The sequence below is a fragment of the Esox lucius genome, chromosome 24 (genome assembly GCF_011004845.1).
Source record: "Esox lucius isolate fEsoLuc1 chromosome 24, fEsoLuc1.pri, whole genome shotgun sequence".
Lineage (NCBI taxonomy): Eukaryota > Metazoa > Chordata > Actinopteri > Esociformes > Esocidae > Esox > Esox lucius.
This window is the reverse complement of record NC_047592.1, coordinates 19637673-19750085: the sequence shown is the minus strand read 5'-3', so window position 1 is coordinate 19750085 and position 112413 is coordinate 19637673. Positions and strand designations below refer to the sequence as shown.

At 40.7% G+C, this 112413-nt stretch overlaps 6 protein-coding genes across 14 annotated transcripts; 4 read left to right on the top strand and 2 right to left on the bottom strand.

The window, feature by feature from the left end:
• Positions 1 to 10727: 10727 nt before the first annotated feature.
• LOC105009346 (natural killer cell receptor 2B4-like) lies at positions 10728 to 39207 on the bottom strand. Of its 5 annotated transcripts, none has more exons than XM_034290394.1 (11): positions 35579 to 35955; positions 35218 to 35496; positions 34829 to 35074; positions 34178 to 34202; positions 34004 to 34089; positions 14950 to 15252; positions 13269 to 13538; positions 13016 to 13141; positions 12717 to 12775; positions 12438 to 12515; positions 10729 to 12232 (listed from the first exon to the last, which is right to left on the bottom strand). In XM_034290394.1, exons 1-11 carry the CDS (start codon positions 35859 to 35861, stop codon positions 12224 to 12226), a joined length of 1764 nt encoding a protein of 587 aa, XP_034146285.1. In that variant the 5' UTR covers positions 35862 to 35955; the 3' UTR covers positions 10729 to 12223. The 5 variants fall into 5 exon arrangements, with proteins under 5 accessions (XP_034146288.1, XP_034146285.1, XP_034146287.1 ...); XM_034290395.1 differs by having other exon boundaries at positions 10730 to 12238; positions 13028 to 13141; positions 35579 to 35952; XM_034290393.1 differs by having other exon boundaries at positions 10730 to 12238; positions 35579 to 35951.
• Positions 39208 to 43200: 3993 nt separating this feature from the next.
• Positions 43201 to 49622, bottom strand: LOC109615026 (obscurin-like). The gene is made up of 12 exons (XM_034290408.1): positions 49582 to 49622; positions 49407 to 49442; positions 46729 to 47049; positions 46367 to 46645; positions 45978 to 46223; positions 45648 to 45752; positions 45525 to 45549; positions 45351 to 45436; positions 44592 to 44645; positions 44466 to 44516; positions 44169 to 44231; positions 43201 to 44056 (listed from the first exon to the last, which is right to left on the bottom strand). Exons 1-12 carry the CDS (start codon positions 49610 to 49612, stop codon positions 44019 to 44021), a joined length of 1335 nt encoding a protein of 444 aa, XP_034146299.1. The 5' UTR covers positions 49613 to 49622; the 3' UTR covers positions 43201 to 44018.
• A 7546-nt stretch (positions 49623 to 57168) lies between these two features.
• LOC117593876 lies at positions 57169 to 59440 on the top strand. Its single transcript, XM_034290384.1, has 6 exons — positions 57169 to 57392; positions 57524 to 57649; positions 57756 to 58071; positions 58156 to 58236; positions 58507 to 58559; positions 59358 to 59440. Exons 1-5 carry the CDS (start codon positions 57231 to 57233, stop codon positions 58512 to 58514), a joined length of 693 nt encoding a protein of 230 aa, XP_034146275.1. The 5' UTR covers positions 57169 to 57230; the 3' UTR covers positions 58515 to 58559; positions 59358 to 59440.
• On the top strand, positions 59172 to 63797 carry LOC117593875 (G2/M phase-specific E3 ubiquitin-protein ligase-like). 3 transcript variants are annotated; one of them, XM_034290382.1, is made up of 8 exons: positions 59172 to 59397; positions 59476 to 59543; positions 59659 to 59748; positions 59848 to 60161; positions 60308 to 60486; positions 60718 to 60890; positions 61959 to 62035; positions 62111 to 63797. In XM_034290382.1, exons 1-8 carry the CDS (start codon positions 59257 to 59259, stop codon positions 62473 to 62475), a joined length of 1407 nt encoding a protein of 468 aa, XP_034146273.1. In that variant the 5' UTR covers positions 59172 to 59256; the 3' UTR covers positions 62476 to 63797. The 3 variants fall into 3 exon arrangements, with proteins under 3 accessions (XP_034146273.1, XP_034146272.1, XP_034146274.1); XM_034290381.1 differs by having other exon boundaries at positions 61827 to 62035; XM_034290383.1 differs by lacking the exon at positions 61959 to 62035 and having other exon boundaries at positions 62111 to 62304.
• Positions 63798 to 70669: 6872 nt separating this feature from the next.
• Positions 70670 to 88171, top strand: LOC105008205 (CD209 antigen-like protein E). Of its 3 annotated transcripts, none has more exons than XM_020043227.3 (11): positions 70670 to 71547; positions 71904 to 72068; positions 74242 to 74415; positions 74757 to 74843; positions 78125 to 78193; positions 79059 to 79205; positions 79528 to 79608; positions 80908 to 80991; positions 82990 to 83132; positions 84496 to 84620; positions 87842 to 88171. In XM_020043227.3, the coding sequence occupies exons 3-11, from the start codon at positions 74349 to 74351 to the stop codon at positions 88020 to 88022; spliced, it is 984 nt and encodes a 327-aa protein (XP_019898786.2). In that variant the 5' UTR covers positions 70670 to 71547; positions 71904 to 72068; positions 74242 to 74348; the 3' UTR covers positions 88023 to 88171. The 3 variants fall into 3 exon arrangements, with proteins under 3 accessions (XP_019898786.2, XP_019898785.2, XP_012988495.3); XM_020043226.3 differs by having other exon boundaries at positions 70672 to 71547; positions 78122 to 78193; XM_013133041.4 differs by lacking the exon at positions 71904 to 72068 and having other exon boundaries at positions 70672 to 71547; positions 78122 to 78193.
• Positions 88172 to 95130: 6959 nt separating this feature from the next.
• LOC105008204 (asialoglycoprotein receptor 2-like) lies at positions 95131 to 112145 on the top strand. The gene is given in 9 exon segments (NM_001303816.1): positions 95131 to 95307; positions 98698 to 98772; positions 99050 to 99193; positions 99315 to 99374; positions 102314 to 102394; positions 103904 to 103987; positions 108895 to 109037; positions 111487 to 111611; positions 111938 to 112145. Coding segments are annotated over 9 exon segments (978 nt in total). The 5' UTR covers positions 95131 to 95219; the 3' UTR covers positions 112116 to 112145.
• Positions 112146 to 112413: the final 268 nt, after the last annotated feature.

Below are 112413 nucleotides of genomic sequence, written 5' to 3'. Positions count from 1 at the left end.
ATGGATACTAATCAACATGAGATTGATGTTCTCCTGAGGAAGATGAAGCCCTCCACCTGTGAACTGGACCCTTTTCCCTCAATTTTAATTAAAAGTCACTCTTCTGTGGTAAGTCCCATGATCACCAAGATCATTAATCAGTCTCTTCGGTCTGGCCAAGTCCCTGCATCTTTGAAAACTGCGGTCATCAAACCTCTGCTCAAAAAGCCCAGCCTTGACCCCGAAGTATTTGCCAACTACCGACCCATCTCCAACCTCCCTTTTTTGTCAAAGGTGTTGGAAAAGGTAGTTTCTGCGCAACTTCACAATCACCTCATTACAAACAATCTTTATGAGAAGTTCCAGTCTGGCTTTCGCTCTGGCCACAGTACAGAAACAGCCTTGGTCAGGGTCACCAACGACCTGTTGATGGTTGCTGATGCTGGATCTCCAACACTTCTCATCCTTCTAGATCTCACTGCAGCATTTGACACTGTGGACCACCATATCCTTTTAAACCGCCTTCACTCTTCCATTGGACTTTCTGACACTACTCTGGCTTGGTTTACTTCATATCTCACGGACAGAACAGAATATGTATCTTTGGGTGGTGCTAAATCGGACACACACTCTGTCACTTGTGGTGTCCCTCAAGGATCAGTCCTTGGCCCCACCCTTTTTACACTGTATATGCTCCCCCTGGGTCATGTCATTAGCCGGCATGGAATATCTTTCCATTGCTACGCTGATGACACGCAACTGTACATCAAAACAAACCCAACCCCGGCTACAGCTCTCTCCACACTTTCCATCTACTTGGAGGAGATAGAGACATGGATGGCGGATAATTTTCTGGAACTAAACAGTTCAAAAACGGAAGCCATTCTTGTTGGCACTCCACACCAAACCCGGTCATCTACCATCGCCAGCATCACCTTCTCTGGTCACGATATCCACCTCTCATCCTCAGTCACAAACCTCGGTGTTAGAATGGATCCCCATTTGACTTATGACGCCCATATTAAACATCTGTGCAAAACCTCCTTCTTTCACCTCAGGATCATTGCAAAACTCCGCCCTACACTTACTCTCCCAGATGCTGAGAAACTTGTCCATGCCTTTATCTCCTCCAGGTTGGACTACTGCAATTCACTCCTCATCGGGATCCCAAGCAAGAATATCCAGCCGTTGCAGTACGTTCAGAACTGTGCTGCTAGGACCCTGATGGGGGTGCGGAAGCACCACCACATCACTCCCATCCTTAAATCGCTTCACTGGCTTCCTGTCCAATACAGGATTGAATTCAAAGTTTCCCTTCTGTCCCATCAGTGTCTCTATGGCGCTGCACCATTATACCTCAAACAAATCATCACTCCCCTTTCTGCCTCACGCCATCTCCGCTCTGGACAGGCTAACCTCCTACAGCCTCTGAGGACAAGGCTGTGAACAATGGGTGACCGTGCCTTCTGCTCAGTTGCACCAGCTCTGTGGAATGCTCTCCCTGGTCATCTATGGGCCCCACAGACTGTGGAATGAGACTTAGGTCTCATTTCAACCATAATGTGCAGGCTTCTCTAACCCTGGCACACTTGGGAAAAAAATCTCTGTATTGTTTATACTCTTGATCACAACAACAGAAAATGTACCTGTAACTGAGGTAAAATTACAGAAAATAATAAAAAATAATGTTAGAAAACATCGTATTTCATGATAGGCTCTCTGTTTGATTGCTGATTTCAAATGTTCCCCAGAACATCTCAACTTCTGTATCGACCATATGACAGTGGTAGGGGACGTGGTCCCTTTAAAATGAACAGGTCAAAATTTAAAGGGAACTCTATGATGGAGGCAAAACAAAAGCAACTCAGTTCTCCTTGTACTGACACTGGCCTTGAATAAACACTTCGCTCTCTCACCTATAAAGCTATAAAACACTCACAACATTTTTGCCATTTGACTCCTCATACATTTACATTTCAAACTTTCACATATAAATGCTTTAGGTGACCATTATCAAGCCATTAGAACCGTTTTTTAAACTGCTAAGGATGTTACCGCTTACATTTTGAAAAGGAAATTACTTGCATTTAGTTCAAAAAGACACATTAATTTTAATAAAATACTTTTTGTACACGCCCAGTGCCTTGCAAAAGTGTTCACCCCTTTGGCATTTTTACTTGCTTTATAACCTGTAATTTGAAGGGATTTTTATTTGGATTTCATATAATGGACATACATAAAATAGTCCAAGTTGGTGATGTGAAATACAAAAATAATAACTTGTGGCAAAAAGTGGTTTGTGAATATATATATTCATCCCCTTTGTTATGAAGCCCCTAAATAAGATCTGGTATAACCAATTACTTTAAGAAGTCACATAATTAGTTAATAATTAGTTAAATTAAGTCCACCTGTGTTAAATGTAAGTGCCACATAGTCTGTCACATTATCTCAGTATATACACACCTATTCCAAATTGGTAGGCATGTTATGTAAATCAAATGATACAAACCCCCCAAAATCCCATTTTAACTCCAGGTCATAAAGGACATAATAGGACCAATGCCAAGGGGGGTGAACAATACACAGCATGCTTTAGTTGGCAGTAAAGTGAGTTCAACACTTTTCCAGTAGCCTCGTGCTTGGTTTAGGCAAAAAAGAAAACCTGTCAGTAGCGAGCACTCTGTTCGCATTGGACTAAAAAGGAAACCACCACCTTTGCAGATACTTTTTTCAATACAGGGGCTTTTTTGAGGGGTTCCTTTGGAGTGTTGACAATACACCAGAAATGTAAGCAAACCACACTAGGTTGTACTTAGATATACTCTATAGCAGAGCGTTAGTTTCATATCCTTTCAGTAGATGACTGATCTAGTCAAACCGTGGGCTTTACTTGATAATAGACTGATTCAGACTCTGGTAACAGTGGTGTTTCTGTAGGAGGTGTGGTTAATAAAATATCAGCATCATTATACAGTAATGTGCAAAACAACATAGCCAACAGGTATTCCAAATGGGATCAAAAAGTGTTAAGTAAAAAAAAAGTGTCTCAGCATAGGTCCCATCAACACAACCAGATGCCTTTGACAACAAATTAAACTGCCATATTGCTGACTCTACCAGCTGGCTTCACCAAGTTTTTCTGCAGAGAATGAGCTTTCAATAAAACTTGTACGCATTAATCTGTTCTTGAAAGAAGTCAGAATTTTTTTTGCCGGACCGCGTAAGTGGAACTGGCCAAGAAGATCGAATGTCACTTATGGAGTGAGTGAGTGACTTGCTGACTTGCTGGCTGACTGGCTGGCTGGCTGACAACCTGTTGTTAAATAGCGTAGTGGTTAGAGATGCAGACTGCTGAACAACAGGTTCCGTATTTCAATTTCCCCATTATCAAAAAACAACATATGCATTAGAATTTGTGCCGGATAGACAAAAACTTCGTTGGCTACAACCTTCGGTAACTATTTTATAGTAAGCTAAACTAAAAGAATGTATTTATATTGCGACTACTTCTGGTGGTTATATATCATGGAGCTTCGCCCCCTAGAGGGGTTTTAGCTCCTAGTGGTTTACCCCGCCACGTTAGCGGCTGCACTGAAAACTCATTATGCAAGATGCAACAGCCAATCAGGGCATGCCTGCCCCTATATAGGACCTGTGAGCCCAGAGAACGCTTGCTGAGTTTTACTGACACCTTATTTATTTTGCTTCAGCCTGAGTATTTTTGTCGTCGACATTCTTAAGTTTTTCGTCTCTGCATGAAGAAATGTTTAGCCTGTCAACGGATCAGGACCCTCACCGTTCATGTGTTTCCTGCCTGGGACCGGCCCACACTTGCGAAGGTTTCACTGACCCTCCAGACTGCTCCTCCTGTGCTGCTTTGTCCCTCTTTACACGTATAGAGAGGGCAAACTTTTACTAACAGGAAGTGGACGTCTCCGCCATGTTGGATTCCAGCAGCGACAACGACGAGATGTCTGAGGAGGACTCGACTCCCCTGACTCAGACAGACCCGCTCCTCTCCCACGTGGGTTGTGGTGGCGGGTCTTGCGCTTCTCCCTCTCTCCTGGGGAGAACTAGATGATGACCTCTCTTCTGCTGCTTCCCTCCACCCGCCAATCTCTCTGCGTGGGGTTTGTGGGCATTATTGAGAGAGCAGCGTTAGAGCCCCTACGCAGGGAGGGCATCAGGGTTTTAGCCTATCTACATGATCACCTGATTCTAGCATCATCCCTGGAAATGGCCAGGATACACACACTGAGTGGTGTCCCTTCTCACGCTATTAGGACTCGCTGTGAATTGGAAGAAAAGCGTGCCGAGGCCAGCCCTGCAAGTTTCTTACTTGTGTCTGTTCATGGACGCGCACAATAAGAGCACACATTTCAGACACGCTGGGTCTCCATCTGCTCTATGCCCTCAACCTCTGCAGGTGTCCGGTTCGGGCCGTCATGTCCCTGTTGGGAATGATGGCGGCAGCGCATACAGTGGGCCCTCTGGGCCTACTGCACATGGGTTCTCTGGGCCTACTGGACATGGGTTCTCTGGGCCTACTGCACATGGTCCCCCTGGGCCTACTGCACATGGTCCCTCTGTGTCTACTGCACATGGTCCCCCTGGGCCTACTGCACATGGTCCCTCTGGGCCTACTTCACATGCCCCCACTTTTGCTCGCCAGCGGGTCAACCCCGTACATCATTAGAACCAGACTTTGTCCATGCCAGCTCACCTGCGAAGGGACCTGGAATATTGGAGAGACCCTGTAGTACTCTCTCAGGGCGCTCCGCTGGGCAGGGTGTCAGAGTGCGTTTAGGTTTTCATGGATGCCTCTCTTCATGGATGGGGCGGTGTGTGTCGGGGTCAGCCTGTCGGAGGTGTGTGGCCACATCAACCTGCTGGATCTACACACGATCTTACTGGTGTTGACGCACTTCTCGGACCTGGTCAGGGGCCGCGATGTCCTGATTCACTCAGACAATTGGGCCACGGTCGCTTACATCAATCACCAAGGGGAGATCAGGTCTCCTGCTCTCCCCTGGTCGGCAACTCATCTTTGGCTATGGGCGCATGCCCACCTTCACTCCCTAGCTGCGACTCACATTCTGGGCCTTCTGAATGTGAGCGTGGACCTGATGTCTCGGGGAGGCCTTCATCACGATGAGTGGCGCCTACACACGGACATCGTCTCCCTCATCAGGCAGAGGTTTGGGGAAGCCCAGGGGGACTTATTTGCATCCAGACAGAACACAGAAGATGGTTCTCCATCTCAGACAGATTGCCCCCTTCTGGTACGTGTTTGCACACCACCACAGGCCTCGGGGTCTTCTTTACACATTCTCCCCACCGTGCTGCATAGCACTCGGATCAAAAAAGGGCTTCGGGTCATTCTGGTGCCACCCGATCATCCTGCGGCCATCTGATATCGGTAGATGATCCAGTCCTAAGCGGAGGGTTCGATTCTACACCCTACGTCCCTGTCAGGGACCCTCATGGTCTGGCCCCTGAATGGGACAGTCTTTTTGAACAGAGGCCTGTCTGCTACGGTGGTCCACACCATCCAGGGCAGCATCTATGTCCACTCGTTGGAAAATGTTTGTGATGTGGTGTGGTTGGAGGTCGTCTGACCCTTCTCTGCGTCGCATGACGGGTTTGCTGGGAACAAGGTTTTCAGCCACCCTCTCTTCCACCTTTTCCGTTTAGGTACATGCCCTCTGAGCCCAGAGGCCAGGTTGGGCGCTCCACAGTGGGACCTTGCTAAGGTGCTGGACACCCTCTGTGAACCCTCTTTCAAGCCCTTACAACTGCCTTGCTCCTCGCTTTGTGCTCTGCTAAGCGAGTGAGCGATCTCTATGTGCCCAGGCTGTCTGGCTATCAGAAAGGACTTAGGCTGCTAACCCCTACTTCATGTCTAAGGTTATCACCAGCTCTTTTCAATCTAGAGTTATAGATTTACAGGCCTTCTTCCCTCCTCCGCATGTGTGTGAGGAGGATGTACGTGGAGAGCACCAGGACTATCAGACTGACTCCCCAGGACTATCAGACTGACTCCCCAGGTCTTTCAGACTGACTCCCCAGGTATTTCAGACTGACTCCCCAGGACTTTCAGACTGACTCCCCAGGACTTTCAGACTGACTCCCCAGGTCTTTCAGACTGACTCCCCAGGACTATCAGACTGACTCCCCAGGACTTTCAGACTGACTCCCCAGCTGTTTATCAGTTAATCACATTCCTGGTAGGGTCCTCTGCGTTCTAAGCAGCGTCTCTCCCACTGGCTTTGTGACTGCATCACTTTGTCTCTGTCAGCTCTGTCGTTCCGGAGGGTCTCTGTGCACATTCCACGCAGCGTCTTTGGCATTGGTCTGTTTCTATTTACTGGATGTTTCTCCCACATTCTTTGTTTATTTGGTTCTTGGCCCTGCTGCCCGAGACCTCTAAATTGTTCTATGGAATCTCTTGCTTTGCCTTGATTTTATCTCTGCTTTGAGGCTACAGACCTCAGTAGCCTGCTTGGCTCAAGGGTATTATGGTTGCCCAACAACACACTCAGCTTGAGTTCCTCTCCTCCCTGGGGCTTCCCTCATTTTGTGTGTCTGTATTCTCATGCCTGTCATCTTGTGATGTGGGGTACGTGAGTTATTGTTGTGCTTTATGTCAATCAATAAATCATATTTATTTATAAAGCCCTTTTTACATCAGCAGTTGTCACAAAGTGCTTTTATAAAACACCTGGCTTTAAACCTCAACGAGCAAACAACAGTGGCTAGGAAAAAATCCCTAAGAATGCCAACATTTTGGAAGAAACCTAAAGTGGACCCAGGCTCAGAGTGGTGACCAGTCTTCTTCTGGCTGTGCCGGGTGAACGTATTAAGAGTACAATTGTAATAATTAATAAATGCATGAGGGCTGAGTGCAGAGTCTATTTAAACTTAGTCCAGGTCGGAAGCATGACCAGATGGACAAGGACAGGGACAACACGGGGGAGGGAGGAGGTGTCAGCACAGTGGCAGCTGAATTCGTCAGGTATCATCTTGATCTGTAACACAACCAGGAGGACTTTGGACAGGGACAGCAACGGCTCTTTCAAGCCAGGTACTCAGCAGGTGTGGGCCAGGACCTCATGTCCTCCTTGGTTCAAAGTTAAAATGTGGAACGGATATGTTTCCCTTTCATTTGAGTTCCACATCCTTCTTTTCCTGGGGTTGCCTATGTGTTCATAGGTCTGCCCTAGGGGAGGATTTTCATCATTAACGCATTCGATCATTCCTTCTCTGACTTCGTCAACTATCGGGTAATGTTTCGTCTTGGGGTTTTAGGGGATGGTTTCATAACTGAACCCTGCATGTCATGCTGGTTGGTTCGGGAGTACATCCTTGGCTCACTCGCTGCGCCGTAAACCACTAGAAGCTAAAGCCCCTCTAGGGGGTGGAGCTCCACAACATATAACGTTAGTTACTGGGAAGTTAACTCCGGTTGAGTAGAGCAGAGCCCTGTTGCCCTGCCGTCCCACGAGTTATACTGAATAACCTGGGGGGGCGTTCTCTGGGCTCACGGGTCCTTTTAATACCCAATCATGTTACAGGTCAGTTGCCAAATGAACTAATTTGTTGTGTGATATTCCACCATTTTAGTTTTTTAGCATTACACGTTTCCAGTCATTTGGTGCCTCTGACCGAGCTTTTTTGAAATGTGTTGTTGGCATCAAAATTATAGTGAGCATGTATTTTCCAAGAAACAATAACATTTATCAGTTCCAACATTTGATATGTAGCCTTGGTACAATTACATTTTTTATTGAATATAAGGTTTATATGATTTGCACATTATTGCAGTCTGTATATCTTTACATTTTACACAATACAATATAAAAAACACTACAAATCTAGAGTGCGTTGTTAGACATGGGTGTCCGGGGCTATAGCCCAGATCTTTTATGAATAGCCCCAGATCTCAAATTGACAAAAAAAGTAGACGCCTGATCTATCCATCAATAATTCCGATCACGCATTATGACAATGTATATACGTGTAGACCTGGTGAGCTGGGACCACAGTCTCAAAAACAAACATTAGTAACACACTACGCCGTCATGGATTAAAATTCTGCAGCGCACGCAAGGTCCCCCTGCTTAAGCCAGCGCATGTCCAAGCCCGTCTGAAGTTTGCCAATGACCAGCTGGATGATCCAGAGGAGGAATGGGAGAAGGTCATGTGGTCTGATGTGACAAAAATAGAGCTTTTTGGCCTGAACTCCACTCGCCTTGTTTGGAGGAAGAAGAAGGATAAGTACAACCCCAAGAACACCATCCCAACCGTGAAGCATGGAGGTGGAAACATCATTCTTTGGGGATGCTTTTCTGCAAAGGGGACAGGACGACTGCACCGTATTGAGGGGAGGATGGATGGGGCCATGTATCGAGAGATCTTGGCCAACAACCTTTTTCCCTCAGTAAGAGCATTGAAGATGGGTCGTGGCTGGGTCTTCCAGCATGACAACGACCCGAAACACACAGCCAGGGCAACAAAGGAGTGGCTCCGTAAGAAGCATCTCAAGGTCCTGGAGTGGCCTAGCCAGTCTCCAGACCTGAGCCCAATAGAAAATCTTTGGAGGGAGCTGAAAGTCCATATTGCCCAGCGACAGCCCTGAAACCTGAAGGATCTGGAGAAGGTCTGTATGGAGGAGTGGGACAAAATCCCTGCTGTATTGTGTACAAACCTGGTGAAGAACTACATGAAACATATGATCTCTGTAATTGCAAACAAAGGTTTCTGTACCAAATCTTAAGTTCTGCTTTTTTGATGTATCAAATACTTATGTCATGCAATAAAATGCTAATTAATTACTTAAAAATCATACAATGTGATTTTCTGGATTTTTGTTTTAGATTCCGTCACTCACAGTTGAAGAGTACCTATGATAAAATGACAGACTTCTACATGCTCTGTAAGTGGGAAAATCAGCAAAATCTGCTGTTTATCAAATACTGGTTCTGTACATAGAAATTTTGCTAAGCAAGCAAGCAAGTTTATTTATATAGCACTATAACACTACACTCACCTAAAGGATTATTAGGAACACCTGTTTCTCATTAATGCAATTATCTAAACAACCAATCACATGGCAGTTGCTTCAATGCATTTAGGGGTGTGGTCCTGGTCAAGACAATCTCCTGAACTCCAAACTGAATGTCAGAATGGGAAAGAAAGGTAATTTAAGCAATTTTGAGCGTGGCATGGTTGTTGGTGTCAGACGGGCCAGTCTGAATATTTCACAATCTGCTCAGTTACTGGGATTTTCGCGCACAACCATTTCTAGGGTTTACAAAGAATTGTGTGAAAAGGGAAAAACATTTAGTATGCGGCAGTCCTGTGGGCGAAAATGCCTTGTTGATGCTAGAGGTCAGAGGACAATGGGCCGACTGATTCAAGCTGATAGAAGAGCAACTTTGACTGAAATAACCACTCGTTACAACCGAGGTATGCAGCAAAGCATTTGTGAAGCCACAACACACACAACCTTGAGGCGGATGGGCCACAACAGCAGAAGACCCCACCGGGTACCACTCATCTCCACTACAAATAGGAAAAAAGAGGCTACAATTTGCACAAGCTCACCAAAATTGGACAGTTGAAGACTGGAAGAATGTTGCACGGTCTGATGAGTCTCGATTTCTGTTGAGACATTCAGATGGTAGTCAGAATTTGGCGTAAACAGAATGAGAACATGGATCCATCATGCCTTGTTACCACTGTGCAGGCTGGTGTTGGTGGTGTAATGGTGTGGGGGATGTTTTCTTGGCACACTTTAGGACCCTTAGTGCCAATGGGGCAGCGTTTAAATGCCACGGCCTACCTGAGCATTGTTTCTGACCATGTCCATCCCTTTATGACCACCATGTACCCATCCTCTGATGGTTACTTCCAGCAGGATCATGCACCATGTCACAAAGCTCGAATCATTTCAAATTGGTTTCTTGAACATGACAATGAGTTCACTGTACTGAAATGGCCCCCACAGTCACCAGATCTCAACCCAATAGAGCATCTTTGGGATGTGGTGGAAGGGGAGCTTCGTGCCCTGGATGTGCATCCCGCAATTATCCATCAACTGCAAGATGCTATCCTATCAATTTGGGCCAACATTTCTAAAGAATGCTTTCAGCACCTTGTTCAATCAATGTCACGTATAAGGCAGTTCTGAAGACGAAAGGGTATTAACACAATATTAGTATGGTGTTCCTAATAACCCTTTAGGTGAGTGTATATAGCAATTCAATGTGCTCTACAAAGAAAAATATATGAAAGTACAATAACATAAAAATAAACATTCAAATGAAAACATCAAAGCAAATTAATACAACATAATAATAAAAAATACAATAAGAAAACATATAAAGATTAAAAGTGGGAAGCTATAAGGCTAATGATTAAAAGTGGAAAGCTAAACAGTGTGGTTAAGTTTAAGTGCTCAGTCATAGGCACGTGAAAAGAGAAGTGTTTTTAACCTGGATTTAAAAATTTATACAACGTCTAAGATCTTCTGGTAGTTTATTCCAGTTTTGTAAAGCATCAGTGCTAAATGCATCTTCTCCATGTTTATTTGGACTCTGGGCTCTACTAGTGTTCACTGAATGGGCCGATTGGATCCATCCATTATGCAATAAATATATTATACTATTATATTATGGTTCTTGTATAATATGAAGATTGTATTTTCAAAATAATCTCATTTACCTTTCATTTTAAAATAATTAATAACTGTAATAGTTGTCTCTATAGACACACGCTTCTCTTTGTCATTTAAAATAATTTCAAAAATATATTAATGGACTTGCATGCAGTGAGTGAATGTTTAGGGTATGCCTGATGTTCACCAGATACACAAACTTATTGCGTTGCGCCGGAAGTCATTCATTGTCAATGAAACAATCTGAAAAGGTACATTTCTGATACAATGTTGCATTGCGGTGTGTTTGGTGTAACGCATGCTTTCAATATTTTCTACTTGTTTGTGGTTTTGCAGTGGTACGACGGAAATTCAAGTTCCCAATGAAAATAGTACATGGCAACGAGCCAACTAATACAAAAAATTGCATGTTTATCAAACGTTGCATTATTTACAGTCAAATCTACATCGTTCAAGCAGAATTTTATAATCTGCTAAAGCCAATAATGGAGTGTCTATTTGCACCCGGGTGAGAATAGTCACACGGCAGCTAATCCGCTATTAAACGGCAGCAAAAATTTGTTGATGCTCTGGTAGGAAGGCCCTACTTTAGTCGTATAGAGCATGTTTTATAGACAGCAAAAATTATCTCCTCCCTGGTTCCATGTGCATCAAGTACCAAAAAGTATGTACAGGTCTTCTGACAGAAAATAACATACTCAAAATGTTGACGTATCTGAAAACATCAAGCGTTACATATTTTTCCGTATTTGACGCATATGTGCTTTTGTAAGGTATACAGATGGAAGCAGGGAGGATAAAATAATGTTTTCAGTCTCTAGAGCAGGGCTATTCAAATCTGGTCCTGGATGGCCGAAACACTTCTGGTTTATGGTTCTACCTGCTAGCTGATTGCCTTCATCTGAAATCTCAGATCTGAATCAGTTCCATATAGTAAGTAAAGGATAAAGCCAGAAATGTTTCGGCCCTCTAGAACCTGAATTAAATAGCCCTGCTTTAGAGAACCTGCTCTATACGACCAAACTGCATACGGCCTACTGCTACCCGGACATCAACTCCAAAAATGATGCTAGGAGCAGGATTTCTACTTATATCTGCACAGTTGAATGAGATAGCCTAGTATAATTGTGGAAAACAGGTGCTGGTGATTCAGCTAAGTTAGAGCAGAATGCTTCACACTGTACAGTAGTTTGATACAATGCTAGCTAACAACAATAGTTAGCTATCTACTAAATGTGTTTTTGACTTGGTTAGGTAGGCTACTATAGCCACTTTAATTATCTTGTTTAGCAGATTATCAAATTGAGCTTGAACAATGTACCGGATACTTGTTTCACCCGAGTACTCGCTCAACCCTATCTACAGAATGTAGGCCTACATTATTATGCAGGATGCCGACAATGCAGAGGATTCTATTTTAATGATAAATCAATGACCACATCTCAGATTACTTTCTCTTCAGTTCACAGTACTGTTTGATAGGAAGAATGTGCGTCTTAGATGACATCCTGTTCATCTCACAGTTAGGAAGAATGAGGATCTGGACGTTCAAATGTGATTCGGTCAAACAGTCTGTTGCTTAATAGGACAGAAAACCAAGAAGAAACCATTTCAGTAAAATGTGGACAAATTATAAAGTAGCTATAACTGTTGTTCCATTCACAAATACAACACTGTTGTAAGTTTATAGTACTTTATACTATAACATGATAACATATAATCAGAAATGCTACTATTTTGTTCAGGGACCAGCAGAGCATTCATGTCTCATTCTCACCGGATTTAGTCTTGGGATATTTTGGTCATCAACTGTCTCATATATAGACATTGGGTTTACATCACTGTTTGATCTGGTCTGCAGTAAAGACAGAAATACATTCTACAACTCAGACATAAACACCAAGCAAGGATGCAAAATAAAAGAGACATTCAAACCAATGCTACTTCTTTCTGGGCCAAAATATTTAACTGATACAATATAAACAGTGTATTATCCACGTATTTACACATTCAGATATACATGATAATCTCAACACACACACTGTAAAATACCTACATCTTTCATTTTTGCAATGTCACCCACATCTGTATAGACTGTAATTTCCATTTGATCATCTGTGTTCAACAAGGAAAAACATAATTCAATCAGAAAAAGGTTAAACAAGTTATCACCAAAACATATTCATCCAGCAGTTAACTCGTTTATTTTGTCTTTTACTAATTTTCAGTAAAATCCCTTAGGCCATATTGTTTAATTTTGTCTAAACAATATCTTAAGCATCCAAGAATATTTCCCATCTTTTTATACAAAGAAAGTATTTCTAATCAATGATGAGAGGCCCATGATTTACTTACCTGTGTTATTACCTTTGCGTTTGTATACAACCACACCTTCAGTGAGGATCATTACCACTGCAACAATGAGGATCCCTGCCACAGCCCCACCTACTGGAATTCCAACTCCAATGTACCACAACGTCTCTGTAAGATGGTTAATAATTGGGATTGTAGACTGTCCAGTGTAATAAGCTCTTATACATCTTACCAAATGTTGTGAAATGGGACATCATATATTATTTTAACAACACAAATGTATGCAGCCTGTTACCTGTTGGATTTGTTTCATTACTACAGCTCACAGTTGTAGAGGCAGATTGCTCACTGACTATGTTGGAGGCGTTGCATATTAAATTGTGATCTCCCTCTCCTGGTGAGAGAATGAACTGCATCTGCTGGTCGCCCCTGTACATCTCATTTCCTCTCTTCCAGATATAGTTGAGGTTGGAGCTGCTAGATGCATTGCACATCATCTGAACTGAACAGGAGCGATTAGCCAATTGCTGGATTTTCTTATAGATCACCAAGTTGGAGACAGGCTCTGACACAAGATAGGATGACACTTCTAAATGAATTACACTGTTCAGCCATAACATTATAACCACCTGCCTTATATTGTGTAGGTCCCCCTTGTGCCGCCAAAACAGCCCTGATGGCAGCTACTTCTTTTCTGCTACTTTTATCTACAGTGCATTCGGAAACCGTCCATAAGCACCCGCAGAGCTCTGAGGGACAAGTATGTAAATTCTTCTTCTTCTATGGGTGTGTGAGAATGTGTATGTTATTGTGTCACTGTGCATAACTGATTTTGAGTGAACAAACATGTACGCAAACATACATCGATTAGCCATAACATTATGACCACCTGCCTAATATTGACCACCTGCTTAGGTCCCCCTTTTGCTGCCAAAACATCCCTGACCCGTCGAGGCATGGACTCCACTAGACCTCTGAAGGTGTGCTGTGGTATCTGGCGCCAAGACGCTAGCGGCAGATCCTTTAAGTCCTGTACGTTGCGAGGTGGAGCCTCCATGGATCGGACTTGTTTGTCCAGCACATCCCAAAGATGCTTGGTTGAATGGAGATCTGGGGAATTTGGAGGCCAAGTCAACACCTTGAACTAGTTGTTGTGTTCCTCAAACCATTCCTAAATCTTTTCTGCTGAAAGAGGCCAAAGCCATCAGGGAATACCTTCCATTGCTCCGTGGTCCATTTCTGATGCTCAGGTGTCCATTGTAGGCACTTTCGGTTGTGGTCACAGGGGTCAGTATGAGCACCCTGACAGGTCTGCAGCTACGCAGCCCCATACGCAATAAACTGCGATGCACTCTGTGTTCTGACAATTTTCAATCAGTACCAGCAATAACATTTTCAGCAATTTGAGCTACAGTAGCTAATCTGTTGGATTGGGCCACACGGGCCAGCCTTCGCTCCCCACGTGCATCATTGAGCCTTGACCGCTCATGACCCTGTCGCCGGTTAACTGCTTTTCCTTCCTTGGAACACTTTCGACCGGTACTGACCACTGTAGACCGGGAACACCCCACAAGGGCTGCAGTTTTGGAGGTGCTCTGACCCAGTCGTCTAGCCATCCCAATTTAGCCGTTGTCAAAGTTGTTCAGATCCCTATGCTTGCCAATTTTTTCTGCTTTTTTCCCCATTTTTTCTGCTTTCAACTTTGAGGACAGAATGTTCACTTGCTGCCTTATACATCCCATCCCCTGACAGGTGCAGTGATAACATGATTATCAGTGTTATTCACATTATTTACCTGTCAGTGGTCATAATGTTTTGGCTGATCGGTAAGAATGATGAGAGGATGAAACTTAAAATGCAACAGCAAATCAACATATTATGCAAGGGTAGTTAAATAAGTAAACAGATAATCAGTCATTGACATACAGTACATTGGAATTTAATGAATATAGGATTCAAACATGTTGATCACCTACCATGGACCTTCAGAGTAATGCTCTTAGATGGAATCTGACCTTTGGCCCCATCGCTAGTAAGTATAAAAACCCCTGAGTCTTGCAGTGTCAGATCTCTGACTGTTAAACTGAAGTTTTTGGGGTTCATCTCTAGTCTCCCCTCAAACTGGGATACAAGTGGATATGTAACATTTTGCTTGTGTTCTGCAATTTCCTTTCCTTGATATGTCCATGCCGCTAATGTTACACCAAACTCCTCTGAGTGACCAGGCAGCTCCACAGATTCCCCCACTCTCTTGTGGATCAACAGAATCTCAGCCACACCTGAAACAAACAGGGCCAGAACATCCATTAACACTGCAACTTTACACTACATTGCCCTTGTTACTTTGAGTTATTTTTTGCCCTTGTTACTTTGAGTTATTGATGCACATTAAGTCCAGTGAAGCAGGAAATATTGTGATTTCTAATAATTACACAATGTAGTGCACTGTTTCCTGCATCATTGGCCTTTCTTGGGGTGTCTTAGGATGGAACAATGTCCACTGACCCCGTCTCAATATCTACACTGCAAATGTCTTCGTACTGGGGGTCTAGTGTCAATCATCCTGTCTAGTCTAATTCATACTGTCTTATTTGGTATCTTGTTGGATCTTGTATGCTCACTCTAATCGGATCTTAGATGGACATTATCCCTAACACCATGCCTCAGGACTACCTGACAAGATTACTCCAAAGTCCAAAAGGTCATGTTGCTGATCAAGCAAGGAATTATCACAGGCTTTCAGAACTGATTAAAGTCAATCATAGTGTTAAACATGGGATTTTAAGCATTGAATTGTGGGCAATATTAACCCAGCAAGTGAGCAAAGTAGTTGACTCATTCTGGACCGTCACCTAAGATGGCATCTGGTTTCAATGAGGACTCCCTCAGTAGGAAAGTGGCAAAGGCGAGGGCTTTGGGCTAAAACACATAATCATTTAACCATCCTATGATATGGCCAAGCCCCCCCCCCCACCAGCAACAAAACATGTGGAGTGATATATAAGCTTGTGAAGAAGATCCTGTGGTAGGTGTACTGGCTTCTGATTGTGATAACAGAATAGTAACTCAAAATATAAAATAAAAATACAAAATATCTGGAAAAAAACATTTAAATAGGTTTCCCAATTAGTTGCAATGCAGTGCAGTTGCCTCTAATTGGGGACAACCAAAACTCAAGCTTTGAGATGGCTAGAGGCCCCTACCCAGGGCCTGAAATGGCCACTTTGAATTTGATGCCAGCAACAGGTTTAAAAAATGCTGGGGCAGGGGCAACAGAAGACTGGAATAGTTGTGTAATACAGAACGTAATAAAGAACCTTGTGGAACATCTCACAACTAATTAGGTTGACTGGCAACAAGACATTGACACGATTGGGTATAAAAAGAGCATCCCAGAGAGGATGAGTCTTTCAGAGGTAAAGATGGGGAGGGGTTCAACACTCAGTGAAAGACTGCACTGAAATAAAAAATTGGAAAAAATTAAAGAATGTTTCTCAGCGTAAAATTGCCAAGAGTTTGGGTATCTCCTAATCTATGGTACTTAATATAATTCAAAGATTCTGAGGATTCTGAGAAATCTTTGTATGCAAGGGACAAGGCCAAAAACAATATCAGATGACCCTCAGGCAGTGCTGCATTAAAAACAGACAACATTCTGTTGTGGACATCACTTCACGAGCTCCGGAACACATCTGAAAACCATTGTCTGTGAACACAGTACGTCGCTGCATCCACAAATGGAAGTTTGCAGTTTGCAATGTCTGGACTATTGCCACACAATGTTGGCTGGGCTCCTTGTTTGTGCCATCCCTGCTTGGGCTCCCTACTTGTGCGCAGTTCAGAAGTCAACATCTGTGATTGCATGGTGTGTATGCAAAAAAGGAGACAAATGCAGGGAGGCAGTCAAAGTATATGTATTGCGTTACTCTATCAAAATGGAGGTAGCACTCAAATAGCGCACAATCAATCAATCAATCAAATGTATTTATAAAGCCCTTTTTACAACAGCAGTTGTCACAAAGTGCTTTACAGAGACACCCAGCCTTAAACCCCAAGGAGCAAACAACAGTAGCGTTGAATTTCAGTGGCTAGGAAAAACTCCCTAAGAAGGTCGAATTTTAGGAAGAAACCTAGAGAGGATCCAGGCTCAGAGGGGTGACCAGTCCTCTTCTGGCTGTGCTGGGTGAGATATTAAGAGTCCAATTGGAATACTAAATACATTTCTCTGGGCTAAATCCAGAGTTTATTTGATTTTAGACTAGGTCAGAAGTATGACCAGGTGGACAAGGACAGGGACAGCAACGGGCCCCCAAACCAGGTCTTTCGCAGGTGTGGACCAAGACCTTATCTCCTCCTAAAATTTAAAATTGGAGGAGACTGAGAAAGGTTAGTAGTGCATTCCTCATATCCCCCAGCACAATAATATAGCAGCGTAACACCTTGGAACTGAGACGGGGGGGTCCGGTGACACTGTGGCCCTACCCGGGGGGAGGCCCCGGACAGGGCCAAACAGGCAAGAAATCAATCCACCCACATTGCCAGGCATCAACCAAAGGGACACCCACCAACCGCAACCCCCCTGAATGAGGGCCGAGTATTGCTAGCAGCATACAGCCCAATTGCACAAGTGCGCAACAGAGAGTCAACAACAAGCCAGTGACTCTTCCCCCGAAAGGCATTGGAGGGAGGGCATCCCAGTGGCGACGAGAGCCCACCTGGCAAGACAGCAAGGGTGGACAGTATCAAGCCTACTGGTCACCTTCACGCCCCGGGCCAGGCTACACCTACTTATAAACCGTGCTGTAGAGATTAGTTTTTAGTAGACACTTGAAAGTTTGCACTGAGTTTGCATTTCTAACCTTAATTGGCAGATCATTCCACAGGAGTGGAGCTCTATGAGAAAAGGCCCTGCCGCCAGCTGTTTGGTTAGAAATTGTAGGTACAATTAAAAGGCCTGCATTTTGCGATCTAAGGTTACGTGTAGGTATGTATAGCTGGATCATTTCAGCAAGGTAAGTAGGAGCAAGTCCATGTATTGATTTATAGGTTAAGAGTAAAACCTTAAAATCAGCCCTAACCCTAACAGGCAGCCAATGTAAGGATGCCAGGACAGGAGTAATGTGTTCAATTCTAATTTTTGCAATGTTTCGAAGATGAAAATAAGCAACTCTTGAGACATATTTTATATGTTCTTCAAAGGAGAGGTCAGGGTCAAGGGTAACGCCAAGGTTTTTTACAGTTTTTTTACAAGCCCCCACAGTCACCAGATCTCAACCCAATAGAGCATCTTTGGGATGTGGTGGAACGGGATCTTCATGCCCTGGATGTGCATCCCACAAATCTCCATCAACTGCAAGATACTATCCTATCAAAATGGGCCAACATTTCTAAAGAATGCTTTCAGCACCTTGTTCAATCAATGCCACGTATAAGGCAGTTCTGAAGGCGAAAGGGGGTCAAACACAATATTAGTATGGTGTTCCTAATAATCCTTTAAGTGAGTGTATGTCTATGCTTATCAGCATGTTGTTATTTTTATGTAAATAAAAAAAATTATAATTCCTTTGTCCTTCAAAGGAATTGGAGGCTTTTCTTCTTGAAGGTTATGCCACTACACACAATTCAGGACTTGTGGCCTTACTTATTTGGTATTAATATATGTTTAGGTGCTTCCGTTATTTAGTCCATCACTCGTAAATCAATTTCTCTCTATGCAGACAATTCAGTGATTTCATTCTCTCATAGGATGAGATGGGATGAGATGAAAGCAGAGAGGCAGCTCAGAACTGGCGGATCGGTAACTGTCAGTTGTACTCTCTTAATATGGGAAAAAGCAATTATATTTTATTTGGCTGTAATATCAGGCTGTATAGATCAGCAAGTGTTAACATCGTGGTTGGTGAAAATTACAACCAAAGTTATCAAGACTGCATTTTGAGACGGTGTTAGATCATATGTTTGCTGATTGGACAGAAAGTTATTTCAGTGAAATGTTTTGCCAGGATAGCAACATTTTTCAATATGTCTACCTTGCAAAAGTATTAAGGCAGCTACTTCATGGCATAGCAGCTCCACAAACATTATTTAAAAACACACTAACCAACCACTCAGAATAAATAAATAAGCTTTATACTTTGCCTTAACCTACATTCTGATGTTGGCTCATCTCAACTCCAATGGCTAAAGTTGAATAAATTAATGATTCAGATTAAGGTGGGACTGGCTCGCAAGATTCAGCTTGACTCGTTCTGTCCGTATCAAAAATGTTAATTCAGCAAGGAGTACATCCTCATTCCACGAGAAGCATTTTCACTAACTTGATACCATCCGTTATAAAAGCTGAACTGGTCCAACATGGCTATGGTAGACTGGAACAAGCTCCCGGTTGCTGCTTAGGTTTAAACAATCCTGTATGGCGAAGTCAATGACGGAAATAAGAGTGTTGGAGTTGGATTTGAGTAAAATATGTTAATATGTTTTAGGGTTGTTGGTGTTATGATTGAACTTTTGGAACGTCACCTTGTGCATTGCCCAAATGTCCTGGCTCTTTATGGGAGTACAATGGAAACAAGCCATTGGACTTCATTGGGTTTATATTCTCAATAGTTTGCAATATCGCACTTCATTGCAATATTCATGTACGCTGCTCAAATAAATTAAGGGGAACACGTAATCATCACAGTAAAACACCAAGTCAATTCAAGTTCAGGGACATCAATCTGTCCACTTAGGAAACATAAGTGATTGTGAATCAATGTCAGCTGTTGGGCAACAGGTGCACTGAAGAGGCAACAGCAAGACAACCCCTAAAAAATTGTTTTGAAGATGGTGGCCACAGACAATTGTTCTCTCCTCTTCCTTCCTAGCTGATTCTTCTCTAGTTATGTGTTTTGCTAATGTCCTTGTCCCTACATTTAGGTTACACAGGTAGTCCAGCTCCTCCAGGATAGCACATCCATTTGTGTCGTTGCAAGAAGGTTTGCTGTGTCTCCCAGTACCAGGAAAGGGGCCCTTACACAAGATGGACAGGGCTATAGAAGGGCATGAAACCAGCAGCTGGAGCGGTATCTGCTCCTTTATACAAGGAGGAACAGGAGCAGCATGTGGCATGAGGGCCTGACGTCCTCTAATGGGACCTGTGTCCCACCTTATTTAATAAAATAATTAAAGGTGCACAGTGTAGAATTCTGCCTATAATGTTTACACTAAATACATTTTTTAAAACTTGTCTCCTCCTCTCCTCCACTTACCAAACAAGACCAAAATAGTATTATCTAGTCCAGAGTGGTTTAGGGTGGGGGGATAGTATTATCTAGTCCAGGGTGGTTTATGGTGGGGGGGAGTAGTATTATCTAGTCCAGGGTGGTTTATGGTGGGGGGGGGGGTAGTATTATCTAGTTCAGGGTGGTTTATGGTGGGGGGGGGTAGTATTATCTAGTTCAGGGTGGTTTATGGTGGGGGGTAGTATTATCTAGTTCAGGGTGGTTTATGGTGGGGGGGGTAGTAGTATCTAGTTCAGGGTGGTTTATGGTGGGGGGGTAGTATTATCTAGTTCAGGGTGGTTTATGGTGGGGGGGTAGTATTATCTAGTTCAGGGTGGTTTATGGTGGGGGGGTAGTATTATCTAGTTCAGGGTGGTTTATGGTGGGGGGGTAGTATTTTCTAGTTCAGGGTGGTTTATGGTGGGGGGTAGTATTATCTAGTTCAGGGTGGTTAATGGTGGGGGGATAGTATTATCTAGTCCAGGGTTGTTGGGGGGGTCGTATTAGCTAGTCCAGGGTGGTTTAATGTGGGTGATAGTACTCTGAGGGCTGGTTTCGCAGACATGGATTAAGCCTAGTCCAGGACTAAAATAACAAGCTCAATGGAGTTTTCAATTGAACTTGATTTTTAAATATTTTGTGGTGTTATTTTTCACTCTTATGGTTCTCTGTACTAGACAAAACTAGGTGTTTTGGTGGAAGAATTGATAACATTATAAGGAAAAAAAATGTATATATCATAAACCAATTATTTTTCATGGCACGGCACTGTACTCTCTGTTTTTTTATTACTTTTAATAAAAGCAGCATTACTATGTTATGTGTATCTGAACCAAAATAGTTTGTTGGTGTTGCACAGAATAATAAAGTAAGAACATTTGTAGCCAATCATGAAGCATTCTACATTTAACACACATCATGCATGAACCAACAAGGAAGTTACAGAAAACAAACTGATTTTCCGCTCAACTAGAAAACCCATGCTATACAAAAAAAAAAGAATGTGTTGAAACGTACCATAGTGGAGTATAGACAGTAGTAGTATTCCCTGATTGAAGCAGTAGGAGAAGGGACCAGCAGGCATCGTTCAGTGGGTGACTTCAGTTTTATAAAACAATCCCTGTAAGTTAACTTCAAAAGGAAGTCACAATCTAAAGTTGCTCACTGAAAATAACCCTTTTCTCAGCCTCAGAATTAGACAATGTATGGAGAGATAGAGTGTTTGGTATTACAGTGACAGTCAGTTTAGTGGAGGAGGGGTTGGTGTGCGGGTTTCCTAGCTACTGGGTTTGTGGTTTAAAGCTTGTTAGTTGAAGGGCAAAAAAAGTAAATTTCTGGCTAGGATTATGTAACTATAGGTAAATTCTTAGGTAAATGCTTGTAGCTCATGACCTGAATATAGTAGAAATGACCAGCCAGATGATGGCGCCTGCTATTGAAATGAAGTTAAATTCTTAAACTTCAGATGTTGAAAAAAGAAAGGGTGTCCATTGTTCCTCACCCTCCCCTGATCAAGAATAGGAACTTTTTATAATCATGGCGTAACTATTGTTGGATCTATTGAAACTAGAAATTTGAAGAAGATGGCTGCATTTGTACATACTTGGAACGCTCCCACAACTAGCACCGGCCGGAGATCGCTTCGGTTTCGGTTTCGGCTCTCATACACAGCGGTTAGTTCTCCGTAGCACACCAACTTTATGCTCGGTTGAAATATGGGTAGATAAGGGCTGGCAACATTGTAAACACTTTCATAATCACCATTAGATGAATATTGGATTACATGAATGCTTCGTTAAAGAGCTATTGAGATTTGAAGAGCCGAATGTCTGTCGAATGTCCAACCTAAAACAAACTTCACCGCAGTAACCCTAGTTGGGTGGATGTTGACTATACACTTGCATAGGAGTTAGTCGCCGTAATAGCTACTTTAAATTGTATACTGCAGTTAGATTAACGAGGTTCTAAGCTTTCTGCACATATATAATATGCCTATAACAGAAAAAAAATATTTACAACACTATGCATAAATGCATCCGGGCTGCGGTACATCTGAAACCCACATTATTTTGATGTAGGCGAGATATGCCTGCAGAAGGGCTTGCATGACTTTTGCTGCAAGCTCACTCAGTGGGTCAGTGCAGCTGAGCTGATACGCATGAAACAAACGCCCCCCCACCACCCAAACCCCACTTACTGACAATTGTAACCATTCTAGTTTTTCTATCTGTGACAGTTGGTGTCTGTGACGATATGTTGCTTTTTCGCTGGAAAACTGACTGAAGGAACTGACTGCTGTCTATTCTTGTCTGTCTGACCATACAGATATAATTATATAACTAAAATTATCAAGGACAACCCCAAGATACAAGTAAAAAAAACACAACACTGGACTAAAGAGCTGATGACCTGGTTTTGACTTGGTTTATGTGTTTTTTTACGTAGTCCTCCTGAACAGGTCCATTTTAAAGGAAACACAAAACAAAAGCAACTCAGTTCTCCTTCTACTGACACTGGCCTTGAATAAACACTTCGCTCTCTCACCTATAAAGCTATAAAACGCTAACGAAATTTTTGCCGTTTGACTCCTCATACCTTTACATTTTGATCTTTCACATATAAATGCTTTAGGTGACCATTATCAAGCCATTAGAGCCGTTTTTTTTTTTCTTTGGCATTTTTACTTGCATTATAACCTGCAATTTGAAGGGATTTTTATTTGGATTTCATATAATGGACATACATAAAATAGTCCAAGTTGGTGATGTAAAATTAAAAAAAAAAAACTTTTGTATTCATCCCCTTTGTGATGAACCCCCTAAATAAGATCTGGTACAACCAATTACTTTAAGAATTAGTTAATAATTAGTTAAATTTAGTCCACCTGTGTTAAATGTAAGTGCCACATAGTCTGTCCCATTATCTCGGTATATACACACCTGTTCCAAATTGGTAGGTGTGTTTTGTAAATCAAAAGATACAAACCCCCCAAAATCCCATTTTAACTCCAGGTCATAAAGGCAACATAATAGGCCCAATGCCAAGGGGGGTGAGCAATACACAGCATGCTTTAGTTGGCAGTAAAGTGAGTTAAACACTTTTCCAGTAGCCTCGTGCTTGGTTTAGGCAAAAAAGAAAACCTGTCAGTAGCGAGCACTCTGTTCGCATTGGACTAAAAAGGAAACCACCACCTTTGCAGATACTTTTTTCAATACAGGGGCTTTTTTGAGGGGTTCCTTTGGAGCGGTGACAATACACCAGAAATGTAAGCAAACCACACCAGGTTGGGCACATGAAAAAATGCATTGCTGCAATGGAAAGACTGAACGGTTTCTACACACTCTAAATAACATCTTGACATTGCTGTCTTGGAAGACCCCTTTTCAATGAAATATCAATTTAATAATTTAAAAACTAAGTGCGTTGTTGTAGAGCTTCCGTAGTGTAATGTCTTAATTTAGATTAAGTTGGATATAAAATATTAAAGGGGGGCAGCAATGTGGTTGAAATTCTGTAATGCTGCCAGCTCACTTTTACAGTAATGCTGAAGAGGAAATGATACATAGCCACAGTACAGCAATAACCAGCTCCTCAGAACTCCTCCAAGAGGATATGACATCATGGAAGAACTTTTCTTTTCAGGCACACCCTTCCCTAAAAAAGTAACAATGTTACTTACCTAATATAAATATGGAGAATAATACATCTATCTATAATATATCCAACACTAAACAAACAACAGCAAGTGGGCCAATTCCAGTGACAACCAAACCTGACCAAATCACAGCACCACCTGATGCCAGATCCTTCTTCCTCCGCGCAATGTTCTTGCCATCATTCCAGAACATGTTAATCTTTGTCCACAATACTTCTTAAGGTCAGGCCATCCTGTTTCTGAGGCTAATTAGTGTTTTTCCAACCAGTGAAGTCCAGCCTCTATAGTCTGCTTGGTTTAATGTTCTGTGGATGGTAGTGGCACACACAATATAAATAATGATAGCTGGCACTTAACCTTTTAGCAACTATTTAATTTCAAATCTTCAGCGCTGGAACACAGAGCTTCAAAAAATGTCCCTGTCCAAATACTTTGTGAGTTAACTGTATAATAATTAACACACTCATTGTGAAGACCAACATTTATATTAGGCCTCAAACAATAGGTTGTATGATAAGTAGATGATAATGACAACATCCATTTACTGTAAGAAAGCCCTCATGCCATCTGGTGGATATGAAGGCTATGAAGAAACAAATAACAAAGCTACAGGTATTGCAACAGTACAGTCCAAGAACATTTAGAAAACAAGTAACTCATACTGTTTTGTGTAACTCTGTTTATGTTACAGAATTATATGTTATTGTATCACTGGAAAGACAGCATTAATGCATTAATGATGATATATTTCGATACATTTCAAATGCCAATCCAAAACACTAGAAGTGGCTATAGTCTTTGGTAACATCATTCACCATGAATACAACATGCAATCGGAACAAATCATCAAGTTAACATATAAATACTTCCAGCACAAAATGTTGTTCTATATGTGAGTCACTGGTGTAATTTCCCCTGTAATAAATATAATTGGTTCATTGACTAATTGATAGAACACATGTGTAGTAGCACCTAGTTGCTTCTAATTCTTCTATGCCACCTTTTGAAGTCAGTCTAACTACAACCAGTATTTGAAAAACAAGCAAACCAAACGATCTTTTTACTTATAGAACACAAAATTACACATGGTATGCACGATCAAAAAACTGTGTTGCTTCTAACGTCCCTAACTTCAAACTAAAATTAACCACATCCAATCAATTACACTATAACGTAGTACTATCTGACTGGAAGCTCAAAATACTGAAGTATTATCTGACCTAAACATTACTAAATCATGCATTTTAAACCAATACATTTCTTATGGGTTTTCATGAAATCGTTTTTTTAGCATTTTAACTGTTTTTAAACTAAATATTTATTTCAGATGAACTAGTCCCTATTTGGCTCTTACAACATGAATGGAATTTAAGTAGTTCTTTAGCATTTTCTTCTTTTAAAGGCACTAACATAGGAAACATTAATTATTGTGTCTGATGAGATTAGCCAGATGTGTGCCTGACCCCTGGGCACTACCACCCCCTGTGTTTTTCCCATTTATCAGTCTCCATTTATTGTGTGGTGTGTTTATTGTCCAGGGTGTCTAATGAAAAGTCTGAACTCTTGCTTTAATAATCAGTTAAAACCCAAAACCTGAAAAACCTCTCACTTTCCATCTTGCAACATGTGCCTTCATATGTGTGTGCAAATATTCATGTTTTCTGTTCCTCAACTGAAAGTGTGTCCTTGACATGCCACTAGAGGACCTATAATATCAACACAAACATTCTGTTAGGAGATACTTAGATATACTCTATAACAGACCGTTAGTTTCATATCCTTTCAGTAGATGACTGATCTAGTCAAACCGTGGGATGTGATTGGCTTTACCTGATAATAGACCGATTCAGACTCTGGTAACAGTGTTGTTTCTGTAGGAGGTGGGGACAATAAAATATCACCATAATTATACAGTAATGTGCAAAACAACATAGGCAACAGCTATTCAAAATGGGATCAAAAGGTTTTAGGTAATGATAAGAATTGTCTTAGCATAGGTCCCATTAACAGAACCAGATGCTTTTGACAACAAATTAAACTGCCATATTGCTGACTCTACCCCACTATCTGAAACTCAAATTGTCAGATTTGACAGTCTGTCAACTTGAGAAAGGTTGTACCTGTCTTCAACTCAGAATAGACTGGATTTTTGGGGGGATCAGCTGGCTTTTCTGCAGTTTTCAAAACAGCTCGTACGCATCTGTTTTTGAAAGAAATCACGGTGTCACGGAGGAGCTGTCCTTGAAGATCGAATGTCTCTTATGAGTGAATGAGTGAGTTAGTGAGTGAATGACTGACTGGCTGGCTGACCACCTGTTCATAGATAGATTAGTGGTTTGAGATGCAGACCGCTAAACAAAAAGTTTCCGCATTGGAATTTCACCAAAATCAAAAAAATATATGCTTTAGGATTTGATTTCAGATGGACAAAAACTTAATTGCCTACAACCTTCGGTAACTACGTTATAGTAAGCCTAAACTAAAAGTATTTACGTTTATATTGCGACTACTTCTGGTGGTTATATGTCATGGAGCTCCGTCCCCTAGAGGGGCTTTAGCTCCTAGTGGTTTACCCGTCATGTCAGCGGCCATACTGAAAACTCATTATGCAATATGCATCAGCCAATCAGGGCACGCCTGCCCCTATATATGACCCTTGAGGCCAGAGAACACCCTCCCTTTTTATTCTGCAAAAGCTTGCTGAGTTCATCTGATAACTTATTTATTTTGCTTCAGCCTGAGAAATTTAGTCGTCTGTATTCTTAAGTTTTTCATCTGAACAAGAAGAAATTGCCGTTGCTCCGAACTGTCACCGGATCAGGACCCTTATCGTTCGCGTGCTTCCTGCCTGGAACCAGCCAACGCTCGCAAGGGTTTCAGTGACAACTAGGCCTGCTCCTTCTGTGCTGCTTTGTCCCTCTTTACACGTATAGAGAGGGCAAACTTTTTCTAAAAGGAAGTGGACGTCTCCGCCGTGTTGGATTCCAGCAGCGACAACGACGAGATGTCTGAGGAGGACTCGACTCCCCTGACTCAGACAGACCCGCTCCTCTCCCACGTGGGTTGTGGTGGCGGGTCTCATGCTTCTCCCTCTCTCCGGGGAGAACATGGGTTCCCCTCCTCCTCAGGGCATCCTTCGTATTGTTACTTTTTTTTGTATTCCCAAGCCCCTCATCTCGTGATGTGTGGTGCGCAAGTGTTTTTTGTTGTGCTTATGTGGAACGGAAACGATTCCCGTTCGCTTGAGCTCAACATCCTTCTTTTCCTGGGGTGGTCTATGTGTTCATGGGCCTGCTCTGAGGGAGGATTTCATCATTAACACAGCTATCGGGGATGTTTCGTCTTGGTGTTTTAAGATCCCTCTAGGGGGCTCGGCTCCAATCATATAACTGAGTTACATTCCCTCAAGGGGCTCCGCCCCACTCATGTAACCGAAGATACATTCCCTCTAGGGGGCTCCGCTCCACTCATATAACCGGAGTTACATTCCCTCTAGGGGGCTCCGCTCCACTCATATAACCGGAGTTACATTTCCATTAGGGGCTCTGCCCCACTCATATAACTGAAGTTACATTCCCTCTAGGGGGCTCCGCTCCACTCATATAAATGAGTTACAGTCCCTCTAGGGGTTCCGCTCCACTCATATAACTGGAGTTACAGTCCCTCTAGGGGTTCCGCTCCACTCATATAACCAGAGTTACATTCCCTCTAGGGGCTCAGCCCCACTCATATAACCGAAGATACAATCCCTCTAGGGGGCTCCGATCCACTCATATAACTGAGTTACATTCCCTCTAGGGGGCTCCGCTCCACTCATATAACTGAGATACATTCCCTCTAGGGACTCCTCTCCACTAATATAACCGGAGTTACATTCACCCTAGGGTTTCAGCTCCACTCATATAACCAGAGTTACATTCCGTCTAGGGAATACGCTCCACTCATATAACCAGAGTTACATTCTTTCTAGGGGGCTCCGCTTCACTCATATAACTGAGTAACATTCACCCAAGGGGTTCCGCTCCACTCATATAACCAGAGTTACATTCCCTCTAGGGGCTCCGCCCGACTCTTATAGCCAAAGTTAAATTCCCTCTAGGTGGCTCCTCTCCACTCATATAACCAGAGTTACATTCACCCTAAGGGGGCTCCACTCATATAACCGGAGTTACATTCCCTCTAGGCGCTCCACCCCACTCATATAACCGGAGTTAAAGTCCCTCTAGGGGTTCCGCTCCACTCATATAACCGGATTTACATTCCCTCTAGGGGCTCCGCCCCACTCATATAGCCAAAGTTACATTCACACTAGGGGGCTCCACTCATATAACCGGAGTTACATTTCCTCAAGGGGCTCCTCTCAACTCATATAACTGAGTAACATTCACCCAAGGGGTTCCGCTCCACTCAAATAACTGAATTACATTCACCCTAGGGGTTCCGCTCCACTCATATAACCGGAGTTACATTCCCTCTAGGGGCTCCGTCCCACTCATATAACCGAAGTGACATTCACACTAGGGGGCTCCGCTCCACTCATATAACTGAGTTACATTATCTCTAGGGGTTCAGCTCCACTCATATAACCGAAGTTACATTCCTTCTAGGGGGCTCCGCTCCACTCATTAAACTGAGTTACAGTCCCTCTAGGGGTTCCGCTCCACTCATATAACCGGAGTTACATTCCCTCTAGGGGTTCCGCTCCACTCATATAACCGGAGTTACATTCCCTCTAGGGGCTCCGCCCCACTCATATAGCCGGAGTTAAATTCCATCTAGGGGGCTCCGCTCCACTCATATAACTGAGTTACATTCCCTCTAGGGTTTCAGCTCCACTCATATAACCGGAGTTACGATTCCTATAGGGGGCTTCGCTCCACTCATATAACTTAGTTACATTCCCTCTAGGGACTCCGCTCCACTCATATAACCAGAGATACAATCCCCCTAGGGGCTCCGCCCCACTCATATAACCAGAGTTAAATTCCATCTAGGGGGCTCCGCTCTACTCATATAACTGATTTGCATTCCCTCTAGGGACTCCGCTCCACTCATATAACCAGAGTTACATACCCCCTAGGGGGCTCCTCTCCACTCATATAACCAGAGTTACATTCCCTCTCGGGGCTCCGACCCCACTCATATAACCGAAGTGAAATTCCCTGTAGGGGGCTCTGCTCCACTCATATAACTGAGTTACATTCCCTCTAGGGGGCTCCGCTCCACTCATATAACCGGAGTTACATTCCCTCTAGGTGGCTCCTCTCCACTCATATAACCGAAGTTACATTCCCTCTAGGGGGCTTCGCTCCACTCATATAACTGAGTTACAGTCCCTCTAGGGGTTCTGCTCCACTCATATAACCGGAGTTACATTCCCTCTAGGGGCTCTGCCCCACTCATATAGCCGAAGTTAAATTCACTCTAGGGTTTCAGCTCCACTCATATAACCGGAGTTACAATTCCTATAGGGGGCTCCGCTCCACTCATATAACTTAGTTACATTCCCTCTAGGGACTCCGCTCCACTCATATAACCGGAGTTACATTCCCTCTAGGGGCTCCGCCCCACTCATATAACCGAAGTGAAATTCCCTGTAGGGGGCTCTGCTCCACTCATATAACTGAGTTACATTCCCTCTAGGGGCTCAGCCCCACTCATATAACCAAAGTGAAATTCCCTGTAGGGGGCTCTGCTCCACTCATATAACTGAGTTACATTCCCTCTAGGTGGCTCCTCTCCCCTCATTTTACCGGAGTTACAGTCCCTCTAGGGGTTCCACCCCACTCATATAGCCAAAGTTAAATTCCATCTAGGGGGCTCCACTCTACTCATATAACTGAGTTACAGTCCCTCTAGGGGTTCCACCCCACTCATATAGCCAAAGTTAAAGTCCATCTAGGGGGCTCCACTCTACTCATATAACTGATTTACATTCCCTCTAGGGTTTCAGCTCCACTCATATAACCAGAGTTACATTCCCACTAGGGACTCCGCTCCACTCATATAACCAGAGTTACATTCCCTCTCGGGGCTCCGACCCCACTCATATAACCGAAGTGAAATTCCCTGTAGGGGGCTCTGCTCCACTCATATAACAGAGTTACATTCCCTCTAGGGGGCTCCGCTCCACTCATATAAACGGAGTTACATTCCCTCTAGGTGGCTCCTCTCCACTCATAAAACCGAAGTTACATTCCCTCTAGGGGGCTCCGCTCCACTCATATAACTGTGTTACAGTCCCTCTAGGGGTTCCGCTCCACTCATATAACCGGAGTTAAAGTCCCTCTAGGGGTTACGCTCCACTCATATAACCGGAGTTACATTCCCTCTAGGAGCTCCGCCCCACTCATATAGCCGAAGTTAAATTCCATCTAGGGGGCTCAGCTCCACTCATATAACTGAGTTACATTCCCTCTAGGGTTTCAGCTCCACTCATATAACCGGAGTTACAATTCCTATAGGGGGCTCCGCTCCACTCATATAACTTAGTTACATTCCCTCTAGGGACTCCGCTCCACTCATATAACCGGAGTTACATTCCCTCTAGGGGCTCCGCCCCACTCATATAACCGAAGTGAAATTCCCTGTAGGGGGCTCTGCTCCACTCATATAACTGAGTTACAGTCCCTCTAGGGGTTCCGCCCCACTCATATAGCCGAAGTTAAATTCCATCTAGGGGGCTCCGCTCTACTCATATAACTGATTTACATTCCCTCTAGGGACTCCGCTCCACTCATATAACCGGAGTTACATTCCCTCTAGGGGTTCAGCTCCACTCATATAACCAGAGTTACATTCCTTCTAGGGGGCTCCTCTCCACTCATATAACCGAAGTTACATTCCCACTAGGGACTCCGCTCCACTCATATAACCAGAGTTACATTCCCTCTCGGGGCTCCGCCCCACTCATATAACCGAAGTGATATTCCCTGTATGGGGCTCTGCTCCACTCATATAACTGAGTTACATTCCCTCTAGGGGGCTCCGCTCCACTCATATAACCGGAGTTACATTCCCTCAAGGGACTCCGCTCCACTCATATAACCAGAGTTACATTCCCCCTAGGGGCTCCTCTCCACTCATATAACCGAAGAGACATTCCCTCTTGGGGGCTCCGCTCCACTCATATAACTGAGTTACATCCCCTCTTGGGGTCTCAGCTCCACTCATATAACTGTGTTACAGTCCCTCTAGGGGTTTCCGCTCCACTCATATAACCGGAGATACAGTCCCTCTAGGGGTTCCGCTCCACTCATATAACCGAAGTTACATTCACACTAGGGGGCTCCGCTACACTCATACAACCGGAGATACATTCCCTCTAGGGGCTCCTCTCCACTCATACAACCAAAGAGACATTCCCTCTAGGGGGCTCCGCTCCACTCATTTAACTGAGTTACATTCCCACCAGGGGTTCAGCTCCACTCATATAACCAGAGTTACATTCCCTCTAGGGTCTCCGCCACATCATTTAAGAAAAGATACATTCCCTCTAGGGAGCTCCGCTCCACTCATATAACCTGAGTTACATTCCCTCGAGGGGCTCCGATCCACTCATATAACTGAGTTACAACCCCTCATGGGGCTCCTCTCCACTCATATAACCGAAGAGACATTCCCTCTTGGGGGCTCCGCTCCACTCATATAACTGAGTTACATCCCCTCTTGGGGTCTCCGCTCCACTCATATAACCAGAGTTACAGTCCCTCTAGGGACTCCACTCCACTCATATAACCGGAGTTACATCCCCTCTAGGGACTCTGCTCCACTCATATAACCGATGTGACATTCCCTCTAGGGGTTCCGCTCTACTCATATAACCGGAGTTACATCCCCTCTAGGGGCTCTGCCCCACTCATATAACCAAAGTTAAATTCCCTCTAGGGGGGTCTGCTCCACTCATATAACTGAGTTACATTCCTTCTAGGGGGCTCCGCTCCACTCAAATAACCAAAGTTACATCCCCTCTAGGGAGCTCCTCTCCACTCATATAACCGGAGTTACATTCCCTCTAGGGGGCTCCACTCATATAACCGGAGTTACATTCCCTCTAGGGGGCTCCGCTCCACTCATATAACTGAGTTACATTCCCTCTAGAGGGCTCCGCTCCACTCATATAACTGAGTTACATTCCCCCTAGGGGTTCCGCCCCACTCATATAACCGAAGTTACATTCCCTCTTGGGCTCTGCTCCACTCATATAACTGAGTTACATTCCCTCTAAGGGTTCTGCTCCACTCATATAACCACAGTTACATTCCCTCTAGGGGCTCCTCTCCACTCATATAACCGATGTGACATTCCCTCTAGGGGGCTCCACTCCACTCATATAACTGAGTTACATTCCCTCTAGGGGTTCCGCTCTACTCATATAACCGGAGTTACATCCCCTCTAGGGGCTCTGCCCCACTCATATAACCAAAATTAAATTCCCTCTAGGGGGGTCTGCTCCACTCATATTACTGAGTTACATTCCCTCTAGGGGGCTCCGCTCCACTCAAATAACTGAGTTACATTCCCTCTAGGGGGCTCCGCTCCACTCATATAACTGAGTTACATTCCCCCTAGGGGTTCCGCTCCACTCATATAACCGGAGTTACATTCCCTGTAGGGGCTCCGCCCCACTCATATAACCGAAGTTACATTCCCTCTTGGGCTCTGCTCCACTCATATAACTGAGTTACATTCCCTCTAGGGGTTCTGCTCCACTCATATAACTGAGTTACATTCCCTCTAGGGGGCTCAGCTCCACTCATATAATCGGAGTTACATTCCCTCTAGGGGCTCTCCTCCACTCATATAACCGGAGTTATATTCCCTTTATGGGGCTCCGCTCCACTCATATAACCGGAGTTACATTCCTTCTATGGGACTCCGCTCTACCCACATAACTGGAGATATGAACGATTTGCCAAGGAGGCACCCGGGAATGCCTTTTTGAGTAATATAGCCTATGTCAAATAATAGTAGGAGGTTCCATGATTCTCTCTCGTCTTTTCTGGTATCGTCAGCTAGATTGATAGGTATTGTATCAATGTCTTTCACAAATGAAAGATAAACCAACGCAGTTGTTCCATGCAATTAAATAACTTTGGGAGTGTAAAGTTCAACTTCATTCTCACTCGCAATTGCTCATTTCTTGTGACTATTCCAAGTAGTAAGTTAGTAGATATTAGTAGGCCTAATACTGGCTAATTAGCTGTGGGTGGTGGAAAGTCAGTGTATAAGATTGCAGTTAGAAGTCTAGGCTGAGAGACTGACAATGCCACTGACCTGTATACCCAGCATCAGGAAACTGACCATACTTACCTGTATACCCAGTATCAGGAGACTGACCATACTACTGACCTGTATACCCAGCATCAGGAGACTGACCATACTACTGACCTGTATACCCAGTATCAGGAGACTGACCATACTACTGACCTGTATACCCAGTATCAGGAAACTGACCATACTACTGACCTGTATAACCAACATCAGGAAACTGACCATACTACTGAACTGTATACCCAGCATCAGGAGACAGACCGTATTGACCTGTATACCCAGCATCAGGAGACTGACCATACTACTGACCTGTATACCCAGCATCAAGTGACTGACTATACTGTCCTGTATACCCAGCATCAGCAGACTGACCATACTGTCCTGAATACCCAGCATCAGGAGACTGACCATACTACTGACCTGTATACCCAACATCAGGAGACTGACCATACTACTGACCTGTATACCCAGCATCAGGAGACTGACCATACTACTGAACTGTATACCCAGCATCATGAGACAGACCATATTGACCTGTATACCCAGAATCAGGAGACTGACCATACTACTGACCTGTATACCCAGCATCAGGAGACTGACCATACTACTGACCTGTATACCCAGCATCAAGTGACTGACTATACTGTCCTGTATACCCAACATCAGGAGACTGACCATACAACGGACCTGTATACCCAGCATAAGAAGACTGACCATACTACTGACCTGTATACCCAACATCCGGAGACTGACCATACAACGGACCTGTATACCCAACATCTGGAGACTGACCATACTACTGACCTGTATACCCAGTATCAGGAGACTGACCATACTGACCTGTATATCCAGCATCAGGAGACTGAACCTGGGTAGATCCTTGGTCCTGTTGGGGGTCCTGGTTGGTGCTCTGGGGATGGATGGGCCTACAGGGAGAGAAATACTAATGAAGAACACAGACGATATGTTACTGTATGAATCAAAAAAGTTAAGAGGCAGACATACTTTACATACCAGAATATTCTGTTAGAAGGGGAACCTGTAATGAGAAATTCATAATAATTTATCAGGTTCATTCCTTTTTTAACAATTGTACATTAATCTCCCTGACGTACACTAAACAGTTAGTGAAGTCTCACCTTTACCATTTTTATAGAGACTCAACAGGAGCAGGAGAATGGTAAGTAGAACACCACAAACAACCAGACCCACAATCACCCATACTAATGTAGATGACCCATGAACTATGAGAGAGAAAACCGTGTACAGTAATGAACAGAGTGTAATGTGCAAGGAGGGCAGCGAGTGCATAGAGGTGAAAAATTAAAACAACAAAATTACACAAACACGAAGAACAATGTTTCTGAGGCAATCTTTTTGTATGCAAATGTCTGCACCACACATTTATGAACTAACAGGACACAATGTCCCGTGAGGTCCAGGTGAAAACAAGGAACTTAAATAAATAATGTAATCAGTGATGAGGAGCAGGTGCATCGGGGAAGTGCGAAGCGGCCTTCACAAAGACAATAAAAAGAACGAATTGAGGGCACCAAAAGACGGTCACAGCTGAATATGTTGACAACTAACATGTGAATGTGTCACCATTAACAACATTAAAATCACCCGTTCATCAAACAGGTAAAAGTTCAATAATTTTGTCACCTCTCACTGTCACCCAGCTCTCAGGTGAATCTCTTTGATCAGAATTACACTTATAGAAGCCTTCATCTGACTTCATTACTGCAGAAATGGTCATCTCTCCTGTTCTTTCCTGCCTGATCAGTCCTCCATCTTTGTAAAAGTCCACCTTATAATTAGTGCTTCTTTGATTTCTACATTTACAGCGCAGAGTTAAAGAGTCTCCTTCAGTAACAAGATGGGCAGGGCTCTCCAGGATCACATCACCATCTGTGAAAAATATGTAAATAATAGTAAATCTGGAACCATTACTGACCATGGGTCAAGGTCTTATGGATTTGTATTTATATCGATACAATCAGTTCAACACATTGAAATGTAAACCATTATTCAATGTTGTCCAATGGACCTACCAGACACTGTGATGTTGACAGCATTACTGTACTGTCCTGATCCAGACTCACACCAGTACACTCCACTGTCCCCTGTGTCTGTGGAGGTGATGGTACATGTGGACCCTGTTATTGATCCCCAGTTAGGGGAACACCCTGACTCCACTCCTGTCTCTGTGTATCTCATAAGTCTCCATCCACTCGATTTCCCCTTCAGATCACATGTCAGTGAGAGAGACTTTGATGAGAAGTGTTGAGTTGTGTTGGGATTTATTCTGAGAGACCATGAAGGCTGCAGGTCTGAACAATGAGAGACAAGTCAAACCTATAGTTACATATAAGGGTGGTTTAATGTCATAAAATGCCGTTTGAATTTGGTTACCTCCTGACCAGAGAAACTGAGGTTCACTATAGTCTGTGCAATAGACTGGGTCTCCTCTCCCAGCTCTACACACATACCCTCCTGTGTAAGTAGGACCAGCAGGACTCAGAGTGTAAGACTCTTCAGTAGCCCCATTTCCAGATAGGGGCTTTACAGAGTAGGACTTGTCCAATAGAGAGGGTAACCCAGCTCTGTAGGGAACAGTCTTGTACCAGGAGAACCTCCAGCCTGTAGACGACTCTTTAACTTCACAGTTCAGAGTCACTAAGTCTCCAGGCTTCATCCACTGAGGAGAGACACTCAGGACAACCTTGGGTTTATCTGTCAGGATGCATTTTAAATAAAATCTTGAAGTTCATTGAAACAAGTTACACACTATAGTACTAGAAAATACTTGTTATTAGTCACTTATTCAACGAAGATAAAAAAAAGACATCTCTTTCAATTGAGCCCTGGCCAAGAAACAGAGCACAGTAAAACAACGAATGAATGACGACTGGAAGTTAAGATGACGTAAAGATCACTGTACCAATTGAATCATATTCCATATTGTTGTAAAAGAGGTCATTTGAGCAAAGTGGATGTGAAGACTACATAGTAGGATGTGAAGACTACATAGTAGGATGTGAAGACTACATAGTAGGATGTGAAGACTAAATAGCGCGGGAGGGACTTTAGTTCCTATGAAATAGAGTGTTCCTGTTGATGTAAATAGACTGATGATGTCAGCCTGTCTGTGATAGTGATCTTTATACCATCTTAACTTCCTGTCGTCATTCTTTCATAGTTTTACTGTTCTCTCCCAGTCAGTGACATCTACCCCTAGTGATGGCCATTCGAGGCTTCATTACTGTCCTTTTAACAGCAGAATATAATGCTAGCAGTGCTAACTCAGATTTTCTTTTTCAAAAGTTAACAATCTAGTCTGTACATTTTATGTTTAATGTCCATTCCAATGTCCAATTCTTCTCTGTTCTATTTCAGACTATATTGTTGACTATATTGCCTTATACATTTCAATTATGGCTTCTATTGTGATAAAGAAAATCTGAGTGCTGCCAGCATAATATCCTGCAGCTAAAATAATGCTAATGAAGCCTGGAATGGCCATCACTATCTACCCCCTTTATGTCAGAAGTGAAAATGACACTCTCCTTTCAATATCTGAGAGCTATTGGGTATCCAATTCAGACCAGGCTTTGACTTTCCTGCAAACACATCCAACGAAGTGATTCCATTTTACAGGTCTGAATGTAACAAACTGTTGACACACCAAAACATTCCACAAGATACCATATAATAACATTTACAGTATATTGGAGTTGTTCAGCAAACACTCTTAATTGCAATAGATGGATAATGAATAGATGTGTTCAGCTTAACTGGTGTGACTTATTGCCGTACTATCAAGCCAACAATGTAATTGGTTCATTGACTCATTTACTGAACACCTGAGTTCTACTTAAGTTTTATTCTCTTCTGATTCAGGAAGGGATGCAGACCAGAAGCATGGCATTTGTGTAAGTAAACTGATTCTGTAGTTTGAGAGAAACAAGATGGATGCCTGCTTCTGGGCTCTGCCATCTCTTGTGCCAGGAAGAAATGCCTAACCATGAGTTACTATTGATTTAATTGTAACGTTAGCAACAACAACAGCAACAAAAATCATTGATGAGATTTATTTAAGATTGTTTGATGTTGATGAGAAATCATTACTATTAATTGTAAGATATTAATATAAAATGTATTTTCAGACGGGGATGCTACATTCTGTGTCTTTGTTCAACTTATATTCAGTGCAACTACTGTCAGACTCCTCACACATCAGACTGACTTTCTCTCCAGCATACATAGCTTGAACCGTCAGTGTAGGTTTGGGCAAAGCTGCAGATTAACAAAATGGGACCTCATGTCAAGTGGTGACTGGCATTGAGGCACTGAGATGAAAGAGAAATTATTTGACTTCGCTGTCAGAGTCAGCTTGACTGTATTAAGCCACATAGAATAATGTTCATCATGTCTGTTTGTACCCAGATATACTGTATGTAATCACCACTGTCAGACTTATAAACAGCATTGATTTTGTGTTCACTCTCCATATTTATGTAATTGTAATTATGTAATCGGTATTCAGGGTTGGGTAGGTTACTTTTTAAATGTAATCCATTACAGTTACATGCTACCTGTCCACATTTGTAATCAGTAAAGTAACATAATCGGATTACTTTGAATTACTTTTGGATTACTTTAAAAGGTTGACGCGTACGGTCACACCAGTGTGATCAGGCTAGAGTGGTCCCGGAAGTGTACGATCACACCGGTGTGATTAGAACGTCATGTTTAGAACGCACCATTAGAATGCCTAGCTACAAGTATTGTAAAAATGGCTGGTCAGACCGCGCTGTTATTTACTAACATTTAGCTCAAACAATGTTTATTACTTTATTTCCTGATTGTAATTGTTTCAAGACCATACTATGATAACCAGGTAGAAAGCATTCAAATCAGGACAAGAAGTGTTACTTACGTATCAACAGACAGCCAACACTAATACACAAAAACGAATTATATTAGCGACTACTACCGATCAAAACCATTGCAAAAACTTTCTAGAAGTTACGTTCCCCGTTGTATGCATTTTATATAGTTTATTCATTTTCACTGCACTGAATAACTGGTCACGATTTGTTAGCTAGTGGGCAGCTGACGTTTGCTAGCGGTTAGTTGACGTTTTCTAGCTAGCTACAGTTATAAATCAACTAACTTTTGCAGCTCTTAGAATTTGAGTCAACAAGAGAAGCTTGCAATGCAATGTATGTAGTGTTCCTTACCTAGCAAGGTGACTGTTCAAATGCTGGCGTGAGTTCACATGCTGGAGAGTACTGAAGTCACACGCAAAAAAACCCACGCTGGGGGGTCGGTAAGGAATATTTGAAACTCACGTGTGAAAAGGTTAATATTAAGAGGCATTAGAAGACAAATAGGAACAGCCCCAACTCTGTCTGCATTATAGCCATGATAATAAGTCTGGTGCCACATGTGCTCCCAGTCAGTGACATTTTCCCTGTGTGTTACATATCATAGACTCTCTTTAATATCTCGGGTCAAATTGGCGGGAGGGTCAGAACAGATCTTTATAATAAGGACAGAACTTTATGACCTTACACACATTAAAGAAACAATGTTTAATATGCTTTGACCGACCGTACATACACAACTATATCATATAAAAAAAACATTTGGGAAGGTACAGTGTCAGAGAGCAAGAGGATAAAGCTTGAAGAGATGGAGCGAATTAATGAATCTACCATTACCTTGAGAGTGAAGACAACAGTGGATGAGGGTATTCAGTACTACAACAAAGACAAAGAAAGTAATCACATTGAAGTAGTAGTACAGTAATGTAAAGTGTGTTGTAGTAATAGAGTAGTAATATTAACATTCTTGTGGTCATAACAAACAAACAAACAAGTATCCAAAGTTAGTACTTACAGAATAGAACACAGAGAGAGATGTGATCCATTCTGTCTCTATGATGAGTTACTCTTTCTGAACAACAGAGAGAGTTACTTGTTCTCCTGACAAACCGCCCTACTTCCTCTATGAGGAAAGTATGATGAGATCATGTCTTTTCACCCTCACAAACAAAACAGATGTAAATATTCTAAAAAAAAGCCTCATGACAAAAATGATGTATTATTTATTTCTGAGAACTTCTTATGGTTGTATTTATTGCTTTACTTGAGTTCTTAACTTTTCTATGAAAAGGAAGATGTATGAAATGAGATTAGAACCATACATTTCTATTTTAAAGTACTTATATTTATACAGAGAATTCAAGATGAGGCCTAGGTCACTTTTACAATTGATCTCTGTGTTACACCTATAATATCAACATACTAATACACACATGTAAAGTACACACAATAGGAAAAGTAATCACAGTGAACAATAACAAATTGCTTCATGGGCACCAGCACTTTTAGCTAAAATTTGTGCAGCAAAACATTTCCGCAGAATAACAGTCCAAAGCAGTTGACTCTGCGTAATTAAACCCAAGGTATCTCTACAACTAATCAGTCTTGGTCGCATTTGATAACTTATATTTGAGGTAAGATAGGAAGATGGAAGTTTCTGGAGTACAAGCTTCTATACAAACATTAACCAATGTCAAGACATTCTGGAAGTCATGTAGTCTGAACCAAATGAAGTGCATAAAAGCCATTGATGTGTGCAACACTCTGCACCAGTTATAACATGCCATGATGTGAGAGCAACTTCATCCAGAGGTTTCAGTACTGACTGTGATGCGTACTGCACATCACCATAAAAAACTCTGACAGAAAGTGGCCTGTCCAAGTGAATTTTTATCCAGAGATATGGTATGTTTTTATAAACAAGAAACCAGGCAAGCCTAGTTTAGCCGGCCAACAATAAGAAGTGTTGATAACTGTCACCCTCCTGAGATTCAAACAGAGGTCGCCCACGTGAAAGGCATGTGTCTTTAACCACTACAACACAGAGCTGTACTCTTGCCAAATGTTGGTATTGCCTCTTGACATTGTATAATTTGGTCACGCCTTAACATCACACCAAGTTTGAATATTTTGTTAAACACCACTAACCATTGTGTGGGACTGAGTAAGGTTTCTTATTAAGTTTACCTCCACCACAAATAGCATCGATGAACTGTATCACTTTTGCCACTAGCCGTTTTAACAGCTTATTAGCCATTTGTGAATGACATTGATAGAATAACTACTGGATCAATGCAGGTGACGATAACATACTTTTTTGTCAAGTGAAAAGAGAATTGTGTTGTCTGCAGTGTTTGTCTGTCCTCAATAAATCCTAAGACATAATTTCAAAATCCACCAGAAATAGTCGCAATATAACAGTTAACAGTTTCATTATAGGCTTCCTTTAACTTAGCTGCTGAAGCTTGTAGCCATCAACATTTTTCCCTATCCTGAGCAAATCCTCATTTGCCACTGGCCATTATTTTTACAGTTAATTAGCCATTTGGGAATGACTGATACGGCATCTATCAATATAGGTGACAATAACTGACTTTCTCATCAAGCAAAAGGATGAGAGAATCATGTATACAGAGAAGCTTTTGTCTGTCCTGAACAAATCAAGTTATAATGTGTTGGGACTGAAGCGGGAGTTGAACTCAAAGCAACTGTATTGTAGGCTGCGTCTCTAAACACTACACTACTTAAGACTGGTCTGTCAGTGACTTCCGCTCTTCTAGGCCCGATCTTCTACATCTTATTAACCAACCCAGCTATGTGTGTTTTACAAATCAGATGTTATCTCACTAAACGAACATGAAACATGTTCTGTAACAGAATCATCAAAGATAGTAATTTTTAGATCATCCAATATTAGATTTTGGGACCTTAGCACCAGCCAATGATACATAAGTGAGTTTTGTACTATTTGGAAACCATAATTCAGGTATGAAAATGCTTGTACAGTAGATGTGGCTTTAGTGAAGTTCAGTGTCAGAAGTATGAAAATAAATGGCAGTTTCTCACAGTTCAAGATAACATTTATATACAGAGTGAACAATAAAGCAACCAAAATCCAACGTTGTGGATTGACAGGTCAATAAATAGAGGAAAACATTTTAATTTGTCATCCCAGGCTTTGGTCAAGACATTCACAAACAATTGATTGCATGTTATGGTACTGTGCCCAGATCTAAAACCAAATTGATATTTGTTAAATATGAAGTTGTTAGGTAAAGATAATGCAACTGTATATTTCCCACTGACTCCAGAATATAGAGAGATGTTAATTATTATTATAAAGGTCACTAGTCTCCCATCCTTCATGTAGTGGCAGCACATGGGTGGTTAAGACAAGCACATATACGTAAGAGTCTTGGTGATAAAAGGTATGTCAGTTCCTATCAGATATTATCACAGCTTGTGGTTTGATATTAGAATATTCTGCACCAACTATGCATACTGGGGACATCATTCCTATATACACTCACCTAAAGGATTATTAGGAACACCATACTAATACTGTGTTTGACCCCATTTCACCTTCAGAACTGCCTTAATTTTGCGTGGCATTGATTCAACAAGGTGCTGAAAGCATTCTTTAGAAATGTTAGCCTATATTGATAGGATAGCATCTTGCAGTTGATGGAGATTTGTGGGATGCACATCCAGGGCACGAAGCTCTCGTTCCACCACATCCCAAAGATGCTCTATTGGGTTGAGATTTGGTGACTGTGAGGGCCATTTCAGTACAGTGAACTCATTGTCATGTTCAAGAAACCAATTTGAAATTATTTGAGCTTTTTGACATGGTGCATTATCCTGCTGGAAGTAACCATCAGAGGATGGGTACATGGTTGTCATAAAGGGATGGACATGGTCAGAAACAATGCTCAGGTAGGCCGTGGCATTTAAACAATGCCCAATTGGCACTAAGGGGCCTAAAGTGTGCCAAGACAACATCCCCCACACCATTACACCACCACCACCAGCCTGCACAGTGGAAACAAGGCATGATGGATCCATGTTCTTATTCTGTTTACGCCAAATTCTGACTCTATCATCTGAATGTCTCAACAGAAATCAAGACTCATCAGACCAGGCAACATTATTCCAGTCTTCAACTGTCCAATTTTGGTGAGCTTGTGCAAATTGTAGCCTCTTTATCCTATTTGTAGTGGAGATGAGTGGTACCCGGAGGGGTCTTCTGCTGTTGTAGCCCATCCGCCTCAAGGTTGTGCGTGTTGTGGCTTCACAAATGCTTTGCTGCATACCTCGGTTGTAACGAGTGGTTATTTCAGTCAAAGTTGCTCATCTATCAGCTTGAATCAGTTGGCCCATTCTCCTATGACCTCTAGCATCAACAAGGCATTTTCGCCCACAGGACTGCCGCATACTGGATGTTTTTCCCTTTTCACACCATTCTTTGTAAACCCAAGAAATGGTTGTGCGTGAAAATCCCAGTAACTGAGCAGATTGTGAAATACTCAGACCGGCCCGTCTGGCACCAACAACCATGCCAAGCTCAAAATTGCTTAAATCTCCTTTCTTTCCCATTCTGACATTCAATTTGGAGATCAGGAGATTGTTTTGACCAGGACCACACCCCTAAATGCATTGAAGCAACTGCCATGTGATTGGTTGATTAGATAATTGCATTATTGAGAAATTGAACAGGTGTTCCTAATAATCCTTTAGGTGAGTGTATATGTAACGGAATGATGTTATTGTATCACTGGAAAGACAGCATTAAAGAATTAATGATAATACATTTCAAACACATGTATTTAAGTAGTTTCTTTTTGTATTTTTCTTCTTTTTGTGGGAAACATTAATTATTATGAGTCTGTTGAGATGTGTCAGATGTGTGCCCAACCCAGTCTATGTAGATTTTAGACACGATTTCATAAGATATATTACATTCGGAATAAAAAGAAAAAAAAGAAAACCCTACTTCGAACCAGCAACCTTCCAAATCCGAGATAGGTGAGCTACCCACAGCTCCACAGAGGAATCTGTACCCCATGAAGGCGAGGGATGGTGTCAAAACATAAATATATTTGAAATGATTTTCTTTGTAATCCAAACCATAACCCTAACCTTAACCCCTGTGCTGTGATACCTAACATTAACCCAAACCCTAACCTGAACCCCAGCGCTGTGAGACCTAACCCTAAGCAAACCTTAAACTAACCTTTTTTGTTTCCTAACCGTAGCCCAAACCTTAACCCTAACTTTAACCCCAGTGCTGTGATATCTAACCTTAACCCTAACCTTAACCTCAGTGCTGCCTAACATTAAAAATAAAATGCTTTTATGGTGTTGCTGTTACTCGTCCTAAATCTACATATCCAGTGTGGGGCAGTGGGTGGGGTGACTTCTTTCTCATCCATATGTCACTGGTTCGACACGCAGGTTAAAAAAGTTGTTGAAAATTCATAATTATTCATATGTTTTCTTAGCGTTCGTAAATATAATAAGTTTGTCTGGAATTCGTGTTATTTTATGTTTCAATAGCGCTCAGAACATTTGATATGTTGTAATAGTGTTTGTAAAATATGTAACATTTTAATGATTTCATTATGTATCATATGTTCTGGTGGTGCATTGTAATGTCACCTAACGTAACGTCACATATCATACGAAATCGGGTGCCATGGATGTACGTAAAATAGTCTACGTAGTGTCCTGAGACCAGGTTGCAACCATGTGCCTGACCCCTGGGCTCTACCAGCCTCTGTGTTTTTCCACTTTATCAGTCTCCTTTTAAATTGTGTGGTGTGTTCATTGTCCAGGTTGTCAAATGAAAAGTCTGAACTCTTGCTTTAATAATCAGTTAAAACCCAAAACCTGAAAAACCTCTCCCTTTCCACCTTGCAACATGTGCCTTCATATGAATGTGTGTGCTTCATGGTTTCTGCTCCTCAACTGATAGTGTGTCCTTGACATGCCCCTCCAGGACCTATAAAATCAACACAAACATAGATTCTGTTAGGAGATACTTAGATGTACTCATACTGTATATGAGACCGTTAGTTTCATATCCTTTCAGTAGATGACTGATCTAGTCATACCGTGGGATGTGAATGGCTTTAATTGATAATAGATTGATTCAGACTCTGGTAGCAGTGTTGTTTCTGTAGGAGGTGGGAAAGATAAAATATCAGCATAATTATACAGTAATGTGCAAAACAACATAGCCAACAGCTATTCCAAATGGGATCAAAAAGTGTTAGGTAATGATAAGAAGTGTCTCAGCATATGTCCCATCAACAGAACCAGATGCTTTTGACAATGAATTAAACTTCCATATTGCAGACTCTACCCCACTGTCTTAAACTCAACTTGAGAAAGGTTGAGAAAGGTTGTACCTGTCTTCAACTCAGAATAGACTGGATTTCTGGAGGGATCAGCTGGCTTTTCTGAGGAGAAAATATATTTAAGAATGAGTTTTGAAAACAGCTTTAATGAATTCATTTATTTTTCAAATAAGTCACCTTTCTGTTTCTTGTCCTGTGTTTTATGTTGGATCTTGGCATACATCAAGTCACCTAGCCCAAGAAAATGAGAAGCACCACTAATATCTGACATGATACAGAAACACAAAGTTAAAATGTACAACTGCAACTTTAGGCAACACATATATAACATTCATGAACATACTGAAAACATAACAGGACCACTAGCAGTGTTGTTTGAGGGACTGATTTTATTGTGGATGTTAGCACCACCTTCTGTTCAAAGAAGAATCCCAACACCAGTTACTAATGGCACTTTTCCACTGCACAGTTCCGGCTCAACTCTACTCACCTCACCTAGACTCGCTTTCGGAGCTTTACTACTGCTTAATACCACCTTGGTTTGTTTTCCACTGCAGATAGTACCCTGTACCAGCCCATAGTGACATCACAGGAAAACTGCCATGATGCCACCTCCAACGCAACGCACAAAAGAACAACAATGGAGGAGTTGCTGTGAGTTCCGTCCATGGTCGCATGTTGCTGACAACACTCCAGTGGGTGACTCAAAATCAGGACAGCTCATTTCTACTACGTCAGCTGTCCGATGTGTGCAAGTTGATGGCAGTGGGAAGTGGTCTATCTGGGATTTAGCCAAAGATTCGTTTCCCTGGTTATTCCCTCAGCTTTCCTAGTAACATTGAATACCGCGACACGTAATACAGAGTGGGTGGTGGAAAGTCAGTGTAGGAGATTGCAGTTAGAGATCTAGGCTGAGAGACTGACTGTATTGCTGACCTTTACACCCAGCGTCAAGACACTGAACCTGGGTAGGTCCTTGGTCCTGTTGGGGGTCCTGGTTGGTGCTCTGGGGATGGATGGGCCTACAGGGTGAGAGACATTATTGAAGAACACAGACGATATGTTACTGTATGAATCAAAATAGTTAAGAGGCAGACATACTGTACTTACCAGAATATTCTGTTTGAACAGGAACCTGTTAAGAAATGCATAAAATTATATCAGGTTCTTTCATTTTCTAACAATTGTACATTAATCTCCCTGACGTACACTAAACAGTTAGTGAAGTCTCACCTTTACCATTTTTATAGAGACTCAACAGGAGCAGGAGAATGGTAAGTAGAACACCACAAACAACCAGACCCACAATCACCCATACTGATGTAGATGACCCATGAACTATGAGAGAGAAAACAGTGAAAAAGGTTTATGTACAGTAATGAACAGAGCATGAAAAGAAAGCTGTTGAATTGAGAGCTCCAAAAGGCAGGTCAATGCTGAATGTTTTGATAACACATTTTTAAAATTGACTGTGCAACAGCTAAACTAAACGTGTTACCATCCACATTAAAATCGCCCTTTCATCAAACAGGCAAAAGTTAACATGTTCAATCATTTTGTCACCTCTCACTGTCACCCAGCTCTCAGGTGAATCTCTTTGATCAGATTTACATTTATAGAAGCCTTCATCTGACTTCATTACTGCAGAAATGGTCATCTCTCCTGTGGTTTCCTGCCTGATCAGTACTCCATCTTTGTAAAAGTCCACCTTAGAATTAGTGCTTCTTTGATTTCTACATTTACAGCGCAGAGTCAAAGAGTCTCCTTCAGTAACGAGATGGGCAGGGCTCTCCAGGATCACATCACCATCTGTGAAAAATATGTAAAGAATAGTAAATCTGGAACCATTACTGACCATGGGTCAAGGTCTTGTGGATTTGTATTTAAATCGATACAATCAGTTCAACACATTGAAATGTAAACCATTATTCAATGTTGTCCAATGGACCTACCAGACACTGTGATGTTGACAGCATTACTGTACTGTCCTGATCCAGACTCACACCAGTACACTCCACTGTCCCCTGTGTCTGTGGAGGTGATGGTACATGTGGACCCTGTTATTGATCCCCAGTTACTAGAACAGCCTGACTTCAGAGTTTTCTCTGGGTATCTCATAAGTCTCCATCCACTCGATTTCCCCTTCAGATCACATGTCAGTGAGAGAGATTTTGATGAGAAGTGTTGAGTTCTGTTGGGACTTATTCTGAGAGACCATGAAGGCTGCAGGTCTGAACAATGAGAGACAAGTCAAACCTATAGTTACATATAAGGGTGGTTTAAATGTCATAAAATGCTGTTTGAATTTGGTTACCTCCTGACCAGAGAAACTGAGGTTCACTATAGTCTGTGAAATAGACTGGGTCTGCTCTCCCAGCTCTACACACATATCCTCCTGTGTAAGTAGGACCAGCAGGACTCAGAGTGTAAGACTCTTCAGTAGTCCCATTTCCAGATAGGGGCTTTACAGAGTAGGACTTGTCCAATAGAGAGGGTAACCCAGCTCTGTAGAGAACAGTCTTGTACCAGGAGAACCTCCAGTCTGTAGACGACTCTTTAACTTCACAGTTCAGAGTCACTGAGTCTCCAGGCTTCATCCACTGAGGAGAGACACTCAGGACAACCTTGGGTTTATCTGTCAGGATGCATTTTAAATAAAATCTTGAAGTTCATTGAAACAAGTTACACACTATAGTACTAGAAAATACTTATTATTAGTCACTTATTCAACAAAGATAAAAAAAAAAAGACATCTCTTTCAATTGAGCCCTGGCCAAGAAACAGGGCACAGTAAAACAACGAATGAATGACGACTGGAAGTTAAGATGACGTAAAGATCACTGTACCAATTGAATCATATTCCATATTGTTGTAAAAGAGGTCATTTGAGCAAAGTGGATGTGAAGACTACATAGTAGGACGTGAAGACTACATAGTAGGATGTGAAGACTACATAGTAGGATGTGAAGACCAAATAGCGCGGGAGGGACCTTACTTCTTAAGAAATAAGGTGATGATCTCACTGTCACACATGGCTGACATCATCAGACTATTTACGTTCCTGTTGATGTAAATAGACTGATGATGTCAGCCTGCCTGTGATAGTGATCTTTATACCATCTTAACTTCCTGTCATCATTCTATCATAGTTTTACTGTTCTCTCCCAGTCAGTGACATCTACCCCTAGTGATGGCCATTCGAGGCTTCATTACCGTCCTTTCAACAGCAGAATATTATGCTAGCAGTGCTATTTCAGATTTTCTTTTTCAAAAGTTAACAATCTAGTCTGTACATTTTATGTTTAATGTCCATTCCAATGTTATTCTTCTCTGTTCTTTTTCAGACTATATTGTTGACTACATTGCCTTATACATTTCAATTATGGCTTCTATTGTGATAAAGAAAATCTGAGTGCTGCCAGCATAATATCCTGCAGCTAAAATAATGCTAATGAAGCCTGGAATGGCCATCACTATCTACCCCCTTTATGTCAGAAGTGAAAATGACACTCTCCTTTCAATATCTGAGAGCTATTGGGTATCCAATTCAGACCAGGCTTTGACTTTCCTGCAAACACATCCAACGAAGTGATTCCATTTTACAGGTCTGAATGTAACAAACTGTTGATCCACCAAAACATTCCACAAGATACCATATAATTACATTTACAGTATATTGGAGTTGTTCAGCAAACACTCTTAATTGCAATAGATGGATAATGAATAGATGTGTTCAGCTTAACTGGTGTGACTTATTGCCGTGCTACCAAGCCAACAATGTACTAGGTTCATTGACTCATTTACTGAACACCTGAGTTCTACTTAAGTTGTATTTTCTTCTGATTCAGGAAGGGATGCAGACCAGAAGCATGGCATTTGTGGAAGTAAACTGATTCTGGAGTTTGAGAGAAACAAGATGGATGCCTGCTTCTGGGCTCTGCCATCTCTTGTGCCAGGAAGAACTGCCTAACCATGAGTTAATATTGATTTAATTGTAATGTCAGCAACGACAACAGCAACAAAAATCATTGATGAGATTTATTCAAGATTGTTTGATGTTGATGAGAATTCATTACTATTAAATGTAAGATATTAATATAAAATGTATTTTAAGAAGGGGATGCTACATTCTATGTGTCTTTGTTCCACTTATATTCAGTCCAAATACTGCCAGACTCCTCACACATCAGACTGACTTTCTCTCCAGCATACATAGCATTTGAATGAACAGACAGTTTAGATTTGGGCAAAGCTGCAGATTAACAAAATGGGACCTCATGTCAAGTGGTGACTGGCATTGAGGCACTGAGATGAAAGAGAAATTATTTGACTTCGCTGTCAGAGTCAGCTTGACTGTATTACTCCATATAGAATAATGTTCATCATGTCTGTTTGTACCCAGACATACTGTATGTAATCACCACTGTCCAACAAATTGATTTTGTGTTCATTCTCCATATTTATGTAATCCGAATTAAAGTTTGGGTAGGCTACTTTTTAAATGTAATCCATTACAGTTACAAGTTACCTGTCCACATTTGTAATCAGTAATGTAACTTTTTGATTACTCAAATTCAGTAACATAATCGGATTACTTTAAATTACTCTTGGATTACTTTAATATTAAGAGGCATTAGAAGAAAAATAGGAACAGCCCCAACTCAGTCTGCATTATTGCCATGATAATAAGTCTGGTGCCACATGTGCTCCTAGTCAGTGACATTTTCCCTGTGTGTTACATATCATAGTGACAGACTCTCCCTTTAATATCTGTGGCCAAATTGGCGGGAGGGTCAGAACAGATTTCTATAATAAGGACAGAACTTTATTACCTTACACACATTAAAGAAACAATGTTTAATATGCTTTGACCAACCATACATACACAACTGAATCCCTATATCATATAAAAAACATTTGGGAAGGTACAGTGTCAGAGAGCAAGAGGATAAAGCTTGAAGAGATGGAGTGAATAAATGAATCTACCATTACCTTGAGAGTGACCACAGTAGATGAGGGTATTCAGTACTACAACAAAGACAAAGAAAGTCATCACATTGAAGTAGTAATACAGTAATGTAAAGTGTGTTGTTGTAATAGAGTAGTAGTATTAACATTGTTGTGGTCATTACAAACAAATAAACAAGTATCCAAAGTTAGTACTTACAGAATAGATTACAGAGAGAGATGTGATCCATTCTGTCTCGATGATGAGTTACTCTTTCTGAACAACAGAGAGAGTTACTTGTTCTCCTGACAAACCGCCCTACTTCCTCTATGAGAAAAGATCATGTCTTTTCACCCACACAAACAAAACAGATGTAAATATTCTAAAAAAAGCCTCATGACAAAAATAATTCATAATTTTTTTCTGAGAACTTCTTTTTATATGAAAAGGAAGAAGTATGTAATTAGATTAGAACCATAGATTTCTATTTTAATTTACTTTTATTTATACAGAGAATTCAAGCTGAGGCCTAGGTAACTTTTACAATTGATCCCTCTACATTAAAACAAACCTCATAAACAAATATTTTCCCTGATGGGCTTCTAAATTGGACTTTTATGTGTCCTACGTTATTCCTGATATTTTTAAGCAGTTACCATGGGAGCACACAAGAGGGCACTCTCAACACTCTGTCAGAAGACCTGTTGAGGATGTTTAGTGGCAGGGAAGACCCTTTTCTAAGAATATATTACTGTATGCACAGAGTAAAAAGCACATGTATAAATAGTACTGAACAATGCCCAAAGAAGATGTTGTGGAAATTTCTTTATACAATGTATTCTCACTGAGTAAAGGACTGAGTCCCACTGTTAAGATAGGTAGAGGAATGTGGGGGATCTGGTATTTGCATAGGGGGCATCTATTGTCTGTACAGATGCAGATCAATGGGTTTTAGGACAAGATAGGAGAAGATACAACAGGGGGCAGTCAGGTCAGTTGGCCCCTTTGGGTAAACACAACAGAAAACATTATTGCAGGAAGGATACGGTGGGGGAAGATAGCATTTGACTTGTGTGATAGAACAAAGGGAAAGGTGTTTGATTGACATGAGACAGATGACAGCATCTTACTACACTCCTTTTTCCTATGTAATAAATACTGTTGAAATGATGTTTTTATTTAGAAACTATTCACTGTTACTTTGTAACCTGCATACTTTCTCCTTGCAAGCAAGATTAAAACCGTTTATTGCGCAATTGATTTTTCCTGTCTTACCTACCATTTTCATAGAACTATTTGGACTTTAGAAATTGCCATCACAAAGGGCAAACCATTTTTTACCAGAATTAAACATGACACACTTCCTATTTATTGTTATGATGTCATTGGACCTGGCAGTGACACAGTCCATGATTGGATTAGTCTTTTTAGATCTCTATACAGTCAAATGAGATGTACTATCTATGTGGGCAGTTGAGGGAAAGCCAGATGAGCTACAGGTTTAAGGTTGATATCTCGGCGCCCTTCCAAGATTTGCACCTACCACATACATGTCGAGGTACAGACAGTCATACAAAAGTACCAGGAAAGGCAAAACAAACAGGACTAACCTGAATCAACCCAATAGACTGTCCTAATTACCTTACATTCCATCCAGCTCCACTAGGAAGCCCCAAACTACCCCTGTCTTTGGAGGACTAAATGTGCCATATTATTAATTCTTCATTTATGTATAGTTATTATATTTATGTATTATATATTTATTCATAGGGCTTCAATGTTGTAGGCTGGAAACACTACAATTCAAAACTGAATGTATGACCACTTTTTTTTATTTGGAAATGTAACAGTCCCAGCATTATAAACATTCAGTAGAAGAAGAAGAAAACTTTACTGACCTCCACACGGCATGACAGAAAATCATCTTAGGTCAGGGCACAAATAAAACACATAGGATCACATATAACCGTGTAACAGAGACATTGGGGGTATTTCAGAAAGCAGGGTTAGCATACTCTGAGTTCAAACCACAACTCTGGGTTGACTCACTCTGAGCTGTCAAACTCAGAGTTCACGGTTTCAGAAAGGGTAGTAACAATTAGTTCAGTCAACTCTGAGTAAAGCATGTGTAAGAGGAGAAAAAAAGCCCTAATCGATGGAAGGCAGATAACATTATTCATCATGGCAACAGGAGAAATATTTCTTGATACCCCCTACTTCTCTGAGTGGAGTTAGATATATTAATGAATGCACATGCAGCATAAGAGTATATATTTAATAAAACAAGCAATACAGGAGCAGCAGCAAGAGAACGTAAGCTGGCGTGGCAGAAAATTGTTGATTTACTCAATGAGTATTAATTGAAAAAAAACACACATCATTCCATTCATATGAAGTGGGTGAGTAGTACTTATGCAGGTGCAACCCAACAGGCACAAAACTTACTTGGCAACAAATGAAGAAATACAAAAATAAATACGAAAATGGTAATTTCAGTACAATCAATTGTTGTTGTCTAGCTCCCCCAAATTAAATAGCTTTCAGTGGCTATTTTCATAAATGTTTAAATTGGACCTACCTAATAGCCAATAGAAAAAAGGCTGAGGGTTGAAAAACAGGTGGGGGCTGTAGAGATTCCCTCAATCAGAACAAGTGGGGGTCCACCACCAACACTCACAGAGGCTGTTGAGATTCCTTCAGTAAAAACAGGTGGGGGTCCACCACCACCACTCACAGAGGCTGCAGAGATTCCCTCAGTAAAAACAGGTGGGGGTCCACCACCACCACTCACAGAGGCTGCAGAGATTCCCTCAGTCAAAACAGGTTGGGGTCCACCACCACCACTCACAGAGGCTGTAGAGATTCCCACAGTCAAAACAGGTGGCGATCCACCACCACCACTCACAGAGGCTGCAGAGATTCCCTCAGTCAAAACAGTGGGCAACCTACTGCTGAAAGCATCTCTGGAGGAAGCTAATCAGATCCAACCACCCCCCTGGACACAAAGGCCTACGTAAGAGGTTAATCATTATATCAAATTAATGATATATGTTGATATATGTACAATCCCTCACTATTTCTCTCTCTAGGATCATGAGGTATTGTTACAGTGTGTGTGTGTCTGTAGGTACCGTTTGGCACCAGCAGTTCATTTTCCAGTGCAGTATGAGGACTGTCTGCATGCTGCCAAGCACTTCCTGGAGCAGGGCGTGTCTAGGGAGTTTTTCTGTGGATCCACAGCGGTTGCCGTTTCAGGTGACAGCGCTGGAGGAAACCTGGCTGCAGCCGTTGCTCGTGAGGTACACACACATGCACACAGGACTTTACAGACAAATACGTCCACACACACAGACTCTTGTTTTAGTATACTCCAGGACTCAAAATGTTCTGGCTGCTCTACATGGGGGTGGATACCTCTCACTCCCCCCTCCTCCTTCCCCCTGCCCTTCATCATCCCTCCGTCTGTCCCTCTGTCTGCACCCGTATCAACTGGACCACCCTTCTACCACCCAGACACATCAAGCATTACAAGCCTGTCACTATAGAAACAGGGCCTCAGGGGGTCAAAAACCCGGAGGTGGAATTTCTGGATGTTCGGTCATCGCCACTGCTGGAGGAGCAGGGGGTTCTTGGTAGAACACCACATCTGTTGATTATAATGTGTGAGTACGACATTCTCAGAGATGATGGGTGATTATGGGAGGCTACAGGACGCCGGCTTGAAGGTTACTAATGTTCACCATGACGACGGTTTCCATGGCTGTGTGAGGTGTACACAATGGCCGTTTTCAATGTGGGCAAAAAGTCATCAGAGCATACATTGACTGGCAACAAGAAAACCTGTAGATGGAAATGCTTTAAATTTGAACTTGTACAATCGTAATTTTTTTAATTTTTTGATTGTGTCTCAATGTAATCAAAGTATGAAATTACTTGTTTACAAAACATTTTTATTATTATGTTATCTTCTGCTGCATGATGTAAATGTTAAATCCATGATTGACTCCATGATGGCAGGTAGGTCTGGCCCAATAAAAACCTCTTCTTGCCCAGATCAATAAACCTTCAGCGATTTAAAAGAAAGATGGGAAGGGAGGAGTAATGAGAAGGTGAGCAACTGCTTATGATCCAAAGCATACCAACTCTTCTGTGAAGCATGGTGGAGGAAGTGTTATGGCACCTCTTCTGTGAAGGATGGTGGAGGAATTGTTATGGCACCTCTTCTGTGAAGGATGGTGGAGGAAGTGTTATGGCACCTCTTCTGTGAAGGATGGTGGAGGAATTGTTATGGCACCTCTTCTGTGAAGGATGGTGGAGGAATTGTTATGGCACCTCTTCTGTGAAGCATGGTGGAGGAATTGTTATGGCACCTCTTCTGTGAAGGATGGTGGGGGGATTGTTATGGCACCTCTTCTGTGAAGCATGGTAGAGGAATTGTTATGGCACCTCTTCTGTGAAGGATGGTGGAGGAATTGTTATGGCACCTCTTCTGTGAAGCATGGTGGAGGAATTGTTATGGCACCTCTTCTGTGAAGCATGGTAGAGGAAGTGTTATGGCACCACTTCTGTGAAGCATGGTGGAGGAATTGTTATGGCACCTCTTCTGTGAAGCATGGAGGAGGAATTGTTATGGCACCTCTTCTGTGAAGCATGGTGGAGGAATTGTTATGGCACCTCTTCTGTGAAGCATGGTGGAGGAATTGTTATGGCACCTCTTCTGTGAAGCATGGTAGAGGAAGTGTTATGGCACCACTTCTGTGAAGCATGGTGGAGGAATTGTTATGGCACCTCTTCTGTGAAGCATGGAGGAGGAATTGTTATGGCACCTCTTCTGTGAAGCATGGTGGAGGAATTGTTATGGCACCTCTTCTGTGAAGCATGGTGGAGGAATTGTTATGGCACCTCTTCTGTGAAGCATGGTAGAGGAAGTGTTATGGCACCACTTCTGTGAAGTATGGTGGAGGAATTGTTATGGCACCTCTTCTGTGAAGCATGGTGGAGGAAGTGTTATGGCACCACTTCTGTGAAGCATGGTGGAGGAAGTGTTATGGCACCTCTTACAGACTCTACTTAATTTTGTATTTTTGTACTTTGTGTACTCTGTGTAAACTGTATGTTGTCCTGCACGTTTTCTCTTTGTCTTGGCCAGGTCGCCGTTGCAAATGAGAATCTGTTCTTAATCAGCCTACCTGGTTAAATAAAAAATAAAAATAAACTCTTATGTGAAGCACGGTGGAGGAAGTGTTATGGCACAGGCATGTATGGCTGCCAATAATGTGACTGTTGAAAAAAGCACCTGTCAATCACCTGACCTGCATGGAAATGTTTTGCTGGACACAAAACTGAAGGCAAAAGGCACCAAGAACAAGCAGGAACTGTAGAGGTTGTTTCCACATATGTGGAGGGGGAATTATCCAATGATATACTGTCAAACATGGCTCGACTGGTGCCCCCAGGCCTTCATGGCCATGCAATCTCTCCCCTCACTGACTATTAAAAGTGTCAAGGCTCCAAGAGATATTTGGGACAGAACGTGTTATCTCAGGAACACTCTCTACTCCTACTGGTGGTTAATCTAGTAGAATGGTGGTGGGAAGAACCAATATAAAAAAAATTATACAGAGAGTAGGGCTGTGGAGCCACTGGCACGTAGCCCTAGTCGACCAACAGTACATCAAACTCGGCCGAGAGATGTCCGTCAATGCTTTTGTTGTCATCAGCCAGGACTTATGGTTAATGAGTGCTTCCTGCTGAAACGCAAACAAAGGATGCCTCTGCACGCCAAGCCGCCAACAGGTGTTGGGCTGATTCGTACTGTTGTGAGGTCAGGGAAACGACAGGTGCCTCGTGGTAAACGTGGATTGAAGGTCCCAGTCCCAGATCGCAGTTATGAACCATTCATACTTGAGGGATTTGTTTCCCTATCAGGTAACGATGCGTCTCAGCGTCCGGTTAGGGTTCTTAAAGATACTGGTGCGGCGCAGTCATTCATCCTACCTGACATGTTGCCCTTCCCCAAAAATACATACTGTGGATCCAGTGTGTAAGTCCAGGGAACTGAAATGGGAAGTGTCCCAGTGCCATTGCACTTTGTGAATGTACACTCTGATCTAGTCAGTGGATTGTTCAGAGCAGGAGTACATCCTATGTTGCCCGTAAAAGGGGTGACGTTTGTAATGGGCAACGATATTGCCATTGGAAAGGAGATACCCATATTGGAGGAGCTGGATAAAAGTGACCAGTCTCTTTCGGAGGAGCTGGCACGGAGTTATCCACGTGTTCCGTCACACGTGCTCAGGCACGACGAATGGGTGATGTGATAGACTTGTCGAACACGATTCTGTCTAGAGAGTTTTGTTAGAAACCGGCGGTTTCGTATAGTGGTCAAATAATGTAGAACCTGTATCAAATCGAGGGAGAAGTTCGCTCACGTTTATTGGAAAATTGCAGCACAGATGTCATTCGGTGAACGTTCCATTATCTTCTCACAGTAATGTTAGTTACAAGCTGATATATACATTGAAGGGTGTGTCTACCTAGCAAAGATCAGGTTTCCAAGACTGTAACCCCCATGCCATATGGCCATCGTAAACATTCCTGTGGTCATTAGAGCACAACCTACAGAGAGATAATCTAAACAGAGATGTTTCTGTTGTTCTCATTATTAGACACATTCACTTCCAATGAAACGTACATTCATATTGTAATTGTTAATGCTCAGATTCCACAGTTTGACGAAGAGGATAGCTTGTGTGCTACCTCTGGTAAACTGGTGGGGTCTGACAAACAGCCCAGGATCGGGAAGAGGAATGTGGACCGTGTTGCTGATGCAATACAGTTACCAGTAACTCGTGAGCAGCTGGTTGCTAACCAAAAGGGTGAAAAAAGCCTTGCTAAATGTTTTTTCCAGTGTTGTCTCAGTGGAGGAGATTAAGAGATGTATGATTTATTTTCTATCCTGTGTGGATGCCTTTGTACATTGAATAGTGTTCTGTATACTTTGTCTAGTGTCGCAAACCATAGTAGGTTTGCTCCTTTAAGGTTGGGAGTGTTACGCATGCAGGTAGCCTGTATGTGCGTTTGTGTTTTCCCTTCCTGCCGTTTCCCCAGGTGTCCTTTGTGTTCCTGATTGTGCTCGTTGGTGTTTCCCACCTGGCAGTCATGGGTGCATCGCCTGACTGCTGAGGTGGACCAATCAGTGGACACCCCTCCTAATTGAACCACCAGTTTTCTTTAACCCAATCACACCACACATCCCTGGTATAAAAACCCAGTCAGTTGGTTCTCCCAGAGAGACTCTTTTGCTTTCTCCCACATGGACATAGACACTCTTGAGATACACACATTTTTTGATAGACAGGCACTTTGTTAATTCATACATCACTTAGTTTAGCACATACACAACCTTTAGTAAACATTTGTCTAAAAACAATAGTTAGAACTGAGTGGACCACCCAATGTATTTTGGTTATTTAATTTCTTGGGTCCAGCTTAGCCCCTTTTTACGGTGGCCGAGAAGTGCAAAGCAACATTACAAGAATGAAACACTTTTACAAAGCCCGACACAAAATTACATTTTGGAAAACATTTTTACCTACCATAAAACACAAATAAATGGGCCAAACACTTTTACCAAGGACAAAAATTGACATTTTAGAAAACAAATTAACATTTCAGAAAACAAATTAACAAGACGCAAAACACTTTTACCAGTCCCGAAACAAATTTACAAATGATAGATTCTTCACAGAAAGGGAATGTACCACATACAGGAAGTGACTAGGTGAAAGCGGGTGATAGGTGTTGTTGGTGAGCACGGTCAATTCATGTTGTCGTAGGAAGTTGAATGAAGTTTGTGGTGACCGAACATGGACTCCGACCGAGGAATGTTTTGCCCGTTTTGTGGCAAACACATGAACAGCTTAACGCGGTTCTGCTTTGCGTGTGGTCGTTGTTTGGTGTTTTTAAAGGACGTGGACCAGACGGAAACATTGGAGAAACCGGGGACTTCTCGACAGCCGGACACAGTGGTAAGCAAAGTAACTTGTTAAGTGTAGCAATACGCTACCTACCTGAGGACATGTGAATAAAAGTCAGTAGTAATGCTAATGATTTTTCGAGAGGCTTCGAACTTTTTATTATGAAACTCTGTCCGTTTCAGCAGAACAACCCATGCCCATCATACAAACAGTTCATGGAGTACAGAAGCTTGAAGTCACAAGAACGACAGCCTTTTAACTATGGGCCAAAAGGAAAATATAAGCCTAAAGAAAGAAAACACGTCCAGGTAAGTACTGACCGTCCTATACAATTTTGCAATGTTCTATATGTATTTGTGTGTGTGTGTGTATATTTATTTTACCTTTACATTAATTATATCTTTATTTTACTAGATAAACGTAGGATTGATGGGGCCACATGGAACTGATGGAACTGATTTAAAACCTCTAAGAGGGAAAACACTCCCGTTATTTACAGACCCAGAGGTAGCAGCACCTGATCTACTCAAACAAGCTGTCCAGAAATTGAGAACATTTAACAAGGACATGCCCGAAGGACCTTATGTCCTTTTGTATCCAGACTGCTCAGAGGTGGTCCATGTGCCTGGGTCAGAAAGGTCATTTAAATTGGCAGAATATAAAAAGGAAATAGGAAAGGCATATTCCAGGATAACTTTTTTCATTTGCCTTGAAAAACACTATAAAAGAGGTTAGTGGATCTCATAATTCAATATGTTTACATATGTTTAGATACTCTGCTGGAGTTAATGGTGGTTTGATTTATTTTTTTCAGAGTACGATACCTCCGATTCTGATTCTGAAATTGTCATCACAACAAGAAGCAGAGCTGATTTAAATCGAGCTGACACTTTTGGTACATCAGTTATTTCACTTTTTTAAAACTTTTATGTATGTTTGTATTTATTCGTTTTCATATAATTTATTAGATGTTCATTGGATTTTAAGGATAACATCAATGTCCTGGTCAATATCTTAGTGAAAAAAGGCTTGTTTTGGTTATTTTGCAGTTACTTTTATACAGTAACACAGACAAACATTAATCATTGATATATACTGTATGTGGTAATGGAAAAATAACAGAAGCTGTTGAAAGTTGTCGATCATTTTATCTGTTTCCTCTAAGGTTTTTGAACCACAAAATCGAAGAACTCCCAAATACAAACTGGAAGATGAAAGGTAGGTGTTGCACACTTGGACACAAAGGAACTTTCAGGCGTGCATGGCTTGAAATTATTTCTTTACTTCTTGACTGGAAATGATAATAATAATTCATATTTTATTGGGCTACAGTGCTTTCACCACCAGGTAAATTGCAATTTTATTTTCATTTAACTCACAAAACTGATAAAACTACTAGCAGATATTTCACTACTTATTCACATACACATTATACATACATTTATATTGCTGCACATAAGCTCAACGTTGCTACATGCTATCGGCTGTTTCTGTAACTGACTGGGGTGCCCCCTCGCTCCCTACCTAAAGGACCCACAGCTGCCTGTGTGAGCTTTACTTAACATCACAGAATAAACCTACTGAAATACAGTTGCTCTTGCAGGTGAATAAACACAAATTAACCAAACCAATAAAAAAACATGAGAATTAAGTGGGAGGTATCCATTGTCCCACAGCATTGTCGATCCTATATAGGTACTATAGGCCTTTATTGAAGTGGCACAGTCATCCAGAACCAACTAAAAGAACTCTGACACGTTTCTGCATCTAGCCTTTATCAGGGAGTCAAATAAATGTAATGAGAGACAATGTGTTTTTTTCCAAGTGGTAATCAACCAAAATGAAACTTGGCTGTATACATAATGTTTACATGATTTGACTATTGTAGGCCTGGAGGACACCTGCTGGTTTTTAGATGTCTACATCATGTCTACATCATGTCTACATCATGTCTACAAAAGTACCTTATAGCTTTTATCATGGAGCTAATAATTTTAATGTTTTATCATGTTTCAGAGATGCACCAGGACAATCATCAACAATTCAGCCAGGACAGGTAATAAAGCAGATTGTGGCAGAATGACATTTCTTGCTTTCGGTTTTGTTGTTTCAGATATTTTAATCTGTTTTTCAGATAGTAATATCTGATTCTGAGGATCTGGATCCACCTGAAACAAATCCAGAAAAAACGCCTTTCTACAGGTAAGTAAAAAAATAAATAAGATAACGACATAATTTAAATTTATTAACTGATTACATGGGGAAGACATTTTTGTTTGTAATATGTTTTAACATGGAAATGGTAATTTCCCAACAGTAAATACACAGACCTGTATTCACCAAATGTTGAGCAAGAGGACGGAGAGCCAGTTGCTGTCAATGTGAAGAATTTCCAACACACAGCAAGGTAATATGTCAGCTTTTGATTATAGCACTCTAGTTTTTTCACTGTACAATAGTTTTGGTATATCTGGAATAACCACATGAAGTCACTTTGTCATTACAGAGAGGAAACGGACATTGCATTATCTGACATCGTAGCAAACCTGTCGCTTCCTATTGATCATAAAAAAGTCAGCCGGTTCAACATCTCAAGGGCTAATGTTTGGGATGGGGCAGTCAGAGGTTTCAAGCGTACAACATATTCTGAGACCTGTGACATGCTGGTGAAATTTACTGATGATACTGGTGTTCTGGAAGAGGGAATTGACACTGGTGGTCCAAGACGAGAGTTTTTAACTCTACTAATGAAACACCTAAAAGACCAGCCCATTTTTGATGGACCAGAAGGACATCGGTTCTTGGTCTACAATGCAAATGGTATGCATATTGGTTAGATGTGTACTATAGGCTACTAATGTTTGGTTAATGGTCATTGATATATATCACATGACATATGTGATACACATTATACAGTATATACAGTAATCCATTGTTTTTATTTTGCTATATGAATTCATTCACAGCTGTTAGGGAGGATGAAAACTACCTGGCAGGAAAGATGATTGCTGTGTCAGTTGTGCATGGAGGTCCAGGACCCCATTTCCTGTCGGAAGATCTTGTACATTATCTTGCAGGCCAGCCTTCATTCAAAGCAACAAATAATTTAATAACTGATGAAGAAATAGGAAAAGCTTTGCAAGAGGTGAGAATAGCATAAGGCTATGCAAAAAATATGGCAGGGCAGAATTTTACATATTTCTTGCAGTGTTTTGAGAGAATGTTAACTTCCTATATAACGTGAATAATTTATTTCATTAATTTATTAGTTTTGGATAGTGTAAGATGCTACACTATGTCATTAAAAAATAGGCAAAGAGATACAGTGCACACAGTTATTTACTGGGGTGTTTATGCCCATTTTCATTTCTTTCAGATTGAGAATGCTGCTTCATTGGATGCTCTGCGAGAATGTATAATGAGACACAGCACAATGTTACAGACAGCAGGTTGTCTGAGACATGTGGCTACTGTGGATGAAAAGAAAGAAATCGTGTCAGACTACCTCCAATGGTATATTATTGACCGCAACTCATCTGTAATTGACAGGTGAGATGAGATGTTCTACTTTTTTATGTAAGAATTTTTTGTTTGAAATGCCTCATGGTCCCCATCTTTGGTTTTGCAAGCATCTATATCTGTTATCAATTTGTCACTGTGACAGACTTTGTCCCTTAGTGTATTTCAACTGATAAGTGATTTTGCTTCATTCTCTGTCAAACTACAGTGCCTTTATTAAGTCTTCACACCTTATAGATTAAATTTTAAATATATATTAATCAATTTCCTCATCAATATACACACAATACATCATAATGACAAAGCAAAAACTGAAATTAGATCTCAAGTTTCTCCTCCTGACTAACTCTTCCATAGAGGAAAATCAGTCCAGTCACCCCTTAAAATGATCTGAATCTATTTCTGGCCTCAGTTCCCATAGAGATCATGACATGCAGAGATGTTTTAGTATCTCTTGTGAGTGACCCTGAATATATTATATAATATAAAATCTGATATAAAGAGTGTGGGGATGTTCATGGGCTACAATATCTACATGTGCTACAATATCTAAAAACCTGTTTTTGCTTTGTCATTATGATTTATTGTGTGTAGACTGAGGAAAAATATGAATATTACTATTTTAAATTGAATATATAACACAACAAAGTCTTGAGAAAAGTGCATGGGGTGTGTAGACTTTCTGAAGGCTTCGTATGAGTGCTCAAGCCACCCCAGCCGCCTGTTTCATTTCAGGCTTTTGTTTCTGTGTTCTACTTAGTTTGTAACAATTAACATTAAATGTGCAATGCAAAAATAGGGTTTCTTAAATCAATTTTCAACAACCATTTTCCACCCCAAATATGTATGTTAAGGTGGTTAGTAATTGTACAGAAGAGAATATTTAATAGTTTTCTTTAGATAATTTAAATTCAATTGGCTCTACACAGCAGTGAAACAATGTTTGTGTTCACTCTGTCGATTCAGAGACAGTCTTTCAACCCTGGAGTTTTTGACTGCACTACAGCAACACCTTATTTTGCTGGCCACTGTCCTGTGCCACTCTGAAAGGCGACTCACTGCTTTTAAACTTGAGTGTCTCTTCAAACCTCTCCTCAGTCCTTCGGGGAGTAATCGAAGACTTAAAGAAAGTCAAACCATAGCCTACTGGGCAGACTATCTCCTTGATTGTGAAGGTTTGTTAGTTCATTTATTTTTTATAACTAGTTAAACACATGGCAATGATGTATCTGAATTGTTTTTCTTTGCAGAAAGCCAGGCTGCTGTGTCTGTGGAAGATGTTTTGATGTTTGCTACTGGGCTGATGTCTGCTTCACTTCCCCCATCTGGCTTGGAACCACTGCCACAAATAGAGTTCCTCGATGACTCTGCATCCATTTTTATTGATCTTTATTGTGCTCATTTTTCATCACTCGTTCCTGAGAAGAAAAATCGAATGACTAAAGATGCAATTTTTATTTATTTTTATTTTATAATTTCCATATTTCTAAGAAGCATATCATTGAAGAGTATGTTCTTACAGTGTAGGTTTAGACTCCCTTGTATTCAATCCACTTTCTGTGTCTGCAACACCTTTCAAAGTGACATATACCGACTTAATTTATACCTTCATTAGGTGACATTCTCCACTTCCACACATACCCTCCCACAGAGTAAACCATGCACACACACAAACACACACAAATGGAACCAATCACTGAGCTCTCCCTCTCACTCACTCACACACACATACTCCAAAATCTATCAAAAGACATTACATTAGTTATCAATTTTATCTTAATATAATTGAATGTGTAATTGGCCTTGGCCCCTAATGATACTATTTTCCATAGGCAGGGCCGGTTCTAAGCATAAGCGACATATGCAGTCGCTTAGGGCACCCGACAGCTAGGGGGTCGGGGCCCCAAATAAAATTTTGCTTAGGGCCCCCAAAAGGCTAGAGCTGACACTGACCATAGGCTCCAATGTTTTGGACTGTTGTCGGATATAGGAAAAATATGTCTAGGTCAGGGTTCTGAATTATCCTACCTCTTAGATGTTTACCAAGTCTAGGGTTACCCATGTATGTGTGAAGTCGCTTTATGTATATGTAACGTTTTGTATCATGATTTTTTTTCCCTTTTCTTCCCTTGCTTAAAACTTCCTTACTTTGCAAATTTCGCCTAATGAACTGCAGTTCTTCTAATTTAAAGTTGCCTTAAAAATCAAAATGTTTTTTCCATTCTCCTATGTACGTTATGGCACCCGGGTGATTATTGCGCATGTATTTTTCATCTGTGGTTAACGTTTTCTCATTACATTGCCCCATTTTATAATACTATATTTGCATTTACTTACCTGGGACGTCCCTTCTAATTTAAACTTTAATTCAATAAAAAGGTTCTTATCTTGTTTATAGTGAATCCTATCGAATCCACCATTTACTGTCTCTCCACGAAAATCCCTGATTTCAGCGTTTAGGTTGGTTGGAAATCCCTGATTCCCCACCAGGTCCCAGACCTAGACAACGTATCCCTGACACGTTTTTTATCTAACCCACAACCGTAGAGAGCGTTTAGGTTGGCTAGAAATCCCTGATTTCCCCACCAGGTCCCAGACCTAGACAACGTATCCCTGACACGTTTTTTATCTAACCCACAACTACAGTTTCTTAGTGGTTTCCACACGACTCACTACTTTTTTCTAAAAGATAAACGAAAACCGTTTTTCTGTCTCCCGGTGAGGTCCTGGTTCGACGGGATCCTTCACTGTCCCTCGGGACGGCCGCGGATCAACACCTAGGTGGTCCCCCTCCGTGAAGGTCGGCGGGGCTGCCGGCAGGTTTAATGACCTGTTGTTCCTCCGTCGCCCCGACGGGCAGGTATCGGATCCCGGGTTTCGGCACCAGTTAATGTTGGGTTCAGTTCACCAAACATCTATACAGTCTATTTTGTCTAATGAGAAAGAACCACACCAAGAGTCAGAAAGACGTTTTAGAAGTCACTTCTGCAGAAGGGAGAGAGCCATTGATCTCAACTGAGCCAGGAACGAGCCTGACAGTAGGATTCAACTCAGCAACTCACACTTCTCCATGGGTGGACTCGTTTTTATTTAGAAGCACAGCGTTCAGTAGTCATAACACACATGTCCTTTTCCTCTTGGTTATCTCTAGTTGTTATTGCATACTGGAACATCTTGTTATTACTCAAAGGTTGTACTGTCTCTGAGCGTTATAGGTAGGAAGCATGTGGTTTCATATCTGACAGTAATGAAAACCACATAACTGTTTCAATTGGAACATGTTATTCTAGGCTTATACTGAATGTAATTTAGATAGACTGGCGAAAGCTTTCACAATGATTGCGACAGATCCTATATGAAACATTAACTTCGTTCAGTTTACTTTTAAGAGTCCTCAAGCTGATGTTTACACCGTGTAGACTTGACATCATGTCCACAATTGCAGCGTACGAGTGGCCCTCGTTAAAATATTGAACGCAATGATGCAGTATGTTTGGTGTTTCCGTCTGGTCCGCGTCCTTTAAAAACTCCAAACAACGACCACACGCAAAGCAGAACCGCGTTAAGCTGTTCATGTGTTTGCCACAAAAAGGGCGAAACATTCCTCGGTCGGAGTCCATGTTCGGTCACCACAAACTTCATTCAACTTCATACGACAACATGAATTGACCGTGCTCACCAACAACACCTATCACCCGCTTTCACCTAGTCACTTCCTGTATGTGGTACATTCCCTTTCCGTGAAGAATCTATCATTTGTAAATTTGTTTCGGGACTGGTAAAAGTGTTTTGCGTCTTGTTAATTTGTTTTCTAAAATGTTAATTTGTTTTCTAAAATTTCAATTTGTTTTGTCCATGGTAAAAGTGTTTAGCCCATGTATTTGTGTTTTGTGGTAGGTAAAAATGTTTTCCAAAATGTAATTTTGTGTCGGGCTTTGTAAAAGTGTTTCATTCTTGTAATGTTGCTTTGCACTTCTCGGCCACCGTAGTTTTCCTATTTGGCGTTGTGTTTTCCTATTTGGCGTTGTGTTTTCCTATTTGGCGTTGTGTTTTCCTATTTGGCGTTGTGTTTCATGATTTGTTGAAGTATTTTCGTATTTGTTGTTGTGTTTTGCACTTCAGGGCCACCGTAGAAAACCCCCCTCCCAGCTGTACGTGCCTGGAACACCTCCCTAGGGAGACGTCCTGGGGGCATCCTTACCAGATGCCCGAACCACCTCAACTGTCTCCTTTCGATGCAAAGGAGCAGCGGCTCTACTCCGAGTTCCTCACTGATGGCTGAGCTTCTCACCCTAAAGGAGAAGCCAGCCACCCTTCTGAGAAAACCCATTTCAGCCGCTTATACTCGCGATCTTGTTCTTTCGGTTATGACCCAGCCTTCATGATCATAGGTGAGGGTAGGAAGGAAAATTGACTGGTATATTGAGAGCTAATAGCTTGGTAAAAATATTTATTTAAATATATTTCTATTATGTTAAGCTAAATTTGTCACCAAGTTGTGCGGCACAGTAATTTACCAGCACATATTTTACAGTACAGTATTACTTAGGTTTATTGTCGCCAGAAACCTATATGGACATGAAGGATGACTGAAGCCACGATTCATTCTGACAGGCCTGTATCAGCACAATTTTGAGACATGTTTAATACAGTCAATCACAAACCAAAATAAATAACCCAATATTTCTTTAGCTAAGGCAGGAAAAAATTACAACCTGCTATATGTCTGATTTTACGAATAGCATGCTTTGCTTTTTCTGCGCTTCATGCCAAGTTTGCACAATGGCATATTTATGATGTTTTTTCAGTACCTTCTTAAATGAAGTAGCCTATAAATTAATAATTAGATTGGTGGGTGTTGGTAAGACTACATGGTCATAGCTGGCTAGAATTCTACTGTTGTTATTTAAATAAAGCTATTGATAATATAAAACTGAAAATGGTCAAAATGTTAAAGAAATGAAAACAATGTAAGGAGTACAAAATTATTTATAATATTCTCTAGAGAAATATGACACCTGATCTGCACTGTGTAATCACAATGTAAAACTGCAATGCACATGTTAGGGATTCCATGAAAATATCTAAAGACACGACCGAACTGAAATATTTGAGTATGTACATAGTACATTAATTAACCATTAGTCATTAAAGTATTTATTTCCATATTTACAATGTACATTTAAAATGTATCTACAATACTGAAAAATAACATATATAGGCTAAACATTAAAGGTAGGCCTGTCAGTTTTCTGTGAAGAAAAATGTAAGAGAAAGAAGACCTGTTTACAGAAAAGACTCAAATAAAATTATTCATGGGAAACCTGAAAGAGAGATGCAAAAATGTAAACATAATAAAAACATGTTAATGTCATTTTAATTTGTTTTCTGTGGTTTTAACGTGCCACACAGTCTCACTTGCGTTAAAACTCAGAGAGAGCAGCATAGCAAAGACAGTAATAAAAAAATATGGTCAAATAAAAATGACAAGCCTAAAAAGGATGTTGCAGTTATAGGGCTACATAACATTAAGCAATGAGAACTTTGATTGAGAAATGGACATTAACTTTAGTTTGGGAAGGGAGGACGTATAGGCTATAGCCAACAGCTGATAGTTTACTGCCACATTGATGAAATGTTCGAGGTTGAAAAAATACTAACTACACTGTTGCTAGCAAACAGGACAACAAACCTAACTGGTAACTAGCTATATTGCATGTAGCAGCTCCAGACAATATGCATGGTGGTTTTAGCTAGATTAATGACTACCTTCACTCTCCTGTATTTAGCAATTTAGCTCAGGGTTTAGGTTTAGGGTCAAACTTACAATTAATTTTTGATTTAAGGTCCAGGCATTGTTGATTAAGTTTATGGTTAAGGTTAGGCATTACATCCAGGTAAATGTAGGCATAAATGTTACTTTATTGTCTACATTATGTTGGTCTACAACAAAGGTTTTAGTGGTGTTGTCTACATTATGTTGGTCAACATCAAGGGTTTTAGTGGTGTCGTCTACATTATGTTGGTCAACAACAAAGGTTTTAGTGGTGTCGTCTACATTATGTTGGTCAACAACAAGGGTTTTAGTGGTGTCGTCTACATTATGTTGGTCAACAACAAGGGTTTTAGTGGTGTCGTCTACATTATGTTGGTCAACAACAAGGGTTTTAGTGGTGTTGTCTACATTATGTTGGTCAACAACAAGGGTTTTAGTGGTGTTGTCTACATTATGTTGGTCAACAACAAGGGTTTTAGTGGTGTTGTCTACATTATGTTGGTCAACAACAAGGGTTTTAGTGGTGTTGTCTACATTATGTTGGTCAACAACAAGGGTTTTAGTGGTGTTGTCTACATTATGTTGGTCAACAACAAGGGTTTTAGTGGTGTTTTCCACATAGACCTGTTTAGCAACCAGGGTTAGAGAATGGTTGTCATCAGGGTTCAGTTCAGCCACCAGGGTTGTAGTGGTGCTGTCCATATGCACTTGTTCACTCAGGGTTTTAGTGAAATTTTCCACATTGATTTGGTCACTAACCAGGGTTGTGGTGGTGTTGTCCACCACTGTGATTCGGTGAGTGACCGGGGTTTTAATGGCGCTGTCTTCATTAACATTGTTACCCGTCAGGATTTAGTGGTGTTGCTTTATTGATTTGTTCAGTCACCAGTATTTTATCCATAGCAATATTGATATATTCAGACACCAGGGTTTTATTGGTTGTGTCAAAATTTACTTCAGCCAACAGGGTTTTATCCGTGTTGACTTTTTCAGCCACCAGGGTTGTAGTGACATATTCCATATTACCTGGTCAGCAACCAAAGTTGTTATGGTATTGTCCATTTCCACTTGGTCAACCACGAGGGTTTTATCAGAGTTTTCCATATCCACTTGGTCAGCCACCAGGGTTTTATCAGAGTTTTCCATATCCACTTGGTCAGCCACCAGGGTTTTATCAGAGTTTTCCATATCCACTTGGTCATCCACCAGGGTTTTATCAGAGTTTTCCATATCCACTTGGTCAGCCACCAGGGCTTTATCAGTGTTTTCCATATCCACTTGGTCAGCCACCAGGGTTTTATCAGAGTTTTCCATATACACTTGGTCAGCCACCAGGGTTTTATCAGAGTTTTCCATATCCACTTGGTCAGCCACCAGGGTTTTATCAGTGTTTTCCATATCCACTTGGTCAGCCACCAGGGTTTTATCAGAGTTTTCCATATCCACTTGGTCAGCCACCAGGGTTTTATCAGTGTTTTCCATATCCACTTGGTCAGCCACCAGGGTTTTATTAGTTGTGTCCACATTGATTTGGTCAACAATCAGGATCAGCGGTATCAGCGTCCAGAGTTGTAGTGATGTCGTCCACTTTGTCACAGGTAGTGGTCAAGGGGTTTGTCACATCTGGCGCTGCCCGGGGACAAAGCTCATCCAATACTCGGACAGAGTTTGGAAAACATTTGTCAGAGACTGGGAGGTGATTTTCAATGTACTGGAAGCAAAGAGAATACAATATATAATTTGGACATAGGATTTAACACACCATTGTCAACATTGCAAATTAACTCTCCATTAATATCAACAACAAAATAACAATGATTTAGGGACTTGGTGTAAATTCTAAAAGAGAATTATTGTAATCATTGCTTACCCCACCAATCGCTGAATGGTTATCCTGGTCCAAGTTGCGGCCTGGGGTTGGCATGTATGGTGCTGGGGAAAATCCTGGAGAAGGCATTCGGTGGGTCAGTGCAAAGCCTCTGGGTGGCACGCAAAGGACTGGAACAAAGCCTGGCAGTGGCATGCAGGGTGCAGGGCCAAAGCCTGGAGGTGGTATGTGGGGGGGCTGGAACAAAGCTTGGGGGAGGCATACAAAGTGACCATCAGTCCCACAAAAACAACAAATTACAAAACTGCCCATTTGTAAAATGTTATTAATGAACTTAGATTACATTGAGAAGTCACTTTTCATTCAGATCCTGAAGCTGTTCCTTTATCCACTTAATCCTGTAGTTTCACCAGCTCCTTGACAACACGGTGAATCAGGTGCCTGGTTAACATGGCGGACCTGTAAGTTGTTGCAACCTGAAGTGCCCAGTCTATGCCTTTGTAATGGAGATGATGGGCTAAAATATTTGTCACCATTTTACATATCTGGTCACAGCCCAGATGTCAGTTGGCCTTGCTCCCTTGCATTGTTACTTCAACCCCACACAGTGAAAGCTGGTGCATTATGTCCTTTGTGAGGAGCCAGTTGTGATGAAGGCTTGTGTCTTCCTTTAGACAACCTCCTTAGATAGTATATATTATCAGACCTATGATGGTCTTAACTTGCTCTGTGGAGATCACCAGCTGGTTTGGGCCATTTGGATGAACCTTGCTCGTCTTAGTCCCCGATAGCCAGCGTTGGACTAAACTCAATTTAATGTATCAGGGGGAGCTTCAAATAGCCTCTGGAATTCATTGCTCACAGCTTCAAAGAGAATGCTGACCAAGATGGGACTTTTGATAATAACAGCCCTCCTAAGTCCTTCTGGGCTGCTTAGGCACAGGATTCTGTGATGAAGACAGTGGACCATCCTGTCACAAGTGGAGCAGGTGTAGCAAACCCGAGGGTTAGGAAGGGCCTTTCCGAGTACTAAAGAGGTCCTCCACCGCTGCCAGCACAATTGTGATAGCCATGTCACTTAGGGCCATGGAGGGCCGGTCACAGGGCCCTTCCACCTGGCAGGGACACAGGGCCAGGAGCAGCCTGGTCACAACGTCCGCCACCACCTCAGAGGGACAACACAGTGTAGAGCAAGCCTGGAAGGTCAGAGCTGACTGTTCACCTGACCTAATCTACAATGAGACCGATCAGCAAGCTCACGCTGAAAAGTGCCCATCACCAAGATACCCAAGGTGGATGGCACCTGAATGGGCACTGGAATGGCATTCCTTCTCCTTGTTTGTCTTTGTAAAGTTGGTCTTAGATCCTCGCATAATTCCACTAAAAGGGGTTTAGAGAAACGATATCTGCTAATGAGCCACTCACTACTTTCTGCAAAAAAGTCACCTGTCTCTAAAAATTCGCTAAATATGAATATCATCCACCAATTTTGTAGCCTATTCACTAGGCGAACATTTGTTTTTTTCCAAAAACTCCTCTTGGTGTTAGGCCATGTGTATCTTTTGTTTATTAGTCAAATCTTCTATAGATACTGCAATAATGTCGTTATTATGAATTATTTTGGACATGATAATCATGTAGCGAAAATTTGATACCGTGACAGCCCCAGTTCAGATCCATTTTCAGTCTCAACAAAGTTGCCTTGCTGTGCTGTATAGAACCCCACTCTTGCTTAAAGTTATTTTTACCAAAACATGGCACAGACAAGTTCCTTTTTGAATTAGAATTGATCAAAGTACATGGCAGACATCAGCACCTCTCCTGAAAGTGTCATTTTCAGTTCTTTATGCCTTTTCTATTCTGGCTCTGTTTCACCTTTCACTTCACTATTGCAAGTGTGGGTTAAGTCTTCTGTCTTTTCCTTGCAGAATCACCCCATGGATTCAGTGATTTCAGCCCTGCTTTCCTAAAATGGCAAGGCACTGCATGTCTACATTGCAAAATGAAAACCACTTAATTGCTAAAACATATTTTGGATTACGATAGATATGCTGCATCCAAAGATCTGATAGTATAAAAGTGTGATGAAGGACTCTATATGATTTGTAAATAATGTTTTTTTGTCCTTTAATGTAATGATTAGGTGGCATTAAGAATAAATGTGAATTCTACTGTCCCACTACCAGGAATGAATCTGCATTATTGAATGAATTTTAACTTATCAGCAACTAGTAACTGGAATAAACTGTTGAATCCTTGTTGCTGATTGGCTATATCTACATTCCACAGAGGTCCAGGACACTGGAGAGTGCACACCTAGAGAGTGAGCACCAGGAGAATGAGCACCGGAAAGTGCGTGGGAGGCGAGCTGAGCTGGCTGACGGGAAATCTGAGAGACAGCTGTCAGGGCCTGTCCCACCCATCTGCACCTGGCTCTCATTAGGGCTAATGTGGGTGGCTTTATAGAAAGGAAGGGAAACCGTCAGAAACCAGAATTTCAGAGGCATTTTGAATTCAATAAGACACTGCGATGAGATCCCTGGGTCCACTGCCGTGCCATAGTGCATGGCCTCGTGTTGCAAGAATCTGTATAATGGGACCCACTGCCAACGCTTGGGTCTCTCTCCGGTCAATTGAGCGTGCTTCTTCCGTGAATTCAGGACCCGGGCAGTAGCGCCGGTAGACAGCTGGAATGAGCCAATCCCTGGGTCATGAGCACGGCCCTTTTGCACCTGCCTCTTATAAAGGTTGACAAGACTATTTGATAGAGAGGAGAACCTGCGAGAGAGAGAGAGAAAAAATAAAAAATAATGATAATTTAAAAATAAAAGAGACTGATGCTGTGTGTTTCCTGTCTGTTCCAGGCTGTTCAGTCAAAAGGTACATGAACGAGTTCAAAACAAATGACCAAGCCATTTAAGGAATGCCATTTAAGTATATTAAATGTATATTAAATAAATAAATAAGGCTCCCAGAAAAGCTTCTCAGAATTATTGAGGGAGGCTGCCAACCGCTTCGACGGGACAGGACGGGATGCGGTATCTAATTAAGGACATCCTGGCTTGCACATCCATTTGATTAAGGTAAGAGCTTTAGCAAAATGTGATTTGTAAAGTGAACATCTTTACTTTCGTATTATATGTATGTTAGCTATCTAGATGTTTGTTGTGTATAAACCAAATTAACATGACGACACTGTTGATACAAGTGACGGCAAAATGTTAGAGTAGCTATAGCTACAGTCCTAGCTGCTTATGTGTGCTGAGTTAGCAATTGTTTTTGCTAAATAACAGTACAGTAACCTAATGTTTGCTAAGTTAGTCTCATTCCTAATCGTTAGGAATAACAAATGCTCCCAGTAATGTGTATCTTGTTAGTTAATTATTGTAAACAATTGCAACCGTAGCTACCAAATGAATCATGTATTTATTAAATTCAGTCCATACAGGAGTGCTTCAGAGCCTAAATTGACTAATTTGCCTTGATTCTTGGCTATTGCTTGAATACTGACTCATCCTGTAGCTGGGCTATACACCGTTGGAGGTGTAACAGGCAATACTGTCTAGCAGAGCAGATAGCCTAACCACCAACCCTTCTCTATAAGGTATGGAGGCTGACCATGTCAGCTTGGTTTATACAAAATGTATGTACTGCTTTTATTACAAACCCGATTCCAAAATGTTGGGACAATGTACAAATTGTGAGTAAAAAAGGAATGGAATTATTTACAAATCTCATAAACTTATATTTAATTCACTATAGAATATAGATAACATATCGAATGTTGAAAGTGAGACATTTTGTAATGTCATGCCAAATATTGGCTCATTTTGGATTTCATGAGAGCTACACATTCCAAAAAAGTTGGGACAGGTAGCAATAAGAGGCCGGAAAAGTTAAATGTACAGATAAGGAACAACTGGAGGACCAATTTGCAACTTATTATGTCAATTGGAAACATGATTGGGTATAAAAAGAGCCTCTCAGAGTGGCAGTGTCTCTCAGAAGTCAAGATTGGATCACCAATTCCCCCAATGCTGCGGCGAAAAATAGTGGAGCAATATCAGAAAGGAGTTTCTCAGAGAGAAATTGCAAAGAGTTTGAAGTTATCATCATCTACAGTGCATAATATCATCCAAAGATTCAGAGAATCTGAAACAATCTCTGTGCGTAAGGGTCAAGGCCGGAAAACCATACTGGATGCCCGTGATCTTCGGGCCCTCAGACAGCACTGCATCACATACAGGAATGATACTGTAATGGAAATCATAACATGGGCTCAGGAATACTTCCAGAAAACATTGTCGGTGAACACAATCCACCATGCCATTCACTGTTGCCGGCTAAAACTCTATAGGTCAAAAAAGAAGCCGTATCTAAACAGGATCTAAAAGCGCAGGCGTTTTCTCTGGGCCAAGGATCATTTAAAATGGACTGTGGCAAAGTGGAAAAGTGTTCTGTGGTCAGACGAATCAAAATTTGAAGTTCATTTTGGAAAACTGGGACACCATGTCATCCGGACTAAAGAGGACAAGGACAACCCAAGTTGTTATCAGCGCTCAGTTCAGAAGCCTGCATCTCTGGTATGGGTTGCATGAGTGCATGTGGCATGGGCAGCCTACACATCTGGAAAGGCACCATCAATGATGACAGTTATATCCAAGTTCTAGAACAACATATGCTCCCATCCAGACGTCGTCTCTTTCAGGGAAGACCTTGCATTTTCCAACATGACAATGCCAGACCACATACTGCATCAATTAATGTCATGACTGCATAGAAGAAGGATCCGGGTACTGAAATGGCCAGCCTGCAGTCCAGATCTTTCACCCATAGAAAACATTTGGCGCATCATAAAGAGGAAGGTGCGACAAAGAAGACCTAAGACAGTTGAACAACTAGAAGCCTGTATTAGAAAATAATGGGACAACATTCGTATTCATAAACTTGAGCAACTTGTCTCCTCAGTCCCCAGACGTTTGCAGTCTGTTATAAAAAGAAGAGGGGATGCCACACAGTGGTAAACATGGCCTTGTCCTAACTTTTTTGATATGTGTTGATGCCATGAAATTTAAAATCAACTAATTTTTCCCTTAAAGTGATACATTTTCTCAGTTTAAACATTTGATATGTCATCTATGTTGTATTCTGAATAAAATATTGAAATTTGAAACTTCCACATCATTGCAGTCTGTTTTTATTCACAATTGTACAATGTCCCAACTTTTTTGGAATCGGGTTTGTATAAAGGTTGCCTTGTGGGAGAGATCAGGGTGTCAGGCCAGACTACAATTTCTCTTACTACAGATGTGTTTGTAAGGCATAAGTAAAAAAAAGGGCATTGACTTGGATTCTCCTTTACCTATAACTGTAGAATATATGATTAGTTGAATATTAGTGAGAATGACAAGCATGGCAAACTGAAGATGTTCTGTCGGTATGTCTATGGAAGTTCTCTGCATCCCACTGCTGGCTTTTGCCTCTGAAGCTTAGCAAGGTTGGGCCTGGTCGGTCCTGGGATGGGAGACTACATGTTGCCTATGCTTCCAATTGGTTGATCTTCTTTCCTTTTCCTGTAACTATTTCCCAGGTTGATGCTCTTATTTAGACTTTTTTTTTCAGGCAACATACCTGGTAAAATAACAGGCTGGATAAAATAAAAATCTCACCTACTTATCAAAACGTTTCATTCATTTATCTTAATGGCTCTATTTCTCTTTAATGTTTCAGTCCATCCCAACACTCACCACAACGGTCTTGTCTCGTGTTTTTTTCAGAGTTCTGATGTTGCAGATTACCGAAGGACAAACAAGGCCCCTTTGCAACGATACTGGGACTGAAAGATGCTATCAAAACAAGATCTTTACTCACATCAACCAGTAATATGTACAGATTAATGGGTGGGATGACCAATTCCAAATTAAAAGGGCCTTGCTGCTTAAGGAAATTTGGTAATAACCCGACAAACAAGTCATAACCTGACAAACTGTACAGTATACATTTTAGTTTTGTTGTCACTCGCCTGTCTCATAGTTTTCCATTCTTCATCTCAACCTCATTCTTCATCTCAACCCCTCAAAGTCTGTCTACTCTCAAAAATTATTCTAAGGTCCCGTACTCACTTGTGGTTTCAACTCAGAGTATGTTAACCTTACTTTCTGAAATACCCCCAATGTGTTGCAAGTGAATGATTTCGCAAGTCAACAAGAGACAAGGTGGATAATGAGATAGTGAAAGATAATATGTACTCTGATGTAGGAAACTAATGTTCCTCTTCTGTTCACTCTAAAAGGACTTGAAACTGCAAAGATGTCTGGTGATATTATCTACTCCAATGTAAAATTCCATAAACACCGAAAACAAGATGATATGGGAAAAGGTATGTTTCTGGAGGCTTTCCTCTTCATTGTCCTGTTACATTAATTCAACGGCAAGTTAGCAGAAGGAGGCTAAATAGATTCCTCTTCATTATCTTGTTAAACTGTATGGTTGTCTCACAAAGTAACTGTGTACAACCACATATATTTTTGCCAGTACTACAGGATAAGTAAAAACATATCTGTTAAGCATTTGTTAAAAAAAAAAAGGTTATTTAGCAGATTTTATTTACAACAATTTATCATTACATACATTTATTTCCATACATTTTCATATTGGTTAAACAGATACTAGGAGAGACATGGTATGACATGGTATCTTATGGTATGACTGCTACAATTAGTACTTATATTATTTAAATATAGCTCCGGAAATCATTAAGAGACCACTGCACCTTTTTCTTTTCTTTCGGAAAAAGTTGAAAAGGAAAGTTTTGAGTGAGGAACAGAAGCATTCAATTTGCAGTGGCCTCTTAATTTTAACCCTTCTGTTCCTCACTCAAAACCTTCCTTTTCAACTTTTTTGGAAGTGAAAGAATAAGGTGCAATGGTCTCTTAATTTTTTCCAGCGCTGTATAGTGCATGGTGGTATTTATTTATTACCTTTCCTTTCCATTCAAGTATGTCTTCAAATGTGTCTTGTAGGATATACTTAAGTAACATGGTGTTATCGTTCTGGGGTATCACACTTAAGAGCTGTTGTTAGGCACAATGAGTGCCCATACACTGTGCTAAGCTGTTGTATATTATCCACATATAACACAAATGCCAAACATTCCTTATAGCTGCACTGGTTACCTACGCGATAAGAGCAATTAAGTGTTGTCATGTCATGAGACATATTGAGAGGAGGGCAGTTGTCGGAATGGATATTCAAAAACCGTAAATAGGATTGTCTATTGGAATCAAGGGGGTAATTCAATTATTTTAATGGTTAATAGATGAAAATTAACATTAAAAATGCTTGACTGGAGCATTAGACCATACACAAATATAAGAACTTATTCAGGAACGATTGAGAGTATGTTACTGCAAAAAAAGCTGACTAATTTGTATGAGTCACTTTGGTGCTTTCTTTTTGGTTTGTAAACATACACTCACTACGATAATTAATCCAACCACTGCAATTGAAAAAAAATAATATCCTGAGTACATTGGTTAACTAATCGAAACAAAACATGAATTCCTACAATGACAATTTGGCAAGTGTAACAGCCATAGCAAAAGCGAATGCATGAGCAAACAACACAAGACACGTATCAAATGTGTTGTTAACGTGTTGAAGGTACAGTATACATTTCCAGAATATTATACTGTTTCCCCATTAGACACAATTTATGTCATTTGCATTTGGGAAACACATCTTGTCCACACATGGCCATTGTAAAATGTTTTCATCTGGGGTTGCTGGCAACGGTCAAGTGCGAGTCCGTACGCAGTTGCTGACCATGACGGACAGATGTACTATGCGCACGCAGAAGTGGTGGCTAAAAAACTGAAATAAAGAATTTCTGAATCTCGTCAGGGGGAGACTCAACCACCCCTACTTCCCACGGCTATGAGTCCATATAATGAATATCTTCATTATATGAAGTCGTGACGATTCATTTTCGTTATTACTTCATTATACAGTTATTGACAAATCCAAGCCTGACATTGGTCAGCACTGATGTCATGACATGACTTATCTGACCTGAAGAAGGGGGGTATGCTCATGGGGATGACACTTCTGGACCATCTACCTCCACGCTGAGGATAATTCCTCCATAAGATTGAAGAAAGGAGAGTGTTGGGCCAGGTACAGGGTCATGAATACAAAGAACTATAGTTTTAGAGGAAATTAAATGTTCTCGATATTCATGCTCTTCAGAAACATTCTGCATTGGTCATCTTTAAATTAAAAAAATGTCAGTGAAAGAAAAATATGGTTGTCATTTATGTTATAAACCATGGGCATCACTGGGCCTTGGCCTGGTTCTGACTGGAGTAGGTTCTGATTGGAGTTGTAGAAATTTCAGTATCAACAAATGGCCCATAAATTTAAAAGATGGTTAAACATGCTATATTGATAGTATCTAACATGTATTGGGCCATTGGGTAATGATTAGAATCACTTTTCATGAGATATTAAGTCAGGTCCTGGTCCACGCCTGTGGATTACCTGGTTTGGGGGCCCGTTGCTGTCCCTGTCCTTGTCCACCTGGTCATACTTCTGACCTTATTCTGACCTAATTTACAAAAGGAAATGTGAGAGATATTTGAATCTGAGAACCTAAATATGACATTTATGATGTTGTTATTATTTTATATTAATTTTTATTTTATATTAATTAAGTTGTGTTTTTTATTTTCTGTTTTGTTTCCATTAATTTCTATAATGTTGTCTTTTAGTGTGCTGTGACCTAGGTAAATGAGTAAGAAATCAACAGAACATAGGATTCTCTGTTTATTTGTTGAAGAGCTCTTAGCTCGACCAGAGAATGACTTGGTGTCTATTCTTTGTCCAATGTTTGGGTGGCCAGTGAAAAAGTCACAAAGAAGCCTGTCGTACCTAGATTCTTTGATTACTCGGAGCGCGTCATATTAGGTTTCAATTATAAAATATGCATGTAAAAATATAAAAACCTTTAAAGAGCTTTTGACTCAAGACAAATATAATTTTCTTTTACAGACATGTGTTCCCACACTGTATAGGCAAATTCTGAAAGCTCCTCTATACTTCTCAATTCGCAGGAATTTCATGCATTATTGTAAAAAAATGATGTTATGGACACACCACTTTTCACATTTTCCAGTGTTTTCCGACATTTTGAGATTTACAGTAGGCCTACATTTAATACTTTCAGATGTATATGGTATGCAGGCGTCAGTCATCTGTGAAATGTGTTTAGGCAGGGTCATGTATAAAGGGATTTAGTTGAAGGGATTTCAGAGCACTACCACTTCTTCCAGCCATCCCTAATTATATATAACCTACAATGTCTAAAAAACAGAATGAAGTACTTTTGAAATGATATGTTGATAGCATTTGTTGTCTAGTCAGTTAATAATACTTGAACGTTGGACCTTCCAGTCAAGGAACGTTTATGTGTGTTGTAGAGTCTAAATAAAGAAATGGTTATGTAGGACACTATGAGAGAGGGACTATTATATTTCAGACTGTCCGCTTTGAACTCTGTAAAGGAAGTGATTATTTTAATGGGAAATAACGCAACCGTGCAAATGTGCAAAATGATTAAAAGAATGATCTGTAACTTTCTTCATCTCACTGTAATCATAGCAGAAACAAAATGTGAGGAGGATGTCACATACTCTGAGGTCAGAACTGGAGGGGCAGTAAATGTTCAACGAGGTGAGTGCATGTGTGTGTCTGTTTGTGTGTCTGTTTGTGTATGTCTGTTTGTGTATGTTATTGTGTGTGTCTGCGTGGCCTTTTTTACGCTGGGTGGGTGTGTCTGTGTGTGTCTATTTGTTTGTGTGTCTGTTAGTTTGTGTATCCGTGTGTGTGTGCTGTATGTTTCTTTTCATATGTGTGTCTGTTTGTTTGTGTGTCTGTGTGTTTAATTCTTTGTGTCTGCATGTGTATCCCTTTGTGTGCCTCTTGTTGTATGTAACTGTTTGTATGTGTGTCTGTTTGTGTCCCTCTTGTTGTATGTAACTGTTTGTATGTGTGACTGTGTGTGTGCTTCTTGTTGTCTGTAACGGTTTGTATGTGTGTCTGTTTGTGTGCCTCTTGTTGTCTTTAAAGGTGTGTATGTGTGTCTGTTTGTGTGCCTCTTGTTGTCTGTAACGGTGTGTATGTGTGTCTGTTTGTGTGCTTCTTGTTGTCTGTAACGGTGTGTATGTGTGTCTGTTTGTGTGCCTCTTGTTGTCTGTAACGGTGTGTATGTGTGTCTGTTTGTGTGCTTCTTGTTGTCTGTAACGGTGTGTATGTGTGTCTGTTTGTGTGCCTCTTGTTGTCTGTAACGGTGTGTATGTGTGTCTGTTTGTGTGCTTCTTGTTGTCTGTAACGGTGTGTATGTGTGTCTGTTTGTGTGCTTCTTGTTGTCTGTAACGGTGTGTATGTGTGTCTGTTTGTGTGCCTCTTGTTGTCTGTAAGGGATTGAATGTGCGTACAGGGGCTATGTATTCGTCTGTTAATGTTAAGGTTACAATCACTACACCTAGGGACTAACACTTCATCCCAAATAGTTAACCTCTGATCAATTATTTTCCAGAAAGCAAGTGTGGTTCTGGAGACCCCTCTACCCCAGTGGGGTCAAAGGTTGTGACTCCTGAGAGAAGATCACAGAGGGTTGTTTTGGTGACCCTGGTGTGTCTCTGTGTTGTACTGCTAGTTCTGTCCATCACTCTGGGAGTCCTCTGTAAGTACAGAACCATTTTACTGAGTTGACACTATTCACATTACTGAACCAAACAGAGCTGTACTTTGTGTGGTTATTAATCCACAACATTTGCTGAAAAGTAAAATTCAAATACTGTTCTCAGCATATCAAAGGTTCCTGGGGTACTTGTATGTGGTTTGCAACAATGTTGAGTAATACTGTTTATATATATATATACAATTATTACATAAAAAGGGTGCGAAAATAATTACCCAAGCCAGCCACAATCCAGTGAATTAGAGTTGGCTTGATAGTTTAAAATGCAAAAAAATATATATTTGTCTCCTTGCCTTTGCTCTAGATGCTTACAACCTGATTGATCGTCAAGCTGAGAAGGCTCGCTCTGAAGATCTCTTTGCCCAAATGAAGGACAATTTAACTGGTGAAAATAAGAATGATCTATGTTTGATGAAATCCTTGATCTTGGTTTCAGTGGTACAGTTTGTAGTTTAAATGGTTCTGTCTCAGTTAAGATTTTATTTAGATGTATAGTACAGTATTGCTTTGCTTCCCCACAGCATGTATTTGGGATATGATATGATCATTTCAGTGCTCACATTAACTGTTGCATGCATTTAGAGATAATGTCATTGTGTTAGGATAGCAGAAGTCACTAAGTGTCAACAGTTAACACGGTCAAACTTTAGATTTTTTTACATCTCCTTTGATAAGTTGACCTGCCCGACCTAGCACACCTAACACAATACTTACCTTAGGCCAGATTTGAACAATCCTACACTCAGTATCAGACCTGATTCAGTTAGACCAGTGTTTCTCAACCCTGCTCCTGGGCGCCCCCCCTGACCTGCATGTTTTAAATCCCTGCTCGGTCACACCTGATTCAAATGATCAGCTCATTATCAAGTCCTTCATAAGCAGGTATGTTAGGGCAAGGAGACATCTAAAACATGCAGGTCAGGGGGGCGTCCAGGAGCAGGGTTGAGAAACACTGGTCTAACTGAATCAGGTCTGATACTGAGTGTAGGATTGTTCAAATCTGGCCTAAGGTAAGTATTGTGTTAGGTGTGCTAGGTCGGGCAGGTCAACTTATCAAAGGAGATCTAAAAAAAAATATCTCCAAATGCCTTACATTCAGACCCGGCTGCTGGATGAAATGAGGGGGCATTTTCCATAAATGAGGGGCATGTCTAATTCATATACCATTTGCAGTGTTTATGGGGAAACAAAACTGAAGGGGCACAGATTCTGTCTGGAGGGGCAATGCCCCCTTTTGCCCACCCGGGCCTGCTTACATTATAGCCTATATTCAGAGCTTCAACATTTAAAGAGGAACCTAACTTCCCGATGCGATATACTGGCAGTAAGCCCATGTCAGTTCTATTTCCTTGTTTTAGTAATAGTCATTAAACAGACCCGGTAATTCAGAGCAAAGTACTGTAACAGGGTTGTCCTCACCAGGAAAGGGGCCAGCTTAGGCCTGGTTTACACAGGTAGCACATTGCAGATCTTCTTGACTAACTGAATCAGGACAGCACAATGCAAGCCTTTGGCTAATTGAATCAGTATAGGTGCTGATGTTGTATGTGAAGTTTCTTGTAAAGCACATTCATTTTATAGGTCCATATTTGGTTTGCCAAGTGCCCTACATTGTGGTCTAAATTCAATACAACAGGATCTGTACACTCTCTTCTAACTAAATGTAAATTACATCTGTTTATAGCCCAGAAAGACCTGTTATCCTCAGAAATCCAAAACTACATAAGGAACCTTACTAAAGTCAACAAACTCCTGGCAGATACCACAGGTCAGTTATATTTACAGTGGGGAGAACAAGTATTTGATACACTGTCAATTCTGCAGGTTTTCCTACTTACAAAGCATGTAGAGGTCTGTAATTTGTATCATAGGTACACTTCAACTGTGAGAGACTGAATCTAAAACAAAAATCTAGAAAATCAAATTTTATGATTTTTAAATAATTAATTAGCATTTTATTGCATGAAATAAGTATTTGATAAACCCAGAAAGGATAATAACATTGGGTGTTATGTCTGATTATTTAAGTGATCACTCTGTTATATTTTGTCTGGAAAATTTGAATTTTAAGTTCTCCGCCCAAATATGTTAGACTGGGACAATGCAGGAATATTAATGTTGATTGTTTTATTCAAGACCTAATTCCTATTAATTGGGATTTCAGTTAATTCCATTTGTTGGAGATGCATGGAACTTATTTTATTCTGAAGTTAATAATTTAATTGATAAACATGCTCCCATACAAACAATTATTTTTTGAATTGGTAAGGTAAGGCATGGTAAGTCTTCATTATTTAATATTTTTGCTTGTCTTAGCGAAGCACTAAGGTTTTCACCAAAGCATATATTCTAATGGTGGAATTAACAAACATCTGTGCTCCGCATGAATTACAGATGTCCCTTGGTTAATGTTTGGTGATAACATCTTTAGCCAAGCCACAATGACTTCCTTATGCCATGGCATATTCAAGTTGCCTACCTTATGCATTTGGTTAAATTTGGGAATCATGTAATAGTGACACAAGTATTTGGTTGTGGCTAACTATCTTTTGGGAAATCTAATGTTTACAGGCCCTCACCTGAACCCTATTCTAACCAAATATCAGCCTAAACATCAAAGGACCAAACCTTGACAAGCTTGTGATTCAATGGTTTAAAATCCTGCACACCCTGCAGCTCTCCAGATGAGATGGGCTGATATGATATGTTTTATATAGGAGCCGATTGTAACAGTTATAGTTCTTGGTGCATTAATCAAGTAAACAATGAGAGATGGTAGAACTATGGGATAATACCATAGACCAGTAACATTCTATTTAGATTTACATGGGCTACATTTAGATGCAGACAGTTATTGTGGTAAGTTAAAAACTAACATTGTATGTATGTTATACTAAACTAAGGGCTGTGACAACTTTATTTATTTAATTCTAAGTCAAGCACTGTCCGTAGTTTGCAATAAAACACAGTATGTCTTTAACATAATGCACTGCTTTTCTAACAGATGTGTGTATTAAGGTCAACATTTGAACACATTGTAAAATTACGATTAATCGCGGTTAACCACATTAGATGGTGGAATTCATCTGCATTAATTATTTGAATTGTTTGACAGCACTAATTCTCACCTGTATCATTATAAAAGACCATATGGCCAGTATTTTAAAGGTGTTTATTCAGCCCACTCTTGTGCACAAGGCGAATAGCAAAAACAATTGTTTTATGACACAAAATCTATATTTTCACTGTTTGGTTTGGAATTCAAATTTTTATGAATTCCCAAGGTAAAAATATAATCGAGTGAACAAACACTTTTTGTATGTTTGTCCTAGGTTAATGGCGCTGGAAAAGAAACTGTATCTTGGAAGTTTACTAAGTAGATATGATGTACAGCTAATCTGTTCAAAAATATGGCAAAATATTAGGTCCACATCAGTCCATGTGTTCCTCTGTTGCTCAAAAGCGATGCTTATATTTATGTAACTTTTCTCCAGAGCTTTATCACAATTTCTTTAGGACCAGTAAAGCTACGCAGTGACACCGTGACCGGACCAAAAGAAAAAAAGAAAAAGTTATTGGTAGAAGCGGAATCTAACTTGGTCTCTTAAACTGTAGATCATGTTTCTTTGATTCAAAATGGAGATGACAGACTCATTTTCTTAATGAAAGATTAATCAAAACATCAAAATGTACTCTTGCTTTAGCAGCTTGGCTCAAATGTAAGATCCTACATTTATAGTCCACTTATTTGATGTGTCTCTTCTAGCGAACCTATGTTCTTCAGGTTGGGGGTTCTACAGTGGATCATGTTACAACTTCTCTGAAGACAAACTGACCTGGGAACAGAGTCAATATGCCTGTATCCATGAAGGAGGACACCTGGTCATCATAGAGAGTGAGCAGGAACAGGTAGGGTAACATGGGGCACCACAGCCCCCTTAAGATCAATGTCTATTTACTGTATGTTTAGTGTTATTATTTTAAATAAATGACTACAGTTGACAGATTAATTTGTATTTAAGTGTATTTTTTAGGAAAGGGAATTTTTTTCCAGCTACAGGGGTAAGATACCCCCCATGGGGTTAGTTTCCCCCCGGGGGAATCTTATCCCAATAGAAGTTAATGCCTAAGGGTTTTAAAGCATTTACCCCCGCTTACCTTTTCCTTACATGCCATTTCATACAGTTAAAATAAAATGATTATCATTTAAATAAGGTAATTTAAGTCCCAGCAGTCTTTAAAATGAGATTGAGAAGAAAATGTTTTTAATAGTCGGCTGAACAGGTGGATGATGCAGAGGAAATGTGTTTTTTTTTTTTAAGACTACTGGTAGCCAGAGGAGGTGTGGGAAAAAAAAGAATGGTGACATTTTGTGCTTTTAGTGAGAGTTACATGGGGGGTCTCCCCCTAGGGAGTGTGTTGCCCCATGTTATTCTGTGTATTTCTCCCTCCATCTGGGAGGGAGTAATGATCCGTATGAATATATACTGTCATGTTGGTAATAATATTGTACCATCAGATGTGGAGTAATGAACAGTGTATGGTTCCGTGTCTGCCCTGTTGTTTTTCTTTTTGTGTTTTCTATGTTTGTGTATTTTGGTTTCTGTTTGTTATTTTCTATTACCTTGAACATATCTAGTGTCCTTTGTTAGCCCCACCTGTGTCACACCTGTTCCCACTTAGTGGTCCCTGCTTCATCTGTTTAGTTCTGTTCCCTCATTGTGAGGTATCGTTGTTTGTCATTTGTCATTCAGCAAACTAAGCCAGTTTAGCTTGTTCAGTTTTTGCCTTTTCAGTGTACCCTTTTTCAGTGTACCCTCTAGCTTACCCTTTTTTGGCAATTTTACCCGGCTTTCTTGTATTTCTGCCTGACGTTTTTGACTGCCTGCCTTCTCGACTACCTGCCTGTCTAGTGTTTTCGGTACCATTGCCTGCCTGTATTGGATTACTGTGTTTTGACCATTTGCCTGCCTGACCACGATTTCCTGCCCGAACCCTTTAATAAATCTGCCTGTCACTTTGCGTCTGGGACCATACCACTTCTGTCTGTGTTGAGTGATTCATGACAAAAAGTAAGAAAATATACTGTCATGTATATACTAATGAAAAGTAAGATAATGTACCAGCAGGTATGGAGTAATGAACAGTAAAATAATGTACCATCTGGTATGGAGTAATGAATAGTAAGTAAGACTTTGAGTTTGACCTACAGATACAATATTTTTTGGTGTGTTTTTGTTATTTCTCTGCATCATCTGTCTCTCCTACATAGGACTTTATTAGAATGAAAGTGGGAAAAAATAATGACAAAAACGGCTACTGGATTGGAATGACAGACATGAAGAAAGAGGGAGTGTGGGTCTGGATGGACAATACACCCCTTAATAAAAGCATCAGGTAAGGATATGTCCAACTTCCATTAATACAGTGCAACATTTTGTGGCAGAAATTATTTTCCACATTTCAGAATCAGAATTAGAGTTTTATTACCAAGTAAGTTTCACAACAAACTAAGAATTTGTTCTGGTCCATCGGTACAGCAATTTGTCCAGTATGAGTTGCAATATAATCGTAAATCTCGAAAAACTTCTCATATCTTTTGTTGTCATATTTGTATTACTTTAGTATAAATATATGTTAACTTGGAATCATATGTAGTTTTTGAGTTTATCGGTTTATGAGAACGAAAAAACACACATTTGCACGTTTTTTCATTGGAAATGGGTACATTTCAAAATATCAGTGTCCTGGTCAGAAAAGCGAAGATTGTGGGGAATAATAGCCATTTTCTATAATGTTTAGGCGTAAGCAATTACAAAATTACACTTACTACCCAGGTACAAAAATTGTTACATGGTGTAATCAACGTAGTGACTGACAAATTTCAACATACCTGGTCTTCAAGGTCAATTGAATCAAAATCCTGCATCCCTTGTGGTTCTCTGGAAACGTGTTGCCTATCCCTGCTTTAACCCCTAATCTTAACCTAAACCTAACCAGTAAGCCTAAAATAGCCTGTGCATGAGAGCTTCAGGAGTGCAACATGTACCCAATGTCCCCACAAAGGTAGTACACCTGGAGAATCTGCCTGCACAAGGTTTCCCCACTGAAGGGGTAAGGTTCTGGTCAAAATGTCCAAATGGACATAGTGTTATAACTGGGGTTACCACTAGATTATGTTAAGGCATACAGGTTAGGTTATTGAACTTAGGGTTAGGTAATGGTTAGGGCTAGGGAACTAGTAACACAGCTTTCTGGAAACAAGAAACCAAGCGAGCGTAGTTCAGCCGGCCCGCGATTAGGAGGCATGAATGTTTTTGCCCTGGCTGGATTCAATCTGCAGTGTCCAATATAACAGACTGTGTCTTTAACCACTACACTATTTAAACAATAGGTGTTGTGGCACTTTATACGTGTCTAGAGAAGTGGTGTCTGTTTACTGCCTGCATTGTCAACCCATCAATCAAAATTCCAAGGTTCTCAAAACTAGTTCGCTACATTACCTATTAACATCCATACCAACAACAGGTATGAAAGGCTTGCTACACACTGACTCTGTAATGGTCCTTGTTTGTTCAGTTTGTCCATCCCAATGCAAACAGTTTTATTTTAGGCTTTGTTGTGGAAATTTCTTTATACAATGTATTCTCACTGAGTAAAGGACTGAGTCCCACTGTTAAGATAGGTAGAGGAATGTGGGGGATCTGGTATTTGCATAGGGGGCATCTATTGTCTGTCCAGATGCAGATCAATGGGTTTTAGGACAAGATAGGAGAAGATACAACAGGGGGCAGTCAGGTCAGTTGGCCCTTTGGGTAAACACTACAGTAAACATTATGGCAGGAAGGATAAGGTGGGGGAAGATAGCATTTGACTTGTGTGATAGAACAAAGGGAAAGGTGTTTGATTGACATGAGACAGATGGCAGCATCTTACCACACCCCTTTTCCTATGTAATAAATACTGTCGAAATGATGTTTTTATTTAGAAACTATTCACTGTTACCTTGTAACCTGCATACTTTCTCCTTGCAAGTTATTAAAACCGTTTATTGTGCAATTGATTTCTCCTGTCTTACCTACCATTTTCATAGAACTATTTGGATTTTAGAAATTGCCATCACAGCTTACTATGATGTAACCACTTAAGGTTGTACCCAGCAAAGTTTTTGCCTATCCTGAAAAAGAACTACTTTGCTGGGTACAACCTTAAGTGGGTTTACATCATAGAAAGCCTAAAATAGCCTAAAATAAAACTGTTTCCGTGGGAAGGATCAAACCAACAGCAGCAACACTACATTCAACGTGTTTAATTAGAAAGAGATTACTGTAGATGGCTAGCTAATAGCTATACAGTAACTATAATGAAAACAATGGCTCCAATGACTCAATTGCTGGTTAGATCCTTTAGAAAACAGTGACAGTAGAATAGCCAACCACAACGCTATGTGAACTACTAACACTATTAACACACACGACCCCCGCCATCCTGGGGAGAACTATGATTTGTCCCCCCCAATATATCACTGTAAACATAGATATGTAGTTTTAATGACATTAATAAGACGCAATTTAAACAGTTGTGCTGATTAAAGACACTGAATAGCGTGTTTTCAATTTTTACAATATTCCGACTATTGTGGAAAAGTGTTCCCCTTTTTCCAACCAACATTTTAAAACAACTCAGGAGTTTGTGAATTCAATAGTAGACAATTTATTAAGATAATAAAGCCATGCTGATTTGCAGAACAACCAACAGATGTTGGTCTGCAGAACAACCGCCTTCCAAACCTCGGAAACACACTTGTACAGTACGGTTATACAGTGATATTAGCTCCTCCAATGTCTGGATGGATCCTTCTCCAGGCTTCCAGCAACCCTCTAGGATCTGCCCCCCAAACCACTGTTGGAAATATTGGTGGCATGATGGTGACGTGATTTTGCCAAGAGAGTCAAGGCAAAGCCACAGGTCATTCTGTCCTCAATATGAGATAAAAAATCAAAGACAATTATACTGTTTAGGAAAATAATATTAGCCCTGGTTAAATGTTTTATCAATTAACACTCAATTAATATACAAGTGATCACAAGACATTCTGTCTACTCTTCATCAGGTTAATGTGAAATAACATTTTATGAAAATATCCCTACAGGCCAACCCCCCCCCCCCCCCCCCCCCCGCCATTTGTTTCACAGTGGTTTTGTGCATTGTCTTTGGATACAAGTGATTTCTAAACGGCAGCCCTGCTATTAAGTCCAGCTTTGTGAAACTTTCAACGTAAAGTTTTTGTCGAGACTGTGTCCCAGAGGCGCTGATTCAATCCTGATTCAATTGAGGCCATGGATGCTTTTGGAGCATTGAGCAACTATCCTGATAAGTGTCCATCTATCCCTGTCAGTCAGCTTTGACCTGCAACGACTGTTCCTCTTTGCCGATGCAGTTTGTTCACCATATATAAAAAAATGCCAGAAGTTGCACAGCATTCTCACCACATTTAGGTTTCTGCTCAGGAGACCAGTTATTTGCTCAGTAGAATTTGAGAGAGCATTGTTAATTGGCCATATGTTTCTTTATGTGGGTACAGTATAGAGTAATGGTTTATCTCCTTCCTGTTCTAGTTACTGGGATCTAAACAATGGAACAAGTAACTCTGGAAGACCAGAACCAAATAACTGGCCTCCACGTGAAGACTGTGCCCAGATAGGTCGGCACTGTTCTGTTCAAATCAGTTGTTGGTTTGACCTTGGATGTACTATACCATCTAAGAGAATCTGTGAGAGTCGGGCAGCCAAACAATAACAACAGAAGAAAACATACAAATAATATAATTTCCCGTGTGTGGTTGTGTAAAATCTGAGGGGATAATGTTTGTATTTGCATTATGCAACATGGTACTGGAGAAAGTGAAAGAATTCTATGTATTTTTTTAAAGGTTTGCCTATTTAAAATCTCGCATTGTTATTGTATTCTCTTGATTAAAAACTATTTTCTAAAATAAACATTGTTAATTTTGTTTATTTATCAAAAATAAAAAGTGAAACATGGAATTGATACACAATAAGTGAAAACAACAAGGTTATAAACTGAGAATACATGTGTAAAGTCAGGGTTTCCCTGGTGTTTGCTCTTCGGCACCCTCATTCCTACTAACATAAATATGCTACAAAGAGCTTTTCTTTAACTGTGACAGAATTGATGGCTTCCAAGCATATATATAACCCTTTTGTTTTTGCCCCCATTTATCATGAGCTGAACTCAAAGATCTAAGACTTTCTCATTGAAGAGGAGTGGACTAACATTCCACAGGCCACAATCAACAACCTGATCAAGTCTATATGAAGGAGATGTTGCACTGCGTGAGGCAAATGGTGGTCACACCAGATACTGACTGGTTTTCTGACCGGCCCCCTGGACCCCCCCAATACAGTAAAACTGCACATTTAAGAGTGCATTTTTATTGTGGCCAGCCTAAGGCACATCTGTGCCATAATTATGCTGTCTGATCAGCATCTTGATATGCCACACCTGTGAGTTGGATGGATTATCTTGGCTCACTAACACAGATTTAGACAGATTTGTGAACATTATTTGAGAGAAATAGGCCTTTTGTGTACATAGAGAAAGTCTTAGATCTTTGAGTTCAGCACATGATAAATGTGTTGCGTTTATAATTTTGTTCAGTGTAAATATATATATATACAGCTCTGGAAAAAAATTAAGAGACCACGGCACCTTTTTCTTTCCTTTCCAAAAAAGTTGAAAAGAGAGGTTTTGAGTAAGGAACAGAAGCGCTCAATTTGCAGTTGTTTCTTAATTTTAACGCTTCTGTTCGTCACCCAAAACCTTCCTTTTCAACTTTTTTGGAAAGGAAAGAAAAAGGTGCAGTGGTCTCTCAATTTATTCCAGAGCTCTATATATATACTGTATATCAGAATGTATGTATAATGAAAGTTTCAAATTGATCTCGCCTTTCTGGAGCAAGAATGGTGGAATCAACAAAGCTGTCTGATGCAGTTCTGGTGTCTTTATCATGAAAGTTCAAAAGAGGGTTAAGTCATAATTACTCCTTTTAGTTATGGCAAATAATCCAGTACCAGTCTTCTGTGTTGTGGGAGAGAAATGGATCTGTGGGGATAACCAGAACACGAAAGGTATATGCCACCATAACACAAAGCATTACATATAAATTATCACATTTGTAAGGACAGAGGTAATGTCAGTTTCTTTGTTATTGTACTCACTCTCAATCGGTCTCCTTTCACAGGACATTCTCCCTGGTGTTCTACAGAACCGCCCAGTCTGGCCTGGTATTAAGGGAAGAAAGTAATGAGAACAGGAGCACTAGTTCTCTGCCCATCACCAGACAGGCTGGGGTTGTCCACACGGTCCTACAGTCACCAGACAGGCTGGGGTTGTCCACACGGTCCTACAGTCACCAGACAGGCTGGGGTTGTCCATGGGGTCTTACAGTCACCAGACATGCTGGGGTTGTCTACACGGTCCTACAGTCACCAGACATGCTGGGGTTGTCCACACGGTCCTACAGTCACCAGACAGGCTGGGGTTGTCCACACGGTCCTACAGTCACCAGACAGGCTGGGGTTGTCTACAGGGACCTGAAGTTTCTAGCAGCCAAAACCCTCACAGTGTGTATCTAAGACTAGCAAATTCTCCAATCAAGCCTTCTCTGAATAGCTTTTCCCAGCTTGGAACTCTTTTCATGGACTTTCTAGCTACAAGCCACATAACCCAGACGGCTCACCAACAGACATAGATGTCACAGTTTCTCTATCAGATGGTGCATGTTCATGATATCACCTGACCTAGTGACAGTTTAAACTTCACATGAAGTTCCTATTGCTCCACAGGATAATATATCCTAATTGCATTTTCCATCATTTCCAGGCAGGACATGTCAACATTAAACCATCTCGTAATACATATTTCCTATAAATGTATATAAATATAAATGAGTCTGAGAGTCTGCTTTTGTAACTAAATATTTTCTGACCTTAAGTGTTCAGAGCTAATTAGCTGACACTATTTGAAAGAACCTTTCTGTAAATAGTAAATAAACTATTTTCTTAATGAATTAACATCTATGTCTTGGCCATTTGTTACAAATAGATGGGTACTTGCAAATAAAAAATGTTTATGACATTCATGTGAGACAATTTACTGTTATCAACTATCTGTGTTTCCTTAGTATTAATGGCAAGTTTTCAAGTTACATATGTTTGAAATGGTTACTGAGGATCTTATAAAATCATAGTTGGTGCCTCATCATAAATGTGTTAAAAAACTACTGAATGAATGAAAATAATAATTACAGTCATTTAATTTCAACCAATCTCTGCAACAGCAAAAGCTGGAAGCCGCCGTGGTACATGTAGATCCAGAAGCGTTTCAAACATGCTCAATGGGTAACATGTCTAGTGACTATGCAGGCCAATGGAAGACTTGATGCAAATTTCATCTCAAAGCTATTGTGCACAAATCCTTGGGACACGAGGTTGTGTCATCATGCTAAAATATGAAGTGACATGGTGGGAAATGAACAGCAGGAACATTTTCCCTCAGAATCTCGTTTCAGTATCTCTGTGATTTCAACTTGCCATCAGTGTAATGGAATTGTATATATATATTTATTTGTAGTTTATGCCTGGCTATACCATTGCCATCCCATCACCATGGGGCACTGTTCCAAAGGTTAACATGAGCAAACCATTTGTGCTCACAACGCCAAACAAGCCAGGATTCATACTGCAGTCAGGTCGAGTCAATCAATCAAATGTATTTATAAAGCCCTTTTTACAATAACAGTTGTCACAAAGTGCTTTACAGAGACACCCGGCCTTGAACTCCAAGCAGCAAACAACAGTAGTTTTGAATTTCAGTGGCTAGGAAAAACTCCCTAAGAAGGTCGAATTTTAGGAAGAAACCTAGAGAGGACCCAGGCTCAGAGGGGTGACCAGTCCTCTTATGGCTGTGCCGGGTGAGATATTAAAAGTCCAATTGGAATAATACATTTCTCTGAGTGAAGAGTCTCTGGTGAAGACAACCAGCACGGAGATGAGGCGCTTTCTCAGACAATTTTGCACTCCAATTGGGAAGTAGTACTACTGTGGCCTGTGGTTGTTACACTGTTTAGGTGTATTGACAAATGATAGACTTTAACTCAGCATGTCAACTGCACACTCAAAACTTGAGACATCTGTGGCATTGTGTTGTGTGACAAGGCTGCACATTTGAGCAGAAATGCTACTGTAAGAGGTGAGCAAAGGTAGCCCAAAATTTTCGCACAAAAAGAGAAATTAACCTACTTTTGGCACATGTAAAATGCCTTTGTTTCACCTCATGGTACACGGAATCACACAGTACATGTTGTATTCATGTTTCTGTTCAGTGCATGATGTGTCATTTCTGTCCTTCCTGGGACAACTATCAGGTCCTGGCTGGGGGGCCTCTAGGCATCTCTGCACTGCTGTTTTGTTCTCCCCAATTAGAGGCAGCTGCCCTGCATTGCCTCTAATTGGGGACCCAATTTAAGTTGCCCTTTTAGTCTTTCGTGTTGTGGATCATTGTTTGTGCTGTTTCTGCCTTCAGTTTGCGGTTATACCGTTAGTGTTGTTCGAACTAAAACAACATTTTTCCCACTTCTCTCTCTTTGTGCCTGGTGTCCCACCCCACAACTGTGACAATAAATAAGAAATACGTTTCTTCATTTCAGTAACAGTTTTTCCTTTGAAAAAAGGCCAATAATTCAGCAAAGAGCATACTTGGATTTGACAGGGTTGAGTGCATACATTTTCATACATGTTCTGGCCCCCTTTGGGAATCAAATGCAAATCCCTTGCGTTGCAAATGACAAGTTCTTAGTAAGCTACACAGGCTGAATACATTTGACTAGACTACCCCTTACAGCTGCCACTGAAAGATCTGTGGGAGTTTAGTACTATTGCTAACAGAAATCTGCCAAGCAGAGGTGACACCACTTCAGTCAGAAGTTGGGAAAATCTTCACAATTATGATCATCTTAGCATTGATTACTAACTTTTAATATAATCTCAAATGAAATATGCAGTTTGGTTGTGCTATTATAGAATGTTGTGTGAATACAACATATCCCCACCCACCCCTTTTTCATCATCCAACCCCAGACGGTTGTTGTCTTGTTTTTAAATGTACCTGTTCCCTATCCCATCATTATAATGTGTATATCTGTTCCCTATCCCATCATTATAATGTGTATATCTGTTCCCTATCCCATCATTATAATGTGTATATTTGTTCCCTGTCCCATCATTATAATGTGTATATCTGTTCCCTGTCCCATCATTATAATGTGTATATCTGTTCCCTGTCCCATCATTATAATGTGTATATCTGTTCCCTATCCCATCATTATAATATGTATATCTGTTCCCTATCCCATCATTATAATGTGTATATCTGTTCCCTGTCCCATCATTATAATGTGTATATATATGTTCCCTGTCCCATCATTATAATGTGTATATCTGTTCCCTGTCCCATCATTATAATGTGTATATCTGTTCCCTGTCCCATCATTATAATGTGTATATCTGTTCCCTGTCCCATCATTATAATGTGTATATCTGTTCCCTGTCCCATCATTATAATGTGTATATCTGTTCCCTGTCCCATCATTATAATGTGTATATCTGTTCCCTGTCCCATCATTATAATGTGTATATCTGTTCCCTGTCCCATCATTATAATGTGTTTATTTGTTCCCTCTGCTTCCCATGTCTTTGTGCATTATTGTCTCATGTTGTGTGTTCAATGTGCGTTAGACTTCAGACCAGCAGTTGGTAGGGATGGAAAACCGAGGCTTTCTGAACCATTGAGGCTCGTTTAGAAAAAAACTGTCCCTGCTGGACAAAATGTGATATGACACGTTTGATTTAGACATATTGTATTTAACCCAGAGTTGTACATATTTTTGTGGGGTTCGCGGCCACCAGCCCTTTCCATAGTAGTTATTACTGTATTTGAAATAATGGTAAGGATTAATTAATAATAAAGACCACTGAAAAGGCTAAGCTTGATTAAAGAGGAATTTGTAGAAGAAAGGCTGACATTTTGTTTTCAACATCGTATTACCCGCAACAGGAAGAGTCGAAACAGTAACCATGTGAACAGCAGTCTGTAATAGTAACATTGCACCACAGTATTAGACGTGTTGATTTGGTATTTGGTCACTGGTGCAACGCAGTTCACTCCCATACCTCCTTCCCTCGTCTTGTTTCCTGTCTAATACCGGTATTCATTGCCTCTGTAGTGTGTGGGTGTGTGTGTGTGCTGGGTTATTACTCTTTCCTACCTTCATTTTGATTTTATACTAGTTGAAAAGCATTGTTTGGTACATTAGAACTATGGATTGTTGTTATTATTAAAAGGTGACAGTTATTTACACCAAATATGAATAAAAAGGTGCCTTATCAGGGATTCAAACCTGTAACCTCTACAAGCAAAAATATCTTTCCAATGCTATTGTCATCCACTTTGCATCTAAGCCACCAAACTACTGAAGCTTAAAGAACAGATAACCATATTAGCTTTTGGATGTTCCTGTGTAGACATTTTTAGGCACTACAGATTGCAGAGGGCCTGGACAAAGACCTTAGCCATTTTAGTTTGGCAATGTGTATAATGACCACATAAATAACATTATAAACAATACAATTCCAGCCAATGAGTCCACAAGTTTTGTTCTCACAGACTGTTCAAACATAGTGTGGCCTTCAGTTACAAATAAACACACATTCACACACGCATATTCTCCATTGCTCTCTAATTCAAATACACTATCCTGATACCCTTTCCAAAACAGAGCTAAGTAACACTCATAATAATTATCCTGTCTACTTTTCAAATGACCTTTTGTATAGTCATATCTTTTGTATGATTTTCAAATAACTAGCTAACCAACACTTTAAATTATTCTCTTCTGTTACTCTCAAATTACAGTTCAATGACTACTGTCAAATAACAAGCTCTATTTTGTGACTCTCGTGATTGACTTGCTCTTTCAAATACTTCTCTCTAATTTCAATTTGCATGCGTGTCTCAAACTCCTACTGACATCCCTCGAATTGACTGGATTTCATTAACCTTTAATTAATGCACTGTTTCAGAACAGCCATTCTGGAAAACCGTCCAGGTTGGAACTCGAGGGGTGATTTTGTGACGTCTGAAGCATCAGACATAATCGGTCACGTTTTCTTGTACTTTGAAACGAGCCTCCGGTACACTGCATCGAATCAGTAGAGCTCGGAAAACTGAACAGTGCTTCAGAGCTTCGGTTTAATGTCAATTACCTAGCAGTTGGCTGTCAATCAGTGCCCAGACTCTGCCTGTTGAATGTAGTTTGTGTTGAAAGGGCTGCATTTCTACGCAGTGTCTGCGGTATGCATTGGAACATGGTAAAAATAATTAAAAGATCTCCTTCTCATCCTACACTCACAATAATAGTAATAATAACACATATAGACACATAAAAAATAAATAATCAGACCTAGTTTTTCCAGTAGAATTTGGTTGTGCTTTTCTCTAAAAGGATAAAAGTATAGAAATAACACAAATAAACTATGAGGGGGTCCTCTAGACTGGAAGAACCAGGCCGAGCTGTAATCGCCACCAAAGGTGCTTCAACAAAGTACTCAGTAAAGAGATCTGAATACTTTGTTTGAAAAAAGAAATTCATCTTTTGTAGATGTGTGTTCATGTGTTGTTTTTTGATAAACCCATGACATTATTCAAATAAAGACCAGGGGAAAAAAAGGAACTGAATATGTCCTCTGGTTAGCACTTCACCACCAACGTCACTAAGCATTCTCATGGGATGTGTACATATGTATGTTGTTTGCATAACATCCTGTGTGAACTATAACTGTGTACTAAGAGCATGTGTGATGTTTCTGGCCTATCTTAATACATGGTCTTTACTCTAATAGAGGACTTGAAGTGGTGATGTCTGGGGAAGTTATTTACTCGAATGTGACATTCATCCAGAATCAGAAGCAAGCTGCTGGGGCAAAAGGATGTGTTTTTGGTAAAGGTAAGTCTTGTCCTTTACTGTATTTCACAGTGTGTAAACAACCGATTAATGGCACAGCAGTACTTATCTAGGTTTTAGAAAAGTAGAATTAAGCAGAAAAAAAAAAAACTTTAAGAAAATCACATTCTACACCACAACCACTGTTTTCATTCACTGTTCTCAAAGCACTCTTTACACACGTTTCACTATGTTCCTCAAGAGATCCTAAAAACATTGAAACTAGGAAAAGCAGTGAAAAGAGAAACATACAGTGTGGCGCAGAGGCACCCGCTCCTGCATCAGCTCCGGGCCACCACACAAGTAACATCTCAGTCAGCCCTCGTTTGGATACAAAGTACCTCTGTACCTCTCCCTGTTACTCTTGCAGAAATATTCAGAATCCTGACCAACTCTATAATTTTCCTTTATTACAAATCATACATGAAAATGTTGGTCTGTTTGATGTTTTGGTAACACTTCATTTTAAGGTGTCCTTATTACAGTGTACTTACACATGTAAAATATACTGTAACAAGTGTTCTGACTTAGGGTAACAACCCAGTGTTACAGCGTAATAATATGGTGTAACTGGTTGTTATTAAGGTATGTAATTACACCTGTGTAACAATGCACGCTCGTTACCATGCTTGTTACAAATATGCAAATTTCCAACAAATCACCTTTTTTGTGTTCTTTCATTTAATCTTAATTTGATGCATTATCATCAGGGGAAAAAGATTTGCCCAGGGGGTGAAAGAGGAAAGCAGTTGGTACTTCGGCAAATATATTGCCAACATTACTATGCATCAAATAGTGTTAATGAAGTTTACCCACTGTTCATTTCATGCAAACTCCTATTTTTGAAGGAAGTACTGGCAGCAATGTTGACCAGTGATATTTTGAATGCAGGTTAATGGGTAAGACATTGCTGAAGACCAGCACGACTACACTCTGTCCCTAACCATGGCTGACGTGAGGAGGGATTTAAAAGAGTGAACCCTTAGAAGTAACTAGGGCCAGGTGATATTCCAGGCTGTGTCTTCAGGGGGTGTACCAACCAGGTAATGGAGGTCTTCACCTCCATATTGAACCGCGCCCTGAATTAGTCTGCAGTTCCTACCTTCTTCAAGCAGACCACCATTGTCCCCATACCAAAGAAACCTTCCATCACCTGCCTGAATGACTACTGTCCTGTAACACTGACCTCCATCATCATGAAGTGCTTTGAGGGGCTAGTCAGAAACCACATTTGCTCCACCTTTTCTGACACCTTGGACCCCCTTCAATTTACATACTGCCCAAACAGTTCTACGGATGATGCCATCACCTTGACGGCTCGCACTACCCTCTCCCACCTGGAAAAAGGTAAGACATATTTGAGGATGCTGTTTGTGGACTACAGCTCAGCTTTCAGCACCATTGTGCCCGCCAAGCTTGTTCCTAAGCTCAGGACCCTGGGACTTAACACCTCCCTTTGCAACTGGATCTTGGACTTCCTGAGAAGCAGACTCCAAGTGGTGAGAATGGGCAACCTCACCTCCTCTGCACTGAGCCTGAGCATCTGAGCCCCTGAGGGTTGCATACTCAGTTCCCTCCTTTACACCCTGTTCATGCATTACTGTGTGGCTACACACAGTTCCAACGTCATACATACATTTGAGGATGACAGCAACCAATCTCTCAGTGATTATCATGGGGGGGGGGGGGGGCACAGAACATCATAAAAGACACCAGCCACCCAGATTATGGTCTGTTCACACTGCTGCCTTCTGGTAGACATTACCGGAGCATCAGGACACGCACTTCCAGACTCTGTCTTTTCCCCCAGGCCATAAGCCTTCTCAATCAGTAACATTGATTTATTGATCACATGAACACTTCCTATGCTCTGGTCACATTGTATGTACATTCAATGTACATTAGCCCAAGAGCCTGTATGGAGAGAAAATAAAACAACAATTCTCAACCAACAACTCTGCTTCTGTTTGGAGAGGCCTCCAACATATTACCAACTAGCCTAAATCCCCCCACTCCATTAATGACCTGCAACTTGCCAATGACCTGAATGAGTTCTTCTGCAGAGTTGAAAGACAGGGCAGCCCTGACAACATATCTTCTCCCTGTGTGTCCAGCCATCAACACCAACCCCCCACCATTGGGGCCCATTCACATTCACCCATCCAAATCATCCCCACCACCGGGGCTCCCCTGGACTCCCCAAGAATCCTGATAATGGATAATAATTCCTGCTTTGCTCAAAGACAAGCTATCCCAACAGACAGGAGGCAGCACATGAGGCTGGGGAAGCACCTGTCTGACCCCAGCCTCATGTGGGGTTAAGATTGGCTCCCCTCAAGGCAGTGTCTTGTCCAGGCTGATTTATTTCTGATGGAGACAAGTCCATCTACAGGTGGGAGATTGACCATCTGGTGTCCTGGTGCAGTCAGAACAACATGGAGCTCAATGCCCTAAAGACAGGGGAGATGATAACGGACTTCAGGAGAAACCCAGCTGCCCTCCCTCTATTGCCCTGGGTGACTCCCAAGTCATCTCTGTGGAGTCAATTCCCTTTCTGGGCACCACCATCATCCAGAACCTCAGGTGGGAGCTGAACATCACCTTGATTACAGAGAAAGCTCAGCAGAGGATGTACATCCTGCGACAGCTGAGAAAGTTCAATCTGCCAAAGACTATGATGGTGCATTTCTACACTGCCGTCATAGAGTCCATCCTGACCTCCTCCATCACGTCTGGTACGCTGCAGCCACTGCCAAGGACAAGGCAAGCTGCAGTGCATCATCCGCTCTGCAGAGGGTGACTGACTGCAATCTGATGTCTCTACAAGACCTACACACCTCCAAGACGCGGAGGCCAAAGATTGGGGCTGATCCCACTCACCCTGGAAATTGACTATTCAGAACTCTCCACTCTGGAAGAAGGTTGAGGTCTATCAGGCCTCATGAACATGCCCACGGAGCCTAACTGACTATAGCCCACTCCCCACGTACACACACAACCCTCAACTGGACAAATCTATGACCCCTCCCCACGTACACACACAATCCTAAACACTACACAATTATTGCACCTTACATATTTGTTTGTTTAGTTTTAGCAATTTAATAATGGTCAGTCTACTGTTTTTATGCTCAGTCCAACATTCTTAAAAATTCTTATTTGTTTTTATTTCTTTTGTACAAAATTGTGGCACCAACGAACCAGAACTTACTAGGTAATACATCTCTGATTCTGACTCTGATTCTGACTCTGATTCTGACTCTGATTCTGACTCTGATTTATAGGCACTTCATTGTTCAGAATGACGCTATGTTATGCGGTGCATTTGATAAACAAAATACTTTGACTTGACATAAGAAAGTCCACATATTTATCTTATTGTAATCATTGCAGCACTGGAACTCGAGGAGAATGTAACATACTCTGAGATCACAATAGGAGCTGGAAAACAGGGCAATGTTCAGACAGGTGAGGAGTGTGTTTTTTTACATATACAAAGTGTGTGTGAGTATGCTGATGATGGATTAAAGTTGCACTGAAAGGGTTTTTCGCCTCTCACCATTTGGGGGATCCATATTTTGGTTCCCAGGAGAAGGCTTTTTATTTACTGGTTGAACACTTATGTCATAAGTATACACCTTTTGGCTAGGTACAATAGTTTGACCTAGAACACAAGAGAAGGGTTTTGTTTTTTTGAACTCATTGTAACCCACATATTTAACTCTTTTCCCTTTTCTTTATCCAGAAAGCACTTGCCCTGATATCCCCGCTCCACCAGTGGAGTCAAAGATTTTTATTCCAGAAGGAAGGTTTCGGAGAGTTGTTTTGGTGACCCTGGTGTGTTTATGTGTTATATTGTTGGTCCTGACCATCACTCTGGGACTTCTCTGTGAGTAGAGAAATTGGAACAAGAAAGAACAGTTTAAACAAAATAATCTAAGATAGCCTTTGATGGTTTGATGGTGTGAACTATAAAAGCATTACAATCTCTTTCCTCATCTTTGCTGCAGATGCTTTAAACAAGATTCATCTGAAAGCTGAGCAGGTCCGGATTAAGGAATATCTAAGAAGTGAGAATTTACGAGAACCATTGCACCCTTCATACATTTTTAAAGACTTTCTTGATATTGGTCAGTGAGAAAAAACATTAACTTAAAACATTTGCTGCAGATGTCAACCAGACATGTTTCCTTATTTTTATGTTTGTAGTACAGTAACATTTTTACACATTACCCTTTTAAAATAAAAGTATGTAAGGGCATTTGCCTCCATTTTCCATGATCTGTGTAAGAATTACAGACCTTTTTATACATAAGTATTTAGTACTTGCTTAGAAATTATTTGCATTTGATGATTGACAGCAGAAGTCTGTGATGAATAGACATCACTAGACTTTGGGGATAGCGCTGAGCAAGGCATGTACTACAGCCATCATCTGTTTCTTTTTCTTTCTGGTAATTTTGGTTGCTTTAGCATGTGTTTGGGTAATTGATTTGATTTCACAAAACAGTTCATAATGTGAAAGTTAAAAAAAATCTAAATTGTTCTAAAAGACTTCTAAATATAAAGTTCCTGAAATAATTTAGAGACCACTGCACCTTTTGCTTTCCTTTCCAAAAAACCTGAAAAATAAAGTTTTGAGTGAGGAACAGAAGTGTCCAATTTAGAGTGGTCTCTCAATTCGACCCCTTCTGCCCCTCACTCAAAACCTTCCTTTTCAACTTTTATGAAAAGGAAAGAAAAAGGTGAACATTTTTTCAGTAGCTGTATAACAGAAAATAAATAATTGTTAGAGGCACCTTTGGCGACAATTACAGCCATGAGTCTAATCGGATAAGTCTCTACGAGCTTTGCACATCTGAATACAGGATGTTTTGCTGCTATTCAAAATTGAATTATCTCCATGAAATTTGATGGGGACCTTCAAATTCATTCAACAAGCAATGTGTAGAAATTGTAGTGGTGAGAGGGACAAATCTATCAGAAGATTAAGCGAGAGGTGTGGAGGTGTTCAATACAAAGGCACCATTAAATAAAACCCTCATGACATGTTTTACTTTGTATTGGCATATCTTAAGGAAAACTGGACTTTTTCTTAAGAAAAAATGTTCTATCCACATAGTTGGTGTACAGTAAGTGTAATAAACAATGTGTGAGTTCATTGTATGCATGCTCTGTATAGCTTATAAATAGGAAACTACTGTATTTATACAGGGTTTCTGCAGGTATCAGCAAATCTCATTTCATGCTTTTTCATGCCCTTTTTCATGCCACTTTCAACTAATTTCATGCCCATGTCCAACTGCAGATACCTTCACACACAAATTGTAAGAATTTGACAATGCCAATTTTTTATATTTGAAAATCCAAATGTAACTGTCAGATGGCTCACAAGACGGTTTACAGTCATTAAACGCAACACAAAGTGCTTCACAAAATAAGAACACAACAGAAATACCAATATTTAAAACACTGTTCACTGAGCAGCTCGCGTCTCTGCCCCGCGGATCTCAAAACAACATAATGAAAAGTAATGGACCTATTAAGCAAATTCGCCAAAATCATGTCAACCAGTCCCAAAAGTTAGACTAACTTCAAGTAAGCACCGCCATCTGAACTGAAAGCTGGTATAGCCAGACTTTGGTTTCTAAGGGGGGATACCCTCTGTCCTCCCAACCACACACACCCACCCACACCCACACTGAGGATCCAGGTGAGGAAAATCCACCCACAGCTCGTCCTCACATTGCAACTTCTCGCTCCCTCCATTTTAGAATGTAGCTGGTTTTGTCCTTTCCACAGGTGAAAGATTTGGCTATGTCAGAGTCAGGAAACGTTTTCTGAAATAACTCACAGACACCTTTGTTGGATGCTTATGAGTGGTGCTTCACTGCAGTGTTCAGACACCAGAACACCTCTGCTTCCAAAGTCGCATTCGAGCCAAATCCCGCTCGCAGGTCGCTGGTCTTCCCCGCTGTCCCGGCTCTGCTGGTGGCAGTCACTGCAGCGGCTCCGCTGGGGCCTACGGCAGGAGTGGTGGTAGCAGCGGCAGCTGCAGGTGTGGTGGTGACAGCAGAAGTTGCGTTGCTGGTCACGGCAAAAAAAAAATCGAAACAGTTAACTGCTGCCTGCCTTTAAGCGCCGACTTGTGACTCTCGGACTGCATGTGTGATTTCACCGCATTGTGCAAAGTTTGAAGTTTTTTTTGCACATGCTGCAAAATGCCTCTCCGGGTTTACCGTTGATGGGCTTTAACCAGGTTCGGAATAGTTCATCCTCCAACCACTTCTGCTGAAACTTGCATTTTCCCATTTTTCCGTCATTTAATATTTCCTCTGTTCTCTCGCCACAGCATACACTCACACCATAGACAGTAGACTCACACTCACTCACACCATAGACAGTAGACTCACACTCACTCACACCATAGACAGTAGACTCACACTCACTCACACCATAGACAGTAGACTCACACTCACTCACACCATAGACAGTAGACTCACACTCACTCACACCATAGACAGTAGACTCACACTCACTCACACCATAGACAGTAGACTCACACTCACTCACACCATAGACAGTAGACTCACACTCACTCACACCATAGACAGTAGACTCACACTCACCGCACGTTGCATTACTAGCGTCCGGTGTCGTGACTTCGTGCACCAGCCGTAAAAAACAGCCAATTAAAAGGTTCTGCCTGTCAACCATTACGCTATACTTCCGATCAAAATTAGATTTAGATGTTTATATAATCAAACAATGTTTTTATTCCATCAAGTTTACATCATTTTTAATGCCTTTGAACATCGAACTTCATGCTTTTTCATGCCAATTCATGCCTGAATTTTCACAAAATCTATTTAACTACTTTTCATGCTTTTTAACTCCATAGAAGAAGACAGTCATTTTCTAGATCCATCGTTTTTTTTTGCCAAATGCCCTTTATGGATTCAGAACAACTAAACACTTCTAACCCAATGTAAATTATCTCTGTTTGTAGTCCAGAAAGAACAGTCATCTGAGCTCCATCACATTGAGAGGAACCTTTCTGCAGTCAATGATCTCCTGGCAAAAGCCCAAGGTCAGTTCTACTTTACAGTCCCTGTAAAATAATCCTGTTTTACATGGCAAATTAAAAGAAAAACCAGCATTATGTGTCTCAGTAATATGTTGGGCCATGAGCTGCCAGAGCAGCTTCAAAGCGCTTTGGCATAGATTCTACGAGTCCTTGTAACTCTACTGGAACCAAAAGTTACTCCCTCATTCTGGAAAATACTCAAAAATGAATCCTCTCTCAAAGTCATCTAGAACCTTTCCTCTTGCCACCTTGATCAAAAATCGAGGTCAACTGTGCCTGCTCAGTGTTTTTATACAGGCCACAGAGCATGATATAACATCAGTTCAATTAAGCAGTAGACCTGCATGGAAGCATCTGAATTTTGATATGTTCCTCCACAAATGTATTCATGTTTTACTTTGAATCTGTCTCTGCCTGTATTTCGATATATGGATAATGTAACCTTCACTACTGACAGATAAAGAAAGAGAACACACTGAAATGCTATACTTTGCAATGATATAGTTAACAAAATTCAAGAGAAATGCAATTTCATAGGGTGGATAAAATGTCACCCCTATCTTCTATTGCTGTTGTTACCCGCTTCGGTAGGAATTGTTGCCCACTCTTTTTTACAGTACTTCTTCAACTGTGTTATATTTGAGTGCTTTCTTGCATTAATTGACCCCCCATAGCATTTCAATAGGATTTGAGATCTCGGCTTTGACATCATCGTTCCATAACCCTCCTTTTTCTGTTGCAAAATAAATGTTTGGTTCAGCTTCAGCTATTTGACATATGGTCTCACATTCTCCTGAAGAATTCTCATCTAAAATATGGAATTCATGGTTGACTAAATTATGGCTAGTTGGCTGGACACTGGGGAAACAAAGCAGCATTATGCCTCTGCAACAATTGACATTGTTGTGTATAAACATTAAGATAAACTAAATCTACAGTATTCTGATGATTTGCTCCACAACCAACATTGTCAAAATTTTGCGGTAACCCCCTGCACGCGAATTCACATTTGCAATCGTGAACACCCACATAGAAATAAGATTTACCTGCGCGAACGTAACCTGCGATTATTATGTCCACCAGTGATGGATTTTCAAAACGCAAATAAACTGTGATTATAAACCTGCACTCTTTTTCAAATGTCAGAATGTCGTGGTAAATTCCACATAATGTTTTATATTGAAGGCAGCGCCATGTTACAGCTATCTAATTAATAGTTGGTCTATTATCATATTTTGGTTCAAATAACGATGCTTTTATAACATTAAATAATAAAATCAAACATACAACATGTCATAATTATTATTATATTTTTATACTTTTTCAATTTAAGTAATCATAATTGTTTTCAAAAGTATCTGTAATCCAATTACAATATTTTTGTTGGTAACGTAAAAATTTACATTAACAGTTTTTTTTGTAATCCGTTACTGCCCAACTCTGGTTGCCACACATTATAGCCTGAATTCAATAGAAGTGTACACAGTCTTCTAACTTGTTGCCTGTTTGTAGATGAAAAAAAGTGGTTATCTTCAGAACTGGAAAACAACACAAGGAACATTACTGCACTCAACAATCTTCTGAAAAGTGCCCAAGGTCAGTACCACTCTTTTTTTGAAATGTTTTATTCATTGAGCAGAAGCTCAGGAACGAGTTACAGGAGCTCAAATGTACATTGACACCCAATTGTCACCCAGATACTTTTACCTATAACAGTGTATTACCTATAACAAGTATTTTAAATATACAATATTTGTCTGGTTGCTATTATTGGTAAGAGCAGAATCCAGTGGAAGGAATAAATCTGAACCAGGACATTGTTTTTTAGATTATCTTGTCTTCTCACATTATTTGCCATGTAAAAAGCTTGCAGAAACAGCCTTATCATTGTTCTGAGAATTATGCCTTGAGTAGATAACTAAATAACATTTTATATGAGCTAATATTATCAAAGATATACTCTGTTTTTACCAGCCATCCAAACAACCAAAACTGGAGAAATGTAAACTAGCGCTTCCTCTGTCACTAAACTAGTTATGGTCGTCCACCTTTGCGCGCATCATGATAACACGCACAACTGAGGCGCGCAGTTCATATTTTGGTTCAAATAACAATGCTTTTGTAACATTCAATAATAAAATCAAACATACCATATGTCATAATTATTTCACCCATGTATTATTTTTCAATTTAAGTAATCCAATAGTACTCATATCTTTTTTCAAGTGTCTGTAATCCAATTACAATATTGTTGTTGGTTACGTAATAGATTACAGTAACTGTTTATATTTAAATATACAATATTTGTCTGGTTGTTTTTATTGCTAAAAGGGGAATCCAGTGGAAGGAATAAATCTGAACCAGGGCATTGTTTTTTACTTTATCTTGTCTTCTCACATTATCTGCCATGTAAAAAAGAAATCCTTGCATGTGCTAATGTGAACACCCACACACAAATATGTTTTACCGACGAGAACTTAACTTGTAATTATTAGGGCCAACATCGATTAATTTTCTAAATGCCAGTATGCCAGTATAATTTTCAGCAGCCAGTATGATATTTACTGTTGTATATTAAATACAGTTTACTCCTGTACCCAGAGTGATCGGTGCCATAGATTCTCCCATATTCTGATAACAAAATCGCTTGATGAGAGTGAAGGTGATTTTGGTAATCGCCCTCAATCTCATTCAACAGCATCAATGTTCAGATAGGAAAAATAAGGACAGTAATTTTTTGGTCATACTGGGATGGACACCAAGGGTTTTCAGAAGCAGTAGGTTGGACAATTAAAGCGAATTCCTTTTTAGCACATGTAGAAATATTCACACAACACAGGTGTCACTTTTGGATTATCTTTCTCCCCACCATGGAGTCCTTTCAAATGCACATTGATGTTTCACTTTTTCACTTATTATATTTAGACAATTGAGACAATTCTTGTTGAACCCTGTAGGTAGTCCTTCAGGAACTAAATTCTGCTGGAATCATACAGATAAACCTCAAAATATCCAGCAGATTAAACAATTCATGGTCCGAGGGGATTTCAGCTGGATTTCACTGCTTGGACATTTTGTGTCCTAGATTCATTTATGTAACAGATACCATGGAGTATTGCATATCCTGGTATTAACCCCACATCAGCTAATAACACAAAAACAGAATTCTGGGTCACCATTTAGAAAACTCATTTGTTGGAAAGGCAAATAAATAAAATTTAATTGAAAGCATTATGAAGTTTTGTTTCAATGGTATTCCCTGATAGTTCCATGCCTTTACTGTCATATAACATTGCATTGGGTTGAAACTAATAAACAAAATAAATAATAGAAGGCCAAAAATATAGGCACCCCCAAAGAATTTGGCTCTTCTACCTAGAAATAAAACCCTATAAAATAAATTAGAAAAAAAATTCTGTTTTTTGTGTAATGACGTCAAACGAGATCGGTAGTGCAGAGTTTTTACCAAAATGACCAACTTTTCCCCAAAAACTCAAGAACATCCTCATACTACATTGACAGAAAAACACTTTTATATCATATTTATAGCACAAACTATGTATTACGGTTCAATATATCATATATAGCGATGTAAACCCTTGTAATCGCTATAGTCTTTACATATGAAACCAGAGGATTATAGCAATTAAGTTTTCATTAATATTTATGTTTGAGACCTGGAAGGTTAAAGTGGCATTACAGCAAAATGGTGCTTTAGTCCTGTGAGATATCCTTTAGCTCTGGTTCCTGGAGGTAAAAAACATGTCAGGGCAAATTGTGTTGGTCTAAACTGGGGAGGAAATGAGAGGAGCAAAGTTCATATAGGAAATAAACTGTGTTTATTTTACCTTTGCTTAACAATCTGTTATGGTAGGAATTGTTTCACTGAGAGCAAAGAGATAAGAGGGACAGATGGTATGCAAACTGTATGTGTAAGTATGTATGCGTTAGCTTCTTTTCATGGCATCATGTGGTAGTCAGTCTCACTGTTGTTCATAGGTTCAGAATTGGGGAGAGAGGCAGAATTCATAGGATTTAAACTGTGTGTGTCTGTGTATAGTTGTTAGCTTCTCTTCATGTTCTCCTGTAGTAGTCAGTGTTCACACTTGTTTTCAAAAAGTTCTTATTAAGCATTAAAGTCCAGGCATTTTACTATATTACTAATAGGCTGTCCACTTATTTAAATGGGTAACGGGTAAACAAAACATTTTACAAAGTACACAAATTCAATTATTTTTGACATTACTTTTATTTTGTCTTTTTTCTGTATAATGCCGTGAGGTGATACACAGCAACAGACAATTAGGCTAACATTGATTAGATAGATTCAACTTAATTGTCATAGAACAAGTACAATGAAATACAGTTAGCATCTAACCAGAAGAGCAAACAGAAGGTGGCAGAAAATTGACAAGTGAAAGAATTAAGAACAATGTATGTTATAGGTGCGATTTATGAATGTGCAATGAAGGCAAGTACAATTGACAATTCTAAATGTGCACTGATGGCAAATTGAAGGTGCAATTTGTGTGTGTATGTGTATCTCAAATCTATCTGAAAGATTCTGCAAAGCAATCCAGTAGTACAAAGAGAGAAGCGCAACAAGGTCAGTCAGAGGCACTACTAAGCGGTGGGCGAGTGCATATGTTTAGTGATGGGTCAAAGTTCAACAGGGTTACAGTTGCTGGAAACAAACATCTCCTGAACCTGCTGGTGCGGGAACGAAAATACCTGTACCACTTGCCTGATGGAAGGAGGGCAAACAGATTGTGGCATGGATGTGAAGGGTCCCTGATGATGCAGTGTGCTGTGATGGTAATTTTATCGATCAGAACTCTTTCAGAAGGAAAGACAGAGACAAAATTCTGTAGGCACAATTAAACAGTTTATTAATTATTTGCAAATAAGAGAGACGCGTCAAACGCTTACAAACATAATCGTCCGAAAAGTCTCTAACTCAATACATGCACAATCCGTATATATTACATAGAAAAAGGGGTGTGGTAAGTTGTTCCCCATTGGTCTCATGTCAATCAAACACATGCCCTCTGTTCTATCACATGTCCTGGGCTTGACACAAGGGACATGTTGTCTTCCCCCATCTGGTTACCTTTCTCAACCCTTAAGGGGGAATTAAAGCATCTGGAACACCTACAGATAGGTAGATGATTTTCCCTATAATCTACTGTGACCAACAAGAATGCCCCCTAGGACAAACACCAGATCCCTCTCTAACACACTCATCTTCACATCCAAACAATGGGACTCGGGCCTTTAATCAGTAAGAATGGATCAGGTTTCAGAATTTCCACAACAATGCCCTATGCAGACACCACTTTCACTACGATGTCTAGGATGACCGGGAGCTGTGGGCACCAGGGATGTTTTCACCACCCGTTACAGGGCCTTCCAGTCGGCCATGGAGCTTCCGCCAAACCACACTGTGGCGCAGTTAGTCAGAATGCTCTCCATTGTGCAGCAGTAGAAGATCAAAAGGATCTTGGAGGACAGACGGGCCTTCTTCAGCCTCCTCAAAACGTACAGGTGCTACCACACTTTTTTGACAAGGGCTGAGGTGTTGTGGGACCAGGAGAGGTCCATGGGGATGTGGGCACCCAAGAATTTGAAGCTGGACAAGATCCACCTCAGTGCCATCGATGAGGACTGGGGTGTGACTGCAGCCTTTAGACTTCCTGTAATCCACAATGAGCTCCTTGGTCTTCTTTGCATTGAGGGCCAGGTTGTTGTCAGAGCACCATGCCGCCAGGCACTTAACCTCCTCCCTGTAGGCTGACTCGTCATTGACACTGATCAGGCATATTACCTTACACCTCCAGCTTGCTCGATTGCACAGTAAGAATATCAATTTGTACTTGCGTTTGCCTCATCGCACAACTATTCATTCCCTACTTTTACATACATTATATTTAATACTTGTACATTTTCTGCCCTATTTTTACCTTCATTGCACATTTATAATTGCCATTTATACTGTATTTGCCTTTATTGTACATCCATATATTCCACTTGTAACGTATACTATCCTTAATACTGCCCTCTTCTATTAGTACTTCTGTTTAGATACTAACTGTATGTCATTGTATGGTACTTGTACTGTTCTATGACAATAATGTTGAATCAAATCTAATACTACACATTTTACTACTGCTACTCCTTTTACTACTCATCCTAGTCCTTCTTTAACACTTACTCATGCCCTACCTCCCTCCTACTTCTACAAATACTATTCATAATCTACCTGCTTCATAGTACTCCTGCGCCTCCTCTGATTCCTCTTTTTACTCCTCCTACCACCGACTACTACTACTCCTCCTACATCCTCCTACCTTTACTAGTCCTACATCCTCCTGCTCCTAGTCCATCTAGTTCAAATGTTCTGTTGCTGAATGATTATTTTTCTGCTGTAGCAAAAAGGCTCAAACTGAGATCCTACATCTGTAGTACTGGAAGTAATCAAGTTCTGATTGTCTTCTCTCTCCTAGCGAGACGATGTGCCTCTGGCTGGGAGTTCTACAATGGATCATGCTACCACTTCTCTGAAGTCAAACTGACCTGGGAACTGAGTCAATATGCCTGCATCCGTGATGGAGGACACCTGGTCATTATAGAGAGTCACCAGGAGCAGGTATGGAGTAATAAATAGTACCAATATGAATAACATCAGGTATGGAGAAAAGATCAGTAAGATGATGTACCATCAGGTATGGAGTAATGAACAGTCAGACAAAATAATTTCTGCAGAACAAATATATAGGGCGAGATTAGATTAAAAAAACAGATGAGAATAGCCACATTGCAGGTAATCAGCTATTTATGGTGCGTTCCATTTACCTCGGAAGTTGGAACTCGGACCTGGGAATGAGGTCACACCCGAGTTAACCCAAGTTGATGGCGTTCCAGTGTCCAAAGTTGGAAAACAAGATGGACGTCCGCATTGAAGCCTTGGTTGTGCTCGCCCTTTCAGAATACACAGGTGTGTTCACAAGTTTGCATACCCTGGCAGACATTTTGGCATTGTTTTTGAAAAAATGACTGATCATGCAAACAAACTGTCTTTTGTTGTAAGGATAATGATCATATGAAGCTATGTATTATCACATAGTTGTTTGGCTCATAATGATAACAGAAACCACCCAAATGGCCCTGATCAAAAGTTTACACACATGTTAAAATAGCAATTAAAGGTTAATTTCCCACAGCTGTGGCATTTTAAATTGCAATTAGTGCCTGTGTATAAATAGTGAGTGAGTTTGTAAAACCACTCGTAGATGCACTGAGCAGGCTAGATACTGAGCCATGGGGAGCAGAAAAGAACTGTCAAAAGACCTACGTAACAAGGTTGTGAAACTTTATAAAGATGGAAAAGGATATAAAAAAATATCCAAAGCCTTGCAAATGCCAGTCAGTAATGTTCAATCACTTATTAAGAAGTGGAAAATTCTGAGATCTCTTGATACCAAGCCAAGGTCAGGTAGACCAAGGAAGATTTCAGCCAAAACTGCCAGAAGAATTGTTTGGGATACAAAGAAAAACTCACAGATTGCCTTAGGAGAAATACTGGCTGCTCTAGAAAAAGTGGTGTGGTTGTTCCAAGGAACACAATACAACGATACTTGAACAAAAATTAATGCATGGTCGAGTTGCCAGAAAGAAGCCTATAATGATGACCAAAGAATTTGCATAACCTGGAGGCATTTTGCCAAGAAGAATGGGCAGCTATACCACCTGCAAGAATTTGGGGCCTCATAGACAACTAGTACAAATGACTACATGCTGTCATTTATGCTAAAGGGGGCAATACACAGTATTTAGAACTAAGTGTATGCAGACTTTTGAACTGGGTTCAGTACATTTTTTCTTTGTTGCCATGTGTTTAATAATTGTGCCATTCTGATATGACCTACTGTTGAATGTGAATCCCATAAGAAATAAAAGACGAGTGTTTTGCCTGCTCAATCATGTTTTCTATACAAATGGTCCATATATTACCAATTCTCAAAGGGTATGCAAACTTTTAAACACAACTGTATATAATGTTTTCCATTGTATTTCATTGTGTAGAAAAAAATTTTGACTGCTTTTTAATCGGTCATTCTGTAACCGGTAGCCTAACCTGTAAGCTGGATGGACGAGTACTTTCAGAATATTGTAACGTAACTATGAACGTCATTTTTATAACACTAGTCTGTTAAATGGCATACATATAATGTCCGTTTTATAAGGTGCTGCCATCTTGGATTACGAACTCTGGGATAGTGGGGTGGTTTCCTGACTTTCCAAGTTGGAATTCCAACCCGAGGGGGTGTTCCAGTTGAAACGCGCCATTACACCCACTAATGCTGGTAACCCTGGGTCTGGACATTCATGTGGACGTCAATTTGACACATGGCACCTACCTAAACATTGTTGAAGACCAGGTGACCTTAATGGCAATGGTATACCCTGATGACAGTGTATGGATGTGCTGGACAGAGAATTCCGATCCACGACCAGGGGTGTAAGAAGTACAAAGTAGAAGTACTCGGCTGTGTTCACCAGTTTTGGGAAGTTCCTAAAGAAGGCTTAAATGACCATGCAAACAGAGTTCATAACTCATCAGTGTCCTTAATTGATAATTTACACTCTTCCTTTTTATTTAATTGATCACTAGTTAGTTTTGAACTCCCTTTACCTGGTTATTTAGATAATTAGATACTTCCCAAAAGTGGTGAACACAGCCAAACCCAGTTGAGTACTTTTACTTTGTACTTTTTACACCTCTGTCCACGACGGATCTACCTCACAACTTACAGGACTTAATGGATCTGCTGTTAATGTATTGGTACTGTTTTGGCGGCACACAGAGGACCAACAGCATATTAGGCAGGTGGTCATAATGTTGTGGCTCATCAGTGTATGCTGTTTGTAGCTTTTGTAACAAGTTGTTAACCACAAATATACCTGCAAAAACAAGTGATCTGATTCTAAAATTCTATGTTTGAGTAAATAGCCAGGTGTGGCTTTAATTTACTATATTTAATATTGGTAATAATTTCTGCTAGCATTTCTCTGCATCTTCTGTCTCTCCTGTATAGGACTTTATTAGAATGAAGGTGGGAAACACTGACATTAAAAACAGCTACTGGATTGGAATGACAGACATGAAGGAGGAGGGAGTTTGGGTCTGGATGGACAATACAACCCTTAGTAACAACACCAAGTAAGGACATTTTTACATTATGTTAATCAGAATCAGAATCAATACCGTACAAAATACATATACACACACACACACAATTAGCTCTAGCCCTTTCGGGGCTCAAGACAAAAACATTTGCCCCCCATTGATGGCAAATGTTGCCCACATGCCCACAACGTGTATATGACAGTCAATTATGACTTTCAAGGCCAATATCCATATAACCATTTAGACAATAATAAACATTCTTGCTCAAGCATAGCATAATTACTTATACAGTTTTATACGTGTTTCCTTCTGTGGTTACATACTGTATGGAGTAATGGTTTATCTCCTCTCTGTTCTAGGTACTGGGATCTAAACAATGGAACAGATGTCAGTGCCTATCCAGAACCAAATAACTGGGAGTCAAGTGAAGACTGTGCCCAAATGGGTGTGCGCTGTTCTGATCAAATCAGTTGTTGGTTTGACTATGGATGTAATATACCATCCAAAAGCATCTGTGAGAGTCGGTCAATTAAATAATAATCCTGACAAATAAAATCCTTTACATCTAACCAGCGCAAGGTGGTGCTTTTTGGACAGTATACAGTATCTCACAAAAGTGAGTATACCCCTCACAGTTTTGCTAATATTTGATTATATATTTTCATGTGACAACAAAGAAGAAATCACACTTAGCACCAATGTAAAGTAGTGAGTGTACAGCTTGTATAACAGTGTAAATTTGCTGTCCCCTCAAAATAACTCAACACACAGCCATTAATATGTAAACCACTGGCAACAAAAGTGAGGACACGCCTAAGTGAAAATGACACCCATT

Coding starts and splice junctions, on each gene's coding strand:
- LOC105009346 (XM_034290393.1), bottom strand. CDS start 35,861: ATGAAGCCTGGAGACTTAGTGACTCTGAACTGTGAAGTTAAAGAGTCG. Junction 13,539..14,949: donor CATTACTCTGAAGGTCCATG/GTAGGTGATCAA, acceptor ATCTTGTGTCAG/AGCCTGTCTCCAACTTGGTG. Junction 12,776..13,015: donor ACGCAAAGGTAATAACACAG/GTAAGTAAATCA, acceptor TGTTGAACACAG/ATGATCAAATGGAAATTACA.
- LOC109615026 (XM_034290408.1), bottom strand. CDS start 49,612: ATGGATCACATCTCTCTCTGTAATCTATTCT. Junction 49,443..49,581: donor CTCTCTCTGTAATCTATTCT/GTAAGTACTAAC, acceptor TCTTTGTTGTAG/TACTGAATACCCTCATCTAC. Junction 44,232..44,465: donor CTATTCTGAGTTGAAGACAG/GTACAACCTTTC, acceptor CACCTCCTACAG/AAACAACACTGCTACCAGAG.
- LOC117593876 (XM_034290384.1), top strand. CDS start 57,231: ATGGACTCCGACCGAGGAATGTTTTGCCCGTTTTGTGGCAAACACATG. Junction 57,393..57,523: donor CTCGACAGCCGGACACAGTG/GTAAGCAAAGTA, acceptor TGTCCGTTTCAG/CAGAACAACCCATGCCCATC. Junction 57,650..57,755: donor AAGAAAGAAAACACGTCCAG/GTAAGTACTGAC, acceptor TTATTTTACTAG/ATAAACGTAGGATTGATGGG.
- LOC117593875 (XM_034290381.1), top strand. CDS start 59,257: ATGTCTACATCATGTCTACATCATGTCTACATCATGTCTACAAAAGTA. Junction 59,544..59,658: donor GAAAAAACGCCTTTCTACAG/GTAAGTAAAAAA, acceptor ATTTCCCAACAG/TAAATACACAGACCTGTATT. Junction 60,162..60,307: donor CTTGGTCTACAATGCAAATG/GTATGCATATTG, acceptor ATTCATTCACAG/CTGTTAGGGAGGATGAAAAC.
- LOC105008205 (XM_013133041.4), top strand. CDS start 74,349: ATGTACAGATTAATGGGTGGGATGACCAATTCCAAATTAAAAGGGCCT. Junction 74,416..74,756: donor TTGCTGCTTAAGGAAATTTG/GTAATAACCCGA, acceptor TCACTCTAAAAG/GACTTGAAACTGCAAAGATG. Junction 74,844..78,121: donor ACAAGATGATATGGGAAAAG/GTATGTTTCTGG, acceptor CTGTAATCATAG/CAGAAACAAAATGTGAGGAG.